This window comes from Artemia sp. Qi Xiang Cuo, chromosome 4, assembly GCF_049724085.1.
Source record: "Artemia sp. Qi Xiang Cuo chromosome 4, ASM4972408v1, whole genome shotgun sequence".
In the NCBI taxonomy this organism is placed as follows: domain Eukaryota; kingdom Metazoa; phylum Arthropoda; class Branchiopoda; order Anostraca; family Artemiidae; genus Artemia; species Artemia sp. Qi Xiang Cuo.
The window spans coordinates 36,951,320-37,095,498 of NC_142797.1; the positions used below are offsets into that span (position 1 = coordinate 36,951,320).

The 144,179-nt window shown below is 37.6% G+C and overlaps 4 protein-coding genes and 1 long non-coding RNA gene across 6 annotated transcripts in view; 3 read left to right on the top strand and 2 right to left on the bottom strand.

Moving 5' to 3' along the window:
- Positions 1-2,133, top strand: part of nst (phosphoglucomutase 3-like protein nst) — a 70,175-nt gene extending 68,042 nt beyond the window's left edge. The window contains exon 12 of the mRNA XM_089088280.1: positions 1,995-2,133. The gene's annotated coding sequence lies outside the window, so the exon portion shown is untranslated. The remainder of the gene's footprint in view (positions 1-1,994) is intronic.
- A 9,997-nt stretch (positions 2,134-12,130) lies between these two features.
- Positions 12,131-29,742, top strand: LOC148953073 (lewis-type alpha-(1,3)-fucosyltransferase-like). Its single transcript, XM_089088283.1, has 2 exons — positions 12,131-12,269; positions 24,460-29,742. The coding sequence occupies exon 2, from the start codon at positions 24,473-24,475 to the stop codon at positions 25,544-25,546; it is 1,074 nt and encodes a 357-aa protein (XP_088944409.1). The 5' UTR covers positions 12,131-12,269; positions 24,460-24,472; the 3' UTR covers positions 25,547-29,742.
- On the top strand, positions 12,155-93,752 carry LOC148953074 (lewis-type alpha-(1,3)-fucosyltransferase-like). Of its 2 annotated transcripts, none has more exons than XM_089088281.1 (2): positions 12,155-12,269; positions 92,026-93,752. In XM_089088281.1, the coding sequence occupies exons 1-2, from the start codon at positions 12,267-12,269 to the stop codon at positions 93,205-93,207; spliced, it is 1,185 nt and encodes a 394-aa protein (XP_088944407.1). In that variant the 5' UTR covers positions 12,155-12,266; the 3' UTR covers positions 93,208-93,752. The 2 variants fall into 2 exon arrangements, with proteins under 2 accessions (XP_088944407.1, XP_088944408.1); XM_089088282.1 differs by lacking the exon at positions 12,155-12,269 and adding an exon at positions 85,130-85,174.
- Positions 93,753-101,435: 7,683 nt separating this feature from the next.
- Positions 101,436-102,884, bottom strand: LOC148953075 (GPI alpha-1,4-mannosyltransferase I, catalytic subunit-like). Its single transcript, XM_089087520.1, has one exon. The coding sequence runs from the start codon at positions 102,716-102,718 to the stop codon at positions 101,543-101,545; it is 1,176 nt and encodes a 391-aa protein (XP_088943646.1). The 5' UTR covers positions 102,719-102,884; the 3' UTR covers positions 101,436-101,542.
- A 201-nt stretch (positions 102,885-103,085) lies between these two features.
- On the bottom strand, positions 103,086-126,830 carry LOC148953076 (uncharacterized). The gene is made up of 3 exons (XR_016141623.1): positions 126,647-126,830; positions 120,218-120,283; positions 103,086-103,314 (listed from the first exon to the last, which is right to left on the bottom strand). It is a non-coding gene; the product is annotated as an uncharacterized LOC148953076 (long non-coding RNA).
- Between the last annotated feature and the right edge of the window lie 17,349 nt (positions 126,831-144,179).

Consider the following 144,179-nt stretch of genomic DNA (forward strand, 5'->3'; position numbering starts at 1 on the left):
AGAAGCAAAACACTTGGTCAACTTTTCCGTTGGTTCTGTATTTAGATAGTGCACACAAATTTAGGATATTTTCATAAACACATTTAAAGAAATGCTCGTTTGTACCGTCCGTTTCTAAAATGAAAGCTTCTTAATAGAAGCAAAACACTTGGTCAACGTTTCCGTTGGTTCTGTATTTAGATAACGCGCACAAATTTAGGATATTTTCTAAACACATTTAAACAAATGCTTGTTTGTACCGTCCGTTTCTAAAATGAAAGCTTCTTAATAGAAGCAAAACCCTTGGTCAACGTTTCCGTTGGTTCTGTATTTAGATAACGCGCACAAATTTAGGATATTTTCTAAACACATTTAAACAAATGCTTGTTTGTACCGTCCGTTTCTAAAATGACAGCTTCTTAATAGAAGCAAAACCCTTGGTCAACTTTTCCGTTGGTTCTGTATTTAGATAACGCGCACAAATTTAGGATATTTTCTAAACACATTTAAACAAATGCTTGTTTGTACCGTCCGTTTCTAAAATGACAGCTTCTTAATAGAAGCAAAACACTTGGTCAAATTTTCCGTTGGTTCTGTATTTAGATAACGCGCTCAAATTTAGGATATTTTCTAAACACATTTAAACAAATGCTTGTTTGTACCGTCCGTTTCTAAAATGACAGCTTCTTAATAGAAGCAAAACACTTGGTCAACTTTTCCGTTGGTTCTGTATTTAGATAACGCGCACAAATTTAGGATATTTTCTAAACACATTTAAACAAATGCTTGTTTGTACCGTCCGTTTCTAAAATGACAGCTTCTTAATAGAAGCAAAACACGTGGTCAACGTTTCCGTTGGTTCTGTATTTAGATAACGCGCACAAATTTAGGATATTTTCTAAACACATTTAAACAAATGCTTGTTTGTACCGTCCGTTTCTAAAATGACAGCTTCTTAATAGAAGCAAAAAACTTGGTCAACTTTTCCGTTGGTTCTGTATTTAGATAACGCGCACAAATTTAGGATATTTTCTAAACACATTTAAACAAATGCTTGTTTGTACCGTCCGTTTCTAAAATGACAGCTTCTTAATAGAAGCAAAATACTTGGTCAACTTTTCCGTTGGTTCTGTATTTAGATAACGCGCACAAATTTAGGATATTTTCATAAACACATTTAAAGAAATGCTCGTTTGTACCGTCCGTTTCTAAAATGACAGCTTCTTAATAGAAGCAAAACACTTGGTCAACTTTTCCGTTGGTTCTGTATTTAGATAACGCGCACAAATTTAGGATATTTTCTAAACACATTTAAACAAATGCTTGTTTGTACCGTCCGTTTCTAAAATGACAGCTTCTTAATAGAAGCAAAACACTTGGTCAACTTTTCCGTTGGTTCTCTATTTAGATAGTGCACACAAATTTAGGATATTTTCATAAACACATTTAAAGAAATGCTCGTTTGTACCGTCCGTTTCTAAAATGACAGCTTCTTAATAGAAGCAAAACACTTGGTCAACTTTTCCGTTGGTTCTGTATTTAGATAACGCGCACAAATTTAGGATATTTTCTAAACACATTTAAACAAATGCTTGTTTGTACCGTCCGTTTCTAAAATGAAAGCTTCTTAATAGAAGCAAAACACTTGGTCAACTTTTCCGTTGGTTCTCTATTTAGATAGTGCACACAAATTTAGGATATTTTCATAAACACATTTAAAGAAATGCTTAAAAAATCCCTCAAAAATTTGTTCTAATGCATTTTTTTACGTTTTTACAAATCGTACGAAAAATTTGGGGTTAGGTGGAGTTCAAACCCGATAAGGCCCATCCTCCCTGGATACGATCTTGATATTTTGAACTACATTTTGGAATGTTCTTTTCGACAAATTCCTTTTTTTAAGTAAGCTTATATCATACTCTAAGAAAAAGTGTAAGTAATATCACAATGCTGCCTTCATGAATGGATACATTAAAATTAATGAGCCAAGTGATTCAAATATTTTTTCTTTTTAGTGCAAGCTTCAGCTGAAGACTTGTCGCAGGATTGCAGATTTCAGAGGGAACAAAAACTGGCCGAAATTGGCTCTTGTGACGCTTGCCGAAAGCGACTTGCCAAAATTGGCCAATCCTCTTGGCATCTATTTTGAGTGGACTTTCCCTCTATTGGTTGAAGCATTAGTATCTTTCCGAACACAGGCTTACATTCCTTTTTATTTGTTCTATTATGTAATCGTATATGTCATGCTTGGTCTAAGAGTAGGGTGTTTTTCCTTTTATATTTGTTCTAGTTTCAATCTACTCATATTTTGGTGGTTTTTGTTTAATAAATTTATTTTCTGGTACCTTACTCAGTTATTAAATTTTAGAAGTTTAGTTATTAAATTTTAGGAGTTCAATTTACGACTAAAGTTACGATTAGGAGATTTACTAATACCCCAGTCTAGCTTCATGTAGCTTGAATATTAGTTCAGGCGTCTAGTAGTGTGTGGTCAAGATACTTCTTTGTTGGTTTTGGGTTTCAACTCTACAATGGAAAACCTCCCTAACAGAAAGCTGCTTATTTTAACTCAAATGTAACAATGACAGTCCTCAAAATGTAAGACACAGCAGAACATAAAAGACGTCCGTTATAAAGACCCCATTTGACCCGAGGGAGATGGCTGCCATTGCTACCTCTCTTTCTCTCCGCAATCACTTGATCATGCAAGACTTCAACTTTTTATTGAAACATGGGGTCCTGTTGACTCAATGACTGAAGGATGTAAGTTTTAAACTGATCAGAAAAAAAGTATCTGGTCCTTTTTTGGAGGGGGGCGTACCCCCAACATAAGTTTGTGTATACACTAGGTTCCTCTTTTTCCACTCCTCGCCCCAAACGAAGTGTGTCCTCTTAGCCTAAGCAATGGTCCTTGGAAGTTTCAAGCCAATCAGGAGAAAGAGTTCTTTGGCCTCAACTTTTAGTGGGCCGGTGTCCCCAAACTAATTGTTTTTACTCAATAGGGTCCAATTGGACAGAGAATTGTAGCATTAAATTTCAACATTTTAAGAAAAGCTTATTAGCTCTTTTTAGGGCCCCATTTTCTGACGAACCGATGTTTTTTATTTAATTTTTTTGTTAAGACCGAAGTTGGAACTTCAAACAAATATTAATTATTGCTTCGAAGCTTACTGCAACAAATGTCAATATACAAGTGCATATAACCCAATTGATGATATTTTTATACGGTCCAAAGATTATACAAAACTAAAAGGATATGGCACTAGACTCTTGAAGTCCAAACTGCCGGTGCTGATCTCTGTTTCAAGGCCCTTCAGCAAGGAAGTGCAATGGGGGGGCAGCCATTCTGTGCTTTCGCATACCCTTACTATTTACCTGTATACAAAACTAGCGCTTTGCTGAAAACACACAACCCAAGCATAAAAAACCGGAATCCTTTATTTTCGTATCATAAAAATAACAAGTTTGTTCATTAATAGTATTTCTACAACATAAACAAATCGAAATTATGCATCCTCTCTCCCATGACCCAAAGCAGGGAGAGAAAAATCAAATAAAAAAATAAGAAAGAAAAAAGCGGCCTGATGCTAATTGTCATCATTGGTCAACTCAAATAAGGCGATACACCTTATTTGGGTCTACTGAGTCTACTCCGTAGACTTGGCAAAAAAAATACAAATAATAGAAAGAAAGGTGTCACCATCGTTTTACGGCCGATAAGAAAATCAATAACATCATTCTTTTTATAACCGATTCAAAATTAAAAATGGAACTGATTTCAAAAAATCAATCATTACGCATATACAAAAAAAAGGTCATAATAAATGTATATCCCTGCTGAAAGAAAGAATAATAATGTAATAAATAAGAATATCAAACAGTATCTAAAGAGTTAACTTAAACTTTAAAATTCAACCACCAGACGCCTGAAGGTACCAAAGAAATGAAGGCCTATGTGACTACTGTGCGTGTATTCTACATTCTTAAAAAATGCCACCAGAGACTTAAATTCAGCCAAATGCAAGGGATTAGCATCAGTAAACAACCTGGGATACTAGTTCTGGCCGTCAATTTTGATTTGATTAACAATCCGACAATCAGTTTCTTGTTTGGATTGTTCCATTGTAAGGAAAATTCAAAAGCTTAGATCATGATAAATTTTGTACTGCCTTAGGAGATGGAAATATTCTTTTTCAAAAAAACCATTTAGCTACTTTCTTCCTTTTTCCTGATTTTGTCTTTACTGTTCGATGCTATTTTCCTTGATAAGCATAGGCACCAGGAACATTCGAGGTCTTTTTTTCTGTTTTTTCGGGGTCGAGGTCAAGGAAAAAATGGTTAATATTTTACTATAACTACTTTTGTAATGGAAACACCATCAAAGAAATGATCAAAACTTCAATATAATAGGAAGCTGCTTTGGATATCGCATAAACATATCATTTGGAATATATTATGGACTATTTTCAACGCTCAGAGTATTTCATTTTGAGATGCAGTTTTACTAAACTATTGCCCAGAAGTAATTATCTGGTTCAGTGTATCTCTCGAAAGTCTTTTATTTGAAGAGCAGGAGTGGTCATTTATCCCACCGATTTGAATGCTTTCTTTTTGCAACCCTGTTATCGTCATTTTAATCCTGGACTCCCCTAAAATAAAGTTTAGCATTTTTTGTCCCCCTTCCCAACCCTCCAGTTTTAGTGAAACAATGCCCCAGCTCTGATAATGAAATGCTTAACATATAAATAAGCAGTCAATACTGAACATTACCAGAACTGTTCAAAGAGGATGGGGGCTACTGGGACAGCTGCCCGAGCGCCGTGCCTGGGGGCGTTTCCCAATTTGATAAAATTTTTCATTTTGATTCGGCTTTTTCGCTGATGTTTGAGTCGGGAGGGGGCATAGTAATTATTTTTGCCCGGACACCACCATCCCTAGGAACAGCTCTGACAATGACGGGTAAACGTTCAGTTTTTCAATTACTTTGCTAGCTAAAAGCCCTTGGACGGCTATGTCCAGACTAATCTTCATATTCTTACAAACTTTCTTCAACTGTGGAAGAAATATCCAGGGCCTTGGCTATTCTACTTTAATATCTTAACTGCACCCATCGTCTTTACTAATAATAATACCAAGGTAAGTGAAGCTGTCAACTTGATCGATCTTCTCGTTACTCAACGTCAAATTTCCATCTTCACTTATTCCTAGCCTTAGCGGCTTAGTCTTATTAACATTAATTATCAAACCTATTCTATTACCCTGAACTCGTAAAACCTCTAAAAGTTTATTCATTTTCCTCACACTTTCATCTAGGATGCTTAAATCATCAGCATAATCTAAGTCCAGAAATGTTTTACTTCCCATTTGATTCTGTATTCTCCTATTGCCTTTCCTCTGCTCCTAAGACAAAGTCAAACAAAATCATCCATATAAATGCTTTACGTCCATTGTAGTGCCCACGCTCTCAACTTGGTCATCTCTTCTGTAAGCTCTATTCTGGCGTTTAAGCATTTCTTCGGTGTCTTGTCACAAGTCTGCAGTTTTTACCATACTTCCCCACTCAGGAAACAGAATTTAAAAGAGAACATCAACGGAATACTACCGGATTCGAGGAAACATACTTTAACTGGACTCTACGAAACAAGATGGATGGAGCGACACGATTCAGTCTTGTCTTTTCTTGAGCTGAACCGACCAATCCTGCGATCCCTGTAAGCTCTTGAAGAGAACGGAAATGCAGAAACTTCTGCAAAAGCGGCGCAGTTGCTGGACACGATGAACCAGTCGCAATTTGTTGTGTGTCTCCATGTGGTCAAAGAGCTTTTCTGCCTTACGCTTCCACTGTGCAATGCTCTTCAGTCAGTTGACTGTGATTTGGCAGCTGCATGCAGGCACGTGAAAACTGTCCTTTCAAGAACAAAGGAAATGCGAGGAAATGCTGCTACTGCTTTCATGTCTATTTTCGACGAAGTCCAGCGTTTTGCCAGCGACTTAGGACTGGAGATGACTCGTCCAAGGACGAGAGGTGGCCGGAGTATGCATGCAGATGATCCAGACCTTCTCAACCACTATAGAACCTCACTCTTTATTCCTTTCCTGGACCACTTCACTTCCAAGCTGAAACAACGATTTGTGCTTCACCATAAGAAACTGCTGTCAAATCTCAGCGTCCTTTCTCCTGCCAAAATTGTTTCTGTCGATCTGAAGGCATTAAACCTGGAGTCGTTGGTTGAATTGTATGGCGATATTCTTCCCGAACCAGACTGTCTGAAGCAAGAGCTATGACGCATCAAGTGGGAGAATGTTCCGGTATCAGAGAGGCCTACTTGTGCTGTGTCTTCGCCTCAGGCATGCGAAGCCGCCTTTTTTCCAAATGTTTTTCTTCTTCTGGCTGTTCTTGCGACGTTACCTGTTAGCACTGCTACTCCGGAAAAAATGTTTCTCAACGCTCAGAAGGCTCAAAACCTGGCTGAAAAATTCAACATGAGAAGAAAGATTGAGTGGCTTAGCCCTCCTTGCAGTCCATAGGGACGTTGACATCTGCCCGACAAGGTCATCGACATTTTTGCAGGGAAGAAAAATCGTCGCCTGGATTTCGTTTTATCGATATTCGCCCTTACTTTTAGCTAAAAAAAAAAAGAAAACTAAAAAATATATAGACTACTTCTACTATTTTGCTTCTTTTTGCGTTAACTGTTTTTGCTGTCTCCAAAAAAAAATTACCTTGTAGTATTTAACTGTATGTAAATACTTGTCTTGTTTTTGCGTTACTAAAAAAGAAATGCACCTTAAAGATACGAAAGTATGCCTAGTGGACGCGTCCTTGTTTGCAAGGGGCGTACTAACGGTCTCTAGCTAACGTTATGTTGCTCGAGGATGTTAGACAAAGTCTACGGGAAAAAATCGGGTAGAGCCCCCCCCCCCCGAACAAAAATCCTGGATACGGTCCTGTAAATGGGGATAGAACACGACCCTGCTCAACTCCTTTAATTAGGATTTAATACGAAACCGGCAACCAACCTCATTTCCTACTTTAACCGCAGCAGTGTTATTCTAGTACATTGCACTAATCACTTTAATGTATTTGTCTGGTATGCCATACAAGGATAAAACCTTCGCTAAGGTTCTTCTATCATTTGAATCAAACACTTTCTCATAATGTATAAAACTGAGGACTAAAGGTATCTTATGACTCAGGCCTAATTTTACCTAATTATGAAAATTTGGTCGACAAATCCTCTACTCTTCCTAAGACTGCACTGTTCTTCTCTTAGAACTTTGTCTGTAGCATCTCTAAATCTGAAAAGTATCATCATACTAAGTAATTTGATACCTACAGAAATTAGGCCAATTCCTCTATAATTACCACACTCACTCTTATAATATTTCTTATACAGGGATTTAATTAGGGTTTTTCCAAAGTCACTAGATACTTCCCTTTTTTCAAAAATCAGATTCATAATCTTCAACAACTTATTTCTAACCTCAGAACCACCATATTTAAGAAACTCATTTACCACACTATCAGCACCTGGACCTTGTTATTTTTTAATCATTTTAGTGCCGTCACTAATTGTTCCTTGCAAAATTAATATTCCTTCATATCAAGGGTGTCACAAACTTTTTCATTTTCGTCTATATCAATTCCTGTAATGTCCGAACTACAATATAGGCACATCTGTCGATTCAAAAAAACAACCAAATCTTAAGATTGGCATGGTATTTTCTTGATTTTGGCGCCGCACCTGTATTTCAGAAGCGGAAAATTAAATTTGCAAGAAATTAGTTCAAAGAGTTTGCACCAACACTAATTTGAGTCCAACTATTCAATTTTAATATTATGTTTTCTTAACTTTTGTCAGATTCCTGTCAAAGGTAGGAAAACTGCTGTTCTAAGTTTCCATCTTTTCTAGTTTTAAAAACTATGCCTTAAATCTATACTCTAATTGGTCAATCAAGAATTTTATGCTTGAAAGTTGAACAATTTTCAACTGGGCATAACTCTATCCTGGTTTAGCACATTCTCAAAATATTCTGTCTCTTTGCCTTTTTCCTTATCATTAATTGTGGCCCCATTCCCATATTTAACTGGGACAAGTCCAGATCGACTACTCCCTCTTAATTTATTATCATACCACTGCAATATTTTACTATTATGTCGTCTAACTGCACTTTGCATATCCCCGGCAAGTTTATCATGGCCTCCACTTCACGCCTCCTTAGTTAATATTTTAACGCTTTCTCCACTTTCTTTACATTCCTCTTATTCTCAAATGATCTCTCACTCAGAGAGTTCTTGTACAAGCCTGTTCTCCTCTCTATTAAACATAAAGCATTTTAACTAATATTCCTAGCTGCTTTCCTAAATTTCTTCCCAAAGATACCATCAGCAAATTTACAAATTGTTTCCTAAAATTATTCCATTCACCTTCTATATTGTCTAATTTTAAACTCTTTAGTTTAGTATTCAACTGTTCCTGGACAGTTTCTTCCAAATTTTCATCCTGGAGTCTACTAACGTCATATCTTCCCTGAAAGTAGATAACCGTCCAACATTTTAGCTTTAAAATAACCATAGACACAACTTGATGGTGAACTTTACTTTTAACATCAATAACAGCACTCCTGTACACCCTAGTATCTTGTATTGACCCTGCTAGTTTTCAGTTTACAATAATATAGTTTATAGAGTTAACTGTCTTACCGTCATGTGAATACCATGTTAACTTATTGGTCTTTTATGACCAAATACTGTATTGGCTATAACTAGATTGTTATACTTAGAATATTGCAGCAGCCTTTAGCCATCACTGTTTTTTTTTCCTACACCAGATTTAAAAAGGCTAGGATACCATCTATCCCTATTTCTACTAATCTGAGCGTTAAAATCTCCTAATAAAAACACCATTAACCTGGGACCCTGTCTATTTGTTTTTGTAACTATATGTAAAGTTCATCTGAGTCACTACTATCTCCGTCAATCGGTTCCAAAGGGGCATACACTTCGATCACTGATACTCTGCACTTTAGACATAAAATGAGAGATTAGCATTCTATAATTAATACCTTCCCAACCTAAGCAGGACTTAGCAGCTTCCTTATTCATCGTGATCCCTACTCCCTGTCTATGTACCCCATCCATCAAGCCTGAATAAATAAAATTCTATATCACCTGATTTCAGGTGATATACGCTTGAGATGTGATTTTATGAAACTCCTAATAAGTCCAGTTCGAAGCGTCTGAGTTCGTCAGTCAAAATATCGACATGGTAGTTATTTTTTAACGTTGTAACATTCCAAGTTGCAATTTTCATGTTCTTGAAATCTTTGAAATTGTTTTGGCCTCACGAAAAAAAAACAGTCCCAGAACCCGTGCGAGATGGGGATCAATACATCTTCTCAATTCTACACCGAAGCGGTTAAGAAATCTTAGAACCGGGCAGCAAAATGTCCCTAAAACCTCCAGTTGAATGCCTTGTGCAATCCTGGCTCCATCCTGGTCACAACATGGTTTCCAGCACCTGGCGATGCCCTTCTATCAACAAGAGTTGAAATCTTGCACAGACAACCTCAAGCCTATGTAAGGAGACCTTAATTTTGTGTAATTTGGTAACTCAATTTTAGTAAAGCTTGGAATTCCCTTTCGCTTCTATAGATCAGAAATATAGCGACAATTTCAAATTAGCTTGAATTTGAAAATAACTTCACTTTGCGTAACTAGTCATAAATCTTGTAGTGACACACTTTTGTCCAAGAATCGAACGACTTTTGAACCCGTGATAAATATTTAAAGACCTAATTTAGACCCGTCTTGGGTATAAAGCAAAAAGGAATGCAAGGCCTTGAAATACTGGAAAAAAAACTACTTTTTAACAAAAAGTTGTTGATTGGCTAAAAGAGCAGGGGAGGTCGCTAAACGGATCAAGTAGCAAAATGAATATAACTTACGGATGAGAGACAAATCGAGTAGTTTTGCCTCGGAACCACGGACTATGATTAAGTGTTTTCTCTGTAAATTAGGATAAAAAGCTACTACTACCCTGCATAAATTTCCTTTGAGAACAACTGAAGTAAGATAATAAGCTTCAAAGAGATTTATGTTGCCTGTGCTAAACTCAGTTCTTATGCTGAGTTGAGTTAATAAACTTAATACTTATATAAGAGATATAAGCTAGTGCTGGAGTCAAAGCACGACATTTTATTATAATTTGGTGATTTGGGGTATATTTGGTTAGAAAACGCTTGGGTACCCTAAATGAAATACAGCATTTTCTAAGGATTTAAATAGAAATAAAATTAGTTTCTTCTTAGAAACTGGAACTTGAGAGTAACCTAAGGTTTAAGTACAAGATAAACCCCTTAACCTTAAAGAATAAATTAAAGAGCTTTTGTCTCCTTCTTCCAGCTTAGTGACCTTTGGAATTTACCTAGGGTTTATTAAAATCTTATATATAAGAAGATTTGAACTAGAGGGAATATAATATTCCTCCCATAACAAACTCTGTGACATTATACGAAAGAGGGACCTATTTTTCTTTTTGGCCACGTTTGCATTTCCCAACCCGTGCTAATATTATATAGAGGCAGTCCTGATGTTTTACAGAAGGGCTCGGGAAGAAAGAGGAATTAAATTGCTAGATTAAAATTTCCAATCTCTTCCGTCCAAAGATCCAATTTTCTCTAGAAAGTTGTAGTTTATCAAAGTTCCAAAGAACACTAACTTCCTTTCGGATATAAACCTGAAACTTGGTTTAATTTATACAACCATTGAGATCTGATAAATTGAAGTGAGATCTGATTCCAAGGAACGACAATTTGATGCAAATAATTTTAATTACACTGGTAACCAAGTCTGTCTGATTATTCAAGTGTAGTTATTTCAGTTAGAAGTATTCGATAGCCTAGAATTAACTTAATCCTTTTTTCTCGGTGAAAATTTGTGGATTGAACAAGCAGACCCATAGAATATTAGACAACAGACCTAGAAGAGGTTGAGAAGTATTCAAAATAATTAGAGTTAGAATATTTTCCTTTTATTTCCTTTTATAATAAATATCAGTTGTTGCTGGATTCTGAGTACCGATGTTACCAAAGCCTCAGTTATAAAACACTACCAAATATTTAGCCCTGATTAAGTAGGGGCAACCTTACACCTATTACTTCCGACTCAATATATATTTATGCCTGCAAATATTATGTTACCAAGGAGTGGCAACCCATAACAGATAAATTGGCTAGGAAGAGGTTTTTCAGCCCGAAAACTCCCACCAAAACAGACGAAGCCCAGAAGAAATATCAAGTAATCAGAATCCAGTGCAAATACTGTTCGTTTACTAGGCTATAATTTACTCGAGGGGCACCACTCCTCAAGTGGGAATATTGTTAACCGCCAGGTCCCCAGTCTTGCGGGAGCCACAAAAGGATCCAGGCAGCCCATAGCAGAGGTCGTTGTCCATAGATCTGGATCTGACACCCTGCCGTAGTTGTCCTCTTATAGAAGATCCTCCCACGATCGTGTTCTGCGTCACCACGGAAAATAACCCATTGACGGAAGAAGGTTTGTAACTCACGGGACGTGTCCATACAACGCCGCAAACAAATCTAATAAAAATTTTAGACAACCATTTTGTTAAGCATAGTTGAAAGTGCAGTAACTATGTCTTTTGGAGTGCCCCCCCCCCCGACACACAGCTCTCGGGAAGGGCTGTAAGCTATGCGATTCGCCCATTGTTTGCATATAGGATTTGTTATTGAGAAAGGTGGGTATGTTTGACTTTTAGTGTCTTAAAAAACGAATGGCATTCAGGTGAACCTTTCAGTGAATACTGATGTTAGCAAAAAGTGTGAAGGCCGCCACTGTTCTGCCATATAGAACAATGATGAGAGAACTTTGATGATATACTCATCATTGATCTCAGACCACTGATCAGAGCAGAATGATGAACGAAGTTTGTATAAAACGAAAAAAAAATGTAAGATCTTAGTTCAAAGATTTCACTTTTAAGCGTTTTCTGGCAAAAGATGTAAGATCTTAGCACATTGACGAGTGAAAAAACGGCCCTAATTAGTGTTATCAATGCTGAGAAAACATTGAAGTTTTCAATCATAGATAGCGCTAGACTAATAATATTTTAAAACTGTAGTTGATGTTAATTGATAACTTCAAACTTCAAAAGAAGGATTGAAGATACTACTCTGAAATCAAAGGGGTGAAAGGACCGCATGCTAGCCGATATACCCTCATACAAATTCTGGAAATGGATAACTGAAAAAATTCTAGTTGGACTATGGTAGAATATTCTCAGATACCTAGCTTTATTTTTAAACATAGTTCGTTTTTTATTAAGATTTGGATACAGATAAAAACTGAAAGATATAAATAATGTCTGCTAGTTTCTTAGAGTTTTCTGGTTTAGATTTGGATATTCCTGGTACTCTGGGTGCAATAGCCTACTCCTTTTGTGAACTAGCTATAGTAAGAAATATTGTTATAATTAATTCTTATCACAAAAACTTATTGATTGACTTAAATTCATTTAAACTTTGACTATATTTCAGCCATCCCTTTTTCTAATACATGGACAGGCTATAGCACTAGGCTAGGTGGTTAATTTGCAGTTGACACATAATTTAGCTAGGATGAAATTGAATATATCACTTGATGCCTTCTTAATGCTGTTTAATAATTTAAGGTATAAACTTAGGATCAGTACTGGTCACAAGGAGACATTTTAAGGAAACAATTCTTACTTCATGGCCTAACATGCATAATAATCCAAGTTAATGTATTTTCCAGGGGGAGAACCTTTATCCTAACTCCTTTTCTTTTTTCCCCTTCTTTGTCCAACTTTGCCAAAAAAACTATGAAAAATGTCATGCTTTTGATAAATTTTTTCTCTGTTTTAAAAGTTGTGCTGAATGATATGCCATCCTATCTATAAATTATAGGATAAAAAATTTATAGAATAACATTCAGCACAAATTTTAGGTAAATATATACCAAATCATATTAAGGAGTTAGGAATAAAGTGAATACACCATTCAATGCCTTTTTTATGCTGATTACAAATATAATAATCATTTCTACTGGAAATGAGTTTTAGCCCCCCCCCCCCTATATATGCCAATTCAGGGTATATATTTCTACATTAGGGGGGGGGGGTAAAGTTTAAACTTACCTCCCATTTACATCAGAAAAAAATTTGCCCCCCCCCCTAATGTATAAATATATACCCTGAATTGGCATATATCGGGGGGGGGGCGCTAAAATTAATTTCCAATAGAAATGATTATTATATTTTTAATCAGCATACAAAAAGGCATTGAATGGTGTATTCACTTTATTCCTAACTCAATAATATGATTTGGTATATATTTACCAAATTTTAAAACAAAGAAAATGTTTATCAAAAGTGTGGCTTTTTTCATAATTTTTTTTTTTCAAAGTTGGAAAAAGAAGAAAAGAAATTGCCATTTGTGGTTGATTCTGGAATGGTAATTATTGTTTTACTTAGTGTTAATAGTAAAATACTGTTTAGAAAACAAATTAGCAGAAATTTCAAAAGAGCTAAAAACCCATCAACAATGAGGTCAGTTTTGCTATGATGTTATTTTTCAGAGGTTTCAGGCTCTTTAAAAAAAAAATTCTACAAATTTGTTCTCTAAATAACATTTCACTTGGCTATTAGGTCTAAGGAAAATAATAATTATTATTCCTAAATCAGCTACAAATGGTGATTTCTTTCACTAGACAGTTGTATTTTTAGTCATGTTTTTAAATTTTTGGCAATTATGGACTGTTTTTCCTTTTGGGGCCCCAATAAGAGCTCAAAATGCAATTTGCCCCAGAAACAATTATTAAACTGTGAAAGAGCATAAAACAGTCATCAATTGATGTATCCACTTTCATCCTAACTGAATTATGTTGCAAACTGCAAATTTACCTGCTAGACCTATAGATACTGCTATGGATAAATCCAAGAATAAAAGAGGTAGGGGATAGTATACATACTTAGGACAGGCTTAAAAAGACACCCATGCCATCTTGCAAAAATCCCCCAAAAAATGCACAACAAATATCTTTGCAATAGGTGACATTTGCAGAAGTCCCAAATCCAAAGTCACCATTTTGTCTTAAATTGAATGGGTCTTAAATTTCAGGTACACTATCAAAAATATTTTGTGAAGTTCTGTGAACAGTTTAGGGATACAGGGTTTGAAGTGACCATTTACTTTCACTTCCTTATGCATTAGTTCCTTGTGAAATAGAATTGGTGGGTTTGAAGAGTTCTTTTTGCAATTGTAAATTAAAATTGAATTATTTTTGTGACAATGTTTGGTTCTATACTTGGGGCAATCCCAAGTATTGGTACTTGGGACATATCCTATGTATGGCAACTATAAACAGAAATGAAATGATCATGGTTATTTTGCTTTGACATGTTAAGATATTTTGACATTTTGATATTATGAGGTCTTGACATCTTGGAAGTCTTTGAGTTAGCCTATGAGAATGCAAGAAAACAAGGAAAAGCAATCATGATAGGCTATTTGAAATACAATAAATAAGGTATCTAGTTGTACTACTTTCATTTTTGTAGTTTAAAATTTTTCCCTCTCTAACCTTGCCTCCCTTTTTCTGCTTCATTAAAAGTCCCCTCCTTACACCAATAAAATTTTCCACTGAAAGGTATAGAAGAACTTTTGTCATATACACAGTTCATATGTTAAATAAGTGAATTACTTGCCCCCCCCCCCCCTCAGGATTTTGAAATTTCTCTTTTTTTATGTGTTTGCAGGTCTAGAAAGCTTATAAAAGAGTGCCAGGGGAATGGGCAACACCTGGTGTAATTAATCAAAAAGTGACACACATCTGGTACAATCAATCAAAAAGTGAACAGTGCACCTGGTACAATAAATCAAGTGAGTGGTGCTCCTGGTACAATAAATCAAATGTGACAGGTGCACCTGGTGCAATAAATAAACAAGTGACAGGGGAGTAGGCACAGGGCTCCTTCAAATAGCCATTTCTACTATTGTTCACCATGGCTTGTTGCACCATTTCTTATCAGCTAATGATTTAAATGCATCAACACTAGGAGAAGCAATTGTAGCCTGGTTTTTCATGTTTGGTAAATTTACTATTTGGTTGGAAGAGAATTTGCTATGCAACCTTTTTTGGAATGCTTCTTGAAAAGTTTTTATTATGTCCTCTTGTCATTGAAGAATTATCCAATTGAAATGTGTTTGTTTCAGACCTTTTGTAGCTGAGCAGCTAGAATTTCATAATCATATCCTGTCTCCTGGGGTGAGATGCCAGTGTGGGTGATTGCAAATTCTCAAGGTTAGAGGGTTAGGGGATATTGTAGAGACCTTTAATGCATTTTGTTGTATACCTCTTACTTGATTCTATAATATCTCAATTATTTATGAGGGGTTGGCAATGCCTCTTGTTCTTGAAGAATTGCCCTATTGAAATGTGTTTGTTATAGACCTTTCATGGCTGAGCAGCTAGAATGTCATAATCACATTCCTTCTCTGTGGTGAGATGCCAGTGCGAGCAATTGCAAATTCTCAAGCTTGGAGGAGTAGGGGGTATTGTAGAGACCTTTGATGCATTTTGTTGTATACCTGTGAACTGATTCTATAGTATCTTGATCAGGTTTATTAATTGGGTTGGCAATGTACACACCAAACTCTAGCTTGGGTCAAATCAATCCTTTAAGAAGCTTGGTGATAACTGAAGGTGAACAACTACTGAAGGTTCTCTTTATTATCCCAAGAGTCTGATTAGCCTTTGCAGCAGTGTTCTGAGCATGTAGGTTAAATTTCAGATTTTCCATCAACTAACACCCCCAGGTCTAGTTTGGCATGGCTACTGACAATGAACTGCTTTGTTCAGTCTTCTGTATTAGTGTTTTAGGTTATTTTTACCAGAATGGATTGCTTTGCATTTCTGGACATGGAACTCCAGGCTTCCAAATCTTTGTCCAACAGTTAAATGAATCTAAATCTGTCATATAATTTCTATCTTATCTTAATGCTTGACAAAATCAATTACTTTGGAGTTGTCTACATTAAGGGCTATTTCATTACTGGTGTTTGAAGGTGTGTCATTAATGATGGTGCTAAACAGAGTTGGGCCCATGACTGTGTCCCAGACTGTCTGTCCCAAACACTTTTACTAGTTGTTTCCTTTTACTCAAAAAAAGTATCACTCACTCAATAATTTATGTTTGATTCCAATTGCCTCTAACTTGATATGCAGTCTCTCAAGTCCCACCTTACTGAATTCTTTTGCAAAATCCAGGAGAATCATATCTACTGGAAAACCCTTGTCTGTAAGTTCAATGACATACTCATGAGCATCAATACAATTTGTCTCAGTTTATCAAACAGAATGAAAACCATGCTGGCAGCCATGGGACAACAGCTTATTTTGAGTCAAATGTTGGATGATTGCAGAGTTATCTATGCTGTCAAGTATTTTTCCAACAGCAGAGGTGATGCTAATTGACTGGTAGTTGACAGCCTGATATCTGGTACCAACTTTGTGTACAAGGGTAAATTCTGCTATCTTCCAATCTGTAGGTAAACACTTTGAATCAAGAGACTTTTGAAATAGCAGGGTAAATGTAAGGGATAATTCGACATGTGCCTCTTTAAGGAGTCTAGGGTTCATTCCATCTGGACCAACTGATTTGTTTGGGCTCAGGCTTTTAGACGACCTTCCAGATCTACCCTACTGACAGTAGTAGGTTCCATTTCAATTAATATTCATTTATTTATATTTATTTCTAATCAGTCCAAACCTTCTTAAATATTTATTAAAAGGCTCATAGAGAGTTGAGCATTTTGGCATACACTTGAACTTTTTGAGGCTTCAAGCACATTTCCCCTTCCATAAAGTTCAATTATCCCTCCTCCATAATAAGTTATGCGCAATTACACATTACCATACTTTATGTAATTTTATCAAGCCTCAAATAAATCAACTTAGTTAGATCAAGCTTCAAAATAAACATCTACCTTAAGTGTTTATTTCGTATGGAGTATGTGAATATTTAGGAACAAATGTTGAGGGCATCATAACCAATTGCTTAGCAAAAGCCAACATGGTTTTCGAAAAGGCCACTCAATTGATACTGATCTAATTGAGTCATATGATTTTGTAACTTGACTCTTAGATACTGGTCAGCTGGTGGATGTCATATTGCTTGACCAACCCAAAGCCTTTGACAAAGTTCAATACCAACTGCTAATTTTGAAATTAAAGGCATATGGAGTGCATGAAGACATAGAAGCTTGGATAGAAGCCTTTCTAACTGGCAGGACTCAGAGGGTGTAGGTATACAACTGCAATGGCAATCCTGTCTATTCTAAACTGCTACCAGTCACACGTGGAGTGCCACAGGGCACCATCCTGGGGCCCACACTATTCAGCATGTACATCAATGACTGCACAACAAACCTGAAAAATCCTTTGACGCTATATGCTGATGACTGTAAGCTCCTAGGACTGGCCCAGAACAACCTAAATCTGTCAACTATACAAGAAGATTTGGACAGACTATCTAGATGGTCATTGGATTGGTGTCTACAGTTCAATGCCTTAAAATTCAAAGTTCTACATCTGGATGTAATAATCCAAAACTTGCATATCACATAGGAGACGCCCAGCTTGAGGCAGTCAGTTAGGAGAAGGACCGGGGGTTATTGTTGACAATGAGCTGAAGTTTCACTGCCACACTCAAGCTCAAGTTGCAAAAGCAAACCAAGCCCTTGGCCTCATAAATCGAACATTTACCATCAGGAAGCCGGGAGTGATTACGAAACTGTACAAAGCCATGGTCGTCCTCACCTGGAATTTGGCATGACCATAGCCTCTCCCTACTATAAGATGGATGTGAAAGTACTTGAGAGTGTCCAAAGAAGAGCAACTAAGCTTATCTCTGCATTGCAAGACAAATCCTACAAGGAACGTCTCACCTCACTCAAACTCCCTACTTTAGTATACCATAGGAAAAGAGGTAATAGCAACTTGTAAGTTGCTAGAAAATGACCTATTAAGTCATGTCTTTTCCCCGTCCCTCTCAACTACCACAAGAGGACACACCAAGAAGCTGCAGGCCCTCCATTGCAACAAGCAAGAGCACCAACAGTTCTTCTCAGTCCGTTCCGTCCCACTCTGGAACAGCTTATCTGAAGCCACCGTCCATTCTAAAACTCTAGATGCCTTCAAGAAAGGAGTTAATCAAGACTGAGCCAATGCTGAATGGAGGCTGAACTGGGATGTCAAATCATAACCCCGAAACACCACCAGCGAGATTTCTACAGGAGGCTCAACACCACCTTATCTCGCTGGACATGCGATTTAAGGTAATGTGAGGTAACCATGCAGTATCACCACCTCTGAAACTGGAAAACTCAAGATGTTCTTTTTAACAATTTTGAATTGATTGGCTGTTTCAGAATTTTCTTTCCTTTGCTTTTTGGTCTTCTTTCAGCTGCAAATGCTGTTTCATGCTGTGCCACTTTGCTATGGCACAGTCTTTATTGTTACGTAAAAAGGGCTCTAAACCTTCAATTTTCGTTCGAATGATCCTTATCCCAAAATTCTAGCACCGGCGGATCTAGAGGAAAATCTTGGGGGGGGGCCGCGCCGGACACAGGGCGCCAAAAACTGATTATACAGGACTAATTTGATAGCTCTTTATTTATATAAAAACACTGCCAAATATGCTCATAAAGGTAAAACGTAGCAAAAGAAAATAAAAACAGTACCACACTACACAACTAAACTCAATCGGCGAGCTTTTCTGAGAGCGAACATATCGATAGCATCGTCTGTTTTCGGCAGTTCGTCTCTGTAAGTCTGCATGAGTAGTAGAGCCTCCAACCTCTCTTCAGTCATCGTGCTTCGTATTGATGAACATGTCCTGTCAACCTTTGAAAACATTCATTCTGCTTCACAGGTTGACACAGGAAGCGTCGCGAGAATTGTCAACAATGCGAAGATGTTGGGAAATACATTTTCCTGACAACTGTTCAGCGCTGAAATAGCTGTTTTCGGTTTTTGCACGGTTTCCTTAGACCAATACTTGTTCCAAATCTCGAACTCGGTTTTAACGTCTATCTCCGTACCAACGAGCAGCTCATTGTACTTTTCGTACCCTGGCTGAACGTCCTCCCAGCGTTTGCCATTAACCACAGCCTGGATCAAAGCTGAAAGTTTTGCAGCATTCGTAAAATGGCAGCTGAACCGCTCCGTAAAATCAAGCAGCATGGCGTCCAGGGCTGGAATAAATGCCGCCATCCTATAATGACTTTCTGGATCCATCTTGGGTACCCCTTCCCGGTATGTAGAACGTGAAGCTATGCGTGGCTGCGTTACCTTGATGGTAGCATCAATCTTTTCGGCCATTTTCAGAAGATCTTCGTAAAGCAGTCTGAATTTGGTTTCGGCATGTGATCGCATATCTTCCAGCATTGCCTTCACGCTGCTAATGAGGGACAAGGCTCTCACGAGGTCACCATCCTTCTGTTGTAGTGACTCGGCCAAAGGTTTCATGATCGACGAAAACGAATTCAGGCAAACCAGTTCTACGAGTGTATCTGATTTTTCAATGCAGGATCGTAATGCATAAGCTCTGCTACTTGCCTCTCGATCGTGCCATCCTTCCATTTCCTGCAGAGCAGAAACGATCGACGGAAGGGAGTCTCAAAACCTGCTGATTGCTTCGTGTCTCTCTACAAATCTCGTCGTACAAAGACTGACGAGTGTCTCTGTTTTAGCTTTGTCCGCGATAAGATGCTTTTTAGAAGTCTTGTTCTCTTGGCACTTGAGCTGAAGTGAGAAATTGTGTCTCGAACAACGTCTTGGGCATTGCGCAGAATGGGAACTGAAACTATCTTTGAACATGAGAGATTTGTGGCATGGCTCACACAGTGGAAGTAATCTGCCAGTTCACACTGGCGTTTAACTTCAGCAGCAGCACCATTTGTCAAGCTTGCCATGCTAGCAGCTTTGTCGTATCCTTGACCAACGCACTTTGACAAATCCAGATTTGACTTCCTGACCTCACTCAACAGCAGCTTCCCGAGGCTCTTGCCGTCTAGCTTCTCTTCGATGCTTCTACCGTCGTCACTTTCCTCATCTCCAGCGAGTCTTGACAGGGTTTGAAAGGCATCGACAACTGCAAAAGGATCTTCTCGAATCACTTATCCCTGCTCGGTTTTACACACATAACGACAAACAATTACCATCAGCTCCCTGGTCTGCCTGTCTGTTGACTCGTCCGCAAGAAGACACCAAACCGTTGCTTTGTTTGCTTTTCTCACTACTTCGGTTTTTATCATTTCCCCAATTGTTCCAATCAGTTCATTCTGGATCTGTTTACTCGTATATTTGGCGTTGCTCGGTGCATTTTCAAGTAAATTTTTAAGTTGCGAGTCTCCACTCTGAATCCGATACCGAAGTAGGTGGCGGAAATTCCCGTCGTTTACTGCTGTAATGACATCAGAGTCTTGGATATCAAGTTTGCCATCATCACGGTGGCCACGAAGGGGGATATTCTGTGCCCCGCAAAGCTTGACAGTTTCAACAACGCTTCTCAAGAGTGCACGGTTCTGCTGTATTTGCTTGACCCTTTCACAGTCCAGAGCATTCCTGATATCTTGATCTTGACTACCGCGCTGAAACGTTGTTAGCAGCGTGGCAGCTTTTTCCTGGCAGTTTTTGTGAAACTATGCTTCAGCATAGTTTTTCAGTGCACCATCTTTCCCGGTAAGTTTTGAATAGTCTTTTAGCGGTTTCAAGACCAACTTTTTCCCATTTTTTGCCCTCCGCCACCTCCAGATAAAGCCGACCATCCTCCTCCGCTTTTGTTGGTCCTCATCAAAACACAAACACTGCACCAAAGGCCTTCGTGGTCTGGATGACGACTCACTGCGAGCCAAGGATACCGGGCAAGATGTTCGGTATTCAAGCGACGCTTGACTTCGCCACCTTTTCTCTTTTGTGTCGAGACTGGAAGATCAGATTGGTTCTTCGGCTTCCACCTTTCGTTCATAAAAAACATAATTTCGCCAGAAGACAACTGATTTCGCTCTTTCAGCGCTACTGCAATACCAAAGTCATTCGACGGCGTGAAGTCAGTTTCAGGCGAAAAAATAGCGCTTTGATTCTGCTGCGGGTGCGGGGACTGTAAAATCAGTGTTGGGCTATGTACCACCAAGGTTTGAGTACTGCTTCTTGATCCTTCAGTCAGCTGATCAGTGTGTGTCGTTTCGCCGAAGTTTGTTATGAAGGCCGTCTGTGAAGTGGACGGAGTTGTTGGTGACAGTTCCTTCTCCTGGCTGAATGCGTTTTTGTGCATTCCGACCGTCGACTCAGAGTAGGCATCAGAAGTTGCCGTCGTCTCAACATCTAACAAAAAAAGTTTCTCTTTTAAAGTTTGCACAAGACATTTATTGTAAACGTATATACACTTTGTATAATGGCTTGCTTTAGTAGATTTAACTCTCAACATGGTGAAGGCAGAATTGGAACTAAATTTGAAAATAAACTGAATCAGCAACATTAACTTTAAACTCCCCCAACAATCTTGAACTTTCATACCCCAAAACTATTTCTAGGAAACCCGGACTTTAAAATAAAATACCACCCTAAACATCACTAGTTTAATTTGCAACCCCAAGAACCGATCCCCGACATATGCTAACAAATATTTTTCAAGAGCTGAAACCCGAAACAATTATCACCGAAGTTTACAAGGCTAAAGAGAGAGCTTTAACTGCAAGAATTTGAAAGATAATTTCAGAGCTGACACAGTGTGTCGGTAAAAATACTGCTTTAAGCCAATATCATAACCGTCAGGCGAGACGAGTGGGCTGGTAAAAATCAGGTCAAACGCTTCGGACAAATTGCATACGAAGAACACTGTACAAGAGGGACCGTATGCAATATATAACAACAAAAGCAGCTGGTACGCGATGAAGCTTGACGAATGAGCCTTATCAGGAAAGCTATCCGACAATGGGCTAAAGCTAGAAATTAGAAGTGTTGATACCCACTTTAAACGACACTCTTTCCTTATTGTTCTATCTTTAAAAGCTTACCTTTAATCTGATCTTTCTTGGCAAAATAATCAGAGATGTCCCTCGATCCTTTACGGCTTTCCGCCATCATTCTTTGTTTCTTCTCTGTTCTATATTCATGCCCTGGTTTTTTTTCCGATCCATTTTAAATGCGTTTCCGTCTAACTGGTCTAACACACGGAGCAAAAATACTCCGAAGGCAGTGGCAGGGTCGCTCGTGCCTAGCCTCCCGCCGGTTGGATCTAACCACCCTCGCAACTCCCCAAAGACATGCGTTTCTCGTAAGCATTCACAAAATGTTTTGCTCGTTTAGCACGTCCCAAAAATAAACCCAATAATCATGATTCGTGCAGTGTCGGATTTTAATTTTAGATAATGTGATAAAAATAAAGTTAAAAATTACGGCGTATCCGATTTTTTTTTTTTTAGCGTCGGCCTTAGTTGAATCATTCACAAAAAAGGGTCGTTTGCACGATGGATGAGAGGGCGCCAGAAAATCTTGGGGGGGCCCCCCCGGCCCCCCCGGGATCCGCCGCTGAATTCTAGTACTATTGGTTTGATATAATCACTTTTGGGGAAAAAAGAAACAACTAAACACACATACATGATTATCCTTTTTGGAAAAAATAAAAAAAATTATATTTTGTAGGTAGGGCTTGGAATCTCTGCAGGAAGGTTTTGTGATATTTTGAACTTGATGGTGTGATTTTCATCAAGGTCCATTGCCATTTTGTTTTGGTTTTTCACCCTTTTTGGAAAACCAGGCAAATTTTCCTTGGCTCATAACTTCTGGTGGTTAACTTTTAACATGGTGAGTTTTACATATTTGTAGCCACCACAACAAGACAATTCTTTTATATATGTTTTGTCATCAAATGCCTTTTTTAGAGTTTTGGTTATGGTTAGCATAACCATAGAAGAAACATCAGGGATTTTTCTTCTAACTTACAGTTTGTTACCATAAACTGCTTAATGCATTCATTCATAACGGTGTCTGTTATCTTTATGTTTGATTGGATTATTTATTTGATTTTTGTTCGTTTTGTGTGCTCTTTGTTCATTCATTATAATATCTGTTCGTTTTAAGTTTGAATTATTTTTTTTTGTTGGACAACGTTTTTTTTTAATTAATTGCTGATAAATAATCTTAAATGTCACTAATTTAAAATTATTCTTAATTTTTATCTTGTGTTTCATTAGTTTTAGGAACCTAATATGTTTTTTTCTAGTTGTAAAATAATCGATTTACAAGCCTTGTGATTGTAGTTTGATCTGGGTCTTCTGTTGATTTATCTATGAGCAAACGATTAGTAAAGATAAATTATAAATAATCATTGTAGTGTATTGGTCTTTGGGCTAGTTACAGTTTTGTATCACAGTATATTACTAAATCCTAATCTAGGCCTAGTCAAGTGTATACTTGGATGGATTTGGAATAATAATTGGTTCACCTTGAACTTGGTGTGTATTGGTCAGAACTAGGAGGTTGGTCTGTTAGGGCTTTTGGGCTGTTCTTGGTATTCAGGGTTGTATCCTGGATTATTGCTACCCAGTTTGAACCCCCCACACCGAAATTCTGTCCAACTTGTACAAAGGTAAAAAAAAAACAAGCAAAGAAATATGTGCTGTGTTTGGTTCAGTTCTTTTGTGTGACCCCCCCCCCCGCATACAAAAATACCCTCCCCTGAAAAGTCGTGGATATGGTCCCTGTTAGCATTTTTCCTATTTGAAAGAGTTGTATCTAAAAAAAGGGTAAAAATCAATCGACTTATATGCATGCCACATGTATGTGGTTGCAGGGTCACACAAACCCATTATTCGAGGTGGATTCCAAATACTGCAGCACGCTTATAACTGATATTGAGCACTGTTTTCTTATGACCCCACTGCACAGATTAGCCAAACAGATTATAGTAGTAAATATAGTTAGAAAATAGCTTGTTTTTAATTTGGGGTTGTGGGATGGATCAACAGCAGGAGCGTAATTTACTAGACGGCAGAAGAGAACTGCCCTTCCAGACCCCAGATTGCCTCCTCCCTGAAATTTAGTGTCTTCAAAAATTTTGTCAAAACTAAGGTAGGCCTACGTAACTCAAGTATCCTTAGAAACAGATCAGTTTTTTTTATTATATGTTTGCCTGCATGGTTTTATATGGCTCATTTTTCATTTTACACTTGGTCATTTTCACTTGACTTGGGAAAATCGGCTCCTAGTTTGTGGGCCCCCCCCCCCCCCAGGATTCTGACTAAATTACGCTCCTGCCCAACAGTCTAATAGCCTCTACTTAGGAAAACTGGCAAGTGGCTTAACTTGTTTCCCTCAATTTTTTCTTAAATCTATATGATTTTAACTATTTGTTCTAAAGTTCTTTTTTTCTTCAGATTCTTCAAGACTATGTATGCTAAGTTTATATTCGTTTGGATATCAGGATTTGCAACGCTGATGATTGTTTTAACATCATATTTGGCTTCAATTCATGATGACAATTTTGAGCAGAAAGTTTTGAGGTTGCAACTAACAAATTCAACTAAAGTCATACTTTTATGGAATCCATTTTTTGAATCACTTGATTATGGTTTTGGTTTTGGTGATGAACCTTTTAGACAACACAAGTGCAAATACACTAATTGCTATATCACAAATAACACATCATATAGATCCCCCTTTGAATTTGATGCTATAGTTTTTCATGCTCCTCGTTTAAAGCTTTTTCCAGCCATGTCGACTCGAACCTACCGTCAAAGATATGTGTTCTTTTCCATGGAATCTCCAGAAAATTTTAAAACAAACCAATTTTTTGATAATTTCTTTAATTGGACAATTACCTATAGGAATGATTCAGATATTTATTCTCCGTTTTATGGAGAAATTAAGAGGAGAGAAAAAATCATTGAGCTGGAACACAAAAAGTTTACAAAAAAGAAAGGGGTAGCTTGGATGGTTAGTAACTGTGTAACACACAGTGGTAGAGAAGACTATGTTCAAGAATTGCGTAGACATATTCCGGTTGATATATATGGTAGTTGTGGGACCAATACCTGTCCAAAACAGCATAGAAAAAAGTGTTATGAAATGATTGAAAGAGATTATAAGTTTTATCTATCTTTTGAAAATTCACTTTGCAAAGATTATGTGACTGAAAAATTATTTAATATACTTCAGTATGATATCGTACCTGTTGTATATGGTGCGGCCGAATATGAAAGAATTTTACCTCCAAATTCATACATTAACGCTTTAGACTACAATCCTTATGAATTGGCGAATCTTTTGAGAGACATTGGAGATGATCCAAGTAAATATCGAAAATATTTGAAGTGGAAAGAACAATATGAGGTGAATTTGAAAATAAAACACGCTTTTTGCGAGCTATGCAAAAAATTGCATACTGACACTCAAATTAAGTTCTATAGAGACTTTAACAAATGGTGGATAGGTGGCAGTAAGTGCACCCAAGGACCCATCTAAAATTGTACTCTTCTTTATTCTGCTCCTCTATTCTACGTTTTTACCTTAATGCACCATTTATATTTCAGTAGCTTACATATTTGAGTTTTTACTATGATTGTGTCTAGTGTGTAAACATGTTTGACTGAGGACGTCTTAAATGTGTTTCAAACTTTGTGACTAATTTAAAGGTTCCAACACTGGGTTAAGTTTGATATTGAAGTGCTGTTCTTGGCTTGATGCATTTGCATTCCTCTTGTTAATTTTGTTGCAGTTCGTAGTAATGGGACGATGTACAAATTTCCCCTAATTCCGAAACGCAATTCAATCTCACACTCCCGGTTCCACCTCAAATTCCAGATTCCGACGTGTTTCTAGATTCTTAGACACATCAAATATACTCGATTATGTATCAGTATATTTAATCTACAATTCTTTCATATGTGCGGGGGGGGGGCAAGCGGTCTTGTAGTCCTCCTTCAATAAAAATTTGATTTTGGTTGTTTTACGGTTAATCACTCTGCCTTTATTCTAAGTATCAATGATTTTATTTGATTCGTTCTTTTTTTCTGAATTGTACAACAGGAATAGACAGTGTCGTGTATAATGATAAAAAATTCGCGACCTTAATTTTGTAGTTTCTCCTTATATTCGGTCACTATTGCAATGGCCCTTTTTTGTGTTCATGTAGGTGTTGATTTCGATTATAGGAAGCTCCCCGATTTCGTCGACTTTAATAAATCATCCCATCAGTAGCAGTTATATGTTAAAAATTACTCTAAATTTATTTTAAAATTATTTGTGTTCTAAACTATAATCACAGTCTAACTGCACGTCTAGTTTGGACAAAGGAACTGTGGATAGTTTCCAAATAAGGAACATCCACAAATATAGTGGTCTAAATTAGTTCTGTGTTTACAGTCATAGCCGTAAACTGAGGGAGGGGTTCTCGAACCCTCCCCCCCTCCCTTCCAAGATTGATCTAAAGGATCTATCCCTGTAAAAACTGCCTATTGATCCCCTTCTCGGTAATAGTCGTTACAGGGCAACTTAAGATCTGGTAATTTTAGCAGGAACCTAAAAATAACGAGTTTGATGAAATATTAGTCTGTTAAAAAGTTAGTACCCCAAATTTAGTGAAACAGATCTTAGTTCTCTAGTCTCGTTATAATACGTATCTCTTTCAGAATCTCTTTAATTTTTTATGCATAGCTCTATCTTTGGCATTACCTTGTCGCAAACACTGATTTGATGACGTTCCAAGATTGCAAAAACAATATTACAAACTTACTAAGGCAACTGTATTAAGTTTTTAGTTTTCGTCTAATGTTAAACCACCAGCGTCCGCAGTGGCCTACTGTTTCCGCAGTATCGTGAACTATTGATGGATAAATGTACTTATGCGAATGTAATATGGCTGACACTTCTAAGATGAAATTGCTGATCTTAAGTGGTCTCTCGCTAAAACATTACCCTTTTAAAAATCTTATCTGTTCTTGATAAACTCTCGGCTTCCTTTAACAGGCCTAGATTAGACTTGACGAGTCTAAAACCAGTTCTTTTAAAAAAACAATTTCTGGTTGAAACTTGTCCTCGTTTGGTTTGTCTTTATCTTAAATATGTTGCATCTGTTAAAGAAATGGGTTAGATCTGTTAGTCACTTAGATTATACCTATTGAGCGCAATGATAACGGCTTCCTGATTCGTGGGGATCACCTAGTTTTTGCAGCGATAACTCCCATTTAGACTACTGGGTCAGTACAATCAACCCCGGGGAGAATGTTATTTTGATATCTCCTTATGGAAAATACATATTACACCCAGGAAAAAGCCTTCGGATTTTTCTTGCCAGTCACTACCAAAGAATGAACTACGTTGTGATCACTGTTACCCAGGCTACCCTTTAAAGTATATTTGATACAGCCGCGCAGATCTTAACTTTTCTTGGTGGCTTTCATCACTCCAGTATTCATTCGTTATTCTGACAGCGAATATTTGTCTATATTTGTTTTTGTAATCCTCATCATTATGATAACGCTCCTTGATTCTTTGTGTTTCTCTTTCGAATTTTGCTTCTCGATAGCAATAGTCTGTTGTATCTTTCTTTTTCTCTGTGATTTCTAGCTCACAAGCTCCTTACAGCGGCCTTTTTATTTCTTTTAAAGCCGATTTTCTTATATTCTAGGATGCTATCTGTATGTTTGCTGTAATGCTGTGTTCTTGCAATGCTTACTTCAGTTGCTTGGCTTTGATACTTATGTCGATTTGTTTTCTCAATTTAGCTTGTTCTTTTGACACCATTATGTTTAGAAGTGTTTTTACTAATTACCAATTTTAACTGTGAAGGTGAATTGGCCTGTCGGTCTTTTTATAACATGTCATCAATGCAACTTAAGTGCACCTTACCTATAGTTTTTCCATAACGTCATGTGTGGTTGTAACCTACTATTGTGAAGTCGTTCACCATATTGTAAATGAAGATGCAGTTTTGTCTTAAATTGTATGTTATTTTTAGCATTACGTGTCAGTACTTACAAAATCACGTATATGTTGCAATTTACCTTCAAATGACCCCTTTAACAGCTCTCTCTGATGTTCCAGTCCCTGCTAGCAGTGAAGAAGGAAAAAATGGACACATCAGTGCTACCCATGCAAAAAAGTGATTTTCCTTATTGTTCAATCCAGGGATTGTAAGTTACCTTGATAGGGTTTTCGGCAATGGCGGATCCAACGGTGAACTTTTTGCTTAGATCCGATGCCATTTCTGAGGAGTTTAAGACTATTTTCCAAAATTCCCTAAATTTGTTTCGAAACAAAGTTTTACAATTCAGACTATTCGAGGTAATAGCTACTATTCCTCAATCACCTATAAATGGCAATCTTTTTTTAACGCGTTTATAAGTTTTTGGTTATATGGTTCGTTCTTTACTAGGTTGCAGATGCAGCCATGAACAATAATTGCTCCATGGATTTGTGTAGTCTGGTCTGCTAACAGGGCCCTAGGTTTTCTCGTCATGCCATTACAATCACCGATTTGAACTCAAATTCCTGATTGAGGCCAGGTGATAAAATGAAGTACTGTGGTGAAAGTGTTAAAATTATGACGCCATTCCTTGTAGAGTTTCTGACTTTTCTTTTTACAGTTGTAATATTTTGACATGAATAGTCATTCTCTTTCCACCTTGCTTTTAAGATAACTTGTACAACATTTCAGTTTCCGGCTTGAATAGTTGAGGTGTTTCCTGAATATAACTTAAACAAAAATACACATTAATTTACGTGCAGCCTACACTAGAAAAAGAGCCTTTTGCTACCTCATAGGTTTTTTTCCACATCCCTTGATTCATTTTTGTCATTTGGGGTTGGTTCTATTCTTGCCGTAGTTGAAAAACCGCTTCTTTTTTTCAATATTTAAAGGAGACATCAAGGTTATGTCCCCTTCCTCTCAGTTAACCCTAATGTCACCTACCGATTATTATAACTGCAGCAAGGATAAAAATAGCCCCATTCTTGGTAGTAGTGTGCATAGAGTCCCCTGTTCTTGGAGTTGTTTCTATATTGGAAGAAGAATCCACCAACCGATAGAAGAGATGTTATCATAACAAATCTTCAATTGACAAAGCCATCAAGTTACACCAACGGCGCAAAAATTTTGAACCTGGCTTGTCCAAACACATCTAGTACAACTCGGACAACATCGTTTCCCATTATTGTCCCTGTTAAAATCTCGCAAGTTTTCAGTGAGGCAGTCGAAATTAAGATGTATATCTGCAAAAAGTCACCCTCAATAGAATTGCTGAGAAAACTTATCTCAACCCTATTTACAATGCTTTTTTGTTAATACTGATGTTTTGTTTTTTCACACCATCATGTTTCACATCCTAATGAAAATTCTGATTGGCTGATGCCAAGCCCAGACGAGAATTAGCATTCAGGAAAGCCTTATCGAAATAGATTCTCAATAGAGAATTTGAACGTGCCTTTCAAAACCTGGATTTTTATTCTATTGCCTTTTACCATTACTTTAGAAAGGTCTTTTTCTCTTTTATTTTGTTTTTTTTAAGTTTTCTTTTTATAATTGTCCCGTGGGCTTTTATCTACTTTTTATTCTTCTACGACTGAGCGGGGGTTTCGACTGAAATATTTGCTTTTTTTACTGGCTGTGAGGTACGTCGTTTTCTTTATTGTCCTACGTTTTCTTTTTTTGTAATGTTCGTATTAAAATTCATTTCTATTGTTGTTGTTAATGTTAAAAAATGGTGAAACCGGTAGAATTAGTTGCGATATGAGTACCTACACAATAACTTACACTTTTGTGTTGCAACTAAATAACGAACATAAATTATTACGTATATGAGGGGGATCGCCCTCTAGTCAAATACCTCGATATCTACGCTAAACTTCGAATTTTGTTCCAATTCTTTAAGAATGACCCCTGAATCACAAAAGCCCTTCAATTAGAATAAAAATCTCTTTTGAAAGTACAAAAAAAAAAAATTTAGCGTAAAGAGCGAGGTATTGACTAGGGGGCGAATCCCCTCATATACGTAATAATTTCTGTTCGTTTTATGTTTTAATGTTGCTCCTTACTTTCATTTTGTTTAATTTCTGGTCGTTTTTTTAAATAATGCTGTGAAATCTGGCGCCCCCTTCATAGAAATGTCCGTTTCCCCCATGAAAAATTCCTCCATGGGAAGATCCTTCCACGTAACCCCCTTCCCCGACCCCCCACCAGAAAAAATCCCTCCTGAAAACGTATGTATACTTCCCAATAACCAATACTATATGTAAACAGTGGGCGAAATTCATAACTTGCAGCCCTTCCTCCCGGGGACTGCGGGGGATTAAGTCATCCTCAAAGACATATTTATTAGATTTTCGATTATGCTGAACAAAATGGCTATCGAAAAATTTTGATCGGGTGACTTTGGGGAAAAAATGAGCGTGGGAGGGGGCCTAGTTGCCCTCCAAATTTTTTGGTCACTTAAAAAGGGCACTAAAACTTTTAATTTCCTTTCGACTGAGCCCTTTTGCAATGTTCTAGGACCACCGGGTCGATAAGATCACCCCTGGGAATAAAAAAAAAAAACAACAAATAAAAACGCATCCGCGATCATTCTGGCAAAAAATAAGAAATTTCACATTTTTCCAGATAAGAGCTTGAAACCTCTACAGTAGTGTTCTCTGATACGCTGAATCTGATGGTGTGATTTTTGTTAAGATTGTATGACTTTTAGAGGGTATTTTCCTCTTTTTTCGAAAATGAGGAAAATTTTCTCAGGCTCGTAACTTTCGATGGGTAAGACTAAGCTTGATGAAACTTATATATTTGAAATCAGAATGAAAATCCAATTTAATTGATGTATCTATTGGTATCAAAATTCCGTTTTTTAGAGTTTCTGTTACTATTGAGCCGGGTCGCTTCATACTTACAGTTCGTTACCACGAACTGTTTCAGCCACTAGGCTGAAACATTACACTGATTATATAAAACAACAGCCAGCATACACTTAAATAAATGGTATAACTACTAACAACAAACAAAAATATAAAAAAATTGATTATATCTTCAGATTTGTAATTATCAACCTGAGAAATAACTACGTACTAACTTTGGTGAAAACAAAATTCAATTTTTGAATAATATACTAAGTGGGTTCTGATATTGACCTTCTATATTGTAATATTGTCTTCACATGTGTAATCAACACCCTGAATTAAAAACCCCCAAATATTAAGTTTTGGAGGAAATCAACCACCGTGTGTGAATTATGCACTTGGTGTGTTTTGGTTTAGGAGAGTCAAACTATGATTTTAAAAGATCTGAATGGTTAACACTGAATCCCTTCAGGAAATTCCCTAGGTAATCCCTGAACTATCACGAGTTGAAAGAGTTCCACAGGGTCCTGGGAATGAAATGTTTGAGAAGGAATAAAAATTTTAAAGATAACACGATCAAATTTTTTTTAAGGCCAACAAAAATTTTACAGCGAATATTTCGAGAAGACAATCGTTTCCCTTCCTCAGCGCGAACAGAAAATTTCGAGGAAATGTGGAAAGACAAAGAAAACCAAACAACGCGGAGAGTCAACGTGAAAAATAAACCGTAAGAACCGAATTTAGAAGATAAATAAAATTCAATAAAAACCAAAATTATAAGAATTAAACCTATCACCAAAGACGAGTCATTCACCAATATCCACGATTAGTTGTAATCATCGCTTCTCGTTCACAAGCTCTTTTAGAACTGAGGGTTGAGGACGCGTTTCATTGTGTGAATGCGAAAGTGATTCAAGGTTTATCTCAAGGATGACTATAGTGTTAGCTTTTCGTTTGAGAAAACCGGAATAAGTCACTTATTCTTAAGCCACCATTATCTCTGTTCTAAGCTAGATCTAAATATTGGCATTTGTAGATCCCAAAAGCCTCTTTGTAGTGCTGGTCGATACTTTTTTTTCCATTTGAAAGTAAATTAGCTTGGTTAAGTAAAATAGTATGGCCCGGGTGGTCATAAATGTGCTCTGCAAGGGCTGAGTCAAAATTTTCTGATTTTTCCACTTTTTAAGGGCATTATCACTTGAAGTAGAGTGCTGAGTTATTATATCCCTAAACCGTTGTTCAGTCCTTCCAGTGGACCACAAGAGCAAGGAATTCTGTAGACACCGGAATTTTTTAACTTTCGAGATAGGGTCCTTACCTTGATAAATTTGTGAACTGATGGTTTTACCGGTCTATAGTAAGTACAGATGTTATTTTTCCCTAGATTTTTGGCGCTGTGGTCTGAATCCCCTTTAAAAAAACGGAGACCAAGATAAACTGATTTTTTATTTTGATCTGTGTTTTCTGTTTCAGGTTTTGATAACTTTCTATTACGTTTTTCAATCACAGAATTTATTAAACTAATCGGATAACCATTCCCAAATAAAATATCTCTAAGGTGTTTCAGCTCTGAATCAAGTAAACTTAGTGAACAAACTTGTAGTGCTCTATTAACTAGGGAAGTGACTACTCCTCTTTTCACCGCAGGAGAATGATTTGAACAATCCAAACGGCGAAAAGGGTGTATCCAGTAAATCATGAACGACTAAGGGTATTAAGTTGAAAATTTCAGCGATTTTTTGTGTGTGTAAGAAGAAGGAGCGCCAAGTTGACCTAGAATTTTTACTTAGAGGATGGTGTGAGAAGGACTAAACATGTTTTGACAAATATGCCTAAAAGTTTTATCATTTTAACCCAGTGTGGAACTGGAATCTGCTTACAGGGAAGTAGCGAGGCACATTATATTTACGCAGGTTAGTAAAATGGGTTATCTTCAATATTTCAAGAATGGCTGGGAAGATCGATTTGCTATTTTCATGAAGGGTTGGAGGGTCAAGTAGACCTTGAACTTTGTCTCAGGAGAGGAGGCAGAGGCAAATATAAAGGCACTCTGTGTGTCAGGGCCATTAAAATATCACATCTGTAGTCTCTCAGGAGCAACTCGGGGATGCACTTGAAACGTTCAGGAAGCATTGGGCGTTGGTAAGGGGACTTCAATTTTTTATGTAGGAGGGAGAGTGCCTAAAAAACTTCAATTCATCTGAACATTAATGTGCAACAAGCTTCTATGGGAATTAGAATGTATACAAGTCTAATTAGCGAGGTAAACTAAAGACACCACGTGGTGGGACGTTATCAATTTAGTTTATCTGCAATATCTCAAGAATGGCTTGGGGTATAAAGTTGAAATTTTGAGGAATTGTTAAGGAGTTCAAGTGAGCCTCTTTTTTTTGGGGGGGGGAGGGGAAAAACTGTTTTTCCTGTGATCCAGATGAAAGTTATCCTGCTAGGAATCTATAATCTATTCATAGTTAAGTAGTGGGGCAAATCAAAATAATCTATGTGCTACTAGGCTATCAAATCACAGCTTATCTGCAGTACTCTTGGAACGGCCATGGGGATTAAATTAAAACTTTCAGGGAGCGCTTGGGGAGGGACAAGCGGACCATGAAAGGTCTTGATATTTGATTTCCAAATCTCTTAAAAATTCTGGCAGTATGAGCCCTGTTGGACCATAATCTATTCCTAGTGAAGGAGGAATATAGACCCAATGAATATGCAAAATCTTTAGAATGACATTTGGGGATTGAGCTAAAACTGGAATGTTGGGTTTTCCCAGAGGTACTTCATATGGAAGTGGTCGTCGTATAAGCTTCAAAGGGGGCTCATTCGATTAAAAATCGAGAGTTCTAGTGCCCTTTTTAAGGGTCAACAGTGATTGGAAGGGAACTAATACCCCTTCCATGCCCACCATTTCCCCAAACACATCCAATCAAAATTTTGAGATAGCCATTTTGTTCTACGTAGTTGATTTCCAGACATACATTATGTTTTTGAGCAGGACACTCCCCCAACAACCCTCAAGGCAAGCGTTGTAAGTTATGCCCTGGGGGCATATAAGGTTTTTATAGAAAGCTTCGTCGTAGAAACTTCAAAAAGAGCTCATTTGATTGGAAATTAAAAGGGCTAGTGCTCTTTTTAATTGTCAAAAGTGATTGGAGGGCAACTAACCCCTCTCTCATACCCACATTTTCCCCAAACACATTCAATCAAAATCGTGTGGTAACCATTTTGTTCAAAGTAGTTGAAAATTCTGGAAATTAGGTCTTTGAGGATAACAACCCCCCACAGCCCTCAGGGAAAGGGTTGTAAGTTATGCCCTGGGGGCAAATAAGGTTTTTATAGAAAGCGTTGTTGTAGAAACCTAAAAAAGGGCTCAATCGATTGGAAATTTAAATGGCTAGTGCCCTTTTTAAGAGTCGAAAGTGATTGGAAGGCAACTAACACCCCTTCCACGAGGGTAGTCAGCCCCCTCCCCCACGCCTTTTTTCCCAAATGCATCCGATAAAATTTTGCAGATAGCCATTTTGTTAAAAATAGTTCAATGTTCACATAAAAAAAACTCCCTTGTCGACACAACCCCCAAGGGCCCGGGGGCAGGCGTTTTAAATTATTCCCTGGGGGCATGTAGGGTTCTTATGGAAGGAATGCTCGTATCAACTTCAAAGAGGGTTTATTTTATTGGAAATTGAAAGTTCTAGTTCACTTTTTATGAGTCAAAACAGATGGGAGGGCATCTAGCCCCTCCCTCCATGCCCTTTTTCCCTCTAATCCATCCGATAAGAACTTTGAGATAGCCATTTTTTTAAAATAGTTCAAAGACCATATAACGAAAACTCCGGGTCGACACAGGGCCCGAGGGCAGGCGTTGTAAGCTATACCCTGGGGGAATATATGGTTCTTATGGAAGGGATGCTCGTAAAAACTTCAGAGAGGGCTCATTTGATTGGAAATTGAAAGTTCTTGTTCAGTTTTTGAGAGTCAAAAGAGATTGGAGGGCAACTAGCCCCCCACGCCCCTTTTCCCCAAATGCATCCAATAAAAATTTTGGGATAGCCATTTTGTTAAAAATTGATCAAAAGTCAGATAACAAAAACTCAAGTGTCGACACAACCCCTCAGGGCTCGGGGCAGGCGTTGTAAGTTATGCCCTGGAGTAGTGTATAGGGTTCTTATGAAAGGGATGCTCATATAAACTTCGGAGAGGGTTCATTTGATTGGAAATTGAAAGTTCGAGTTCACTTTTTAAGAGTCAAATGAGATCCCAGGGCAACTAGCCCCCTCCCCCCATGCCTTCTTTTTCCAAACCCATCTGATGAAAAAAATTTTGACAGATATTTTGTTAAAACTCGTTAAAACGTTGGATAACGAAAATGCTGGGGACAGTACATTCTCCCAGAGCCCGGGGGAAGGCGTTCTAGGATATGTCGTAGGGGCAAACGTGGGTCTTCTGAAAGGGATGCTCGTATAAACTTCACAGAGGGCTCACTTGATTGGAAATTGACAGTTCTATTTTATTTTTCAAGATTGAAGGGCAAATAGCACCTCCCCCACGCCCTTTTACCTCCGAAGCCATCCGCTACAAATTTTGAGATAGCCATTTTTCTAAAATTTTTCAAAAATTAGATAACAAAAACTCCGGTGTCGAAACAACCCCCAGGGTCCGGGTAGTAGGCGTTGTAAGTGTTGTCCTGGGGACGTGTATGGTTTTTATCACAGGTATGCCCTCAAAAACTACAGAGAAGACTCATTCGGTTCGAAATTGAGAGTTCTAGTTCACTTTTTAAGAGTCAAAAGATATCCGAGGGCAACTAACCCCCCCCCTACACACACACCCTTTTTCCCCCAAACCCATCCGATAAAATTTTGAGATACCCATTTCATTAAAATAGTTCAAAGGTCAGATAAGAAAAACTCCTGTGTCGACGCAACCCCCCTGGACCCAGGGGCAGCCGTTGTAAGTTATGTCAGGCGGGCATATATAGCTATTATGGAAGGGATGCTCATATAAACTTCAGAAAGGGTTCATTTGATTGGAAATCAAAAGTTCTAGTTCAGTTTTCAAGAGTCAAAAGAGATCAGAGGGCAACTATCCCCCACACCTCTTTTCCCCCAAATGCATCCGATAAAAACTTTGATGTAGCCATTTTGTTAAAAATAGCTCAAAGGTCAGATAACAAAAACTCCGGTGTCGACACAACGCCTCATGGCCCGGGGACAGGCGTTGTAAGTTATGCCCTGATGGCATATGGCATATGGTTCTTATGGAAGGGATGCTCGTATAAACTTCAGAGAGGGTTTATTTGAATTGAAATTGAAAGTTCTGGTTCAATTTTTAAGAGTCAAAAGAGATCGGAGGGCAGCTAGCCTCACCCCACACCCTTTTTTCCGCAAACTCATCCGATACAAATTATGAGATGGTAATTTTTTTATATAGTTCAAAGGTCAGATGAAAAAAACTCCGGTGTCGACACAACCCCCCAGGGCCCAGGGGCAGGCGTTGTAAGTTATGTTCTGGGGCCGTATATGGTTCTTGTGAAAGGAAGGCTCGTATAGACTTCAGAGAGGGCTCATTTGATTTGAACTTAAAAGTTCTAGTTCACTTTCTCAGAGTCAAAAGATGGGAGGGAAACTAGCCCCCCCCCCCTCCACGCATTTTTCTTCCCCAAATCCATCCGATAAAAATTTAGAGGTGGCCATTTTTTTTAAAAATAGTTTCAAACACCAGATATTAAAACTCCGGGGTCGACAACCCCCCCCCCAGGGCTCGGGGATAGGCATTGTAAGTTATGCCCTGGGTGCATATATGGTTCTTATAGAAGGAATGCTCGTATAAACTTCAGAGAGGGCTCATTTGATTGAAAATAGAAAGTTCACCAGTTCACCATTCTAGTTCACCATTAAAGAGTCAAAAGAGATCGAAGGGCAATTAGCTCCCCACGCCCTTTTTTACCCTAACCCATCCGATAACAATTTTGAGATAAGTCATTTTGTTAAAAATAGTTCAAACATCCGCTAATAAAAACTCCGAGGTGGGCGCAAACCCACTTTTTTACTACTTTGATATTTTACTTTGATACTAGTATTGATACTTTAATGAACAGTTGATTTTGAAAAAAAAAGTTTGATTTTAAAATAAGGTATTTTGAAAAACTTGAAACTTTTTGCAATCAAAAACGAATAAAAATTAATTAAAAAAAAACTTTCAGAAAAAGAAAGTTTTGAAAGAAAAGTAAAGGCCATTTTAAACTCAAGATCAGCCGATACAAATACGTGTTAAAATTCAAACGCAAAAACGACCAGAAATCACTATTAAAGAATAAATGAAACCCAAAACCACTGTATAAAGATAATAGCAGTAAGTTTACCGCAGATAATTTCTGGCTCTTCATTCTCGGGGCGAACAAACAGCTCCTCCCACTTCTTCGTGCATTAGCGGGTATGTTAGTATTTATGCGTCAATCAATGAGAAATTGTTCGAAATTGTATTATTCGTAATTGTGAAAGCAGAAAGAAACTTGGTGAGCCAAACTTAGTATGTATGCGTCAATCAATGAGAAATGGTTCGAGATTGTACTAATCGTAATTGCGAAAGCAGAAAGAAACTTGGTGAGCTGGCCAAGTGGTTTGTAACTGTCCCATTTCACAGGTATGGCTTAATTTATATACAAATTATGACTTAATCTATTATTTATATGCAGTGGATTTAACTGATTGGCCTATGTAGGATTTCTAAAAATGGGGGCGGGAGTTGATGAAATTTGTGAAAATAAGGAAATTTCTAGTGTTAACTTCTAATCAAGACTGCAACAGGGAAATAGCCGAAATTTCGTAGTGGAGAGGGATCCACGAAGTGGCGGGAGTATTTGAAATTTTTCGCAAAATTGTTTACCAGAAAAGGGCAACCTGTCAGATGTAGCACTTATTATTTAAAAAATTTCACAATAGTCTGTGGTTTTAGATAGTAATGAGGTCCCATGGAGCATCAAAACTTTTTCTTATTATTTTTTTTTATTGGTAAGGAAAAATGTTCCATTTAATTTTCATTTAATTTTTCCTCGTTTAAGCTCTTTTTTGGGCCATAGAAATGTCATTTGAAATTTGATAGAGGATCTTTGTTTTTCTTCTAATAACTGGTGAAATAGATGTGATGGTTTATCATTTTTTTTTTCACATCGTGATATTTATTTTCAGTGATTGTAGTTCGTGTGTGACTTGAAAAAGTCTAATTACCTGTTTTGGCGGAGAGCCGAGATAAGAGCTAGTTTCGTTTTCAATCAATGTTTTCGTATGAAATGGGCAGACCTCTCCTGAACTTTAAAGAAAAAACACTTCTGTTTGAAAATCTTTGGACTTTGTGAATTTAGATACCGATAAGGGTTCCTGTATATATATATATATATATATATATATATATATATATATATATATATATATATATATATATATATATATATATATATATATATATATATATATATATATATATATATATATATATATATATATATATATATATATATATATATATATTTATATCGGCACGTACAAACAGCTCCTCTCATTTGATCTGCCATTAGCGGTCCAATTACCCTGGAACACGTATTTTGGTAGAAACTTTCTCAAAATGCCTTTAAAACCAACTTGAGACTTCGAAACCTACTTGTAATTCCTAAAAACATATAAGAACAACACTTCACTAACAATAACCAGTTTTCATATATTTAATGGAATAAATTACTTTTAAATTAGTTTCTTTAACATGTAGCGTTACAACGCTGAAGCTAAGAATCGCGTTCAAGAGAAATCTGACTTGTCTACCCGTGAAAATATCTAATGTCGCTTATGTTTCTACGTTCTCTGGAGCACTCGCACCTCGGTCCGGGTTTTTATAATGGATGAGATAGGGAACAATCATACTGCCTATAATTTATATACTGTGCCCAAAACGAACAGAAATTAAATAAACAATCATAGCAAAAAACATACAACAAATAATAATATAAATGAATAAATAAATCTTAAAGTGAGTAATGCTCAAATTGAGTATGCAAATCAAGCTTAAAACGAAAAACAAATATTTTGCTATTGAAGTATAATTGAAACTCAAAATGAACAGAAATTAAATAAAGAATCCATGCAAATCAAACATACAATAGATACTAATGTAAATGAATAAGTAAATCTTAAAACGAGTTAAACTTAAATTGAATAAGCAAATAAAGCTTGAAACGAACAAAAATCACTACAAACAAGAGTTTGGGTATAGCCTCCTTCTCTCATTGTAAAAGTCTAAAACCTACTGCGTCATGGCGCTTTACTGAAAACTATATATGTCTTGAATAGTTTTGGGAAGTACAAATAAAATCAAATTGAATATTTTATATATAATGATATTGATTGTATAAAGATTCATCAGTTTAAGATTATACTTCATTGTAATTTTATTTTCGTCTCACTCATTTCACAATTTAAGTTTCACTCGTTTTAAGATTTATTTATTCATTTACATTAGTATCTATTGAATGTTTGTTTGCATTGATTCTTTATTTAATTTCTGTCCGTTTTGGGTTTCATTTATTCTTTAATAGTAATTTCTGATAGTTTTGAGTTTGAACTTCAACAGGTATTTGTATCTGCTGATCTTAAGTTTGAAGTTGTCTTTACTTTTCTTTGAAAAACTTCTTTTTCGGAAAGTTTTTTTTAATTAATTCATGTAAATGCTCGCTGGGCTATTCCTCTGTGTCAGTATCTATTATATTTGTGTTGGATGTGATTATTCATTTTATTTCTGTTCGTTTTGGGTTTCATTTATTCATTGAGACACCCTTATGAAGCACTCGAGAAGAGTCGATAAGATGCGACTCTTTCATTTCTTTTGCTTTTGAATCAGATTAAGGCAGGGGATGGATCTATAGAAACTATAATCCCACTACCTTTTAGCTTATCAACGTTGTTCATGATCGACTGGACATCATCACTCTCTGAACTTTATCAGAGGCAACGCTGTAGCGGTGCCTATAGTAAAGGCCATACGGCTCCAATGTTTTATTAATATTTATTTAGTTTTTTTTCCCCAGAGGCACTTCATACGGAAGGGGTCGTCATAGAAACTTCAAAGGGGGCTCATTCGATTGGAAATCGAGAGTTCTAGTGCCCTTTTTAATAGTCGATAATGATTGGAGGGCAACTAGCCCCCCACACTTCTCATTCCCCCAAACACATTCTCTCCAACTTTTGAGATAGGCATTTTATTGAGTTTAGTTTATTTGATCATAGAAAATATATTTTTGATGAGGGCACCCCCCCATAACCTTCGGGGCACGGGGTTTATAATATGACCTCAGGGCATATAAGGTTTTTCTAGAAGGCGTTGTCGTAGAAACTTCAAAACAGGCTCAATCCATTGGAAATTAAAGTGCTAGTGCCCTTTTTAATAGCCGAAAGTGATTGGAGTGCAACTAGCCCCCCCCCCCCACGCCCATCATTTCCCCAAACACATACAATCAAAATTGTGAGATAGCCATTTTGTTCAGCGTAGTTGATTTCCAGATAGAAAATATATTTTTGAGGAGGACACTCCCCAACAACCATCAGGGAAAGGGTTTTAAGTCATACCCTGGGGGCATATAAGGTTATTATAGAAGGCGTTGTCGTAAAAACTATAAAAAAGGCTCATTCGATTGGAAATTCAAAGGGATAGTGCCCTTTTTAATAGTCGAAACTGATTTGAGTGCACCTAGCCCCCCCCCACGCCCATCATTTCCCCAATCCCATCCAATCAAAATTTTGAGATAGCCATTTTGTTCAGCGTAGTTGATTTCCACATAGAAAATACGTTTTTGAGGAGGAGACTCCCCCAGAACCTTCAGGGCAAGGGTTTTAAGATATGCCCTGGGGGCATAAGGTTTTTATAGAAGGCGTTGTCGTAAAAATTTCGATAGGGCTCATTCGATTTGAAATTCAAAGGGATAGTGCCCTTTTTAATAGTCGAAACTGATTGGAGGGCACCTCGCCCCCCCCCCCACGCCCATTATTTCCCCAAACACATCCAATCAAAATTTTGAGATAGCTATTTTGTTCAGCGTAGTTGATTTTCACATAGAAAACATGTTTTGAGGAGGACAATCCCCCACAACCCTCAGGGCAAGGGTTTTAAGTTATGCCCTGGGGGCATATAAGGTTTTTTATAGAAGGTGTTGTCGTAAAAACTTCAAAAAAGGCTCATTCGATTGGAAATTCAAAAAGCTAGTGCACTTTTTAATAGTCGAAAGTGATTGGAGGGCAACTAGCCCCCCCCCCCCGGCCATTATTCCCCCAAACACATCCAGTCAAAATTTTGAGATAGCCATTTTGTTCAGCGTAGTTGATTTCCAGATAGAAAATATATTTTTGAGGCAGAAACTCCCCCACAACCCTCAGGGCAAGGGTTTTAAGTTATGCCCTGGGGGCATATAATGTTCTTATGGAAAGCATTGTCGTAAAAACTTCAAAACAAGGTCATTCGTTTGGAAATTAAAGAGCTAGTACCCTTTTGACTGGTCAAAAGGTACTGGAGTATAACTATCCGCCCTCCCCCCCACGCCCATCATTTCCCCAAACACAAACAATCAAAATTTTGAGATAGCCATTTTGTTCAGCGTAGTTGATTTCCAGATAGAAAATATATTTTTGAGGCGGACACTCCCCCACAACCATCAGGGAAAGGGTTTTAAGTCATACCCTGGGGGCATATAATGTTTTTATAGAAGGCGTTGTCGTAGAAACTTTAAAACAGGCTTATTGGATTGGAAATTAGAGGGCTAGTGCTCTTTCTATTAGTTAAAAGTGATTGGAGGGCAACCAGCCCCCCACGCCCATCATTCCCCCAAACACATCCAATCAAAATTTTGAGATAGCCATTTTGTTCAGCGTAGTTGATTTCCAGATAGAAAATACGTTCTTGAGGAGGAGACTCCCCCAGAACCTTCAGGGCAAGGGTTTTAAGTTATGCCCTTGGGGCATATAAGGTTTTTTATAGAAGGCGTTGTCATAGAAACTTCAAAAAAGGCTAGTTGGATTGGAAATTCAAAGGGATAGTGCCCTTTTTAATAGCCAAAAGTTTTTGGAGGGCAACTAGCCCCCCCCCCCCCACGCCCATCAGTCCCCCAAACACATCAAATAAAAATTTTGAGATAGCGATTTTGTTAAGTGTAGTTGATTTCCAGCTAGAAAATATATTTTTGAGGAGGACAATCCCCCAAAACCCTCAGGGCAAGGGTTTTAAGTTTTGACCTGGGGGCTTATAAGGTTTTTATAGAAGGCGTTGTCGTAGAAACTTCAAAAAAGGCTCATTCTATTGGAAATTAAACGGTTAGTGCCCTTTTTACTAGTCGAAAGTGATAGGAGGGGAACTATCCCCCCCCCCACGCCCATCATTTCCCAAAACACATACAATCAAAATTTTGAGATAGCCATTTTGTTCGGCGTAATTGATTTCCTGATAGAAAATAATGTTTTCGAGGAGGATACTCCCCAAAAACCCTCAGGGCAAGGGTTTTAAGTTATACCCTGGGGGCATATAAGGTTTTTATAGAAGGTGTTGTCGTAGAAACTTCAAAAAAGGCTCATTCGATTGGAAATTCAAAAAGCTAGTGCACTTTTTAATGGTCGAAAGTGTTTGGAGGCCAACTAGCCCCCCCCCCCAGGTCCATTATTCCCCCAAACACACCCAATCAAAACTTTGAGGTAGCCATTTTGTTCAGCGTAGTTGATTTCCAGATAGAAAATATATTTTTGATGCAGAAACTCCCCCACAACCCTCAGGGCAAGGGTTTTAAGTTATGCCCTGGGGGCATATAAGGTTTTTATAGAAGGCGTTGTCGTAGAAACTTAAAAAAAGGCTCATTCTATTGTAAATTAAAGGGCTAGTGCCCTTTTTAATAGTCGAAAGTGATTGGAGTGCAACTAGCCCCCCCCACACCCTTCATTTCCCCAAACACACCAATCAAAATTTTGAGATAGCCATTTTGTTCAGCGTAGTTAATTTCCACATAGAAAATACGTTTTTGAGGAGGACACTCCCCCAGAACCTTCAGGGCAAGGGTTTTAAGATATGCCCTGGGGGCATATAAGGTTTTTATTGAAGGTGTTGTCGTAAAAAAATCAAAAAGGCTCGTTTGATTTGAAATTTAAATAACTAGTTTCCTTTTTAATAGTCAACATTCATTGGAGGAGAACTAGCCCCCCCCACGCCCATAATTCTCCCAAACACATCCACTCACAATGTTTAAAGAGCCATTTTTGTAAGCGTTGGTTATTTTAGCATAGTAATTATGTTTTTGAGGAGGACAATCCCCCACAACCCTCATGGCAAGGGTTTTAATTTCTGCCCTGGGGGCATATAAGGTTTTTTATAGAAGGCGTTGTCATAGAAACTTCAAAAAAGGCTCATTCGATTGGAAATTCAAAGTGATAGTGCCCTTTTTAATAGTCGAAAGTGATTGGAGGGCACCTAGCCCCCCCCCCTGCCCATGATTCCCCCCAACACATCAAATCAAAAGTTTGTGATAGCCATTTTGTTCAGTGTAGATGACTTCCAGACACAAAATATATTTTTGAGAAGGAAACTCCCCACATTCCTCAGGGCAAGGGTTTTAAGTTATGCCCAGGGGGCATATAAGGTTTTTATAGAATGCGTTGTCGTAGAAACTTCAAAAAGGCTCATTCGATTGGGAATTCAAAGGGATAGTTCCCTTTTTAATAGTCGAAAGTGATTGGAGAGGAACTAGCCCCTCCCCACGCCCTTCATCCCCCAAACACATCCAATCAAAATTTTGAGATAGCCATTTTGTTCAGCGTAGTTGATTTCCAGATAGAAATTAGGTTTTTGAGGAGGACACTCTCCCAGAGCCTTCAGGGCAAAGGTTGTAAGTTATGCCCTGGGGGCATATAAGGTTTTTATAGAAGACGTTGTCGTAGAAACTTCAAAAAAGGCTCATTCGATTGGAAATTCAAAGGGATAGTGCCCTTTTTAATAGTCGAAAGTGATTGGCGGGCAAATAGCCCCCCCCCATGCCCATACTTCTCCCAAACACATCCCCTTAAACTTGTGAGATAGCCATTTTGTTCAGCGTAGTTGATTTTCACATAGAAAACATGTTTTTGAGGAGGACAATCCCCCAAAACCCTCAGGGAAAGGGATTTAAGTTATGCCCCGGGGGCATATAAGGTTTTTTATTGAAGGCGTTGTCGTAGAAACTTAAAAACAGGTTCATTCAAATGGAAATTTAAATGGATAGTGGACTTTTTAATTGTCGAATGTGCTTGGTTGGCACCTAGCCCAAGCCCCCCCACGCCCATCACTCCCCCCAACACATCAAATCAAAATTTTGAGATAGCAATTTTGTTCAGCGTAGTTGATTTCCAGATAGAAAACATGTTTTTGAGGAGGACAATCCCCCAAAACCGTCAGGGCAAGGGTTTTAAGTTTTGCCCTGGGGGCTTATAAGGTTTTTATAGAAGGCGTTGTCGTAGAAACTTCAAAACGGGCTCACTCGATTGGAAATTAAAGGGCTAGTGCCCTTTTTAATAGTCGAAAGTGATTGGAGTGTAACTAGCCCCCCTCCCCCCCCCCCCGCTCGCCCATCATTTCCCCAAACACATACAATCAAAATTTTGAGATAGCCATTTTGTTCAGCGTAGTTGATTTCCAGATAGAAAATATATTTTTGAGGAGGACACTCCCGCAAAACCCTCAGGGCAAGGGTTTTAATTTATACCCTGGGGGCATATAAGGTTTTTATAGAAGGCGTTGTCGTAGAAACTTCAAAAAAGGCTCATTCGATTGGAAATTCAAAGAGCTAGTGCACTTTTTAATAGTTGAAAGTGATTGGAGGGCAACTAGCCCCCCCCCCACGCCCATTATTCCCCCAAATACATCCAATCAAAATTTTGAGATAGCCATTTTGTTCAGCGTAGTTGATTTCCGGATATAAAATATATTTTTGAGGATGAAACTCCCCCACAACCCTCAAGGCAAGGGTTTTAATTATGCCCTGGGGGCATATCAGGTTTTTATAGAAGGCGTTGTCGTAGAAACTTCAAAACAGGCTCTTTTGATTGGAAATTAAAGGGCTAATGCCCTTTTTAATAGTCGAAGTGATTGGAGGGCAACAAGCCCCCCCCCCTATGCCCATTATTTCCCCAAACACATCCAATCAAAATTTTAAGATAGCCATTTTGTTTAGCATAGTTGATTTCCACATAGAAAATACGTATTTGAGGAGGACACTCCCCAGAACCTTCAGGGTAAGGGTTTTAAGATATACCCTTTGGGCATATAAGGTTTTTATAGAATGCGTTGTCGTAGAAACTTCAAAAAGGCTCATTCGATTGGAAATTCATTTTTTAATAGTCGAAAGTGATTGGAGGGGAACTAGCCCCAGAAAACATGTTTTTGAGGAGGACAATCCCCCACAACCCTCAAGGCAAGGGTTTTAAGTTATGCCCTGGGGGCATATAAGGTTTTTTATAGAAGGCGTTGTAATAGAAACTTCAAAAAAGGCTCATTCGATTGGAAATTCATAGGGATAGTGCCCTTTTTAATAGTCGAAAGTGATTGGAGGGCCACTAAAATTAAATATTAAATTAGGTGCGTAGTTGATTTCCAGATAGAAAATATATTTTTGAGGAGGACAATCCCTCAAAACCCTCAGGGCTAGGGTTTTAAGTTATACCCTGGGGGCATATAAGGTTTTTATAGAAGGAGTTGTCGTAAAAATCTCAAAAAAGGATCATTTTATTGGAAATTCAATGGAATAGTGCCATTTTTAGTAGTTGAAAGTGATTGGGGTGCAACTAGCCCCCCTCCCCCCACGCTCATCATTCCCCTAAACACATCCAATAAAAATTTTGAGATATCCATGTTGTTCAGCATAGTTGATTTCCAGATAGAAAATATGTTTTTGAGGAGGACACTCCCCCACAACCCTCAGGGCAAGGGTTTTAAGTTATGCCCTGGGGACATATAAGGTTTTTATAGAAGGCGGTGTCATAAAAACTTCAAAAAAGGCTCATTCGATTGGAAATTCAAAGGGATAGTGCCCTTTTTAATAGTCGAAAGTGATTGGAGGGGAACTAGCCCCCCCCCACGCCCATCATTCCCCCAAACACATCCAATCAAAATTTTGAGATAGTCATTTTGTTCAGCGTAGTTGATTTTCAAATAGAAAACATGGTTTTGAGGAGGACAATCCCCCACAACCCTCAGGGCAAGGGTTTTAAGTTATGCCCTGGGGGCATAGAAGGTTTTTTATAGAAGGCGTTGTCATAGAAACTTCAAAAAAGGCTCATTCGATTGGAAATTCAAAGGGTTAGTGCCCTTTTTAATAGTCGAAAGTGATTGGAGGGAAACTAGCCCCCCCCCACGCCCCTCCTTCCCCCAAACACATCAAATGAAACTTGTGAGATAGCCAATTTGTTCAGCGTAGTTGATTTCCAGATACAAAATATATTTTTGAGGAGGACACTCCCCCACAGTCCTCAGGGCATGGGTTTTCAGTTATGCCCTGGGGGCATATAAGGTTCTTATAGAAAGCGTTGTCGTAGAAACTTCAAAAAGGCTCATTCGATTAGAAAGTCAAAGGGCTAGTGCCCTTTTTAATAGTCGAAAGTAATTGGAGGGCAACTAGCCCCTACCCACGCCCTTTATTCCCCAAAACACATTCAATCATAATTTCGAGATAGCCATTTTGTTCAGCGTAGTTGATTTCCACATAGAAAATACGTTTTTGAGGAGGACACTCCCCAGAACCTTCAGGGCAAGGGTTTTAAGATATGCCATGGGGGCATATAAGGTTTTTATAGAATGCGTTGTCGTAGAAACTTCAAAAAGGCTCATTCGATTGGAAATTCAAAGGATAGTGCCCTTTTTAATAGTCGAAAGTGATTGGAGGGGAACTAGCCCCTCCCCACGCCCTTCATTCCCCCAAACACATCCAATCAAAATTTTGAGATAGCCATTTTGTTCAGTGTAGTTGATTTTCACATAGAAAACATGTTTTTGAGGAGGACAATCCCCCACAACCCTCAGGGAAAGGGATTTAAGTTATGCCCCGGGGGCATATAAGGTTTTTTATAGAGGGCGTAGTCATAGAAAATTCAAAGAAGGCTCATTCGATTGTAAATTCAAAGGGACAATGCCCTTTTTAATATTCAAAAGTGATTGGAGTGCAACTAGCCCCCCCCACGCCCATCAATCCCCCACACACATCCAATAAAAATTTTGAGAGAGCTATTTGGTTCAGCAGAGTTGAGTTCCACATAGAAAATATATTTTTGAGGAGGACAATCCCCCAAAACCCTCAGGGCAAGGGTTTTAAGTTATGCCCTGGGGGCTTATAAGGTTTTTTATAGAAGGCGTTGTCGTAGAAACTTCAAAAAAGGCTCAATCGATTGGAAATTAAAGGGCTGGTGCCCTTTTTAATAGTCGAAAGTGATTGAAGTGTAACTAGCCCCCCTCCCCCCCCCCCGCTCGCCCATCATTTCCCCAAACACATACAATCAAAATTTTGAGATAGCCATTTTGTTCAGCGTAGTTGATTTCGAGATAGAAAATATATTTTCGGGGAGGACACTCCCGCAAAACCCTCAGGGCAAGGGTTTTAAGTTATACCCTGGGGGCATATAAGGTTTTTATAGAAGGCGTTGTCGTAGAAACTTCAAAACAGGCTAATTCGATTGGAAATTAAAAAGCTAGTGCCCTTTTTAATAGTCGAAAATGATTGGAGTGAAACTAGCCCTGGGGGCATATAAGGTTTTTATAGAAGGCGTTGTCGTAGAAACTTCAAAACAGGCTCATTCGATTGGAAATTAAAGGGCTAGTGCCCTTTTTAATAGTCGAAAGTGATTAGAGTGCAACTAGCCCCCCCCCCCACGCCCATCATTCCCCCAAACACATCAAATCAAAATTTTAAGATAGCCATTTTGTTCAGCATAGTTGATTTCCACATAGAAAATACGTATTTGAGGAGGACACTCCCCAGAACCTTCCGGGTAAGGGTTTTAAGATATACCCTGGGGTATATCTTACCCGATTGGAAATTAAAGGGCTAGGGCCCTTTTTAATAGTCGAAAGTGATTGGAGTGCAACTAGCCCCCCCCCCACGCCCATCATTTCCCCAAACACATCCAATCAAAATTTTGAGATAGCCATTTTGTTCAGCATAGTTGATTTCCAGATAGGAAATATATTTTTGAGGAGGATACTCCCCCACAACACTCAGGGCAAGGGTTTTAAGTTATGCCCTGGGGGCATATAAGGTTTTTATAGAAGGCGTTGTCGTAGAAACTTCACAAAAGGCTCATTCGATTGGAAATTAAAGGGCTAGTGCCCTTTTTAATTGTCGAAAATGATTGGAGGGCACCTAGCCCCCCCCCGCCCATAATTTCCCCAAACACATCCAATCAAAATTTTCAGATAGCCATTTTGTTTAGCGTAGTTGATTTCCAGATAGAAAACATATTTTTGAGGAGGACACTCCTCCACAACCCTCAGGGCAAGGGTTTTAAGTTATGCCCTGGGGCCAAATAAGGTTATTATAGAATGCGTTGTCGTAGAAACTTCAAAACAGGCTCATTCGATTGGAAATTAAAGGGCTAGTGCCCTTTTTAATATTCGAAAATGATTGGAGGGCAACTAGCCCCCCCCCCGCCCCTCCTTCCCCCACACACATCCCATCAAAATTTTGAGATAGCCATGTTGTTCAGTGTACTTGATTTCCAGAAAGAAAATATATTTTTGAGGAGGATACTCCCCCACAACCCTCAGGGCTTGGGTTTTAAGTTATGCCCTGGGTGCAAATAATGTTTTTATAGAAGGCGTTGTCGTAGAAACTTCAAAAAAGGCTCATTCGATTGGAAATTAAAGGGCTAGTGCCCTTTTTAATAGTTGAAAGTGATTGGAGTGTAACTAGCCCTCTTCCCTCCCACGCCCATCATTTCCCCAAACACATCCAATCAAAATGTTCAAGTAGTCATTTTGTTCAGCGTAGTTGATTTCCTAACAGAAAACATGTGTTTGAGGTAGACACGTCCCAGCCCCCTTCATGTATATGATTTTAATATGTGCCCGGGGGTCTCATAAGGATCTTACATAAGGTGTTGTGGTAGATACTTCAAAAAAGGTTCATTTAACTTAAAAATAAAAGAGCTTGGTTACTTTATAATGGTTAAAAAGGATTAGAGGGCAACCCGCCCCCTCCCCACGCCCATTATATCCCCAAACACATCCAGTCAAAATTTTGAGATAGCCATTTTGTTCAGCGTAGTTGATTTCCGCATATAAAATATATTTTTGAAGATGAAACTCCCCCACAACCCTAAGGGCTAGGGTTTTAATTATGCCCTGGGGGCATATAAGGTTTTTATAGAAGGCGTTGTCGTAGAAACTTCAAAACAGGCTCATTTGATTTGAAATTAAAGGGCTAGTGCCCTTTTTAATAGTCGAAAGTGATTGGAGTACAACTAGTCCCCCCCCCCACGCCCATCATTCCCCCAAACACATCAAATCAAAGTTTTAAGATAGCCATTTTGTTCAGCGTAGTTGATTTCCGGATACAAAATATATTTTGAAGATGAAACTCCCCCACAACCCTCAGGGCAAGGGTTTTAATTATGCCCTGGGGGCATATAAGGTTTTTTATAGAAGGCGTTGTCGTAGAAACTTCAAAACAGGCTCTTTCAATTGGAAATTCAAAAGGCTGGCACCCTTTTTAATAGTCAAAAGTGATTGGAGGGCAATTCGCCCCCCCCCCTCCCATTCGTGCCCCCCACCTCTACACGACCAAGGGGGAGATAGGCCTGGTGTTCAGCGGAGTTGATTTACAGCTATAACTTATATTTTTGGGGAGGACACTACCCCACACCCCTCAAGGCTAGGGTTTTAAGTTATTAGGTGGGGACATATAAGGTCTTTAGACAATTTGTTGTCGTGGAAACTTTAATAAGGCCCATACGATTGGAAATTAAAGGGCTAGTGCCCTTTTTCATAGTCAAAAGTGATTGGAGGTCAACAAGCCCCCCCACTCCCATCATTTCCCCAAACACGTCCAATCAAAACTTTGAAATAGCCATTTTGTTCAGCGTAGTTGATTTCCACATAGAAAATACGTTTTTGAGGAGGAGACTCCCCCAGAACCTTCAGGGCAAGGGTTTTAAGTTATGCCCTGGGGGCATATAAGGTTTTTTATAGAAGGCGTTGTCGTATAAACTTCAAAAAAGACTAGTTCGATTTTAAATTAATATTGCAAAGGTCCTTTTTAATAGTTGAAAGGGATTGGATGGCCGCTAGCCCCCCCCCCCACGCCCATCCTTCCCCCAAACACATACACTAACAATATTTTGACGGCCATGGTGTTTAGCAGAGCTGACTTCCAGACAGACAATATGTTTTTGAGACAGACACTTCCCCGCAAACCAATGGACACCGGTGATAAGTTATGCCCTGGGGCCATATAAGGTTTTTAAAGAAGGTGTTGTCGTAGAAACTTCCAAAAAGGCTCAATCTATTGGAAATTAAACGGTTAGTGCCCTTTTTAATAGTCGAAAGTGATAGGAGGGGAACTATCCCCCCCCCCCACGCCCATCATTACCCAAAACACATACAATCAAAATTTTGAGATAGCCATTTTGTTCAGCGTAGTTGATTTCCAGATAGAAAATATATTTTTGAGGAGGATACTCCCCAAAAACTCCCAGGGCAAGGGTTTTAAGTTATGCTCTGTGGGCATATAAGGTTTTTATAGAAGGTGTTGTTGTAGAAACTTCAAAAAAGGCTCATTCGATTGGAAATTCAAAAAGCTAGTGCACTTTTTAATGGTCGAAAGTGATTGGAGGGCAACTAGCCCCCCCCCCCCCACGTCCATTATTCCCCCAAACACATCCATTCAAAATTTTAAGGTAGCCATTTTGTTCAGCGTAGTTGATTTCCAGATAGAAAATATATTTTTGATGCGGAAACTCCCCCACAACCCGCAGGAAATGGGTTTTAAGTCATGCCCTGGGGTTATACAATAACCGCATAGATGGCGTTGTTTTATAAACTGGACATCAGGACCGATCGACTTAACATTAGAAGGGTACTTCCCTTTCAAATAATCGAAAGTGATTTGAGGGAAACGAGCCCCCCCCACACCCATCATTTCCCCAAACACATTCAATCAAAATTTTAAGATAGCCATTTTGTTCAGCGTAGTTGATATCCAGATAGAAAATATGCTTTTGAAGAGAAAATTCCCCCAATCCTTCAGGGCAAGGGTTTTAAGATATTCCCTTGGGGTATATAACGTTTTTAGAGAAGGCGTTTTCTTAGAAAATTCAAAAAGGCTCATTTGCTTGGACATTAAAAGCGCTAGTTTCCTTTTTAATAATCAAAGTTATTTGGAAGGCAAGTAGCCACCCCACACCCATTCTTATCCCCCAAAAATTAAATGAAAATTTCGAGATATACATTTTGTTCAGCGTAATTGATTTTCATATAGAAAAGATGTTTTTGAGGAGGACAATCCCCCACAACCCTCAAGGCAAGGGTTTTAAGTTATGCCCTGGGGGCATATAAGGTTTTTTATAGAAGGCGTTGTCATAGAAACTTCAAAAAAGGCTCATTCGTTTGGAAATTAAAAGTGATTGTGCCCTTTTTAATAGTCGAAATTGATTGGTGGGCACCTCCCCCCCCCCCCCATGCCCATGATTCCCCCAAACACATCAAATCAAAATTTTGAGATAGCCATTTTGTTCAGTGTAGATGACTTCCAGATACAAAATATATTTTTGAGAAGGAAACTCCCCCACATTCCTCAGGGCAAGGGTTTTAAGTTATGCCCAGGGGGCATTTAAGGTTTTTATAGAATGCGTTGTCGTAGGAACTTCAAAAAGGCTCATTCGATTGGGAATTCAAAGGGATAGTTCCCTTTTTAATAGTCGAAAGTGATTGGAGAGGAACTAGCCCCTCCCCACGCCCTTCATCCCCCAAACACATCCAATCAAAATTTTGAGATAGCCATTTTGTTCAGCGTAGTTGATTTCCACATAGAAAATACGTTTTTGAGGAGGACACTCCCCTAGAACCTTCAGGGCAAGGGTTGTAAGATATGCCCTGGGGGCATATAAGGTTTTTATAGAATACGTTGTCGTAGAAACTTCAAAAAGGCTCATTCGATTGGAAATTCAAAGGGATAGTGCCCTTTGTAATAGTCGAAAGTGATTGGAGGGGAACTAGCCCCTCCCCACGCCCTTCATTCCCCCAAACACATCCAATCAAAATTTTGAGATAGCCATTTTGTTCAGCGTAGTTGATTTTCACATACAACACATGTTTTTGAGGAGGACAAGCCCCCACAACCCTCAGGGAAAGGGTTTTAAGTTATGCCCCGGGGGCATATAAGGTTTTTTATAGAGGGCGTTGTCATAGAAACTTCAAAAAAGGCTCATTCGATTGGAAATTCAAAGGGATAGTGCCCTTTTTAATAGTCGCAAGTGATTGGTGGGCAACTCGCCCCCCCCCCCCTCCACGCCCATCATTCCCCCAAGCACATCCCATCAAAATTTTGAGATGGCCATTTTGTTCAGCGTAGTTGATTTCCAGATAGAAAACATGTTTTTGAGGAGGACACTCCCCCCCAACCCTCAGGGCAAGGGTTTTAAGTTATGCCCTGGGGGCATATAAGGTTTTTATAGAAGGCGTTGTCGTAGAAACTTCAAAACAGGCTCAATTAATTGGAAATTAAAGGGATAGTGCCCTTTTTAATAGTCGAAAGTGATTGGAGTGTAACTAGCCCCCTCCCCCCCCGCTCGCCCATCATTTCCCCAAACACATACAATCAAAATTTTGAGATAGCCATTTTGTTCAGCGTAGTTGATTTCCAGATAGAAAATACATTTTTGAGGAGGACACTCCCTCAAAACCCTCAGGGCAAGGGTTTTAATTTATACCCTGGGGGCATATAAGGTTTTTATAGAAGGGGTTGTCGTAAAAACTTCAAAAAAGGCTCATTCGATTGGAAATTCAAAAAGCTAGTGCACTTTTTAATAGTCGAAAGTGATTGGTGGGCAACTCGCCCCCCCCCACGCCCATGTTTGCCCCCAACACCGCCAGTCCAAATTTTGAGATAGCCATTTTGTTCAGCGTAGTTGATTTCCGGATATAGAATATATTTTTGAGGATGAAACTCCCCCACAACCCTCAGGGCAAGGGTTTTAAGTTATGACCTGGGGGCATATATGGTTTTTATAGAAAGCTTTGTTGTAGGAACTTCAAAATATGCTCGTTCGATATTAAATTAAAGGGTTAATGCCATTTTTTATAGTCGAAAGTGATTAGAGGGCCACTAGCCCCCCCCCCCCACGCCTATTATTTCCCCAAACACATCCAATCAAAATTTTAAGATAGCCATTTTGTTTAGCATAGTTGATTTCCACATAGAAAATACGTATTTGAGGAGGACACTCCCCAGAACCTTCAGGGTAAGGGTTTTAAGATATACCCTTTGGGCATATAAGGTTTTTATAGAATGCGTTGTCGTAGAAACTTCAAAAAGGCTCATTCGATTGGAAATTCATTTTTTAATAGTCGAAAGTGATTGGAGGGGAACTAGCCCCAGAAAACATGTTTTTGAGGAGGACAATCCCCCACAACCCTCAAGGCAAGGATTTTAAGTTATGCCCTGGGGGCATATAAGGTTTTGTATAAGGCGTTGTCATAGAAACTTCAAAAAAGGCTCATTCGATTGGAAATTCAAAGAGCTAGTGCTCTTTTTAATAGTCGAAAGTGATTGGAGGGCAACTAAAATTAAAAATTAAATTAGTTGCGTAGTTGATTTCCAGATAGAAAATATATTTTTGAGGAGGACAATCCCCCAAAACCCTCAGGGCAAGGTTTTTAAGTTTTGCCCTGGGGGCTTATAAGGTTTATATAGAAGGCGTTGTCGTAGAAATTTCAAAAAAGGCTCATTTGATTGGAAATTCAAAGGGATAGTGCCCTTTTTAATAGTTGAAAGTGATTGGAGGGCAACTAGCCCCCCTCCCCCCACGCTAATCATTTCCCCAAACACATCCAATCAAAATTTTGAGATATCCATTTTGTTCAGCATAGTTGATTCCCAGATAGAAAATATGTTTTTGAGGAGGACACTCCCCCACAACCCTCAAGGCAAGGGTTTTAAGTTATACCCTGGGGGCATATAAGGTTTTTTATAGAAGGCGTTGTCGTAGAAGCTTCAAAAAAGGCTCATTCGATTGGAAATTCAAAGGGCTAGTCCCCTTTTTAATAGTAGAAAGTTATTGGAGGGTAACTAGCTCCCCTCCCCACGCCCATCATTCCCCCAAAAACACCCAATCAAAATTTTGAGATAGCAATTTTCTTCAGCGTAGTTGATTTCCAAATAGAAAATATGTTTTTGAGGCGGACAATCCCACAAAACCCTCAGGGCAAGGGTTTTAAGTTATGCCCTGGGGGCATATAAGGTTTTTTATAGAAGGCGTTGTCATAGTAACTTCAAAAAATGCTCATTCTTTTGGAAATTCAAAGTGATAGTGCCCATTTTAATAGTCAACAGTGATTGGAGGGCAACAAGCCCCCCCCCCACGCCCATGAGTCCCCCCAACCCATGAAATCAAAATTTTGGGTTAGTCATTTTGTTCAGCGTAGTTGATTTCCAGATACAAAATATATTTTTGAGGAGGAAACTCCCCCACATTCCTCAGGGCATGGGTTTTAAGTTATGCCCTGGGGGCATATAAGGTTTTTATAGAAGGCGTTGTAGTAGAAACTTCAAAAAGGCTCATTCGATTTGAAATTCAAAGGGCTAGTACAATATTTAATAGTCAATAGTAATTGGAGGGGACCTAGCCCCCCCACGCCCATTATTTTCCCAAATCCATCCAAGAAAAATATGTAGATAGCCATGTTGTTCAGCGTAGCTGATTTCCAGACAGGAAATATGTTTTTGAGGAGGAAAAGCCACCAGAGTCTTCGGGGCAAGGGTTGTAAGATATGCCCTGGGAGCTTATAAGGTTTTTATGGAAGGCATTGTCGTAGAAACTTCAAAAAGGCTCATTCGATTGGAAATTCAAAGGATAGTGCCCTTTTTAATAGTCGAAAGTGATTGGAGGGGAACTAGCCCCTCCCCACGCCCATCATTCCCCCAAACACATCCAATTAAAATTTTGAGATAGCCATTTTGTTCAGTGTAGTTGATTTTCACATAGAAAACATGTTTTTGAGGAGGACAATCCCCCACAACCCTCAGGGAAAGGGTTTTAAGTTATGCCCCGGGGGCATATAAGGTTTTTTTTTATAGAGGGCGGTGTCATATAAACTTCAAAAAAGGCTCATTCGATTTGAAATTCATTGGGCCACGGCCCTTTTTAATAATCAAAAGTAACTGGAGGGAAAAACGCCCCCCCCCACGACTATCCTTCGCTCAAACCCATCCACTCACAGTTTCTAGATAACTCTTTTGCTCAGCGTAGTTGAGTTCTGAGAAAAAATATATTTTTGAGAAGGACACTCGTCCAAATACATCGAGGCACGGTTTTTAAGTTATGCCCTGGTGGCATATAAGGTTTTTTATAGAGGGCGTTTTCGTAGAAACTTCAAAAAAGGCTCAATCGATTGGAAATTAAAGGGCTAGTGCCCTTTTTAATAGTCGAAAGTGATTGGAGTGTAACTAGCCCCCCACCCCCCCCCCGCTCGCCCATCATTTCCCCAAACACATACAATCAAAATTTTGAGATAGCCATTTTGTTCAGCGTAGTTGATTTCGAGATAGAAAATATATTTTCGGGGAGGACACTCCCGCAAAACCCTCAGGGCAAGGGTTTTAAGTTATACCCTGGGGGCATATACAGTTTTTTATAGAAGGCGTTGTCGTAAAAACTTCAAAAAAGGCTCATTCGATTGGAAATTCAAAAAGCTGGCGCCCTTTTTAATAGTCGAAAGTGATTGGAGGGCAACTAGCCCTGGGGGCATTTAAGGTTTTTATAGATGCCGTTGTCGTATAAACTTCAAAACGTGCTTGGTTGTTTGGAAATTAAAGGGCTGGTGCCCTTTTTAATAGTTAAAAATGGTTGGAGTACACCTAGCCCCCCCCCCACGCCCATCAGTTCCCCAAACACATCCAATCAAAATTTTAAGATAGCCATTTTGTTCAGCATAGTTGATTTCCACATAGAAAATACGTATTTGAGGAGGACACTCCCCAGAACCTTCAGGGTAAGGGTTTTAAGATATACCCTGGGGTATATCTTACCCGATTGGAAATCAAAGGGATGATACCATTTTTAATAGTCAAAAGTAAATGGAGTGGAACTAGCCCCCCCTCACGCCTATCATTCCTCCAGAGACATCAACTCGAACGTTTCAGACAATTATTATATTCAGTTCAAGTGTTTTTAAAATGTAAAATGCGTTGTTGAGGAGGACACTCCCCCACAACACTCAGGGCAAGGGTTTTAAGTTATGCCCTGGGGGCATATAAGGTTTTTATAGAAGGCGTTGTCGTAGAAACTTCACAAAAGGCTCATTCGATTGGAAATTAAAGAGCTAGTGCCCTTTTTAATTGTCGAAAATGATTGGAGGGCAACTAGCCCCCCCGCCCATAATTTCCCCAAACACATCCAATCAAAATTTTCAGATAGCCATTTTGTTTAGCGTAGTTGATTTCCAGATAGAAAACATATTTTTGAGGAGGATACTCCCCCACAACCCTCAGGGCAAGGGTTTTGAGTCATGCCCTGGGGGCATATATGGTTTTTATAGAAGGTGTTGTCATAGAAATTTCAAAAAAGCATCATTCTACCGAGATTTAAAGGGGTTTTGCCCTTTATTATATTCAAAAATAATTTTCGGGTAACTAGCCCCCCCCCACGCCCATCATTACCCGCAACCCACCCACTCAAAAGTGGGATATACCTATGTTGTTCAGTGTAGTTGATTTCCAGATTGAAAATATATTTTTGAGGAGGATACTCCCCCACAACCCTCAAGGCTTGGGTTTTAAGTTATGCCCTGGGGTCATATAAGGTTTTTATAGAAGGCGTTGTCGTAGAAACTTCAAAACAGGCTCATTCGATTGGAAATTAAAGGGCTAGTGCCCTTTTTAATAGTCGAAAATGATTGGAGTGTAACTAGCCCTCTTCCCTCCCACGCCCATCATTTCCCCAAACACATCCAATCAAAATTTTCAAATAGCCATTTTGTTCAGCGTAGTTGATTGCCAGATATAAAATATATTTTTGATGAGGACACTCCCCCACAACCCTCCGGGCAAGGGTTTTAAGTTATGCCCTGGGGGCATATAAGGTTTTTATAGAAGGCGTTGTCGTAGGAACTTCAAAAAAAGCTCATTCGATTGGATATTCAAAGGGTTAGTGCACTTTTTAATAGTCAAAAGTGATTGGAGGGCAACTAGCCCCCCCCCCACGCCCATCAGTCCCCCAAACACACCAAGTCAAAATTTTGAGATAGCCATTTTGTTCAGCGTAGTTGATTTCCGGATATAAAATATATTTTTGAGGATGAAACTCCCCCACAACCCTAAGGGCTAGGGTTTTAATTATGCCCTGGGGGCATATAAGGTTTTTATAGAAGGCGTTGTCGTAGAAACTTCAAAACAGGCTCATTTGATTTGAAATTAAAGGGCTAGTGCCCTTTTTAATAGTCGAAAGTGATTGGAGTACAACTAGTCCCCCCCCCCACGCCCATCATTCCCCCAAACACATCAAATCAAAGTTTTAAGATAGCCATTTTGTTCAGCGTAGTTGATTTCCGGATACAAAATATATTTTGAAGATGAAACTCCCCCACAACCCTCAGGGCAAGGGTTTTAATTATGCCCTGGGGGCATATAAGGTTTTTTATAGAAGGCGCTGTCGTAGAAACTTCAAAACAGGCTCATTCAATTGGAAATTCAAAGAGCTAGTGCCCTTTTTAATAGTAAAAAGTGATTGGAGGGCAACTAGCCCCCCCACGCCTACCATTCCCCCAAACACATCCAATCAAAATTTTGATATAGCTATTTTGTTCAGCGTACTTGATTTCCAGATAGAAAATATATTTTTGAGGAGGACACTCCCCCACAACCCTCAGGGCTTGGGTTTTAAGTTATGCCTTTGGGACATATAAGGTTTTTATATAAGGCGTTTTCATAGAAACTTCAAAACAGGCTCATTAGATTGGATATTCAAAGGGAGAGTGCCCTTTTTAATAGTAAAAATTGGTTGGAGGGCAACCAGCCCCCCCAAGCCCATCATTTCCCCAAACACATCCAATCAAAACTTTGAAATAGCCATTTTGTTCAGCTTAGCTGATTTTCAGATAGAAAACATGTTTTTGAGGAGGAAACTCCCCCAGAACCTTCAGGGCAAGGGTTTTAAGATATGCCCTGGGGGCATATAAGGTTTTTATAGAAGGCATTGTCGTAGAAACTTCAAAAAGGCTAATTCGTTTGGAAATTTAAAGATATAGTGCCCTTTTTAATAGTAGAAATTGATTGGAGGGCAACTAGCCCCCCCCCCCCACGCCCATCCTTCCCCCCAATAAATACAATCAAAATTTGAGATAGCCATTTCGTTCAGCGTATTTGATTTTCACATAGAAAACATGTTTTTGAGGAGGACAATCCCCCACAACCCTCAAGGCAAGGGTTTTAAGTTCTGCCTTGGGGGCATATAAGGTTTTTTATAGAAGGTGTTTTCATAGAAAATTCAAAACTGGATCATTCGATTGGAAATTAATAGGGATAGTGCCCTTTTTACTAGTCAAACGTTATTGGAGGGCACCTCGCCCCCCCCCATGCCCATGCTTCCCCCCAACACATCAAATCAAAATTTTGAGATAGCCATTTTGTTCAGTGTAGATGACTTACAGATACACAATATATTTTTGAGAAGGAAACTCCCCCACATTCCTCAGGGCAAGGGTTTTAAGTTATGCCCAGGGGGCATATAAGGTTTTTATAGAATGCGTTGTCGTAGGAACTTCAAAAAGGCTGATTCGATTGGGAATTCAAAGGGATAGTTCCCTTTTTAATAGTCGAAAGTGATTGGAGAGGAACGAGCCCCTCCCCACGCCCTTCATTCCCAACACACATCTACTCAAACTTTTGATATGGCCATTTTGTTCTATGTAGTTGATTTCTACATAGATATTACTATTTTGAGTAGGGCACTCACCTACATTCTTAAGGGATCGGGTTTAAGTTGTGCCCTGGGAGCCTAAGAGGCTTTTATTTAATGTGGTTCCGTAGAAACTTCCAATAAAGGCTCATTCGATTGGAAATTCAAACGGATAGTGCCCTTTTTAATGGTCAAAAGAGATTGGCGGGGAACTAGACCCTCCCCACGCCCTTCATTCCCCCAAACACATCCAATCAAAATTTTGAGATAGCCATTTTGTTCAGTGTAGTTGATTTTCACATAGAAAACATGTTTTTGAGGAGGACAATCCCCCACAACCCTCAGGGAAAGGGATTTAAGTTATGCCCCGGGGGCATATAAGGTTTTTTATAGAAGGCGTTGTCTTAGAAACTTCAAAAAAGGTTCATTCGATTAGAAATACACAGGGCTAGTGCCCTTTTTATTCTTCGAAATGGATTGGTGGGAAACTTGCCCCCCCCCACGCCCATCCTTCCCCCAAACACCTCCAATCAAAATTTAGAGATAACTATTTTGTTCAGCGTAGTTGATTTCCAGATAGAAAACATATTTTTGAGGAGGACAATCCCCCAAAACCCTCAGGGCAAGGGTTTTAAGTTATGCCCTGGGGGCATATAAGGTTTTTATAGAAGGCGTTGTCGTAGAAACTTCAAAACAGGCTCAATCGATTGGAAATTAAAGAGCTAGTGCCCTTTTTAATAGTCGAAAGTGATTGGAGTGTAACTCGCCCCCCCCCCCCCCCCCGCTCGCCCATCATTTCCCCAAACACATACAATCAAAATTTTGAGATAGCCATTTTGTTCAGCGTAGTTGATTTCCAGATAGAAAATAAATTTTTGAGGAGGACACTCCCTCAAAACCCTCAGGGCAAGGGTTTTAATTTATACCCTGGGGGCATATAAGGTTTTTATAGAAGGCGTTGTCGTAAAAACTTCAAAAAAGGCTCATTTGATTGGAAATTCAAAAAGCTAGTGCCCTTTTTAATGGTCAAAAGTGATTGGAGGGCAACTAGCCCCCCCCCCCACGCCCATTATTCCCCCATACACATCCAGTCAAAATTTTGAGATAGCCATTTTGTTCAGCGTAGTTGATTTCCGGATATAGAATATATTTTTGAGGATGAAACTCCCCCACAACCCTCACGGCAAGGGTTTTAATTATGCCCTGGGGGCATGTAAGGCTTTTATATAAGGCGTTGTCGTAGAAACTTCAAAACAGGCTCATTTGATTGGAAATTAAAGGGCTAGTGCCCTTTTTAATAGTTGAAAATGATTGGAGTGCAACTAGCCCCCCCCCCCCCCCACGCCCATCATTCCCCCAAACACATCAAATCAAAATTTTAAGATAGCCATTTTGTTTAGCATAGTTGATTTCCACATAGAAAATACGTATTTGAGGAGGACACTCCCCAGAACCTTCAGGGTAAGGGTTTTAAGATATACCCTTTGGGCATATAAGGTTTTTATAGAATGCGTTGTCGTAGAAACTTCAAAAAGGCTCATTCGATTGGAAATTCATTTTTTAATAGTCGAAAGTGATTGGAGGGGAACTAGCCCCAGAAAACATGTTTTTGAGGAGGACAATCCCCCACAACCCTCAGGGCAAGGGTTTTAAGTTATGCCCTGGGGGCATATAAGGTTTTTTATAGAGGGCGTTGTCATAGAAACTTCAAAAAAGGCTCATTCGATTGGAAATTCATAGGGATAGTGCCCTTTTTAATAGTCGAAAGTGATTGGAGGGCCACTAAAATTAAAAATTAAATTAGTTGCTTAGTTGATTTCCAAATAGGCAATATGTTTTTGAGGAGGAAACTCCCCCAAAACCCTTAGGGCAAGGGTTTTAAGTTATGCCCAGGGGGAATACAATGTTTTTATAGGAAACTGTGGCGTAGAACTTCAAAAAAGGTGCTTTCGGTTGGGCCATAAAAGGGCGAGTGCCCTTTTTAATTGTTAAAAGTGAGTGGAGTTCAACTAGCCCCCCTCCCCCCCACGCTAATCATTCCCCTAAACACATCCAATCAAGATTTTGAGATAGCCATTTTGTTCAGCATAGTTGATTTCCAGATAGAAAATATATTTTTGTGGAGGATACTCCCCCACAACCCTCAGGGCAAGGGTTTTAAGTTATACCCTGGGGACATTTAAGGTTTTCATAGAAGGCGTTGTCGTAGAAACTTCAAAAAAGGCTCATTCGATTGGAAATTCAAAGGGCTAGTGCCCTTTTTAATAGTCGAAAGTGATTGGAGGGGAACTAGCTCCCCTCCCCACGCCCATCATTCCCCCAAACACATCCAATGAACATTTTGAGATAGCCATATTGTTCATCGTAGTTAATTTTCAAATAGAAAATATATTTTGTAGGAGGACAATCCCCCACAACCCTCAAGGCAAGGGTTTTAAGTTATGCCCTCGGGGCATGTAAGGTTTTTATAGAAGGCGTTGTCATAGAAACTTCAAAAAATGCTCAGTCGATAGGACATTCAAATGGCTAGTACACTTTTTAATAGTCGAAAGTGATTGGAGGGCCACTCGCCCCCCCCACGCCCATCATTCCCCCAATCACATCCAATCAAAATTTTGAGATAGTCATTTTGTTCAGCGTAGTTGATTTCCAGATAGAAAATATATTTTTGAGGAGGACACTCCCCCACATTCCTCAGGGCATGGGTTTTAAGTTATGCCCTGGGGGCATATAAGGTTTTTATAGAATGCGTTGTCGTAGAAACTTCAAAAAGGCTCATTCGATTGGAAATTCCCCCAAACACATCCAATCAAAATTTTGAGATAGCCATGTTGTTCAGTGTACTTGATTTCCAGATAGAAAATATATTTTTGAGGAGGATACTCCCCCACAACCCTCAAGGCTTGGGTTTTAAGTTATGCCCTGGGGGCATATAAGGTTTTTATAGAAGGCGTTGTCGTAGAAACTTCAAAAAGGCTCATTCGATTGGAAATTCAAAGGGATAGTGCCCTTTTTAATAGTCGAAAGTGATTGGAGGGGAACTAGCCCCTTCCCACGCCCTTCATTCCCCAAAACACATTCAATAATAATTTCGAGATGATCATTTTGTTCAGAGTGGTTAATGTCCAGACAGAAAATATTTTTTTGAGGAGGACACTCCCCTACAAACCTCAGGTCTAGGATTATAAGTTATGCCCTGGGGGAATATAAGTTTTTTAAAGAAGGCGTTGACGTAGAAACTTCAAAAAGGCTCATTCGATTGGAAATTCAAAGGGATAGTGCCCTTTTTAATAGTCGAAAGTGATTGGAGTGGAACTAGCCCCTCCCCACGCCCATCATTCCCCCAAACACATCCAATCAAAATTTTGAGATAGCCATGTTGTTCAGTGTAGTTGATTTTCACATAGAAAACATGTTTTTGAGGAGGACAATCCCCCACAACCCTCAGGGAAAGGGATTTAAGTTATGCCCCGGGGGCATATAAGGTTTTTTTTATAGAAGGCGTTGTCATATAAACTTCAAAAAAGGCTCATTCGTTTGGAAATTCAATGGGATAGGGCCCTTTTTAATAGTCGAAAGTGATTGGAGGGAAACTTGCCCCCCCCCCACGACTATCATTCCCCCAAACACATCAAATCAAAATTTTGAGATAGCCATTTTGTTCAGGGTAGTTGATTTCCAGAGAGAAAAAATGTTTTTGAGGAGGACACTCCCCCAACACCCTCAGGTCAAGGGTTTTAAGTTATGCCCTGGGGGAATATAAGGTTTTTTATAGAAGGCGTTGTCGTAGAAACTTCAAAAAAGGCTCATTCGATTGGAAATTAAAGGGCTAGTGCCCTTTTTAATAGTCGAAAGTGATTGAAGTGTAACTAGCCCCCCTACCCCCCCCGCTCGCCCATCATTTCCCCAAACACATACAATCAAAATTTTGAGATAGCCATTTTGTTCAGCGTAGTTGATTTCGAGATAGAAAATATATTTTCGGGGAGGACACTCCCGCAAAACCCTCAGGGCAAGGGTTTAAGTTGTACTCTGGGGACATATAAGGTTTTTATAGAAGGCGTTGTCGTAGAAACTTCAAAAAAGGCTCATTTGATTGGAAATTCAAAAAGCTGGCGCCCTTTTTAATAGTCAAAAGTGATTAAAGGGCAACTAGCCCTGGGGGCATATAAGGTTTTTATAGAAGGCGTTGTTGTAGAAACTTCAAAACAGGCTCATTTGATTGGAAATTAAAGGGCTAGTACCCTTTTTAATAGTCGAAAGTGATTGGGGGGCAACAAGCCCCCCCCCACGCCCATCATTCCCCCAAACACATCAAATCAAAATTTTAAGATTGCCATTTTGTTCAGCATAATTGATTTCCACATAGAAAATACGTATTTGAGGAGGACACTCCCCAGAACCTTCAGGGTAAGGGTTTTAAGATATACCCTGGGGTATATCTTACCCCATTGGAAATTAAAGGGCTAGTGCCCTTTTTAATAGTCGAAAGTGATTGGAGTGCAACTAGCCCCCCCCCCCCACTCCCATCATTTCCCCCAACACATCCAATCAAAATTTTCAGATAGCCATTTTGTTCAGCGTAGTGGATTTCCAGATAGAAAGTATGTTTTTGAGGAAGATACTCCCTCACAACATTCAGGGCAAGGGTTGTAAGTTAGGACCTGGGGGCATATAAGGATTTTATAGAAGGCATTGTCGTAGAACCTTCAAAAAAGGCTCATTGGATCGGAAATTAAAGGGCTAGTGCCCTTTTTAATAGTCGAAAATGATTGGAGGGCAACTAGCCCCCCCCCACACCCATCTTTACCCCAAACACATCCAATCAAAATTTTCAGATAGCCATTTTGTTCAGCGTAGTTGATTTCCCAATCGACAATATGTTTTTGAGGAGGACACTCCCCCAAAACCTTCAAAGAAAGGGTATTAATTTATGCCCAGCGGGCAGATAAGGTTTTTATAGAAGGCGTTGTCGTAGAAAATTAAAAACAGTCTCATTTGATTAGAAATTCAAAGGGCTAGTGCCCATTTTAATAGTCGAAAATGTTTTGCGGGCAACTAGCCCCCCCCCCACGCCCATCAGTCCCCCCCACCCCTCCCAACCAAATGTGGAGATAGCCAGGTTGTTCAGTGTACTTGATTTCCAGCTAGAAAATATATTTTTGAGGAGGATGCTCCCCCACAACCCTCAAGGCTTGGGTTTTAAGTTATGCCCTGGGGGCATATAAGGTTCTTATAGAAGGCGTTGTCGTAGAAACTTCAAAAAAGGCTCATTCGATTGGAAATTAAAGGGATAGTTCCCTTTTTAATAGTCGAAAATGATTGGAGTGTAACTAGCCCTCTTCCCTCCCACGCCCATCATTTCCCCAAACACATCCAATCAAAATTTTCAAGTAGCCATTTTGTTCATCGTAGTTGATTGCCAGATAGAAAATATATTTTTGAGGAGGACACTCCCCCACAACCCTCAGGGCAAGGGTTTTAAGATATGCCCTGGGGGCATATAAGGTTTTTATAGAAGGCTTTGTCGTAGAAACTTCAAAAAAGGCTCATTCGATTGGAAATTCAAAGGGATAGTGCCCTTTTTAATAGTCGAAAGGGATTGGAGGGCAACTAGCCCCCTCCCCACGCCCATCATTCCCCCAAACACACCAAGTCAAAATTTTGAGATAGCCATTTTGTTCAGCGTAGTTGATTTCCGCATATAAAATATATTTTTGAAGATGAAACTCCCCCACAACCCTCAGGGCAAGGGTTTTAATTATGCCCTGGGGGCATATAAGTTTTTTATAGAAGGCGTTGTCGTAGAAACTTCAAAACAGGCTCATTTGATTGGAAATTAAAGGGCTAGTGCCCTTTTTAATAGTCGAAAGTGATTGGAGTGCAACTCGTCCCCCCCCCACGCCCATCATTCCCCCAAACACATCAAATCAAAATTTTAAGATAGCCATTTTGTTCAGCGTAGTTGATTTCCGGATACAAAATATATTTTGAAGATGAAACTCCCCCACAACCCTCAGGGCAAGGGTTTTAATTATGCCCTGGGGGCATATAAGGTTTTTTATAGAAGGCGCTGTCATAGAAACTTCAAAAAAGACTCATTCGATTGGAAATTAAAGGGCTAGTGCCCTTATTAATAGTCGAAAGAGATTGGAGTGCAACTAGCCGCCCCCCCGCCCCGCAGTCCCCCAAACACATCCAATCAAACTTTTGAGATAGCCATGTTGTTCAGTGTACTTGATTTCCAGATAGAAAATATATTTTTGAGGAGACTACTCCCCCACAACCCTCAAGGCTTGGGTTTTAAGTTATTCCATGGGGGTATATAAGGTTTTTATAGAAGGCGTTGTCGAAAAACTTCAAAACAGGCTCATTCGATCGGGAATTAAAGGGCTAGTGCCCTTTTTAATAGTCAAAAGTGATTGGAGGGCAACTAGTTCCCCCTCTCACGCCCATCATTTCCCCAAACACATCCAATTAAAATTTTGAGATAGCCATTTTGTTCAGCGTAGTTGATTTCCAGATAGAAAATACGCTTTTGAGGAGGACACTCCCCCAAAACCTTCAGGGCAAGGGTTTTAAGATATGCCCTGGGGGCATATAAGGTTTTTATAGAAGGCGTTGTCGTAGAAACTTCAAAAAAGCTCATTAGATTTGGAATTAGAAGGGATAGTGCCCTTTTTAATAGTCGAAAGTGATTGGAGGGGAACTAGCCCTCCCCCCACGCCAATCATTCCCCCCAACACATCCAATCAAAATTTTGAGATAGCCATTTTGTTCAGCGTAGTTGATTTTCACATAGAAAACATGTTTTTGAGGATGACAATCCCCCACAACCCTCAAGGCAAGGGTTTTAAGTTATGCCCTGGGGGCATATAAGGTTTTTAATAGAAGGCGTTGTCATAGAAACTTCAAAAAAGGCTCATTAGATTGGAAATTCAAAGTGCTGGTGCCCTTTTTAATAGTCGAAAGTGATTGGAGGGCAACTAGCCCCCCTCCCATGCCCATGATTCCCCCAAACACATCAAATCAAAATTTTGAGATAGCCATTTTGTTCAGTGTAGATGACTTCCAGATACAAAATATATTTTTGAGTAGGAAACTCCCCCACATTCCTCAGGGCAAGGGTTTTAAGTTATGCCCAGGGGGCATATAAGGTTTTTATAGAATGCGTTGTCGTAGGAACTTCAAAAAGGCTCATTCGATTGGGAATTCAAAGGGATAGTTCCCTTTTTAATAGTCGAAAGTGATTGGAGAGGAACTAGCCCCTCCCCACGCCCTTCATCCCCCAAACACATCCAATCAAAATTTTGATATAGCCATTTTGTTCAGCGTAGTTGATTTCCAAAAAGAAAATACGTTTTTGAGGAGGACACTCCCCCAGAACCTTCAGGGCAAGGCTTTTAAGATATTCCCTGGGGGCATATAAGGTTTTTATAGAATGCATTGTCTTAGAAACTTCAAAAAGGCTCATTAGATTGGAAATTCAAAGGGATAGTGCTCTTTTTAATAGTCGAAAGTGATTGGAGGGCAACTAGCCCCTCCCCACGCCCATCATTCCCCCAAACACATCCAATTAAAATTTTGAGATAGCCATTTTGTTCAGGGTAGTTGATTTGCACATAGAAAAAATGTTTTTGAGGAGGACAATCCCCCACAACCCTCAGGGAAAGGGATTTAAGTTATGCCCCGGGGGCATATAAGGTTTTTTATAGAAGGCGTTGTCATAGAAACTTCAAAAAAGGCTCATTCGATTGGAAATTCATAGGGATAGTGCCCTTTTTAATAGTCTAAAGTGATTGGTGGGCAACTAGCCCCCCCCCCACGCCCATCATTCCCCCAACCACATCCAATCAAAATTTTGAGAGAGCCATTTTGTTCAGCGTAGTTGATTTCCAGATAGAAAATATATTTTTGAGGAGGACAATCCCCCAAAACCCTCCGGGCAAGGGTGTTAAGTTATGCCCGGGGGGCGTATAAGGTTTGTATAGAAGGCGTTGTCGTAGAAACTTCAAAAAAGGCTCAATCGATTGGAAATTAAAGGGCTAGTGCCCTTTTTAATAGTCGAAAGTGATTGGAGTGTAACTAGCCCCCCTCCCCCCCCCCCGCTCGCCCATCATTTCCCCAAACACATACAATCAAAATTTTGAGATAGCCATTTTGTTCAGCGTAGTTGATTTCCAGATAGAAAATACATTTTTGAGGAGGACACTCCCCCAAAACCCTCAGGGCAAGGGTTTTAAGTTATACCCTGGGGGTATATAAGGTTTTTATAGATGGGGCTGTAGTAGAAACTTCAAAAAAAGCTCATTTGCTTGGAAATTCAAAAAGCTAATGCCCTTTTTATGGGTTGAAAGTGAGTGGAGTGCAACTCGCCCCCCCCACGCCCATGCTTCCCCCCCATCCAGCCAGTAATCATTTTGTGATACTCATTTTGTTCAGCGTAGTTGATTTCCAGATATAAAATATATTTTTGAGGATGAAACTCCCCCAAAACCCTCAAGGCAAGGGTTTTAAGTTATGCCCTGGGGGTATATAAGGTTTTTATAGAAGGTGCTGTTGTAAAAACTTCAAAACAGGCTCATTTGATTGGAAAATAAAGGGCTAGTACCCTTTTTAATAGTTGAAAGTGATTGGAGTGCAACTAGCCCTCCCCCTACGCCCATCATTTCCCCGAACACATCCAATCAAAATTTTGAGAAAGCCATTTTGTTTAGCATAGTTGATTTCCACATAGAAAATACGTATTTGAGCTTCAAAAAAGGCTCATTCGATTGGAAATTCAAAAAGCTAGTGCACTTTTTAATAGTCGAAAGTGATTGGAGTGCAACTAGCCCCCTCCCCACGCCCATCATTCCCCCAAACACACCAAGTCAAAATTTTGAGATAGCCATTTTGTTCAGCGTAGTTGATTTCCGGATATAAAATATATTTTTGAAGATGAAACTCCCCCACAACCCTAAGGGCTAGGGTTTTAATTATGCCCTGGGGGCATATAAGGTTTTTATAGAAGGAGTTGTCGTAGAAACTTCAAAACAGGCTCATTCGATTTGAAATTAAAGGGCTAGTGCCCTTTTTAATAGTCGAAAGTGATTGGAGTGCAACTAGCCCCCCCCCCACGCCCATCATTTCCCCAAACACATCAAATCAAAATTTTAAGATAGCCATTTTGTTCAGCGTAGTTGATTTCCGGATACAAAATATATTTTGAAGATGAAACTCCCCCACAACCCTCAGGGCAAGGGTTTTAATTATGCCCTGGGGGCATATAAGGTTTTTTATAGACGCCGCTGTCATAGAAACTTAAAAAAAGGTTCATTCGATTTGAAATTCAATGGGCTAGTGCCCTTTTTATAAGTCAAAAGTGATTTGAGGGTAAATAGCCCCCCCCCCACCCCCAACATTCCCCCAAAAACAACCAAACAAAAATTTTAGATATCCATTTTGTTGAGCGTAGTTGATATCGAGATAGAAAATATATTTTTGAGGAGGACAATCCCCCAAAACCCTCAGGGCAAGGGTTTTAAGTTTTGACCTGGGGCCTTATAAGGTTTTTATAGAAGGCGTTGTCGTAGAAACTTCAAAAAATGCTCAATCGATTGGAAATTAAACGGCTAGTGCCCTTTTTAATAGTCGAAAGTGATAGGAGGGGAACTAGCCCCCCCCCACGCCCATGATTTCCCCAAACACATACAATCAAAATTTTGAGATAGCCATTTTGTTCAGCGTAGTTGATTTCCAGATAGAAAATATATTTTTGAGGAGGTCACTCCCCCACAACCCTGAAGGCCAGTGTTTTAAGTTATACCCAGGGGGCATATAAGGGTTTTATAGGAGGCATTGTCGTAGAAACTTCAAAAAAGGCTCATTCGATTGGAAATTCAAAAAGCTAGTGCACTTTTTAATAGTCGAAAGTGATTGGAGTGCAACTATCCCCCCCACGCCCATTATTCCCCCAAACACATCCAGTCAAAATTTTGAGATAGCTATTTTGTTCAGCGTAGTTGATTTCCAGATAGAAAATATATTTTTGAGGAGGACACTCCCCCACAACCCTCAGGGCAAGGGTTTTAAGTTATGCCCAGGGGGCATATAAGGTTTTTATAGAAGGCGTTGTCGTAGAAACTTCAAAACAGGTTCATTCGATTGGAAATTAAAGGGCTAGTGCCCTTTTTAACAGTCGAAAGTGATTGGAGTACAACTATCCCCCCCCGCGCCCATCATTTCCCCAAATACATCCAATCAAAATTTTGAGATAGCCATTTTGTTCAGCGGAGTGCAACTAGTGCAACTTTGTTCAGCGGATTGGAGTGCAACTAGCCCCCCCCCCCCCCGCCCATCATTCCCCCAAAAACATCCAATCAAAATTTTGAGATAGCCATTTGGTTCAGCGTAGTTGATTTTCACATAGAAAACATGTTTTTGAGGAGGACAATCCCCCACAACCCTTAGGGCAAGGGTTTTAAGTTATGCCCTGGGGGTATATAAGGTTTTTATGGAAGGAGTTGTCAAAGAAACTTCAAAAAAGGCTCATTCGATTGGAAATTCAAAGGGATAGTGCCCTTTTTAATAGTCAAAAGTGATTAGAGGGCAACTAGCCCCCCCCCCCCCCCACCCCCATGATTCCCCCAAACACATGAAATCAAAATTTTGAGATAGTTATTTTGTTCAGTGTAGTTGATTTCCACATAAAAAATATGTTTTTGAGCAGGAAAGTCCCCCATATTCCTCAGGGCATGGGTTTTAAGTTATGCCCTTGGGGCATATAAGATTCTTATAGAAGGCGTTCTCGTAGAAACTTCAGAAAGGCTCATTCGATTGGAAATTCAAAGGGATAGTGCCCTTTTTAATAGTCGAAAGTGATTGGAGCGGAACTAGCCCCTCCCCACGACCTTCATTCCCCCAAACACATCCAATCAAAATTTTGAGATGGCCATTTTGTTCAGCGTAGTTGATTTCCACATAGAAAATATGTTTTTGAGGAGGACACTCCCCCAGAACCTTCAGGGCAAGGGTTTTAAGATATGCCCTGGGGGCATATAAGGTTTTTATAGAAGGCGTTGTCGTAGAAACTTCAAAAAAGGCTCATTCGATTGGAAATTCAAATGGATATTGACCTTTTTAATAGTCGAAAGAAATTGGCGGGCAACTAGCCCCTCCCCACGACCATCAGTCTCCCAAACACATCCAATCAAAATTTTGAGATAGACATTTTGTTCAGTGTAGTTGATTTTCACATAGAAAACATGTTTTTGAGGAGGACAATCCCCCACAACCCTCCGGGCACGGGATTTAAGTTATGCCCCGGGGGCATATAAGGTTTTTTATAGAGGGCGTTGTCATAGAAACTTCAAAAAAGGCTCATTCGATTAGAAATTCAAAGGGATAGTGCCCTTTTTAATAGTCGAAAGTGATTGGAGGGCAACTAAAATTAAAAATTAAATTAGTTGCGTAGTTGATTTCCAGATAGAAAATAAAGTTTTGAGGAGGACAATCCCTCAAAACCCTCAGGGCAAGGGTTTTAAGTTTTGCCCTGGGGGCTTATAAGGTTTTTATAGAATACGTTGTCGTAGGAACTTCAAAAAAGGCTCATTCGATTGGAAATTCAAAGGGATAGTTCCCTTTTAAATAGTCGAAAGTGAATGGAGTGTAGCTAGCCCCCTCCCCCCCCCACACTAATCATTCCCCCAAAGACATCCAATCAAAATTTTGAGATAGCCATTTTGTTCAGCATAGTTGATTTCCAGGTATAAAATATATTTTTGAGGAGGATACTCCCCCACAACCCTCGAGGCAAGGGTTGTAAGTTTCCCCAGGGGTCATATGAGGTTTTTATAGAAAGCATTGTCATAAATACTTCAAAAAAGGTTCATTAGATTTAAAATTCAAAGGGATAGTGCCCTTTTTATTAGTCGAAAATGATTGGAGGGCAACTAGCCCCTCCCCACGCCCATCATTCCCCCAAACACATCCAATTAAAATTTTGAGATAGCCATTTTGTTCAGCGTAGTTGATTTTCACATAGAAAACATGTTTTTGAGGAGGACAATCCCCCACAACCCTCAGGGCAAGGGTTTTAAGTTATGGGGGCATATAAGGTTTTTTATAGAAGGCGTTGTCATAGAAACTTCAAAAAAGGCTCATTCGATAGGAAATTCAAAGGGATAGTGCCCTTTTTAATAGTCGAAAGTGATTGGAGGGCAACTAGCCCCCCCCACGCCCATGATTCCCCCAAAAACATCAAATCAAAATTTTGAGATAGACATTTTGTTCAGCGTAGTTGATTTCCAGATAGAAAATATATTTTTGAGGAGGACAATCCCCCAAAACCCTCAGGGCAAGGGTTTTAAGTTTTGACCTGGGGGCTTATAAGGTTTTTATAGAAGGCGTTGTCGTAGAAACTTCCAAAAATGCTCAATCGATTGGAAATTAAACGGCTAGTGCCCTTTTTAATAGTCGAAAGTGATTGGAGGGCAACTAGCCGCCCCACACACCCACCATTCCCCCAAACACATCCAATCAAAATATTGAGAAAGTCATTTTGTTCAGCGTAGTTGATTTTCACAGAGAAAATATGTTTTTGAGGAGGACAATCCCCCACAACCCTCAAGGCAAGGGTTTTAAGTTATGCCCTGGGGGCTTATAAGGTTTTTTATAGAAGGTGTTGTCATAGAAACTTCAAAAAAGGCTCCTTCTATTGGACATTCAAAGGGAGAGTGCACGTTTTAATAGGCAAAAGTGATGGTAAGGAAATTAGCCCCCCCCCCACGCCCATGCTTCCCCCACCCACATGACAGCATAATTTTGGGTTATTCATGTTGTTCAATGGAGTTGATTTCCAGATACAAAATATGTTTTTGAGCAGGACAGTCCCCCCTATGCCTCAGGGCATGGGTGTTATGATATACCATTGGGGCATATAAGGTTCTTATTGAAGGTATTGTCGCAGAGATTACAAAAAGGCTCATTCGATTTGTAATTCAAAGGGATCGTGCCCTTTTTAATAGTCGAAACTAATTGGGGGGCACCTAACCCCTCCCCACGCCCATCATTCCCCCAAACACATTCAATCATAATTTCGAGATAGCCATTTTGTTCAGCGTAGTTGATTTCCACATAGAAAATATGTTTTTGAGGAGGACACTCCCCTAGAACCTTCAGGGCTAGGGTTTTAAGATATGCCCTGGGGGTATATAAGGTTTTTAAAGAAGGCGTTGACGTAGAAACTTCAAAAAAGGCTCATTCGATTGGAAATTCAAAGGGATAGTGCCCTTTTTAATAGTCGAAAGCGATAGGAGGGAAACTAGCCCCTCCCCACGCCCTTCATTCCCCCAAACACATCCAATCAAAATTTTGAGATAGCCATTTTGTTCAGTGTAGTTGATTTTCACATAGAAAACATGTTTTTGAGGAGGACAATCCCCCACAACCCTCAGGGCAAGGGTTTTAAGTTATGCCCCGGGGGCATATAAGGTTTTTTATAGAGGGCGTTGTCATAGAAACTTCAAAAAAGGCTCATTCGATTGTAATGTCAAAGGGATTGGGCCCTTTTTAATATTAGAAATTTTTTTGATGGCAACTTGCCCCCCCCCCCCACGCCCATCAGTTCTCACAACATATCCAATAAAAGTTTTTAGATAACCATTTTGTTTAGCGTAGTTGATTTCCAGATAGAAAATATTTTTTTGAGAAGGACACTCCCCCAAAACCCCTAGGGCAAGGGTTTTAAGTTATGCCTTCGGGGCATATAAGGTTTTATAGAAGACCTTGTCATAGAAACTTCAAAATAGGCTCTTTCGATTGGAAATTCATAGGGATAGTGCCCTTTTTAATAGTCGAAAGTGATTGGAGGGCAACTAAAATTAAAAATTAAATTAGTTGCTTAGTTGATTTCCAGATAGAAAATATATTTTTGAGGAGGACACTCCCTCAAAACCCTCAGGGCAAGGGTTTTAAGTTATACCTTGGGGGCATATAAGGTTTTTATAGAAGACGTTGTCGTAGAAACCTCAAAAAAGGTTCATTCGATTGGAAATTCAAAGGGATAGTGCCCTTTTCAATAGTCGAAAATGATTGGAGTTTAACTAGCCCCCCTCCCCCCCCCACGCTAATCAGTCCCCCAAAGACATCCAATCAAAATTTTGAGATAGCCATTTTGTTCAGCATAGTTGATTTCCAGATAGAAAATATATTTTTGAGGAGGATACTCCCCCACAACCCTCAGGGCAAGGGTTTTAAGTTATACCTTGGGGGCATATAAGGTTTTTATAGATGGCGTTGTCGTAGAAACTTCCAAAAAAGGCTCAATCGTTTGAAAATTAAAAAAGCTACTGCCATTTTTAATACTTGAAATTGAATTGGAGGCAACTAGCCCCCCCCCCCACGCCTATCATTCCCACAAACACCTCCAATCAACATTTTAAGATAGCCATTTTGTTCAGCGTAGTTGATTTCCATATAGAAAATATGTTTTTGAGGCGGATACTCCCCCACAACCCTCAGAGCAAGGGTTTTAAGTTTTACCCTGGGGGCATGTAAAGTTTTTATAGAAGGAGTCGTCTTATAAACTTCACAAAAGGATTATTCGATTGGAAATTAAAGGGATAGGGCCCTTTTTTATAGTCGAAAATTATTGGTGGGCGTCTAGCCCCCCCCCCCCGCCCATCATCTCCCCAAATACATCCAATCAAAATTTTCAGATAGCCCTATTGTTCAGCGTAGTTGATTTACAGATAGAAAATATATTTTTGAGGAGGACACTCCTCCACAACCCTCAGGGCAAGGGTTTTAAGTTATGCCCTGGGGCCATATTAGGTTCTTACAGAAGGTGTTGTCTTAGAAACTTCAAAACAGACTCATTCGATTGGAAATTAAAGGGCTAGTGCCCTTTTTAATAGTCGGAAATGATTGGAGTGCAACTAACACCCCTCCCCTCCCTACGCCCATCATTTCCCTAAACACATCCAATCAAAATTTTGAAGTAGTCATTTTGTTCAGCGTAGTTGATTTCCTTATAGAAAATATATTTTTGAGGAGGACACTCCCCCACAACCCTCAGGGCAAGGGTTTTAAGTTATGTCCTGGGGGCATATAAGGTTTTTATAGAAGGAGTTGCCATAAAAACTTCAAAATAGGTTCATTCGATTGAAACTTCACTGGGATTGTGCCCTTTTTCATAGTCTAAAGGGATGGAAGGGCAACTCGCCCCCCCCCCCCACGCCCATCATTCCCCCCAACAACTCCAATCACAATTTTGAGATAGCCATTTTGTTCAGTGTAGTTGATTTTCACATAGAAAACATGTTTTTGAGGAGGACAATCCCCCACAACCCTCAGGGCAAGGGATTTAAGTTATGCCCCGGGGGCATATAAGGTTTTTTATAGAGGGCGTTGTCATAGAAACTTCAAAAAAGGTTTATTGGATTGGAAATTCAATGGGATAGTGCCCTTTTTAATATTAGACTTTTTTTTTTGGGAAAATCACCCCCCCCCCCACACGCCCATTTTTCCCCCAAACACATCCAATCAAAATTTTGAGATAGCCATTTTGTTCAGCGTAGTTGATTTCCAGATAGAAAATATGTTTTTGAGGAGGACACTCCCCCACAACCCTCAGGGCAAGGGTTTTGAGTTTTGCCCTGGGGGCTTATAAGGTTTTTTTTATAGAAGGCGTTGTCGTAGAAACTTCAAAAAAGGCTCAATCGATTAGAAATTAAAGAGCTAGTGCCCTTTTTAATAGTCGAAAGTGATTGGAGTGTAACTAGCCCCCCACCCCCCCCTCGCGCCCCTCATTTCCCAAAACACATACAATCAAAATTTTGAGATAGCCATTTTTTTCAGCGTAGTTGATTTCCAGATAGAAAATATATTTTTGAGGAGGACACTCCCGCACAACCCTCAGGGCAAGGGTTTTAAGTTATACTCTGGGGGCATATAAGGTTTTTATAGAAGGCATTGTCGTAGAAACTTCAAAAAGGCTCATTCGATTTGAAATTCAAAGGGATAGTGCCCTTTTTAATAGTCGAAAGTGATTGGAGGGGAACTAGCCCCAGAAAACATGTTTTTGAGGAGGACAATCCCCCACAACCCTCAAGGCAAGGGTTTTAAGTTATGCCCTGGGGGCATATAAGGTTTTTTATAGAAGGCGTTGTCATAGAAGCTTCAAAACAGGCTCATTCGATTGGAAATTCAAAGGGATAGTGCCCTTTAAAAAAGTCAAAAGTGATGGGAGGGCAAATAAAATTAAAAATTAAATTAGTTGCGTAGTTGATTTCCAGATAGAAAATATATTTTTGAGGAGGACAATCCCCCACAACCCTCAGGGCAAGGGTTTTAAGTTATACCCTGGGGGCTTATAAGGTTTTTATAGAAGGTGTTGTCGTAGAAACCTCAAAAAAGGATCATTTGATTGGAAATTCAATGGGATAGTGCCCTTTTTAATGGTTGAAAGTGATTGGAGTTTAACTAGCCCCCCCCCCCCACGCTAATCATTCCCCCAAAGACATCCAATCAAAATTTTGAGATAGCCATTTCGCTCAGCATAGTTGATTTCCAGATAGAAAATATATTTTTGAGGAGGACACTCCCCCACAACCCTCAGGACAAGGGTTTTAAGTTATAACCCTGGGGGCATATAAGGTTTTTATAGAAGGCGTTGTCGTAGAAACTTCAAAAAAGGCTCATTCGATTGGAAATTCAAAATGCTAGTGCCCTTTTTAATAGTCGAAAGTGATTGGAGGGCAACTAGCCCCTCCCACGCCCATTATTCTCCCAAACACATCCAATAAAATTTTGATACATCCATTTTGTTCAGCGTAGTTGACTTCTAGAAAATATATTTCTGAGGAGGATACTCCCCCACAACCCTCAGGGCACGGGTTTTAAGTTATGCCCTGGGGGCATATAAGGTTTTTATACAAGGTGTTGTCGTAGAAACTTCAAAACCGGCTCATTCGATTGGAAATTAAAGGGCTAGTGCCCTTTTTAATAGTCGAAAGTGATTGGAGTGCAACTAGCCCCCCCCCCTCCACGCCCATCATTTCCCCAAACACATCCAATCAAAATTTTGAGATAGCCATTTTGTTCAGCGTAGTTGATTTCCAGATATGAAATATATTTTTGAGGAGGATACTCCCCCACAACACTCAGGGCAAGGGTTTTAAGTTATGCCCTGGGGGCATATAAGGTTTTTATAGAAGGCGTTGTCTTATAAACTTCAAAAAAGGCTCATTCGATTGGAAATTAAAGAGCTAGTGCCCTTTTTAATTGTCGAAAATGATTGGAGGGCAACTAGCCCCCCCCCCCCACGCCCATCATTTCCCCCATCACATCCAATCAAAATTTTCAGATAGCCATTTTGTTTAGCGTAGTTGATTTCCAGATAGAAAACATATTTTTGAGGAGGAAACTCCTCCACAACCCTCAGGGCAAGGGTTTTCAGTTATGCCCTGGGGCCACATAAGGGTTTTATAGAAGGCGTTGTCGTAGAAACTTCAAAACAGGCTCATTCGATTGGAAATTAAAGAGCTAGTGCCCTTTTTAATAGTCGAAAATGATTGGAGGGCAACTAGCCCCCCCCCCCCTCGCCCATCATTCCCCCAAACACATCCAATCAAAATTTTGAGATAGCCATGTTGTTCAGCGTAGTTGATTTCCAGATAGAAAATATATTTTTGAGGAGGATACTCCCCCACAACCCTCAAGGCTAGGGTTTTAAGTTACGCCCTGGGGGCATATAAGGTTTTTATAGAAGGCGTTGTCGTAAAAACTTCTAAACAGGCTCATTCGATTGGAAATTAAAGGGCTAGTGCTCTTTTTAATAGTCGAAAGTGATTGGAGTGTAACTAGCCCCCTTCCTCCCCACGCCCCTCATTCCCCCAAACACATCCAATCAGAATTTTGAGATAGCTATTTTGTCCAGCGTAGTTGACTTTCAAATAGAAAATATGTTTTTGAGGAAGACACACCCCCACAACCCTCAGGTCAAGGGTTTTAAGTTATCTCCTGGGGGTATATAAGATTATTATAGAAGGCGTTGTCGTAGAAACTTCAAAAAAAGTTCATTCGATTGAAAATTCAAAGGGTTAGTGCCCTTTTTAATAGTCGAAAGTAATTGGAGGGCAACTAGCCCCCCCACGCCCATCATTCCCCAAAACACATCCAATCAAAATTGTGAAATCGCCATTTTATTCAGCGTAGTTGATTTTCACATATAAAACATGTTTTTGAGGAGGACAATCCCCCACAACCCTCAGGGCAAGGGATTTAAGTTATGCCCCGGGGGCATATAAGTTTTTTTATAGAAGGCGTTGCCATAGAAACTTCAAAAAAGGCTCATTCGATTGTAAATTCAAAGAGATAGTGCCCTTTTTAATAGTCGAAAGTGATTGGAGGGAAACTAGCCCCCCCCACCCACGCCAATCATTCCCCCGAACACATCAAATCAAAATTTTGAGAAAGTCATTTTGTTCAGCGTAGTTGATTTCCAGATAGAAAAAATTTTTTTGAGGAGGACATTCCCCAAAAATCCTCAGGGCAAGGGTTTTAAGTTATGCCCTGGGGGCATATAAGGTTTTTTATAGAAGGCGTTGTCATAGAAACTTCAAAAAAGGCTCATTCGATTGGAAATTAAAGGGCTGGTGCCCTTTTTAATAGTCGAAAGTGATTGGAGTGTAACTAGCCCCCCCCCCCCCCCGCTCGCCCATCATTCCCCCAAACATATCCAATCAAAATTTTGAGATAGCCATTTTGTTCAGCGTAGTTGATTTCCAGATAGAAAATATATTTTTCAGGAGGACACTCCCGCAAAACCCTCAGGGCAAGGGTTTTAAGTTATACCCTGGGGGCATATAAGGTTTTTATAGAAGGCGTTGTCGTAGAAACTTCAAAAAAGGCTCATTCGATTGGAAATTCAAAAAGCTAGTGCCCTTTTTAATAGTCGAAAGTGATTGGAGGGCAACTAGGCCCCCCCCCCACGCCCATTATTCCCCCAAACACATCCAATAAAAATTTTGAGATAGCCATTTTGTTCAGCGTAGTTTATTTCCAGATATAAAATAATTTTTTGAGGATGACACTCCCCCACAACCCTCAGGGCAAGGGTTTTATTTATGCCCTGGGGGCATATAAGGTTTTTATAGAAGGCTTTGTCGTAGAAACTTCAAAAAAGGCTCATTTGATTGGAAATTAAAGGGCTAGTGCCCTTTTTAATAGTCGAAAGTGGTTAGATGGCAACTAGCCCCCCCCCCCACGCCCATCATTCCCCCAACCACATCAAATCAAAATTTTAAGATAGCCATTTTGTTCAGCATAGTTGATTTCCACATAGAAAATACGTATTTGAGGAGGACACTCCCCAGAACCTTCAGGGCAAGGGTTTTAAGATATACCCTGGGGGCATATAAGGTTTTTATAGAAGGCGTTGTCGTAGAAACTTCAATAAGGCTCATTCGATTGGAAATTCAAAGGGATAGTGCCCTTTTTAATAGTCGAAAGTGATTGGAGGGGAACTAGCCCCAGGCAACATGTTTTTGAGGAGGACAATCCCCCACAACCCTCAAGGCAAAAGTTTTAAGTTATGCCCTGGGGGCATATAAGGTTTTTTATAGAAGGCGTTGTCATAGAAACTACAAAAAAGGATCATTCGATTGTAAATTCAAAGGGATAGTGCCCTTTTTAATAGTCGAAAGTGATTGGAGGGCCACTAAAATTAAAAATTAAATTAGGTGCGTAGTTGATTTCCAGATAGAAAATATATTTTTGAGGAGGACAATCCCCCAAAACCCTCACGGCAAGGGTTTTAAGTTATGCCCTGGAGGCTTATAAGGTTTTTATAGAAGGCGTTGTCGTAGAAACTTCAAAACAGGCTCATTCGATTGGATATTCAAAGGGATAGTGCCCTTTTTAATAATCGAAAGTGATTGGAGGGGAACTAGCCCTCCTCCCCCCCGTCACGCCAATCATTCCCCCAAAGACATCCAATCAAAATTTTGAGATAGCCATTTTGTTCAGCATAGTTGATTTCCAGATAGAAAATATATTTTTGTGGAGGATACTCCCCCACAACCCTCAGGGCAAGGGTTTTAAGTTATACCCTGGGGACATTTAAGGTTTTCATAGAAGGCGTTGTCGTAGAAACTTCAAAAAAGGCTCATTCGATTGGAAATTCAAAATGATAGTGCCATTTTTAATAGTCGAAAGCGATTGGAAGGTAACCAGCCCCCCCCCCCACGCCTATCATTTCTCCAACGATCTCCAACCGAAGTTTGTAGTTAGCCGTGTTTTTAAGCGTAAGTTGATAATCACACAGAAAATATATTTTTGAGGAGGATAATCTTCCACAGCCTCCGAAGTAAGGATTGCCAGCTGTGCCATAGAGGTTTATAAGATGTTTATAGAAGGCGTTATCGCAGAAACTTCAAAACAGGCTCACTCAATTGGAAGTTAAAGGGCTAGTGCCCTTTTTAATAGTCGAAAGTGATTGCCCCCCCCCCACGCCCATCCTTTCCCCAAACATATCGACTCGGAATTTTGAGATAGCCATTTTGTTCAGCGTAGTTGTTTTCCAGATTGAAAACATATTTTTGAGGAGGATCCTCCCCCACAACACTCTGGGCAAGGGTGTTAAGCTCTGCCCTGGGGGCATATAAGGTTTTTATAGAAGGCGTTGTCGTAGAAACTTCACAACAGGCTCATTCGATTGGAAATTAAAGAGCTAGGGCGCTTTTTAATTGTCGAAAATGATTGGTGGGTAACTAGTCCCCCCCCACGCCAATCATGCCGCATAACTCATCTAATCAAAATTTTCAGATAACCATTTTGTTCCGTGTAGTTGATTTCCAGACGGAATAGATGTTTTTTTGGAGGATACTCCCTCACGATCATCAGGGCAAGGAGTTTAAGTTTTGCCCTGGGGGTATATAAGGTTTTTATAGAAGGCGTTGTCGTAGAAACTTCAAAAAAAGTTCATTTGATTGGAATTTCAAAGGGGTTGTGCCCTTTTTAATAGTCTAAAAGTATTAGATGGCAACTAGCCCCCCCCCCCACGCCCATCAGTACCCCAAATACATCCAATCAAAGTTTAAGATAGCCATTTTGTTAAGGTTAGTTCATTTCCAGATAGAAAATATATTTCTGCGGAGGAAACTCCCCAACAACCCCCAGGGTAAGGGTTTTAAGTTATACCCTGGGGGCATATAAGGTTTTTATTGAAGGCGTTGTCATAGAAACTTCAAAAAAGGTTCATTCGATTGGAAATTCAAAGGGTTAGTGCCCTTTTTAATAGTCGAAAGTGATTGGAGGGCAACTAGCCCCCCCCCTATGCCCCTCCGTCCCCGCAACACATCCAATCAAAATTTTGTGATAGTCATTTTGGTTCAGCGTAGTTGATTTCCAGATAGAAAATATATTTTTGAGGAGGACAATCCCCCGCAACCCTTAGGGCAAGGGTTATAAGTTATGCACTGGGGGTATATAAGGTTTTTATAGAAGGCATTGTCGTAGAAACTTCAAAACAGGCTCATTCGATTAGAAATTAAAGGGCTAGTGCCCTTTTTAATAGTTAAAAGTGATTGGAGGGTAACTAGGCCCCCCCCCCCCCCACGCCCATCATATCCCCAAACATATTCAATCAAACTTTTGAGATAGCCATTTTGTTCAATGTAGTTGATTTCCAGATAGAAAATATGTTTTTGAGGAGGACAATCCCCCACAACCCTCAGGGCAAGGGTTTTAAGTTATGCCCTGGGGGCATATAATGTTTTTATATATGGCGGCATCGTAGAAACTTAAAAAAAGGCTCATTCGATTGGAAATTCCGAGGGCTAGTGCCCTTTGTAATAGTCAAAAGTGATTTGAGGGCAACTAACCCCCCTCTCACGCCCACCTTTTCCCCAAACACATCCAATCAAAATTTTAAGACAGCCATTTTATTAAACGTAGTTTTAAGTTCTGTAAATTAGGCTTTTGAGGATTACAACTCCCCTAAAGCCCTCAGGGCAAGGGTTGTAATTTAAGGATTCTCCAAATCCTTCATATTATTTCTTATGGAAGGGAGGCTCGTATAAACTTTAGAGAGGGCTCATTTGATTGAAAATTGAAAGTTCTTGTTCACTTTTTAAGAGTTAAAAGAGATTGAAGGGCAACTAGCCCCTATCCCTCCTTCGCACCCTAAATGCATCAGATAAAAAATTTGAGATAGACATTTTGTTAAAATAGTTCAAAGTTCTGATAACAAAAAACTCCGATGTCGACACAGCCTACCAGGGCCCAGGGATAGGCGTTGTAAGTAATGCCCTGGGGCATAACTTATTAAGGGGGTTTATAACTTATGGGAAGGGGTTTTGTATGGGAAGAACACATAGGAAATCTATTATAATTATCCATTTATAAGGTTAAAATACATACTCTGTGATAGATGCAAAATTGCTTTGGCACACAAATTCCTATCAAGGTCAATTCCAAACAGTCGACATTCCTTTGCATCAGCAAGTGAAATGGTCTAAACCCCTTTACTGGAGCTCTTTTTTCAATCCATTCAATGTCGTCAATCGCTGTACACAATTTCTGCAAGCTGTATTTTGTTACTATATATGTTTTTTATATCTCTTAGTTAAATTCGTATAATTTTAAAAAAGCATAATTTGGATTAAGTTGAAAGTTCAATCTCCTTTTTTGTAAGTAAATAATAATCTGCCATTCATCACCCCCCCCCCCCATGCCATAAAAACTTGAAACTTTTTGCAATCAAAAACGAACAAAAATTAATTTAAAAAAACTTTCCGAACAATAAGTTTTTCGAAGAAAAGTAAAGGCCATTTTAAGCTTAAGCTCAGGAGATACAAATACCTGTCAAAATTCAAACTCAAAACGACCAGAAATCACTATTAAAGAATAAATGAAACCCAAAACGAAGGTAAAATAAATAAACAAGCATAGCAAAAGAAAATACAACAAGTAATAATATAAATAAATAAATAGATCTTAAAGCGAGTAATGCTTCGATTGAATATGAAAATCAAGCTTAAAACGAAAACAAATATTTTGCTATTAAAATATAAATGAAACTTAAAATGAACATAACTTAAATAACAATCAATGCGAACAAACATACAATATATATTAATGTAAATGAATAAATAAATCTTAAAACAAGTGAAACTTAAATTGAATATACAAATCAAGTTAGAATCGAATAAAATAACTACAAACAAGAGTTTGGGTATCGTCTCACTGCAGAAGCCTAAAACCTACTGCGTCATTGGGGCTTTACTGATAACGAATTATATTACAAATGTTTTCTTTTGTACTTAATATTGAAAATAAATATTAAAATTACAGTAAAATTTTGAACTGATGAGTTTTTAGCAATTAATATTATTATGCATCAAATATTCAGTTTAATATATTAGTTCTTTTCAAGATTTGTCAAGACAAATATAGTTTCACTACAAGCAAAATTTGGATACTTCCCCCTTCTTTAACTGTAAAAACCTAAAGCCTTCTGCGTCATTGGTGCTTCACTGAAAACGAATTACTCGTATATTACAAATTTATTATTTTCAAGTTCTTACAGTATTGAAAATGAAAATAAAAATTACAATTAAAAAAAAAACTTGAACCGATTGATCTGTCAACAATTAATATCATTATATATCTAATATTCAATTTGATTTCGTTTATACTTTCCAAGACTGTTCAAGGCTCATATAGTTTTGACTTTTTTTAACTCTGCCATTTTTTGTAACTAATTGAATTAGTTCATTATGAAAACATTCTATGGCTTCTAGACATTTTTATTTGAGCGGAAAACTGCACTTCAAACTTTGTGGAACATGCATTTTCTTGCATGAAACACCAAAATATAATAAAATGTCAAGTTTCGGAGTGTTTCACCACTCGCAAGCAAGTGCCATTTGTATTTTTGAATCCGCATGGTCAATTTAGGGGGTGGAGGGTAGGCTAATTCTCGTAGCAGCCCCATTCCGTCGTGGTATGGTTCACATTTTCAAAACCTGGCGTCGGGACTATCATATAATCTACCAAGCATACAACTACCCCAAATCAGTATCAATAAATAAATGAAACCCAAGACGAACAAAAATTAAAATAAATATTAGGGTCAAACTCCAAACGAGCATAAATTAATGTGAGTAGGGTTCAAAACCCCTATGCTTTCTAAAAGCCAGAATATAATTTGTACTTTACTGAAAAAAAAAATCAAACGAGTTTACTGAAAGAAAATGTGCATTGTCAATTTAATATATATATGCTGATGTTTATTCCTTAAAATCTTAATTAATTTTTGATTTCTTAAAGTTACAAAAGTGAAAATATTTCAAAGAATTGTTTTCAGTAAAGCGCCAATGACGCAGTACGTTTTATACTTCTGCAGTGAGACGATACCCAAACTCTTGTTTGTAGTTATTTTTATTCGATTCAAACTTGATTTGCATATTCAATTTAAGTTTCACTCGTTTTAAGATTTATTTATTCATTTACATTAATATATATTGTATGTTTGTTCGCATTGTTATTTAATTTCTGTTCGTTTTAAGTTTCATTTATACTTTAATAGCAAAATATTTGTTTTCGTTTTAAGCTTGATTTTCATATTCAATCTAAGCATTACTCGCTTTAAGATCTATTTATCATTTTATATTATTACTTCTTGTTTGTGTTTTCCAATTATTGTTGATTTAATTTCTTCTTGTTTTTGGATTTATTTATTCTTTAATAGTAATTTCTAGTCGTTTTGAGTTTGAATTTTAAAATGTATTTGTATCTCCTGAGCTTAAGTTTAAAATGTCCATCAATTTTCTTTTAAAGACATATTTTTAGTAAAGTTTTTTTTTTTAATTAATGAAATAAATAACGGGGTACACCTTGTGCGGGTTATTTTGCTTGATAGGCATATTTGTGATATTACCTGTACGTGAAGTAATTCGATAGCTGTTTTTTATTGATATTTCGCTAGTTACACCTAGCTTTTCTCTTACTAGTTTCATCACGTTATCTTCAACTTTTTTGTGTGGGCTCTTCTACAGGGGGCGGATCCAGGATTTTTTTTTAGGGGGCTGCACAAAATAGGTTGATCTGATAAACTTGCGTTAGGAGCAAGCCCCCTCGCCCCCCCCCCCTGGATCCGCCACTGCTCTTCTATCGGTAGACCATGAACAATAAGGTTCAGACGACGATCTTTTACATCGAGAAGTAGTAGCTGCTTTTCTAGGGCCTGATACTTGTCTTCGTGCTCGTGCTCATCGAAAGTTTTTTCAATCTTATTAGGCCTCAGATATCTGGCGGCAGCCTCCGCTCTCAATGATGAAATTTCAGAAGCAATTCCGTCTAGCTTAGTATTTAATTCAGTCTGTATAGCAATAACAGACTCCAGTTTTCCACTCAAAACTTTCCGAATTCGTCGAACGACTCATGTGCACCATTAGCCATGAAAAAATCTTGATTATAAATCCACTTGAGGATGATTATGGATTAGTAGTTCATTCGAAATAGCATCAAACGGGATTTACCGGCAAGGGAAGCGTGTGAGTAACACATCCCATCGCTAACAAAATGTAATGGAGCGAGAAATGAATTTGTTCAATCCAGATACACTAATCCGATTATTTAGTTACATAAATTTAATCACTATACCAATAGACCGGTTTTTCTCAGTTTATGAATATCCAATTCAAGCTTGATCTTGTTAATTTGAACTCAAATCGAACAATTCCTGTTCGTTTTTAGTTTGACATATTAAATGAATTTATTTCTGTTCTTTTTAGGACTAATATGGCTCTTTGCTCTTCTTTGAAAAACCTCTTCCTTGGAAAACGTATTAAATTAATTCGGAAAATACCACAAGAGCAATTAAGTTGAAAACAAATTTTAATTCTTCTACGAAGGAATATAATGCTTAGTAAATGACTTCAAAAACGGAAAAATAGCGTGTGAACATCTTATCTTTCTTACGTAGTGATAAAGCCGCTAAAAAGAAACACAAACTGATAAAACCATTCGATTCTTATCAAATTTACCGTTTATATCTAGACACATCCATTTTTAATTTTGCCATAGCAAAGGAACCGCTGAGCATATGTGAACATAAATCATAACTAGAAACGTAAGATTATTATTTTATTTTATGCATACTCTGTAAGTCAACACGATATGAAAAAACCATTCGCTAGTTATAAAAATTATGGTATAAAAGCTATTATTTCTTTATACCTATAGTTCTGGCTTTTAAGGTCAGGAATGGGGGGATTGGAGTATCTTGTCTTATAAAAATTACCAAGACTAGAAGAAGAGGTACTAGGACTAAATTTTTTTTTGTCACTTTTTTTAACCAGTGACGATAATTTATTAGAATAAAACCGAGGGGTTAACAACTGGTCATTTTGAGGAACACGTGGAGGCATGAGGCACGGAGGCATGCCAGAGACATTAAAAATGGACAGGGAAGGAAGCTTATAAAATATTCCAAAGGGCGCAATATGTAAATATTGCGCCCTTTGCGATCTTTTAAAACTTGGAAAAAATCATTTACGGGTTTATTTGACAAGGAAAAGAACCCCCAAGACTGAAAACAACTGATATGTACCTAAAGGAGGACTGCAAGTTGTTGGTATCCATGCAAAAACTAGGTAACCCTATGATGGCACTGATGGTGTCACTTTTTCCTTTTACACATGCAGCGTTGCCACCAGCTCAAAAATAAAATTCCGATTTTTCCTTCAAAAAAAAATCCCGAAATTTCAAAAAAAAAAATCCCGGAACACGGTTTTTAAGTTATACAACATAGGGCTGCGCGGTGATGATGTAAAAATCAAGGTGCGAAATTCAAAGTACCGTAAAACGTGGTTTCTAGTTGTAACTAACAACTGATTGTCAATATTCCTAGTATTATTTTGACGTGAAAACGTTCTGGTGGATTAGTAGGATTTACGACAAATATTTTAGGCCAAAAAAATTCGCCAAAGTTCCGAAAAAACGTCTCTACGCATCCACGTTTCATCGTTATTTGAATTCCCCGCCCAAGAATTGACGTCACGCTTCGCAGCCCTATTCAATATGGCTTGGCCAGCGGTAAAAGTTGCCTTTTATCACGTCTTCACACGTCCCTTTCCCTTTTATCATACCTGCTTTTCTGCTTAATGGCTGTGCCAAGACGCATTCTTGGATCTCGGATTCTTAATTGTACTAAAAAAAGGAATCTACTGCTTTGACACGAAAGAATCCGGAAGAAACACAGATCTCTTTTTCCCGAATGTACTTAGAATCCAACTTTCTTGGTATTAAACCCAGGCCTTTGAGTATTTGAAGAGAAAACTGTAAAGCAACAGTCAGAAAAACTGTTACTTCCGAGCTATTAGTAAATTGTGCAAAGTTAAGCAACCAAATAAAAAAAATAACTAGTGTATCATGTATGTGTTGTTGCACTTCAGCAATCATCTCAATAATCACAGTTCAAATGACAACCCTAAAAAACTGAACAGATAAGCTCCAGTAAATTAAACTAAGCTCGGTTAGCACAAGTATAAACTCTAATTCTTCTACTACTAAGTCTTCTACTGCGCATAACAAGTTTTCCGATGGTATTCATCGCTTCCGCTGCCCTAGATCTCGGAATGCATTCGAGACTCATAAAATTATATCAAGAACTCAAGCGAATGGGAGACAAGGGGCACACGCACTTGAGCTGGAAGGACCAGCCCCGCCGTGGGTGGCCTCCTCGTCCGTAGGAGACATGGTTCAAGATTCTGTTCAGTTCTGTGCCCTCATGCACGTCGGTATTAAGGTTATTTTTGGTTTTTTGTTGATGGGTTGGTTGTATTTTTTTTTTTTTTTGTTGATTAAGGTTGGTCGCCAAAAGGGCTTAAAAAAAAGAAGGAAAAAAGTGCCACCGCAAGAATGGGTTTCTTGTGGACGGAGGACGCCCAGTCTACGGGAGAGCAAACAGTTTTTTTTTTGTGTTAGAAAATTTTAAAGTTGTAAGAGTAAGCCTTTTGGAAGACCACCTTTAAAATTCGAATTCGTATCAGTGAAAACTGAAGGATATGAATTTTAAGAAATTGAAGTAAAAATGCCACCAGAAAAGCGTCTCCTAGAGGGGGAAGGACACCCTGGAACGGGGGGAGCGATAGATACTTGGCAAAAAAAAAAGTTAAATGGTAGTGTGCCTTCATGTCCACTAATACATTGACTAGTATATAATAATTTTTTTTTTGAAGTTTAGGTGATATGATAATGTATAAAGTTGTAAGATTTATATGATTTTGTATTAGAATATCACCGATTGGAGAGGAGGAGGGGAGGGAAAAAAAATAACAACTACCTCTGAAAAATGTTAAACAAAATTCCTTCTGTTGACACACAGAACATGGCGATGGTGGTGGTTATGTCCTTGAGGTCAGTTTTGGGTTTAGGTGCCATTTTTAACATGATGCTGACGAGACATCAAAAAAGTGGAACCCTTTCTTCTGGATAAATGAATTCAGCTATGTGAAGACGTCTGAGTCAAAGCCAAAGACAATGTTGATGCCGAATTCCATAGAAACGGGTTCTGCTGAATGCATGATACACAGGCTGGAGTCACAGTAACCCTGGTCTACCAATGCGGCAGTTAATGTGAGATCAGCATTCAGCCGTAACCACTGGCAAAGAATTCCTATGTTGTCAGGGAGCGGCATCGCCATATCCTGCGTGTCAACAGAGTGGCATCTTCGCCCAGACAAGTAGCCAAACTGTATGACCCGCCCAACTAATGCTCTCTTTCCCCTGCCAACCGGTCTGTAAACGCACCATTCACCGATACGCAATGCAGATTTCACACCGACCTCTGCATTCGTTTGTGGTGACTCACGCAGTCCTACTCGTCGGCCCTGGACCATCACCCGTTTTAATCGGTCACTACTCAGCTTCTCAGAGCTTTCCCTCAGAAGCCACAACAGCGTGGACTTTTTTATTGGTGTTATGGAGCCGCCAGAAGTCTTGACAGGACAAAACCTAGAATTCTTCATGTTCGTCACAGGCTCACTAACCCAATTTTTCTCAACTTGGTGTTTCACACAGTGAGCAATCACTGGCAAATCTTCAAAGATGCCGTCACTTTCCGAGCCCGATTCATTGTCAGTCGCGGAAGCCTTTTCCTGCTTATTGGACAGAGTATTTTCCTCTGAGTCATCTCCTGAGTCACTGTCGTAAAGTACAGAAAGACGAACATGCGGTACTTGGTGACCGAAAGCAGAAAGTACGTCGTCGGGTATCAAGGCTTTCATTATTCACTGGCTTTCAATACGAGCTCGCCCTAGCTCGAGCTTGATTTCATTGTCCCCGGGCAAAGAAAAATCGGAACTGACAGACACAACACCAATGGATCTAACTCGCTTGGCCTTGGGCAAGGACAACTGTTCATTAGAATATTGAGCTTCAAAATCCGTTATACTTTCATATCGACGAAATCGATGTATAAGTTGGAGGAACGAAAAGTTTATTACAGTACTGTAAGTGCTGGTTTGAGACCGCATCTTCCTAAAAAAATCTTCACACGGTTGGCTATTCATGTCAGAGAGTTTGAAAAGACGTTCGAGCCCAATCCGTTTGAATCGACGAATGAGGAGCACTAGGGAATGCATATTTATCTCTAGGCAATGGTAAAGGTTTGTGGTAATAAAATTCTCGTTCAAAGCATAATGTCCACTTTTTAGGACCCAGGATCTCCAATGTCAAACGCACTAAACAACACGACCAAGTAAAGATAACCTCTCAAGAGGAGAAAGTTTGCCGTCGTAAAAAAACGCCCCGTACGCTTTCCATAAGCCAAAGATAAAACTGTTTTCCTTCGCGTCCAGGAACACGCTGTTTCAGGTGTGCCGGAGGCACGTAGGCACAGCCTCCGTGTCGGAGGCACGAAGGAAGGGACACCTGCGACGGTCAGCTATTAGCCCCTCGAATAAAACTTAAAGATTAAACAGAATAGATTAAGAAATTAAACTTTAACAAAAATAGAAAGCATGAAAATTTACATAGTATTAATTAGAGATAAAAATTCAAGTCACCAAAATAGAGGTGCAGTCTTTGCAGCAAATATACAATGATATTAACATACATAAGAATCACAAAGCCGCTATAGACGACATTAAGAATTTCGGTACTCTTTTATTAAACGGACTCTTTTATATAGTGCTAGTTTGGTTAATGCTAATGAAATAAAATAGGATGAATATATAATAGTTTAGAAACAAATTAGGACTATATATTTGCACGTTAAGGGGGGAAGGGCAAAGCATAGCATATATTAAATACGTAACCTAACCTAACCTAGGTACCTTCCCCCCAAAATAACCCAAAAAGAACATTCTTAATATCTTATACGTAATTAAAACCACGCTTTACATTGTATTTCTCTGCAGCAGTGTCTTGAATCATCCCGTAAAAAGGGGTTTTCGTTGCGTCTCCAGTTTGACATTCCATATACACTAGATAAAAGAGTCCGTTTAGTGAAAGAGTACCAGAATTCCTTACTCTTTCAGAGAAGGATGGTCACGCTTGTGACTACCCATAGCCCATAATCCCAAATTGTTAAAAGAGGGTTCACTTGAATGAGCGTTTAAATATCCAGCCCGTATTTTAAGTAACACACAAGACTATGTTAAAATATTTTTTGTTGGACATAGTTAAGAACGAACCCAAGGGATCAGGCAGCAGAGCCACTCAAATATGAGATTATACCCAATATAACATCATCTTGTATACAAAGATGCAGTTTTTTGTCAAAAAATGGATTTCGTTCTTAGTATTATGTTTTGTTAATTACAAAAGAAAGTAGATATAGCAAGTTCCTTCAAAATGAGGCCTTAAACATAAAAAAACGTAAAAAAGAGGGCTCATCAGTGCTACCCATGCAAAAAAGTGATTTTCCTTGATGTTCAAGCAAGAGATCGAGGTAGGCTTTAAAAGCAAAATTGGCTGCTCTCATGCTCAACGATCTATGGCTAAAATTTTAAAAGATTCTACCAAATATAATTATCATGCCCATCTTTGCGCTTCGGACCTATCAATGGTGTTGAACAGTGTTGTAAGTGCCCAAGCCTTATACTTACTTAATTCGAATGGGATGAAGTTTTCAGTTATTTCTGTTTTACAATATCAGTCTAAAAATACATGCTTGTGGTTGAAAGTCAACTCCTTAAAATTTTCCCTTTTACACGTATTCTTAAAATGTTTACTGATGTTACCTTAGCTCTGAATCAGTTGACATAATGCTTTGGTTTGTCAGATATTTTATTGTTGGCTTATGGTTTGCATTTATATATCTTACTTGGCTTGGTATCTCCATTTTTTAAAGCATAGGAAGTGTGGGTAATAAGCTTGTCTACTAACCGTGGTTGCAGTGATATCTGCACACTCGTAAAGAGCGAAACACGGGCCATAGTAACGGAGTTTAAAAACACGTTATGAAAAAAATAAATAAAACAACTGTCTAATGGGAAAGAATTGCCATTTGAAGCTGATTCAGGGATGCCAAGTAGATATTTTAATTCATATTTATTGTAATCGCTCATTACGAAAACAAATTTATGGGAATTTCAAACAATAGTCTGAAACCCTTTGAAAATGGTGTGGAATTGAAATGAAAATAGTGAAATCTAGAATCAACATGGTCAAAAATCATTTTCAGATGAATTACAGTACATGACTGAATTCAGACGAATTACCTTAAACAACAAAGAGAATCTAAAGTTACTTTTTGAATGTGAACCACTTATGTGTCCCATTTTTTTTCTTTTTTTTTGTCTTGCCTCCAATGGGGTACTGGAACATTATAGAGATCTGTTTAAAGTGTCATTTCAAAGCTAATCTGTTTGTAAATTCGTATTGATAAAATCGTCAGATAGTGCCAAATGGCACTAAAAATGAATGAAAGGCTTTCTGGAGTGAAATGGCTGGGAAACTTAAAAAAGGTATGATCATAATACGTATATATGGTCGAAAAGCCTAAGCTTAGAGTTTACGATCCATCTTCCTTCTTGTACACCACCCCTCCCAGCCCCTTATTAAGTTACATAATTCGTGTACTGAATATCAGAACTAGCAGGCTTTGTGGGGCCATTTTTGGAGTAGAAAGCCTGGGAATTAGACGTTTATAATCCAACCTCTTTAATTCCCCTCCTCAAAGCCCCTTTAGGAACCTAGAAAAGGGCAAACTACGGCTCATAGTAACCAACAATTCAAAGCGCGTTAAAAAATAAAATGTCTCGTGAGAAACATCAATTGAACTAAGTGCTTTGAACAAGTCTTTATCACAAACGGTAATATCCAAGTTTGTTAGCCAAGTTCTATACACAAATAGTGATATCCAAGTTTATTACTCGGGCTGGGCTGTTTTTCAACTGGTTTGTAATGTTTTCCATTCCTATTTCTGACCATATTTTTGCTAGAGATCACTCCAACTTTTTCTGGTGAATAGAGGTGGGGGGGGGGGGGGTTAAAAGATAGGAGGACCGTTTCTTCGTACTTTGTTTATAAAAAAAAATGAAGATTGAAATCCATCTAAACCATCTAAGCTGAAAGTATGGTTACACGAATTCTTATATTAATTATTTTGCGTGGTACCGCGCAACCATAGAGGGGTTTGATCTCAGATTCTTCAGATCGAAAGAAGAGTCTCTTCAGAGGATTAGTATAAAATATGCCTAGAGGACGACCGAAAAGAAGATACCAAGCTACCATGGCCTTTAAAGATACCATGAAGATACCATGGCCTTTTAAGCTTCCTTCAGGTTAATATGCGTAAAATTTTGAATAACAGAACTTAAATATTACGAGGGGGCATCAGCATTTTAGAAATGCCTTGGTGGGCTATAACTCAAAATCAGTTGAGAACCACTGATATACTGGGAGAAAATGGTTTTCTTTTTTTCGAAATCTTAAATTGTATGTTAAAAATTTCGATTCACTTTATTATTTTAGATCCAAGAGGCAAGAATGTATGCTAAACAGGTATTTATTTATATATTCATATTTGCAATACTGACGATTTTTCTACTGCATATTTGGCAAGTTGAAGTTGAAGATGAGAAACTCCAGCAGAACGGTCTAAAAATGCAGCTAACGAATTCCACAAAAGTTATACTTCTGTGGAACTCTTTTTTCGATTCAGCAGATTATTACTTCGCCTTTGGAGATGCTCCTTTTAAAGAACGCCATTGTGAATACACTAACTGTTATATTACTAACGCTAAATCATACCTATTGGAAGCTAGTGCTGTTGTTTTTCATGCTCCTACGTACCAACCATCTCAAGTGAGACTAGCGCCACTGCCCCACCAAAGATATGTGTTCTTTTCATTGGAATCCCCAGAAAACTTCGAAATTAAGAACAGTTATGACAATTTCTTCAATTGGACAATTACATATAGAGCTGATTCTGATATATTATGGCTTTATGGAGAAATTAAGAAAAGAGAAAAAAGAATTGTGAAAGAATTCAAAAAGTTCAATAAAGACAAGTGGGTAGCATGGATGGTTAGCAACTGCTTAACATCTAGTGGCAGAGAAAAGTATGTTGAAGAACTGGGTAAACATGTACCAGTTGAAATATATGGGAAATGGGGATCCAATTCGTGTCCAAAAACCCATAAGAAAGAATGTTATGAAATGATCGAAAAAGATTATAAATTCTATTTATCTTTCGAAAACTCTCTTTGCAAAGATTACGTCACTGAAAAGTTATTTAACCTGCTACAGTATGATGTCATACCAGTTGTATATGGTTCAGCAGATTTTGAAAGAATTTTGCCCGCAAATTCGTATATCAACGCTATGAACCATAGTCCCGAGGAACTGGCTAGTATTTTAAAAGAAATTGGCAATGATCCTAGTAAATATCAAAAATATTTGAGGTGGAAGGAGGAATACGACGTGAGTTTTAATATAATACATCCTTTCTGTGAGTTATGTAAAAAATTACACACTGATAGTGAAACTAAAGTATATACAGATTTTAAAAAGTGGTGGATAGATGGCAGTAAGTGCAAAAAAGGACCAATATATAGTTTAAAGTTTTTCTATTTCTTTGGTGTAGTTTTTCTCCTCTTGGGCATTTTTTTACTGTTGAAATTTGGTATTTTTTACTCTACTATTGAAAGTTGAAAGACACTACGTGATATTTTTCTCAAACCGAGATGCATATTCAGTTAATTTAAAACTGAACATGTTGAATATTAAGTCCTGAGTTAGAAAATATAGGAATTTTGATACCAGTTTGATGGTAAAAATAGCCATATTTAAAGTTTTTATGATTATTTTTATAGAAAAAATCTCATTTTTTAAAGAAAACAGATTAGGTCACCATAAACACAAACTTGAGGCCCTTCGCATCAGCTTTCTAATTTATTCCCAGACCCTGGGATAGATCCCACCAGAATCAAATCAGGAATCTAAGGACATTTAAGAATCCATCCTATATATGTGTTTCAAGGATATCCAACGAACAGTCTAAAAGTTTGGATTTAAAAGTCTACTATTTAGGCACCCCAGCCCTTCAAAATTTATGTACAGCTTAAAGTAGTTTACACAAATTAATACATTCTGCAATGTATCAAATAAGTCAAGTAAAGCTTTCAAATTATTGTTTATGAGAAATTATAGCCCTTATTTCGTTTTTACCGTTTATGGATATAATTATAGTAAACGCAATAGCGTTGAGTTAGTAAAGAACGGTGTGCATCTCATTTAGTATCAACCATTATTTTTTTCCTGCAATTCATTCTTTAGTAATTTGAGGGGGAGGGAGAGCATATTTTTTTCACAAATATGAATTAGAGTGCCTATTTAAGGGCTAAAACTTGAGAGGGTAACACGCTACATCTTTAACGCCCCAGGAGCTCCTGTAGTCCCGTACATTACTAGATCAATATTCAAAAAGTCATTTCAATCAGCATGGTAGAAAAGTACAGGAAACACGCATCTAGGGATGAGATGATAACACAAACACTAGGTGGGAACGTGGGGATTTAATATAATTATCCCCCTAGATTTTTGCCCCCCACCTTAGATTTTGGAAAATGCTTTTTTGGTGTTTTCATAGAAAAAAAAATAGGAGAACTGCAAATTCCTCCCCCCCCCCCTGACTCTTAAAAATACTTTTTTTTCCTAATCTTGTTTGGGACGCAGGATCAAAGACTACACACCCCTACATTTTGCGGAATGCGCCCGTGGATGATGAGCACAGCGCCAGGTGCAAGAGCTCAAAATGACACCATTAACTCATTCTTTTTATACTAATTGTTGTAGATGGATGAACATATAGCACCCTGTTGAATGTCAGACAGGATTTTAAACTGTATGACTGGAGGGCACAACCTGAGCCCATTAAAGCATTTAAGGTCAAATTATGACTGTTTAAAGTCAAAATATTAGCTACAAATTTCACGGGTATTGTTTGATTTTCACCAAAAATGGTGTTGAACGGTTTCTGTGCTTGCTGCTTTTAAATCTGACCCTAATATTGCAACAACTACTAAAGATAATTAATTGTTGCAAATACGACTTGCGTATTGGTATCGAAAAAATATCCCGAAATTTTCAGCAGTATTTAATTTTACAAAAAAAAAAAAAGAGAAACTGCACAAAAACATATTTTGTTTTCAATAAAGTGGAAGCGACACTCAAGGCGACAAAAGTACCCTTAATTTTGATTAAATAAATTGTCTCTAATGGAAATAAAGAGTGAAGATGAAACTTAAAACGAACAACAAATATTCCTTCGCAGTAGCCTATGTATGCAACATACATCTACAAAACTAGTTCAAATAAATCAACTCGTGACATTTACTTATCATGGTTGCAGTCACAGCTTGAACCTAGTAAATAGCGAACCATGGCCCATAGTAACCAAACTTTACAAAACGGGTTTTGAGAAAACCTGTCTAGTGACAAGAGATTGCTAGTTATAGCTGGTTCAGGAATGGTAGTGACTATTTCGATTGATCTTAATAGTAAAATTTTATTGCAAAACAGATTTATAAGAATTTAATAAAAGAGTAGATCGAAATTAAAAATGCATCATTTAAGTCGGCATGATGAAAATTCCATTCAGGAAAAATTAAAGCCTCCCACATTAAACACGAAGAAAATCACTTTTTGTGCATGTGAAGCACAGATCTGTCCCCTTTTTTTCTTTGGCGCTGAGGGCATTGCAACATCTAACAGAGCACTTCAATGGCCCCTTTGAGAGCAAATTTTTACATCTACTTGCTTTTTGCAAATTTAAATTAATAACACCATCACATAATGTTATATGGCACCCGAAAATGGCGCTTTGAGTGCCATTTCTGGAGTGGGAAGGCCGGGAACAAAGAAAAGGGTACTATTGTAATCTCCATGGTCTGGAACACATAAAGATCTGAGGTCTACAGTTCCGTCTCTTGATTACTCCCCCTCACAGCCCCCTTAATAAGTGTCATAAATCCTCTGCTTACTAACAGAAATAGCAGGCTATTGCACCATCGTAGAGATGTTTAATGGCTGCATTCAAAGTTCTTGATTATATCAACTTGTTTTCATAGATTTATATTTGAAAAGAGCACATCGAGTGGAGACAGCACTTTGAGCTCTACTTTGCTGTCATAAATTTCTAGTACGCAATAAACGAGAAATTTGGAACAACAAAAATTATAAAACAAACAACTTTATACAAGTCGCTGTAGTCTAGTGATTAGGACTCGACGTCGTGGCCGTGGTAATCTAGGTTCGAATCTTCGTTTGATTTTTTTTTTTTTTTAATAGGTTTTCCCTTTAAATATTCACTGTGTTTTATGAGTCAAAGTCTGTCATGTGGAACCCATTATGAGTAATGTATTTTTCATCATTTTCCACAGTTTGTCATATTTTTTTTTTCGTGGGCATTTCTGTCTTAGGGCCAGAGGGACATGGTCCCTTCAATTCTGTGGTCAATTCCTAAATTAGTTACCAAATTTTGGCTACTAGATTCGATAATTGTTAGTCGCCACTCATTACGACACTCGGGCACTTGAGACTAATGTGACTGGGAGAAGTCATTCCACGCATCCTCCTTCTAATTATTCCAGTATTTCATTATTTGATCCCTCCCTCGAACTTCCAATTGCCTTGGACATTTTCTTATAAAATTATTTCCAATCTATTCGAGGAAAGTCCCTCTTTTTGTTGGCCACTGCTAGATTTTCAATAAGCAAAATCTTTGGTATTTCTCACATAAATCACAAGTGTTAAAGCTTCATAAAATACGTCTTTTAATAGTCAAATCTTTTAATCTCTTTTAATAGTCAAAAGAAATCCGAGGGCAGCTAGCCCCCCCCCCCTCCCCCACGCCTTCTTTTTCCGAACCCATCTGATGAAAATTTTGAGATAAGACATTTGTTAAAAATAATTCAAAGGTCGGATAAGAAAAATTCCGGTGTCAATACAACCCCCCAGGGCCCAGGGGAAGGCGTTCTAAGTTATGCCCTAAGGGCATATATGGTTCTTATAAAAGGGATGCTCGTGTAAACCTCATAGAGGGCTCATTTGATTGAAAATTGAAAGTTCTAGTTCACTTTTTAAGAGTCAAGAGGGTTAAGGGTAACTAGCCCCCCACGCCCTTTTTTCCCAGACCCATCCACTACAGATTTTGAGACAGCCAGTTTTCTGGAAATTGTTCAAAAATTAGATAACAAAAACTCCCTCCAGGGCCCGGGGGATATGCGTTGCAAGTGTTGTCCTGGGGGCGTATATGGTTCTTATAAAGGGGTTGCTCGTTTAAACTTCAGAGGGGGCTCATTTTTTTGTAAATTGCAATTTTTATTTCAATTTTAAGAGTCAAAAGATATCTATGGGCAACTAGCCCCCCCCCCCCACACACACACACCCTTTTTTCCCAGACGCATCAGATAAAATTTTTACAATAGCCATTTCATCAAAAATAGTTCAAAGGTCAGATAAGAAAAATTCCTGTGTCGACTTAACCCCCCAGGGCCCTAAGGCAGGCGTTACGAGCAATGTTCTAGGGGCATATATAGTTCTTATGGAAGGGATGCTCGTATAAACTTCGAAGAGGGCTCATTTGATTGGAAATTGAAAGTTAAATAATTTCTGAGACCACACTGGCAAATCATGATTGGAAGGACATTTTGTTTTGCAATGGATATCCCATCAAGTTACTGGAATCCATCATAGAAAAAAGACAAAAAAAGGCAGAAAAAGATTCATCATCTCCACAACCTCCAACGGATATCATCCCTTTAGTGGGTGATAAAAAAAAGTTTTTACTGTTTTGCCCTATTTTCCCAAATTAGGGGACAAATTGCAAAGAATCCTTAAAAAAACATAACTTAAATGTCACCTTCAAAAATTCTCATAGAATCCAGAACTTTCTTAACAGCAGCAAAGATAAAACGAGCCCTATTTTGGGCAGTGGTGTTTATAGGGTTCCATGTTCTTGCGGCTGTTTCTACATTGGAAGAGCCCACCAGCAATTGGGGGAGAGATTGTTGGAACACAGGTCCTCAATCGACAAAGCTATGAAGCTATGCCGAATACCTGACTCTTTTGATTCCGCCTTGGCTCAGCATGTGTGTGACAACCCACACCATTTCGTTTTATTCGATAACACCTCCATTATTGCCCCTTTTAAAGGTCTCATCCAAGTTTTCAAGGAGGCAGTTGAGATAACAAAAAAGGGCATTCACCGAAAGGTTGCACTCAATAGAGACACGGGAGAAACCTATTTAAGCCCCATTTATAATGAACTAATTAATTCTGATCGTTTTTACTTAAATAAAAAAAAAAATCACATTTTGCAACCTAACCTAATCTGTGATGATGTTTTACCCGGAAAGCGTTTAGGTTTTAAAAATGCTCTGTATAAATTAAAAAATTGAATTCCCATTCAGTACTGTATTTTTTCATTCAGTTACCCTTTCACCGTTACATGGAAAGGGTCTTCAAATTTTAGTTGTGCTTTGTTTTAAGGTTTAAAATTTTTTTTATAGTATCCATGAATTTTTATTAGTAATTTTTATATTATTATCTTGCACTGAGGACAGTCAAGCGGAGGTCTTGACCGAAATATTTGCATTTTAGCTCATATTTTTCACTGGCTTGTATAATTCTCGTTTTTCATTTTTAACTATTTTTTCGTTTTAAAATTGAAGGTTCTTGTTCATTTTTTAAGAGTCAAAAGAGATCGAAGGGCAACTAGCCCCCCCCCCCCCTCCACGCCCTAAAGGCATCAGGTAAAAATTTTGAGATCGACATTTTGTTAAAAATAGTTCAAAGTTCAGATAACAAAAACTCCGGTGTCGACACAGCCCCCCAGGGCCCGGGGGTATGTATTTTCAGTTATGCTCTGAGGGCATATATGGTTGTTACAGAAGGGATGCTCGTATGAACTTCATAGAGAACTCATTTGATTAGAAATTGAAAGTTGTAAGTCACTTTTTGAGATTAAAAGTGATCGGAGGGCAACTAGCCCCCCCCCCCAAGCCGTTCTCCCCAAATACATCTGATAAAAAATTTCAGGTAGCCATTTTGTTAAAAATAGTTCAAAGATCATATAACAAAAACTCCTTTAAGTATGGCCATTTCGTTAAAATTAGTTCAAAAGTCAGATAAGAAAAACTCCTGTGTCGACACAACCCCCCACAGGGCCCGGGGCAGGCGTTGTAAGTATTGCTCTGGGGGCCTATATGGTTCTTATGCAAGGTATGCTCGTATAAACTTCGGAGAGGGTTCATATGTTTGGAAATTGAAAGTTCTCATTCACTTTTTAAGAGTCAAAAGAGATCGGAGGGTAACTAGCCCCCTTCTCCACGCCCTATTTTCCTCGAACCCATCCGATAAGAAGTTTGAGAGAGCCATTTTTTTTCAAAACAGTTCAACAGCTAGACTCTTAAACTTGCAATGATAACACATCCCCCCAGCGCCGGAGAAACGGTCCTTTGAGCCATTTCGATGAGAGAGATGTGGTTCTCATCAAAGAAATACTTGCACTAACTTAAGAAGGAGGTCATATTGATGAACATTAAATTTTTGGTTCATTTTCTCAGAATGAAAAAAGATCGGAAGGCATCTAGCCTCTCCTGCCCTCCACGCCTTTGGGTTTATCGGATGGATAAACCCATCCGATATAAATTTGAGTTGACCATTTTGTTAAAAATAGTTCAACCATCAGATAATATAACTCCGGGGTCGATACAACCCACAGGGCCCAGGGACAGGCGTTGTAAGTTATACTCTTAGGATATATATGGTTCTTATAGAAGGGATGCTCGTATAAACTCCAGAGCGGGTTCATTTGATTGAAAATAGAAAGTTTTAGTTCACTTTTAAAGAGTCAAAAGACACCGACGGTTAATTAACCCCCCCTCCCACCCTTTTTCCCCAAACCCATCCGATGAAAATTTTGAGCTAGCCATTTTGTTAAAAATAGTTCAGACATTAGATAATAAAAGCTCCAAGGTTGACAAAAACCTATTTTCTCACTTTGATATTGTTACTTTGATATCAGTTTTGATACTTTGATGAAGACTTGATTTTTTTTTTTTAAGTTTGATTTTGAAATAAGAAAGTTTTGAAAACTTGAAACTTTTTGAAATCAAAAAAAAACAAAAATTAATTAAAAAAACTTTCCAAAAAAGAAGTTTTTAAAGAAAAGTAAAGGCCATTTTAAACTTAAGCTCAACAGATACAAATACCTGTTAAAATTCAAACTCAACACGACCAGAGATTAAATAAACAATCATAACAAAAAACATACAACAAGTAATAATATAAATGAATAAATATATCTTAAAGCGAGTAATGCTTAGACTGAATATGAAAATCAGGCTTAAAACGAAATAAATATTTTCCTATTGAAGTATAAATGAAGCTTAAAACGAGCAGAAATTAAATAAACAATCAATGCAAACAAAAATACAATAGATATTAATGGAAATTAATAAATAAATCTTAAAACGAGTGAAATATAATTTATTTCACTGTTATTTCATTTTTATTTTCAATGCAGTACGAGATGAGAAAGAAAATAATCGTAAAATACCTTGTTTTGAATGAAATACAAGTGATGGGATGGACTGTGCATATATATTTATGAATAAGGGAGGGAACGGTGTCCTAAGTCATTATTATTGTAGCACTATAGTCGTCTTAAACAGCTTTAAAAAGAGTTAGTAAATTAAACAGAATATTTGATGTATAATGATATTAATTGCTGAAAGCTCATCAGTTCAAAATGTTACTATAATTTTAATGTTTAATTTCAATATTAAGTACAAAAGAACATATTTGTAATAAAATTGGTCTTCAGTAAAGTATCAATGACGCAGTAGGTTTTAGACTTTTACAGTGAGAGAAGGTGATACCCAAACTCTTGTTTGTAGTGATTTTTGTTCGTTTCAAGCTTGATTTGCATATTAAATTTAAGTTTCACTCGTTTTAAGATTTATTTTTTTAATTTCCATTAATATCTATTGTATGTTTGTTTGCATTGATTGTTTATTTAATTTCTGTTTGTTTTAAGTTTTATTTATAAGTATATAGGTATATATTTATAAGTATAATTGGAAAATATTTATTTTCGTTTTAAGTTTGATTTTCATATTCAATCTAAGCATTACTCGCTTTAAGATGTATTTATTCATATATATTATTGCTTGTTGTATGTTTTTTGCTATGATTGTTTATTTAATCTATGTTCGTTTTGGGTTTAATTTATTCTTTAATAGTAATTTCTGGTCGTTTCGAGTTTGAATTTTAACAGGTATTTGTATATGCTGAGCTTAAGTTTAAAATGGCCTTCACTTTTCTTTGAAAAACTTATTTTTCGGAAAGTTTTTTTAAATTAATTTTTAAAACACATGTTTACTTATATAGTTTCTTCGCCTAAATTCGACAAAGATGCTTTTGTAAGGTTTATTGTGTATATTTTTTGAACCTAAAAACGGTGGTCGGTGTTTCCCCCCCCCCCCCGGAAAATGCTCGATTGACCACGTAATGTTCATGCAATAAAAAAAAAAAAAAAAAAAAAAAAAGAAAAAAAAAAAAAAACCTTCGTCGAACGTTTTAGCCATTTGACGATAGAACTACCATTGGGCTACAAGTTCGTAAAAAGTAATGGAATTTGATCGTCGACATTACTTTCTCAGCCAATCCATTATAATTGGACTAATAAACAAGAGAATCTCAGGAAATTAGGGCATGCAGGACAGTCACAAAACGGAAAACCCAGCATACCTTTGATACCTCTTGTACCTGTACCTATGCGATGGCAGAAAGCCCTTTCGAGGAATCATTCAAAAGCCAATACAAAAGTCTGTTTGAAAAAAATTCTCGTCGTAAATTACACAAAATCAAGAATATTAGAGCTAAAAACACGTTTATTTATTAAATTATTAAAAGGACCTCACGTCCCTGGGTGTGAAAATCTCTTTAATATGGTCTAAGCTTTGGGAGCGTACATTGATGCTTATTTAATTTTCAAACTGCTTCTATCACGGGGAATATATGATTTCACCATTACTTCAAGAATATAGCAAGTACATACGAAGAAAAAAAGACATCCTAAAAATACAAAAAATTGAACATTTAAATGCTGAAATTCTAGTAAATAGGCAGGAAGTAGAAATGACATTATTCCTAGAACCCAAAAACTAAACATAAGAACCCAAGACTGAACAGGAACTTCAATATCATACCAAATCAATGGTATAAAACTAAAGTACCAAAGGAAGTATTGCGCGGTAACAACCTTATTCAAAGTGACAAAAGAATAAACAATGACAAACATGCCAAATTCTAAACTTACCATGCTTGAATATCTGTACGTAAAAAAGATTATGCAAAAGCTCTGGGTAATGAATGGTATGTACCCCAGGACTGAAATGTTTTCAAAATGATAGAAAATATACCAGAAAACTGAAAAATTGTGTTTTGGATCTTGTCGATATACATGATAAAAATAAGTTTCCTCTAAGAACTCCCATCCATAAGAATTATAATAGGAAGCAGTGAATGACAGAAAAGTGACAATAGTCATTAGCAGAAACTTTGATTGCTTTCTATTCATTGTTAAAATACTATTTCCCAGCGCAAAATGTATTAGAGGAGAATAAGTGAGAGGATATATCTTAAAGTGGATAGCCAGCCCATGGAAAAAGCCAGCTAACAAATACTCCTCTCGCTTCAAAAAGTACACACTACACAGCACTAAAAAAACGATAACAGATTCAGAGCTTCCTCTGGTGGATATAGCTATAACCATAGGATTGTAAAGCCACATTAATGCACTGATTAGCCGATATTCTGGATACCTCACGGATTTAGAAATAAGCCATGAAATTACTATGTCAAATATAACAAATATAATCTTCCCACATGCATTAATTATATACACATTGGCTGTTAGGATTTGTGCAAGCAAGGGGGTATATCGATAAGTCTCCTGTTTGTATGGTGACTCTCCCAATGTAATGTACTTGGCTGCACCTGTGTAAATAACATAATCAATATCCGTATACTTTGGTTCAATATAAATGTCATGGATATAGCTCCATAATATGAGGAGAATGCGCACTAAAAACCCATAAGATAAATGGATGAGTAACTGATCCTGCTTAAGCAGGCGCTCTACTATTTTTGACATCTTCTTTTCTCCAGAAAAAAAAGAAGATTCACCGGCTTGCAAAAATCAAGGGTTCATAATTTTCTTTTTTACTTCACCCTTTCGTTAAAACCCCAATAAGTACACTTGTATGCCACTACAATTTTATTAAGGGAAGCTTTGACAACAATATTACTACTTTATCGAGTCACTTTAAATCTTAGTGCCAATCTTTTTTGCTGCTTCATTCAAACATTTCTTAAAAGCTACGAATTCGTTTTTGCATAGATTTTTTTTCACATTTTCATGTTGCTGAGCAACACAACGAGCATAAACTGCAGCACTATCAGCACATAGAGTCAGCAAGGTTGGATAGCTACGCAGACGGGCAGCTGCCTTTTTCACCGAGTCCATCGATATTACTTAGGTTGCTTACCAATGGCTCTTTCTTGTTCAATGAAATCCCTTGGATCCTTTGCTGTGACAATCTGGTAAATAAAACCACTATAAAAAAAGCTCAGAGTCAATACCGCTCCAATCCCGACAAAAGGGCCTGGATACTTATAGACAAGGCGTCGAAACCAGCTATTACTTCCAGTTGGTCGTTTTGACTTTGCCCATTTAGGGGAAGCACCACTCTGTAAATAATAATTAATTATTTAAATTAATTATATCTAATTAATTATTTAAATTAATTATATCTAATTAATTAATTTTATATAATTATATTTAATTAGCTAAATATTTCGATTAACAATAAATTAATTATTTGTTATTATAATTTATAATAATAATTATAGAACTGTAATTACTAGAAGGGTGACGAAACTGTTTTTGGCCGTACAACGAAAAAAAAAATCTATCAAAAAAGGTTATAGAAATAAAAGATACCCTAGTTTTTCAATGTCATTTTCTTTAAGTAGCTTAAGTAACAATAATTACAGAATAATGTGAAAAACTAACGCTTGTGTGATCTAAAGCGTAGAAGTTATTTTTTTAAATGTAATTTAGCCTTTCTAGAAACAGAATACAATTGCTTTTCAACAAGTGATTCGCTTGCTACAAGGCTGTGGATAGCAAATGCATTTTCTGAGTCACCCATGGAAGTATTCAATGATTCTCAGAATATCTGACCTACAATTTATAAAGATAAAGAATGTTGTCATGTTTTTCTTTTTACAACAAGAAGTTTGATTTAAGATAAAAATGAATAATTTGAAAACCATAGAAATTCCAAACAAAAATTTACCCCCCCCCCCCCGTCATAAACCAGAATTTGGTCGTAGTAGTTCATAAGGCGTTATAGGACATTTCTACCTTCTGTGATATTTATGTGCTCATTCCCTTAAACTTAACTCGGTCGATAAGTTGGTTTCAATCCGTTTTCCAGTACCTTAAAAAGTTTTCTGAATACCTAGATATTTCGTTGCCCCATAATAAATTTTGTAAGGCTTTTAATTCGAATTTGTCAAACCCCCATTTGGTTTTCATTCCGTTTGGTCTCCCTGCATTCCCGGCAAGGGCGTAATTTGCTATTGGGCAGGGGGGGGGGCAACATTTTACATCTTTACAGCATCTGTCATCTTTGCTAATAATTCTACGATCTCCTTGTTCGATTTTTTCGTTAGCTAACGTCACCTCTTCATCCTCATTTATTTGTAGTCTAAGCGAATTTTTCAAATCTATTCTCGCACGCTGAACCCTAAAAATCTCCAAAACTTCATTTACTTCATTAACATTTAGATCTGAGCACTGAAATCATGTCCATAATCTAAATGTACAAGGGTTTTCCCTTCATATTTGATATCAAGTTCTTTTATAACCTTTGCTCTGTCCCTTAGAAGTTCGATGCAAATAAACCATATTAACAAGGATTGGACACAGTCCTGCTTAACTCTCGATTCTATTTTGAGCCAACAACTAATCTGACTTTCTAGCTAAACTGCATCAATTTTCTCGTACATATTCATCAAAAATCATATTCGTAATCTTAAGTATCTTATTAATAACTTTGTAATCATCCTATTTTAAAACTCATTTACTATACTAACACGCTATCTTGATTAGATTTTGCTGAAAAAGCTTTTTTGTAAACAGATTTTGTTAATTTTAATCACATTTTGGAACTATTTGGATATCTGTAGAAAATACCATAGCTAATTACGACCAAGCGCGTACGCAAGCTTTCATCTCTGGAGGGGGACATGCCTCCAAAAAATAGGTAAACTAAATAGAAAATATAACGTGTTGTAGCAACAATTGCAGCAATCTCAAGATTTGAGGAACCACAGGCCTGAACATAGCCTTACCCTTCGTACATCCCTGATCACTTTTAGGGGGGAAAATAAATGAAATAGATAACTGGAAAAATAGTTGTGGTCCCCTTAGCTATGTGGACCACTGATGAAAACGAGTTTTAATATTCCTAACACACAAATTACTTTGAGTATGTTTTTCATCATTAGTTCTGAGGTCCGAAATTGTAGAAACGGCAAATCCTTAATAGTCAACTGTTGCATAAGAAACAAGTTTAACACCCCAAACTCTTGTAAATGCCATCAATTTAAAAAAGAAAGGAAAAGAAGTGTTCTTGGAATATTGGGAATCGAGACATCAAGGTGGAATCAGGATTTTAAAGTGGAACCATGGAAATTTTTGGCATAGTCTTATCACTATTTGTTCTAATCTTATTAGATTATTTTTATGGAAGACTGTGATTATCAGGGTTAATAAAGCATAGGAAAATATCGATTTTAATGCGATACCTTGGTTAATACAAGCTAAAACTCATTATTTCGCAAGAGAGATGAAAATCAATAATATCGTTTATAGTTCAACGGTCATGTCAAGGTTTTGACCACTATTCGAGTTATTAAGAGTGAGCCAAAGCATTTAGAGCATTGGCTCTGTTAAATAATTATCCAAGAGATTAGAGCTGGTCTAACAAGTAGAGCAGACAGGTAAAGCTTCTTTCCCACCACCTAGTATGACAACTAAATCAGCAATGAAGCACAAGATATGGTCTTTGCATTTGCACATACAATACACTAGTTTTGACAAATTTTGGTATGCTCCAATTTCAGTTTCCCCACCGGAGTGTCAGAAAATTTACTAAGCTGTATGTCTCTAATACCAGATGAAAGCTGAGCTATAAAACGTTATTAACCGTCATGCAACAATGGAAAACTCAACAGTTATAAAACTATTTCACAACTTGCCAAATTTTCCCCATCATACTGTCTAGGACATGAAAAAGCACCAAACATAGTCTATAGCATACCAGCACAATATAGCGCGTTTTTATCTAAATATCCTCACAAATTGGTGTAAAATGTAAGGAGATGAAGGGGAGAAGACACGAGGGACATGCAACCTAGGCAGTACAATAAAAGGACGTTTGTTGGTAAAGCTTTTAGAGTCTTTCCTTTTAGATGATTTTTTTTTGTAATTTTGGTAATAAACTTAAAACACATATAATGTCTGATATTTTTGTCAAATCTGTAAACTTAGTTTTTTTTTATAAATCGTTTTCTGGTAGCTAGTTTTTGAACAGGAATAAACCAAAAAGAAGATATCTAGTGAATTAGAAGATGCTGCGTTTTGATATAGATTTCAGCTGAAATCTGACTTTTGCAAGGAATATACTTTGATTTTGGAAAGTCAACCTGCTCCTATATTTCATTTTTACACAAAAGGAGTTCCCCTTCCACATGCTCATAGATATTCCGTTCTGCAACCATACAGATAGAAAATAGGTGCGTTATTCTGATTCAAATAAGTTGTGACGCCCCCACATTTCTTCAAAAGAATTGGCACTAGAAGGAGCAAGAAGGATATGATATTGAAGGGGCTACAAGCCCACTGGGGCTTCTAAAAATACAGACATTGTGTCTTTGTATGATTATTCTTTAAACAAGGTGCAACATTCCAACCATTCTGTTAAAGAGCTGACTGGGTTGGGGGCGGGCCGACTTTATGCGAAAAGCTAATTTTAGGACCAAATCATGACTTGCTTAATTTTTGCACCGGAAATTGTAAGATATAGCGCCGACCTTATATTCTTCATCTAAGTAGAACCTGTTTCTCTGGCGCTCAATCCTAATGAAATATAATTAAGTATGATAAAAATACAATTCTCTAAAAAAATATGGGCTATATATTTGCACATTAGGAGGGTGGGTTAAGTATAGCGGGTCTGCATGCCTAATGTGTTATGCAAGCCCAAATTATATATTTCCCATCTATTCTGTCACTTCTCTTTGTCTTGTCTCAAGCTAAGCTGAAAGGAACTAACGAAAAAACCGGTTCTAAAATGCGTCAATGGATGAACAACTTGAGTGGTCGGCACTACATCATATATATATATATATATATATATATATATATATATATATATATATATATATATATATATATATATATATATATATATATATATATATATATATATATATATATATATATATATATATATATATATATATATATATATATATATATATATATATTCCAATATATATACTCACTCACGAGTTTGAAAAAGTAAGTTTTTATGGTTGTTTTGTAATTTTTTTCAGAATTTTCAATGCTTGGCCATTCCTGAACGCTTTAAGCTAGTAAATCCATACTGGTTTCAGGTGATAGAGTATTCATCAAGGTTTAGAAGGTGCTAAGAGTTTGTAAGTTTACTAGCGCCTCTTCGAGAAAAACAAAAAACGAAAACACCGCCACCAGGAGCCCTGGGAAAAATTCGTTAGTGACAATTGGGACACCATATCAGGCAAAGTCATATATATATATATATATATATATATATATATATATATATATATATATATATATATATATATATATATATATATATATATATATATATATATATATATATATATATATATATATATATATATATATATATATATATATATATATATATATATATATATATATATATATATATATATATATATATATATATATATATATATATATATATATATGGTTGATGGATCAAGGATTCCATATATGGATGAGATCTCCGTGTTAGAAAATCTTAGTGGAAGTCCCAGCAAAAATTTTGCAAATCTGTAGTACGTGGTTCGTATTTTTCGACGCTCGGTGAGGGAGGGACAACATTTCCCACAAGGGTGATATATACCAGATGGCAGGAGAGATGACGGCGTTGAATAGTTTTGACTTAATAAATCGATTAAATGACCACTTGCATTTGACAGCTTTTCCATATGCTGAGCGGATAGATTTACAGACTGATTCAGCCAACAAGCCTCTAGTTGACCTAGGCGTCTGGCCATACGTGATACCAAGGTAATTTAGGAACTGGGACTGCTGGATTCTGATACCTTCAAGGACAAGATTGGAATTGGTCAAGTTGGTGCCGCTAAAAACGATAAATTCCGTTTTATCTATGTTGACTCGTAGAACTATTCTTCTGTATAGGGTCACTAACAGACGAAGATTCTCTTTTAGTCCCCTTAGCGTGCTGCTTAGAAGCAACAAGTCATCTGCATAAGAAATGAAACTTGGATCCAAGCCCTCCAAAAAGAAGGTCCCACGAACGAATCTTGTTACAGAGTAAATCGCAGAATTAAAGATGATAGGGCTTAGAGCAGATCCTTGCCTAACTCCTTTGAAAAGCCGAATGGGTTCAGAAAGCTTTTGCTTGCGGTGACCGGCGACTGTTTCCCATCCCAAAGCTAGACGAATATGCGTGTGGGAGTACCAGTCATGGAGAACAAGGACACTGCGGGGGTCGACTCCTGAATCTAAGAGGCACCACAGTGCCTGCGATTGGACGACAGAATCGAACGCAGCGGAAATGTCGACACTGCAGGCAAAGAGTGGCTTTTTAACTAAAGATTTAGACCTCATTATTCTTCTTAGTAGCCGATGGGCGTGTCCACAGCCCAACCCATTTCTGAATCCAAGTTGGTTGTCTCCCATTAGAGCGTGCGACGTAATATGGGGCAACAGTACCTTCTCAAATACTTTACTGATAACCGATGAAACTGTGATTGGTCTGTAACTTTTACAAAGCAAGGGATCTCGATTCTTTTTCAGAATATTGGATGTGCGGCAACCATGAAAGTTGGCAGGTGTGAGTCCCTGCTCGATGCTCATTTGGAATAGTAAGGCTAAGTACTCATGTAGACGTTCTGTGCCGTGCTGTAAGTGCCTCGGAGCGATCCCATCGAGCCCTGGAGACTTGTTCTTTTTCAATTTTCTCACAATTATCTCAATATGCCATTTGGAAACAATGACATCAGTGCGGCAGAGTTTTGCGCTGATTAATTGCCTATCTAACTCAGATTTATATACGGAGTCCAGCTCGTTGGGTGGTGGTGCAAACACGTCCTTGTAATGGTTTACCCAACTTTCATCGGGAATGGGACTTTGCACATCAGCGTCGGCCCTGTTAGATTGGAATCGCTTCCATAAGATGTTTGGGTCACTCCTGCAATCACACGACAACTTCTCCACTTGCTGGACTTGCTTATTCTCGACAGTACGTTTGAATTCTTTTTTGGCATGTCGAAAGCACTGAAAAACTACTCCAGAGCGGGGTTTGTCGCAGTCCTTCCACAATTCGTACCAGAACTTCGATCTCTTCTTGGCAAACTTGACATTTGGGTTATCCCATCCCTTTTTACGAGTGTTGGGGTACACTTTTGCCACTGAAACAGCGGCAGATTCCGCAAGCTTCATCGAATGAACAATTTCGGAGCAAAAGACGTTCAGGGCTAGTCTGTCTTCATTTTGGCCATGAGTAAGCAGGTGGAACGATACTTTGATTTTAGCAAGAGTTGAGTCAAGAATATCTTTGTACAAGGACTGATCTATCCTTTGCCATTCTCTCTTGATAAACCATGATCGCCCGGGGCACCGCTTGTAGGTGGAGAATGGTACCATTAAGCTAATTCCAAGGTGATCGCTACAATTGTGTTCCGAGTCAACAATGGCTTTAATCCCGGTCGGAAGTAGGAAATTTACGAAAAAGTGATCGATATCTGGTGTAGCCAGGGATGCGCTGTGGACAAACGTGAAGGACTGGGATTTTGGAACCGGGGCCATAGCGTCTGGCAGACACCCCCTTAATATGGTGAAAAAACGATCATCATCCAGAAGCTGACAGTTGAAGTCCCCACAGATAATAGTCTTTTCTGACTTGTATTGTTCGGCCAACCTCCCGAGTCTCGCACAAGCCTTCGTGTAACGCCTTTCTGAGAGGACATCACGATAATTTGTAGGGAGGTACACTGATATGACTATAAAGCCATTTGGACCAGGAACTCTGATCGCAGAAAAATAATCGCATGAATCAATTAGCGTGCATTGCGAATTGGAGTCTGCAATGATCAAGATTCCACCACTCGGCCTTCCAACTGAGCTGTTGCGGATAGCAGGCTGCAAAAAAATAGTCCTTTCCTGGAAATCGGTCAAGGATTGCTGAATGATCGGCTGTTACCAAATGTTCCTGAATGCATATTATGCTATGCTTGGTTACTAGATCACTTAAAAGTAACAGCTTGTGTGGAGCGTGCCCGTATATATTTCTGCTATAAAGCGAGATAGTTGCATTCATTGCTTACGTTTGTTTGAACTAGCCTCTAATTGTCTTTTATAAACCGGGCATTGCGAGCTATAACATGGATGCTTTCCAGAGCAATTAGCACATTTAGTATCACGGACACATGGATTGTCCTTAGGGTTTTCGTGATCGCCGGAGCACCTGGAACACTTCGCATTGTTAGGACAATCTCGTTGCAAGTGGTCAAACTTTTGGCATTTAAAACACCTCAGAGGGGCGGCAACATATTTGTCCACTTGATATGGCAATAACCGACGTAAACGCCATATTTCAGTGCTTTTTCAAGAGCTTCTTTGTCTCTGAATGTTAGCTTGACTGACTTGCTAGTACCATAGCGTTTCGCTTCTTGGATCCCTTCCATAGCAGACTCAATCTCCTCGTTTGTCGTATCTTCAGGAACAAATTTAGCCAATGTCAGGAATTTCGGTTTATGGACTTAACTACAGCCACGGAATTACATTTTATGCTATTAGCTATAGCTTCTGCATCATGCTCGGTTCTAATATACAGCACCAGCGTATTGCTCCTCATAACTACCATCTGTACTTTTCCGGATGCGCCTTTGGAATCAAGAAATTATTTCTACTTTTGGAATGATTTATAAAGTTTGGTTGGTGCTTCTTTTACGTGAAGCGGGATACTTAGAGATTCGCTGGGAGTAGGCCACGTTTTAGTGACAAAACTGACGTTGCATCGGTCCAGCCATGCATTCATTTTTTACCACATACATTTAGTTTGCATGTTAATGAGGTAAATACATCGTGAGGTATGGAAGGAGTCTCAGATGGATCATAAATAGTGAATTTGAAAGGGAAATCACCCTTAGCGTCCAATTCCTTCATAGTATGAATCGCATCTTCTACAAAAACAGATGCATTTATTGTGTTTCTACGCTCTTTCAAAACGGTTCGATCTTTATCTAATTGATCTCGTATAAGTCTTACGGCTTGTGTGACAGATTCTTTGTCAAAAAATCTCACGGCAGTGCTTACAACCGATTCATGGGGAATATCTTTGAAGTTAAGTGAACGCTGGATGAAATTTAAAAAAGGGCTATATAAATACTTGATTTTTGCCATTTTTTCTTCGCTTATAATCTATCCAAATTAATATATATATATATATATATATATATATATATATATATATATATATATATATATATATAGTATATATGTATATATATATATATATATATATATATATATATATATATATATATATATATATATATATATATATATATATATATATATATAATTCATATTTATATATAAATGAAATGTTCAGTCCATCAACTAAAGTGATCAACATAGCCTTCGTGCGATCTCTAAGCAAGCTATACGACTCACCGCTGACTCAACTATTTATGTGGTTGTGTTTATTTGATTATGTGAATTAGTTTTAGCGTCAGCTATGTTTTTTTTCTTATTTTTAAGGTTTTTCTCCCTAGAAAAACTTTCTTAGTTTTCTCATCACGGTAAAAAGCCACTAAGAATCCCATTTTCAAAGCCAGTTGATTGTAAGCAATGTTGTTTGTTTTTCAATAAAAAAAAGACATCTTTTGTTCCTCTAACTTATTAAACCAAATTATTCATGCCCTCTGCGTTCTGTTAGTTTTTAAATCCTACATATTAGACCACTGCTTCAATATGGCTGAAGCCCCTCACACGTATTTCATATGAAAAGAGTGCGTTCTTCTGTTCAATTAACTCTCAAAAAATTAGCCTCACCCTCAGTTCATAACAAGAACTTTTTTTTTCAGGGACTCACTGACAATACCATGAATTTATGAGAAAAAAACAGGCAAATTTTAGTGGAACGATAATCAAATGAAGGAGGTAATTCAGTTTGTTGAAGTAGGAATGCCGTTGAGACAAGCTGAATCAACTTACGGCATTAGCAAATCTGCTAATCAGAGATACAAGTGCAAGCTTGCCGCCCTGTTTGATGAAGAAAAGGAAGCTATGTCACTTGTCCCAAATTATCGTCACAGACAGGTCTTCTCTGGTGAACATAAGGCAAAGCTTGAAGATTATCTCATACGAGCTTCCAAGCTCCATTACGCCTTCCACTGTACTCAGTTCCGCCAGTTTGCTTGGAAGTATGCACGGGCGAATAGTCTTGAATATCCCTCCACATGGGACGCCAGACAAATGGCAGGTGACACCTGGCTAGATGGATTTAAAGTTTGAAATCCGTCTTTGAGCTTGCGTGCTCCTGAAGAAACAAGCATAGCCAGAGGAACAAGCTTCAACAAGCATAACCTAAAACTTTTCATGGACAACTTAGAAAAAGTCATTGTAGAGTAGAGGGTTTCTCCTTCTCAGATCTACAATGTTGACGAAACAGGGTTGACAACTGTGCATCGACCTTTGAAGGTGTTTGCCCGGAAAGGGGAAAAGCAAGTTGGCCAGTGTACTTCTGGGGAGCGTGAATCCTTAATAACTTTGATTGGCTGCATAAGTGCCATAGGAAATTATGTTCCGCCGCTCCTGATCTTCCCGAGGAGGAAAGGTTTCAAGGAAAGGTTTTTAAGGGGCGCTCCCCCAGGATCAATCGGAGCTGCAACGCCAAGTGGCTGGGTAAACGAAAGTGCTTTCAATCAGTGGTTTGATAATTTCCTACTTCATGCTCGACCTTTCTCAGAGAGACCCGTGCTACTTTTGCTGGACAACCACGAGTCTCGCTTTATTGTTCACGTTATAAGAAACGCCAAGGAGAATTTTGTGACGATTCTAACCTTCCCCCCGCACTGCTCCAATAAGCTATAACCGCTTGACCTGTCAGTGTTCGTGCCTTTAAAGAGTTACTACAACAAGACTTGCCACGACTGGTTAGTCAACCACCCTGGCACTCCAATCAGAATTGACGATATAGGAGAGCTTGTTGGAACTGCTTTCCCACTCGCTTTCACTCCAAAAAACATTATCAGTGAATTTTCCAAGCCAGGAGTCGTGCCCTTCACTAGATCAGCTTTCGACAAAGAACACTTCGCTCCTTCGGATGTAACCGACCGGCCGGCATTAGAGATCACAGATTCTGCAGAGAACACAGACGAGACCCCACAAAACGAGACCACCGGTGATGTCTCTGGCTGTTCTAAGGTGGCAGTCCATTCTCCAGAAAAAGTCGAGCCTCTTCCTAAGGCAGGTCCTAGAAAAACAACAAACAAAGGAAGGAAAAGAGACAGCAGCTCAATCCTCACAAGCACGCCGGTGAAAGAGACAGTCGAAGAAGCAGCTAGGGAGCGAGAAGAAAAAAAGAGAAAAGTAAACACCAAGAAAGCCAAAGGGGATTTGAAGAAAGTGAAGACATGAGAAATCAAGAAAAAAGGAAAAGAATTTAAGAGACTGGGCTTCGGGCAAGACTCAGAACTTAGCGAGAAGTCGTCTGTCGACTATGCTCACAGTTCTGATGATTCGCTATATGTTGGAAGCAACTTGTCAATTAGCATTTGTGATTTTGTGCTAGTGAACCTCCGATCGAAGACCAAATTGTGTTACTTTGTAGGAAAAGTAGCCGAAAAAGTAGGGGAAGAAATCACTATACAATATGTGAAAAAACTCAATGGAGGGCGAAAATTTGTCTGGACTGAATAGGCCCACTTCTAGTGCAATAACTTCGTCTGTTGTTGATTTTTCTTTTTCTTTTTTTCTTATTTTTTTTATATATAATTATATATGAATATTTTGATGTTGTATGTGTGAATTTGCTTTTACTTTATTTGATTTTGTTCCTATTTTATCCTTGATTTATTTATAATTGACTTTCTTATTTGATATTATTGGTTTTGTCGATATTTATCTTGTATTATTGTTTTCTTTTCTTTTTTTTTCTTATATTTTGCTCTGTCCTTTTCAAGTTTTTGTAGACGGGTTTTCAGTTAATAAGAAATAAAATAAATAAAATAGGTTTTTATTGTGTATGTGACACAATAAAAATAAATTATTGTGTCAGATACTATGCCACATGTATCTGCAATATCGGTTCAAACAAGTTCAGTCGTAATATTTTCAAAAATATGTTTGATTGTACCCATAAGACACCTCTTTGTTTCAATCCAGCTCAAAATTCAGCAGCCAGAGCGGGCGACTGAGTAATATCAGCTCACTTTGAGTTGATATTACATTAGATCTACCTACTGATCTAATGTAGGTAGATTAGTCTACCTACATTAGATTTCCAAAAATAGTTATTCCAATAGTGTACTTCCTATTTTGATCCAACTCAATTTTCGAGATCCGAAATTCCCATAAATTATTTTCAAGATAACATTTTACTATTAAAATTAAATTCTTGAGGCCAAAATAATTTCAATGATTTAAAGAACATGAAAATTGGAACTTGGAATGTTACGACGTTAAAAAATGACTTTCGTATCGACATTTTGGCTAACGAATTCAGACGATTCGAACTGGATTTATTAGGAGTTTCAGAAACTCATATCCCAGGGGTAGGAAGCATGAAATTAGGTAATATAGAATTTGTTTACTCAGGCAGGAAGGATGGGGTACATAGACAGGGAGTAGGGCTCATGATGAATAAGGAACTTGCTAAGTCTTGTTTAGGCTGGGAAGGTATTAATAATAGAATACTAATTGCTCATTTTATGACAAAAAAGTTCAGGGCATCAGTTATAGTAGTATATGCCCCTCACTATATAAAGATAATATAACAGTAAGTTCACCGCAGATGATTTCTGGTGCTTCATTCTCGGTGCGCACTAACAGCTCCTCCCGATTCCTCTTGCAATAGTGGATTAGTATGTATTCGTCAATCAATGAAAAATAGTTTGAAATTGTATTGTTCGTAATTGCGAAAGCAGAAAGAAACTTGGAGAGCCGGCGAAGTGGTTTGCAACTGTCCCATCTCACAAGTATAACTTAATTTATACACAAATTATGACTGAATCAATTATTTATATACAGTAGACTTAACTGAATGACCTATGTAGGATTTCTAAAAAGGGGGGCAGGGGGTTGATGAAATATATGAAAATAAGGAAATTTCTAGTGTCAACTTCTAATCAATACTGCAACAGGGAAATAGCCGAAATTTCATAGTGGAGAGGGATCAACGAAGTGGCGGGACTATTCGAAATTTGCCGCAAAATGTTTTACCACAAAGGTGCAACCTAAGAGTTTTAGCACAGATTATTTATTATGTTTCACAATAATCTGTGGTTTTAGATAGTAATCTTGCGCCATGGAGCGTCAAAACTTTTTCTTATTGTTTTTTTATTGGTAAAGAAAAATGTCCCTTTAATTTCCATTTTATTTTGTTTCAGTTTTAGTTTCTATTAATTTTCAATTAAGTTTTACTTGTTTATGTTTTTTTTGGGTCATAGAAATGTGATTCGAAATTTGATGCAGGATCTTTGTTTTTTTTTAAATAAATGTTGGAACAGCTGTCAGTGGCGAATCTAGGGGAGGGGCAAGGGGGCGCTCCCCTAACATAGTCTAAAGTAGTTTAATTTACTTAATTAACGAAATTTTGCGTTAATTAAACTTGCTCCTAACGCAAGTTTATCGGATCAACCTATTCCCCCCTAAAAAATCCTTGATCCGCCACTGATAACTGTGATGGTGTATCATTTTTTTTTTTTTTCACGTCGTGATATATATTTTCTCAGATTGTAGTTCGTGTGTTTCTTGGGAAAGGCTAATTACGTTTTTTTGGCGGAGAGCCAAGATAAGAGCTGGTTTTGGTGTGTACGAAAGTTTTTGTATGAAATTCTTAGACCTTTCCTGAACTTTAAAGAATAAAAACCTCTGTTTGAAAATCATTGCACTTTGTGAATTTAGATAGCGATAAGGGTTCCAGATGAGATCAATTTTTATTTATATATATATATATATCGGCGCATAAAAACAGCTCCTCTCATTTGACCTGTCATCAGCGGTCCAATTACCTTGGAACACGTATTTTGGCAGAAACTTTCTCAAAATGCCTTTGAAACCAACTCGAGACTTCGAAACATACATCTAATTCCTTAAAAACATCTAATAATAACATTGCACTTCTAATTACCGATTTTCAATTATATGCATTGGAATAAATTAATTTAAAATTGAATTCTTTAAAATTTAGTGTTACAACGTTGAAACCAAGTTTCGCGTTCAAGAGAAATCTGACTCGTCTACCCGTGAAAAGATCTAATGTCGCTTATGTTTCTACGTTCTCCGGAGCACTCGCACCTCGGTCGGGTTTTTTTTTTTAAAGGATGAGATAGAGAACGATCATACTGTCTATTATTTATACACTGTGATGCCCCTGTAGAACCAACTGGCGGCGATACTAGTGACTCAGATGAATTTTACTTACAGTTACAGGAGCAAATTGAAAGGATCCCAGGTAAAAATAGGGTGTTTTAACTAGGAGATTTAAAAGCTCTGATCAGTATAAGTAGAGATGGATGATATCCTTGCATCGGTAAATTCTACGTATGAAAAGAAAGTATTATTGACTACAGAGTGTTGTAGTGACGCAAGCACAGCAAAATATTTGTAGCTAACGTAACGTTTAGTCATAAAATTGCTCATAGGTTAACATTGCACTCCCGTGGTAGTAAGACATTAAAGCTTATTGATTATATTATAGGAAACCAAAGACTGGAAGGATCAATAATAGATACTAGGGTACATAGGAGTGTTGTTATTGATATTAAAAGTAAAGATCACATCTAGTTGCCTCAAGTGTTAATTTAAAGCTGAAATTTCGGAAGGGTACGTACCTTCTGGGAAGTTATGATGTTGGTAGACTCCAGGATGAGAATTTGAGAGAAACCTTTCAGGAAAAGTTGACCTCTAAACTTGAGAGTTTCGAATTTAAAAATGTGGAAGATGGTTGGAATAATTTTAGAAAAATAATTTTTGATGTTGCTGAAGGTGTCTTAGGGAAGCTAGGACTGCAGCTAAGAATATTAGTGAAAAAGCTTTATGTTTAATAGAAAGGAGAAGTGACCAGTACAAGAATTATCTGAGTGATAGATCATATGAGAACAAAAGGAATGTAAAGAAAGTGGAGAAAGCATTAAAATATGAACTACGGAGGTGTGAAATGGAGGCCATGGATAAAATTGCCAAAGATCTGGAAGATGCAGCTAGACGGCATAATAGTAAAATATTATATAGGCAAGAGAGTAAATTAAGAGGGTGTAATTAATCTGGTCTTGTCCCAGTTAAAGATAGGAACGGGGGCACAATTATTGACGAAGAAAGAGTTAATTAGATACGGGGGGGAAGTTCCTATACTGTGCTAAACCGAGATAGAGTTGCAGGATAAGAAATTGAGGAAAATTAAAAAGTTTGTGATACCTTGGATATGAAGGTAGATTTGTTTTGTGAGGAAGAATTAGCAACAGTACTAAAAGGATTAAAAAATAATAAGGCTCCAGGTGCTGATAGTGTGGTAAATGAGTTTCTTAAATATGGTGGCTCTGAGGTTGGAAATAAGTTACTGAAGATTATGAATATGATTTTTGAAAAGGGGGAAGTACCTCACGATTTTAGGTACTTGCCTTGATTAAGCCAGTTTGTAAGAAAGATGATAAGAGTGAGTGTGGTGATTATTGAGGCATTAGTCTGGTCTCTGTTGGTAGCAAAATACTTAGTAATATGATACTTTTTAGACTGAGAGATACTGTAGAAAAATTTTAAAGAGAAGAACAGTGCGGTTTTAGAAATGGTAGAGAATGTGCCGACCAAATTTTTACTCTTACAATAATATTTGAGAAGTGCCTGAGTTGTCAAACACCTTTGGTCCTCCGTTTTATAGACTATGAGCAAGAGTTTGGTTCTATTGATAGAAGAGATTTAGCAAAGGTTTTATCATTGTAGACAAATACATTAAATTGATTAGTGCTATGTACGAGAATAACACTGCTGCAGTTAAGGTAGGAAATGAGGTTAGCAGCTGGTTTTGTATTAAATTAGGAGTTAAGCGGGGTTGTGTTCTATCCCCATTTATATTGATTATTTTGATGGATTTTGTCTTGAGGAGCACAGGAAAGGCAATGAGAGACCACGGAATCAAATGGGGAGAAAAAAGTCTCCTGAGCTTAGATTATGCTGTATGATTTAAGCATCCTAGATGAAAGTTTGAGCAAAGTGAATGAACTTTTAGAGGTTTTTTGAATTCAGGGTGCTAGAATAATTTAGAAAATCAAGGCTAAGAAGACTAAGTCGGTAAGGGCTAGGAATAAGGAAAGATGAATAGGTGACTTTGGGTAACGAAAAGATAAATCAGATGGACAGCTTTACTTACATTGGTAGTATTTTTAGTAAAGACGGTGGGAACAGTGAAGATGTTAAAAGTAGAATAGCCAAGGCTCAGGGTGTTTTCTCACAGTTAAAAAAAGTTTGAAAGAATAAAAAAAATAAGTCTGCAAACCAAGATTGGAATATTAGAAGTTACAGTGATGACAGTGGTCAAATATGGCTCTGAGGCATGGGCGCTCCGAAAAGCGGATGAAGATTTGCTAGATGCTTTCCAGAGAAATTGCTTACGGATTGTTCTGTGTACCGAGCTGACTGACCGTATTTCAAACAGTAGGCTGTACGAGAAGCGTGATTCAATACTGCTTTCTAAGGATATAGTGAAAGAAAGGTTGATATGGCTAGGGCTCGTTTTGGAGATGAAGTATGACAGATTGCCAAAGATTGTCCTATTCGGCCAACCGTCTAGGGCTAAACGGAAAGCAGGTCGTCCTCGTCAGGGGTGGGAGGACGTCATAAAAAAAAAATTATAGGAAATGGGAACTTCCTGGGAGGGTGTAAAAAGGGAGGCTTTGAATAGATTGGGATGGAGGAGGAGCGTGTGTAGCTGTATTGGCCTCAGGCGACTTGGTGCTGTGGTGAGTTGTTAGTAGTAGTATTAAAATTAAAAGCTCTGATTCAGTTAGCACTGAGAGAACTATACAAGTTTGGGAGGGACATGTGACACAATTCTTCAGAAACCAAAAATTGAATAGCAAATTCAACCAAAATCACAAACAGAAACAACCCCTAAAAGTAAATGAATAGTTTGACCTACAGGAAAAATATTCCTCTTTATCTGTAAATTTACTATCTATATTCAACAAAAATATTTTGATGATTGGACTAGGAAACAAAAGTAGATTTTAAGCACTGTTAGATTTAAATCTGACTTCATTTTAAAACCAACCCCTGCTTGAAAACTGAAACATAGCTTGAAGAAATGAGACATTGGCTGAACAGCTTTAGAAATTCTTCTTTGCTATGGACCATAAAATTCCACCACAGCTCGCAAACTATAGGCATCAGTTCAAGGACAATAAAAAGCCATCCTTTTTGGCCACATGCAAGAATTACCTACATTTTCCTAAAATGTAATATTATATCTATCAGCATGACCATTGGTTCACACTGTCCATAAAAACTACAGGTGTAAAACCCTTAAAACTTTGTTGTAAAAAAAAAAAAAAAAAAAAAAAAAAAAAAAAAAAAAAAAAAAAACTGAAATCAGCAGCACAGAAAAAAAAACATGACAAGTCTAAAGCATTGCTTCCGAAACACAATTAAGAAAAATAGTAACAGATGATACTGCCCATTTGCTCCAATTAGAAAAAAAGGTTGTTTTGATTATTGACATAGTTGCAGTCTCTGCTAGTGCAATTTTACAAAAACAGTTGAAATATATATCAGTCTTCCTTAATATTTAAACTTAACCATCTTTGTATAGTTAAGCTTCAGAAGGCGAAGCACAGAGGTCAGTTTTAAAAACACAATAGTTTGAACATTTGTATGTTACAAGATTGGAATATAAGCATATAATAAATAAACCTGTCCCTTTGAAATAAATTTAATTAAATATTTAGGCTGGTTTCAACTTTATAATAGAATAAAAAACTAAATCTCAGCTTTCATAGGTCAAACAAGGAGAAATTACAAACAGAAATAAAATCTACTAACCATCACTTGGTGTCTACTATCAAAGAGTTACAATTTCAATTTTTTCAGCTGACAGCTTCCAAAAATCTATAATAAAAAGAAAGGTTCAATGAATTGCTAAAGTCTTAACTTGACAAAAAAAAATCCATCATCCTCCATTTAAAAGACATTTGGAATCCCATGTCATGGGAATATGCAAAACAATTTACTGGAATTTGCCCTCATTGATTTTCAATACTTCTGATTATTTTTGTATTTAGTAGGCATATAAATAAACTAGACTCCTTAGCGTTAGAGATATTCGAAAGCTGTTCTCATAGGATTTGAGGATTTGTAACTGTTCTTGGTATTTGGAACAGATTCTTTTCTCAGAAATCTCTTGTGGATGTCATCCAGAATTAGATTACTTATATATTGGAGTGGAACATTTGGTGCTCTGTTTATATCACAGCTGGGAGTTTGCAGCAGAATTAGACAAGTTTTGGAAAACTTCCTTCTCATTTCTTGGTTTATATTGAAGAGTTTCAAATTAAGTTAAATCTTCTAATATTGGGAAAATAAAACAAAAACAAAAAAGTATCTTTGAAAACAAAAAGCAATGTCAGAAAACGAACAAGACAAAGATATCCTACATTTAAGGGGAGCAGCTGCCCCCTTATCACCCCACTCATCATGCTAATTTTCCCTCGTGTTCCATAGAGTATGATCAATATCTATAATAAATTGAAAGTGTAAAGATAAATTGATTCTGTGTAAAGAGAAGGGGGCTTGGCTTGCAATCTGTTCCTTTATAGGATAGGTTCTCTTCATTTAAAAAAAAAACAGAAATTTATGTTTGTACCAGGCAGTTACTTCTCTTTACATTGATTTACAGGATATATTTTTAGATTTTTATTTGTGTGTAATATCATTTACAGCATTATCCTAATTATGACAGGAGCAGCCCTTAAACAGCACAACCCTCCAAAAAAATCGTGGAAGGGAGGTTGGGGGATGAAAGACCAGGAATGGTTTTACCTGTAATAAGCTACTATTTGAAATATTCATGAGACAGAAGGATATCATTGGACTGATCATGTTCACGGGGGTTACACCTCCCCCTGGCACCTTGTGCAGGTAAACATGAATATTAAGCCCTTTTGTCATGCTCAAGATTTCAGCAGAAAAAAAAATAATAATTGTCAGGCCCTCACCATTCATACTGCACACTCATTATAAATACATTCCTCTGTGGAATGGAGGCTCTCGTGAAAAGTTGACGAATTTTGGCCTTAACATGCACTTCCAGAGATTTAGGCACCTCTGTCCTGATATAGCTGGAGTGCAGCTACGCAGTAGCCAAATGTTCAGCCATGAATATTACTACATAAGTAGTAAGTAAGAATTATCATTGAACATAGCCAATTTTTTGTATTAATTAAAAAGCTTTCTGAAAAAGAACTTTTTCTAACAAAAGTAAAGCTCATATTAAACTTAAGATAGCAGAAACAGATTCTCATAACAATTCATACTCAAAACAAACAGAAATAAAATAAACAATCATAGCAAACAATATAACAGGTACTAATATAAATGAACAAATAAATCTTAAAATGAGTAAAACTTCGATTGAATATGCAAATCAAGCTTAAAACTAACAAAAATTGCTACAAACAAGAGTTTGGCTACTGCCCCCCAACTGAAAAAAGTTCATGATGGTTAATGATATCAATTTCTGAAAGCCCATCAATTCAACATGTTATTTCACTGTAATTTCAATTTTTGCTTTCAGTGTTGTAAGTACAAAAGAAAATATTTGTAAATAATTTGTTTCCAATAAAAAAAAAGAACTTAAAAAGAAATGAGAGCTTTCAATGTCCATTCAAATGAAGCTCCTCCAAAGTTTATACAACCAACCCTTCCATAAAAACCTTATGTGCCCCTGGAGCATAGCTTACTAGCCTTGCCCCCAGGCTCTGGGGAGTTGTGTCAACCCTAACAGCATTAATACATGATCTTTGGGCTATTTTGAACAAATCAGCTATCTCAAAATTTTTGTCAGAGAGGCTACATTTGAAGAAAACAGGGTGTGAAGGGGCTAGTTGCCCTCTCAACAATTTTGATACTTAAAAAGGGGACTAGAACTTATTATTTCCTATCAAACGAGCCATTTCCACAGTTTACACAGCCATTCCTTCCATAAGAACCTTGTATGCTTCCAGGGCACTGCTTAGAACCCTTCCCCTGGGCTCTGGGGGTTGTGTCAACCCTGGAGGCACTGTTATAAGATCTTTGGACTATTTTAAACTAAATATCTCAAAATTTTGATTAGACACATTTAGTGGAAAGAGGGCGTGGGGGAGGGCTAGTTGCCCTCCGCCACTTTTGACTCTTAAAAATGGAACTAGAACTTTTAATTTCCAATCAAGTGAGCCTCCTCCAAAGTTTATACAACCACTGCTTCCATAAAAACCGTATATACCCCTGGGCATAACTTACAACCCTTGTCCCCAAACTCTGGGGGATTGTGTCAACCCCGAAGGCATTGTTATATAATCTTTGGACTATTTTGAGCAAAATGGCTGTCTCAAAATTTTGATTGGATGCATTAGGAAAAAAGAGGCCTGGGCCGGACTAGTTACCCTCCAATCACTTTTGACTTTAATATGGAACTTAGCTTTCAATTTCCAATCAATGACCCTCCTCCAAAGTTTATATGACCATCCCTTGTATAAGAATCATATATACCCCAAGGGCATAACTTACAATACTTGCCCCCAGGCTCTGGGGGAGTTGTGTTAACCCCAGAGTTTTTGTTAACTGATCTTTGGACTATTTTGAAAAAATTCCTATCTAAAAAGTTTGATTAGATACACTTGAAGAAAAAGAGCATGGGAGGGGTGCTAGTTGCCCTCCAGTCACTATTAACTCTTAGAAGGACACTAGAATTTCTAATTGAATAAGCCCCATCCAAAGTTTGGATGACAATTTCTTCCATATGAAGTGCTTCTGGGAAAGAATAAAACATTGATGCTTTATGCCCTTTACAAAAGACAATGCCATAGGCCTATACCATTGCCTCTAATTATTATAGGGGTATGCACCACTGTGCAGCAGTTATGTCTCTAAGACTAGAAGGTTAAGTAAATAGCATTTTTAAAGCATTCCTAAATTGATTGACTGTCTAATAATTTTTAATTGACATACTTTGGTCTTCTTTGGGCAAAGAGTTTAGTGTTGCATCATAAAGTGAGAGGTATTATCACTTTACTATGATGTGATCTCTTTTGCAATTAAATAATAGCACTAAAATGTTTTGTTTCCTTTCAAATGAGTTCTCTTTTGACATTCTACTACAACTCATGGGAGTATGTCTTCTCTTTGGTCATCTTGCATCTGAAAACATGAAAGTAGACTGGTTGATCCCCACCCCAATAAGGGATTTTCTCAAATACATTTTAGTCCTTGGTGTTGAACAAAAATTAAGGTATACATATCCCTCAGGTTAAGATTTGTAGTCACTACCAAAGGCATGGCCACACACCCAAGTTTGATGGAGCAAAGATGTTGGAGTAAGATGTTTAAGGTGCACCAGCTGCAATTTTTTATCAGTTTGACAAGCATATATTGTAATAAAAGCCATTTTAAATTCTAATTGCTTTGGCAATCATTATGCAAATGAAAAAGTATTTCCCATCACCATGGATGTTGCAAAAAGTTATCTATAAGGCAGAGACTTCTCTTAGAAGAGAATAATCACCATTGGTACTGCAAAGAAAAAGTTTCATATGTTTCTCAAATAAAGTTTTCTTTCCCATCCCTAGTAACCCAACACCAAGCTCAAGTATTCTAATACAACAGAGAGACTTAGACTCTGGTTGCCAAAAAAAAATCCTGATGGTATGTCAGATAATCCTAACTTTGACGATGATTTACAGTCAAGTAAGATGTATTGAATTGAACTACTGATATTGTTTGCAGTTTTCAATCTTTGAAACTGAAGGTGGTGCTTGTCAGTTATGCAGTGGCATTTCAGTTATCTTTTGGCAATCATTATACAAATGACAAAGTATTTCCCATCACCATGGATGTTGCAAAAAGTTATGAATGAGGCAGAGAATTCTCTTAGAAGAGAATAATCACCATTGGTGCTGCAAGGAAAAAGTACCATATGTTTCTCACGTAAAATTTTCTTTCCTATCCCTAGCAAACCCAACATCAAGCTCAAGTATTTGAATACAACAGGGAGACCTAGAGACTCTGGTTGCAAAACAAAATTCTGGTGGTATGTCAAATAATCCTAACCTTGAGGATGATTTAGAGTCAATTGAGATGTGTTGAATTGAACTACTGTTATTGTTTACAGTTTTCAATCTTTGAAACTGAAGGTTGTGTTTGTCAGTTATCCTCACCACACTCAAGAAGTGAAGTTAGGTTAATCATAATGAAATATACCAAAATATGATGAGAATACAATATTGAGTAACAAAATTATAGAGACTAGAACAGAGAATTATGGAAAGCAGCTCACCCAGAATGTATTATATTAAATACTTAACCTAACCATCTCTATACATTAAATATTTAATTAAAATATACTTGTATATCAGTTTATCTCACTGAGACTAAGCTAATTACTTCTGAATGCAGAAAGAGAAACTGGTTTTACTCAGATCAAGAACTTGAGTATGGTCATGATAACTGACAAGTACCCTGAAGGTCATTAGTGTTTGGTTTTAGTTAATTTTTTATTTATTAGTGTTGAATGTGTACTTTTGTTTCTTTTGAGGTTTTGGTTGATTTTTTAGGTGTGTTTTGAGATTATGTAATTGTCTGTTGAAAAGTCAATTGACTCTATGCCTAAACATCCTCATAGTAAGAAAATTCATTTTGTCTTTTAAACTGCATTCAATAGAGCATAAGAATCATACTTATTCAATAAATAAATACAGTTAATAACAATCAATTGTAACAAGCTCTGTTGAATGCAGGGTAGATTTACACAATTTTATATTGAAAAAATCTTGTCTAAAGCCTCAGGGTTTAAAACCTTGATTTACAAGGTTTTAAAGAATTTGGGGAAATGTCTCTTAAATGTGAAAAAAATCCCTATGAGACTGAAAACCCTATTCAATTCCCTGAAATTGAGCTATTTTAACCTGGAACCAAAGAAAAGTGAACCCAACCCAAATAAAGACAAAATATACTGATGATGAAAAAATTAAGGACCCTTCTTGACTGCTGGATCACTTGGGTCTTCTTTCATTAAATCTGGATTTCTTTGCTTAATATTTCTTCAATAATCAGCTCTTTCACATTCACTAATCATGATTATTATTTCCATCACACAGTCCTCTCCTAACGGCAGTTATAAACTATGCCACCAGCTTTAGGATCTGTACATTGTCACTATCACTGGCAAACTCTCCAAAAATCAATTTTACACTCAAATGTTTTTATCTTTCATGAAAAAATTTGCTGATTTCCTGTCTTTATCATGATCTATGAGAAGATGTTCTAGACTTTCTTCCAAGTAAAAAAAAAAACATGGTTTCTTGACTCTCCACAAAACTTTGCCTTGTAGGCCTATGTTTTTATATATCCACAATATGATCAAAGATGACATACTAATCTTCCCTCTGTCCTACTTAATCCTTGGTACACATGTCCCTCAAACTTTCTTACTTCTTTTTGGGTAACAAACTAATTGCCAGATTGGTTTAGACTATCCTCAAAATCATACTTTCTTACTGATTGCATCAATTTATCTATTCACATTACAGATCTAGGAGCTGAGCCACTAGTAAATTCATTTATCTTGGAAAAATAATTCATTTATATATGGCACCCCTCCTTCCCCCCCCCCTTATGGGCCCCCATGTAGCACTCCCTGGTTTATCTTGCTACTAAGCTATGGAATTCTCTCCCCTCTGATATATCATGTGAGAAGTCTTCTCCCATATTATTTAAATCTACTTGTAGGTTTTTAAATTGGAGTTAAAATTTTATATTTTGATCTTTGTCCGTATTTTTTGTTTTTGTCTGTAAGTTTTGCCACTTTTCTGTTATATTAATTTATTTTTATTTAGGTGTTTTTTGGTAAAATTCTAGTTTAGCTACTTCTTGCTATTTTGGAAAGGAGTTAGGGTAAGAATAGGCCTATGAAACTTTCAGGGATGGGTCTATAGGATAAAGTATGTCCTGGGAAGGTATCTCCCTATAGAGGGCCCTAACCTTTGATGACATATATAAAATTTTATGTTATAAAAGTGAAACCTTGCAAAATAGATCTTCTGCTTAAATTAAGTACAAGAAAAATGTTTTCAACTTTACAACTTTACTCAATCCCAATTTAGGAGTTTTCAAAAATCAAATACATTTCCTAAATTTATCCATTGATATGCCTTAAAATTCTACTCAAATAATAGGAATTGCATTTTAAGAACTAAAACTATAAAAAAAGAAACCTGCCTCTGGATACAGTTTGTGTGACTGAAACTAGTAGGCCTATCTTTCAAATGACAAAAGCGCACCCTACTGCAGAATTTGGATACTTTTTCTTAGATTTATCTCAATATATATCCAGGAATCCCCTCTATTTCTTGGCAAAAGATATCAATTCCAAAATTTGTATGATATGCCTAATTGGCGTGCAATTCACCTTTTCGAAAAATTACTGAGATTGACAGTGTTGTTAGATGTTAACAGATATTAGGCCCGTTCTTTTGCACTAAAGGGCTGGGCACACGTAGCTGAATTCGGGAGCTGATTTCCAAATCAGCGCCGATTTTAAAAGAAATCGGCGTCGATTTGAGCTTGATGGTTCGTTTACACATTGCGGAAATTCATGCAGATTTGGCAATCCGTGCGGAAATTCCGTCTGTTTTCGTGCTAGAAAAAATATCTAGCTTGCTGCAACATTTTGGTCAAATCAGGACTGAATCTTGGAGAGATTTTTAAATGAATAAAATCATGAGTATGGATTATCAAAAGCTTCACGATCTTATAACTTTGGTTCAAGGCTACCCTAGCTTCTATGATCCTGCACACCCAGGCTATAAGAAAACTAAGAAAAACGGTGTCATTTGGCTCTCTGTTGCTCAACAGCTTTCAGAAGAGGGTAAGAACATAAGTCAATGTTGCAATAATTTGAAATCTTTGCCTTAAAACGCAGCGTTGTTTTAGCCATAGTTTGAACAGAAACGGACGGATTTTCGCATGGATTTCCGCAATGTGTAAACGAACCATGAAATATTTTCTAGTTTTCGGAGCCGATTTACAAAATCAGCGCCGATTTTCATCTTGATCATCACAAAAGAAATAGGGATACAAATAAATAGCCAGCCAGAGACGTATTGGTGAAAAACCCCCCTACTGAGCTAAGAATTAAACTGAGAACTAATCTGAGATCAATCATGCAAATATTAATAAATTTCAGTTGACTATTTGTGTCCATGATGTTTTGTTTTGAAAATCTCACGAAATAAATTTTTCTTTCGATGAGTTTTTCTTACCGCTATCGTTTGTCCACTGATGCTGAAATCAGTTCCCGAAATCAGCTACGTGTGCCCAGCCTTTAAGATCTTATATATAAGATCTCACATCTTTTTGCAAAGATTTCCGTTCTTTTAACTCATCTTTGTTCTAAGATCTTACAACTCTCTGATGTTAGCAAAAAGTGTAGAATATAGAACAATGATAAGAGAACTTTGATGATATACTCATCATTAGGCCTGTATTTTCACTCATCAATGTGCTAAGACCTTACATCTTTTGTCAGAAAACGCTTAAAAGTGAAATCTTTGAACTAAGATCTTACATTTTTATCGTTTCTATGCAAACGTCTTTCATCATTCTGCTCTGATCGGCGGTCTGAGAACAATGATGAGTATATCATCAAATTTCTTTCACCATTGTTCTATATGGCAGAACAGTGGCGTTCTTCAAACTTTTTGCTAGCATCAGTGAGCTGTAAGATCTTTGAACAAAGATGAGTTAAAAAACGATAATCTTTGCAAAAAGATGCAAGATCTTAGATATAAGATCTTAGCGCTAAAAAACGGCCCTATTGTTCTCAGACCACTAATCAGAGCAGAATTATGAAAGACGTTTGCAAAAGAACGCCATAAGACGTAAGATCGTAGTGCTAAGATTTCACTTTTAAGCGTTTTTTGTCAAAAGATGTAAGATCTTAGCACATAGATGAGCAAAAGAACGGCCCTATTGTACAATAAAACCTCGTCACTCGTCATGTCTGAAAAAAATAAAAAACAACATAACGTTATTGGGAAAGAAAACCACGCATGCCAATGTCTAAATGCGCAGGGTAGCTCGAAAATGGGACACCCCCTGGTTTTTGTAGAGTCATATAAGTGGTTTATTTTGACCTAGTTGAGATCAAAGATGCTCAATTCTGAGACAGTTTTAGCTGTATTTCCTTCGTTTCTAAAGACTTGTGCATTTTCAAACTTCTCAGTAAAGAAATGGGTGAGTTTGAAAATTAGCTTCAGTCGTAGATACCAAAAACCGAATTCACATGTAAACAGAGTAGAGTCGTTTTATTTTATCATTTAATTTTAATTTTTTAATTTCGATTTTAAATAGAGTCGTTCGAATTAAACCAGGTTTAAAGGGATTGACCTGGTAGAAACACAAATCTTAAAAACTACCTTATCTTCATGTATGATTTGTTTTCGTCTGGTCGTACAGAACTAGCCCCTATTTTTGTGAAATAATTTAAGTCGTTAATTTTGGCCTCATCCAGTTCCCTGGTGCTCAATTCAGTCAGAGACAGTCTACGTACAGGCTACTCGCCTCAAAAGTTTGTTTATGCTCTGTTTATGCTGTTTGCGCTCAGTTTATTTCTGTTTGATGGTTCAACACATTAGCAAAATTCAACTGAAGCCTGACAAGAAAATATGAAAAATCAAAAATAAGAGACAAGGTTATATGCATGGAATTTCAGTCAAACTTTGACTACGAGTGGAAAAGAAGGCAAGAAGTTTCTAAAAACAAAGGATAGGTAATTAGAATTCAGAAAAAAGAATCCCCACGAGCCAAATCTTAAAAACTACCTTATCTTCATGTATGATTTGTTTTCGTCTGGTCGTACAGAACTAGCCCCTATTTTTGTGAAATAATTTAAGTCGTTAATTTTGGCCTCATCCAGTTCCCTGGTGCTCAATTCAGTCAAAGATGATCTACGTACAGGCTACTCACCTCAAAAATCCGTTTATGCTCTGTTTATACTATTTGTGGTCAGTTTATTTCTATTTGATGGTTCAACACATTAGTAAAATTCAACTGAAGCCTGACAAGAAAATATGAACAAATCAAAAGCAAGAGACAAGGTTATATGCATGGAATGTAAGTCAAACTTTGACTACGAGTGGAAAAGAAGGCAAGAAGTTTCTAAAAACAAAGGAAAAGTAATTAGAATTCATAAAAAAGAATTCCCACGAGACCCTTTCAAAACCAATGCATACAGGACATTGAAAAAATTTGATTAAAATACGAAGTGGAGACGAATACAACCCTTGAATAGGACAAGCAAGATATGGCCGCGTACCCAGAATTTTCCACCAAGGACAAGTTGGCTTTTGAAGTCGTTGGGATAGCTCATTCAAGTCAGGGGGCAAGTTTTGCCTTGGATGAGAATAACGAGAAACGTTAAAACCAAAGAACAAAAATTAGATAATACATTATTCCAAATGTGTGGCTCCGGCTTTTCGCGGTAATTTTGATGTCACATCATCGATCAACACAAATGATGAGAAGGAGTCATATAAAGGACGAGATGTTTCCGATCAAAGACTCAAAAATGTTTTTTTTTTATGTTTTACCATGTTGGAATATGTTATAGCCTATCATTAGTTGCTGGTCCCAACTACATATTTAAGAGTTCTGGAATAATTTTACGTTGAATGCAAGAGATATCTTGGTAGAAATGTAATCTATACGAAATTTTAAGTTTGACCAGGGTAAAGAGTTAATAGTCAATTGAAATGAAGAACTTCTTAATATTTTAACAATTAGCAGAGATGTACCTTTTTACGTACAATTCCTCAGAACAAGTTTATTGACTTTCTTTCAGTAGAAGTCAGGGAGAAGATCTTCGACAATGTCTAAGATTAAGAATTTTATGCTTTGATGGCGGATATAACACCCGATGCTTCATATTCCGATGAGCTTGCGGACGTAATCTGCATTATCAGTTCAGAAGGGAAACCTAGAAAGAGACTATTAGGTTTTAGCCAGGCTAATGACAAAACCAGGCGGGGTATGGCAAAAAGTAAAAAAGGAAACATTATCAAGGAGAGGAACTCGTTTGGATAAACTAGGTTTCTAGTCTTGCGACTATGCAAGTGCGATGTCTGGTCAATTTAATGGAACTCAGCTGAAAATATCTGAAATTTTGATCCCCCTGTGCCTTATATTCCTTGCCCTTCCCATAAACTAGATATTGCGGTAGAAAATATCCGCAATTAATCTCTTTCGATATATAAGCTTTTCAACATCCTTACCGACACATATGTGTTCTTCTCTTCATCTACAAAGCATTTTGCCACCCTTAAAGAAAAACTCTCTTTGATTGAAAACAGCCTTATTCTCCAAAAGTTATCAAGGACTCGGTGAAGTGCAAGGATTGAGAACATAAAAGTAGTAGTTACTTTGTTTAAAGTAATAGTTTTAACCGTTTACGAAACAAAACCGATAAAGAATATGGATACGGGGACGAAGGCACAAGCTACTTTTTGAGAACTGCCACGGTTGATTCTTGACTAGATTCCCTCATGTTGCTGGGGACGGACAAAGACCTAACCGATGCCATTGACTTAAACAAAGTTGTCCAGCGTTGGTCCACTTTAAAGAAGAGGTAAATACAAATAAAGTTGTTCTTAGTTACTTATTTACACGTGACATGTTCCGTTCTAACCTCTTGTTTGTCTCCTTGGATAAACACAAATGACAGAAGATTCATGCATAATAAATATTCATGAGTCGAATAATGTGATCTAGGACTCCTTTAAATAAGGGTATTTCGCCCCCTGGCCTGGGTGCGCCTAGTCGATCCAGCCCTTGCTGTACCAGCAAAGTAAGCAGGTATTTCTCATTTGCCAACCACATGAAGGAATCTAGTCAAAAATAAACCATGGCAGTTCTCAGCAAATTCTTAGAACACTTGACCTTGCTAAATGTTCTTTTGGCAGCTGCAACTGCAACAGGTGCTGTTAGAGCCAATTTGCAAAGTCGATTAGCCTGCTTAAGCTGAAGTTGCCGACAATTTCCTTTACCTAGGACATCTCTGAAGCAAGTAGTGCTGCAATAAAACTGAAGCAAACTTCAAGCTCTACTTTGAGGAGTAGAATTTGGAGTTCTTTTTTGGTTTCGAAAAACGTTGTTGCTAACGTTGTGCCCAATATCTGCGTCCGAAACCTTTTTTTTAAAGGAGGCTGAAGTTAGTAGAAAAATGGCTAAAACCTGACAAGGCAAGCTCTAAGATTATCTCCCATCATGGCCTTCAACCTTTCAAGCAGGATTCTAAAATGTTGTCTATATAACTGATATATTGAAAACTTGAATTGACTCTGTGCTCGGATATCAAAACAAGATGATCCAAGTCGCCAACGATGATGTCTGACAAAATCTACCTCTAGATAGACTTCTCCCATTTTTAATTTTGCACTGTCAATGAAGTCGCTCATTTCATCTTCCGATGTTCTTTTGAAAAATCTCCTCTTTTTCAGGTTTATCTGTTGCTATCCTTATTTTGTGCATGTTTTTTTCATAAAGATGAGACAAGCGATAAATTCAAAGTAAAGAATCCTTTTTAGAAGGACGCTAGCTTGTGCTTTGGTCCCCGCATCCATGTTCTTTATCTGTTTTGTTTCGTGAACGGCTGAAATTATTGCTTTAAAAGAAGTAATTACTGTTTGTATGGTTTCAGCCCTTGCAGTTCACCAAGTCCGTGATAAGTTTTGAATATTAAGGCTATTTTCAATCAAAGAAAGTTTTTCTTTAAGGGTTGCAAAATGCTTCGAGATGAAGAGAAGAACACGTATATGTCGTCAAGGATGTTGAAAAGCTCGAAAATCAAAAGAGATAAATTGCAAATAGGTTCTACACCAATTTTTAGTGTGTGGGCCTGGCAGGGAATATGAAGAACATGATGATCAAAAAGTTCGGATATTTTCCACTGGGCTCCATTAAATCGACTCACTTGCATTTGCATATCAACTCACTCACATTTCCATTAAATCTACTCACTTGCGTCGCACTTGCATAGTCGTAAGACTAGAAAGCTAGTTTATCCGGAAGAGTTTCGTTCCTTGAATATATTCCTTTTATATATTCTGCCATACCCTGCCCGGTTTTGTCATTACCCTCGCAAAAATCTAATAGTCTCTTTCTAGGTTTCTCTTCCGAGCTGATAATGCCGATTACCACCGCAAGTTTATTAGAATATGAAGCATCGGGTATTATATCCGCCATCAAAGAATAAAATTCTGAATCCATGACATCCCAGAGAGCTTCTCTCTGACTTCTACTGAACAAAGGTTAATGAACTTGTTCTGAGCAATTGTACGTAAAAAGTACGTAAAAAGGAGTTTTCGTGTATCGGGGTTCTTTGAGGTCCCACATGCCTTGCTAGAAGTGGGATACTTTGAACAGAGTTGCCATTTTGTTCTCTAGTTCTCCCAAAGCTAATGCATTGTTTTGCTAGGGCCCTTGCAACGTCCAAAAAACTGTCATAGTTTTTCTGTATGCCTCTTCACATTTTGCTTGCTGTAAAACCTTAGTTCCAGTGCTCTTATCAAGTAGGAAATCCACTTAACTTCTTTGATTAAGGAAGTGACAAAAATAGCACAAAGCTGCTTGGTGTGACTCAATAAAACAAAGACTGCCAGTTTTTCTTTCTTCGCATTTACTTTGCTATTTATTTTGTACCAATTACTTCAGACCGTCTTCCACCCAAGCTTTTTCAGACTGGTTCTTCCTAGGACCACAAGAAAAAAGGAAACACATGAAGCAGAATATACAGCAGTCTTTTTCGAAATTGCATGCTGAGAACTGGTAATCCTTATAGCTTGCCGGATGAAAATGCTACCGTTTCATTTTTCATATTGAAGGATCAACTAAGAATACACTAAGCTTTGGTTAATTATTTGAGAATGTGGGAAAGCCATCATAACCTGACTAAATTGTAAAAATAGCAAAGTATGACTTTTTGAGTAGTTATAAAGGAAACGAAGTATTAATTTTCTTTGTGTAAGGAAACAACATTACATTTGAATAAGAATACCCTTGATCCATCAAGGGCCATAAAATGCAAATACCGAACCTCCGTTTCAAACTCAAGGGGTCAACGGCAAGAAGTATCACGCGATTTGTATCATATGACAAAAACAGGATTTTAAATAGAGAAAGCGGAAACTAATCTTTTGAACAAAGAACTATTATTAGGATTACATCAAACTGGTCTCTGGCCAATGAGAGGAAAGAAGAACAAAATAAGACAAAATTTAAAATAGGGATTCGGGGACGAAAACAAGGTAGTCTTTTTTTGGATCAAATAAGCAGTAAGTGTTTTACTTACTAATTACGATAAACTGCCACTGTCTGTCTGAATTCCATTTGGAAATAAATGTCTAAAGATAAAATTAAAATAAGAAGTAAAATTCTCAAGATTTCCGTCATTTAGAGATAACTTTCATAAGTATATGGCAGAAAATAATAGCACCTATTCTCGAAATCTAACATCTACTATAAAGTTGTTGATTTTGGGTTCAAGTAGTATTTCGACTTAGACAAGGCTTGAGCTATTTGGACAAAACAGCATTTTAAGGTTAAAATAAGCTAAATTAAATTTCTCCCCAAAAATTTAAGCTTTGAATAACTGAGGGTTCAAAGAGGGAAGGAACCTTAACCCAGAAGAGAACGCTAGGAGAGCCAGTTGTGCTTCCCTTTTTCATCCTAGAGTCCCTTGAGGCTTAGCGTTACTTTATAAGGACCTTATATCCAAAAATTGGAATTATCGGACAATAACATTACTTACCCCCCCCCCCCTTTGTGCAATCTTCAGACGTTTATACGAAGAGGAACACCGTTCCCTTTTTAATCATTCGTTCATTTCGTTAAACCCGTACTGCATGTTTATACAGAGGTGACCTTAATGTATATACAGGTAGGTTAGGGGAAAAGGGAACAATATTATCAGCTTAAGAATTTCCAAACCTTTATGTCCAGATATTTTCAATTAAGTTTTCCCTGCTAAAGTTAAAGCTTAATAAAGGTCAAAGGAATACACGGCCCTTTTCAAGAAATAATAAGAGAATCTCTTGGTTTGGGTTAATGAAAATTGAATTAAAATCAAGTACGGTTATTCTTAGCTTAGCTCAACAATAGTTTGAACTAAAGGATTTTAATAACCCAGAACTCAAGCCTTGACTAGCTGTTCAAGTGTAACTTTTTAAGTAGAAACAGTCGATAGCCTAGAATTAACTTAATCTTTTTCTTTTCGGTAAACATTGGTGGATTGAACAAGTAGATCATTAGACCTTAGTCCTAGAAGAGGTTCAGAAATATTCAACATAATCAGAATTAGAATATTTTCCTTTTATCTTCTTTTGTAATAAAAATCAGTTGTCACTGAATTCTCAGTACCGATTTCTTACCCAAGCCTCAGTTTGTATCACGCTACCAAAATTATTAGCCCTGTTAGTAGGGGCAACCTTACAACTTGTCGCAGGGGTACTCAAGTTCGGTGCAACTTTCGTTTAAGTGAGGGAGGATTAATTAAATTTATAAAATTTAGTAAAATTTAGTCCTCTGTTCCTCACAAGAAAGTATTGTGAAGTGTTATTTTATATTATTTGGGTGTTTTAGTTGTAGATGCCTTTATTCTCCCTTTATAGGGAAGATAAACTCTGGCCCTAAGGTCGATAAACTTTGGTAGTGTGCCTTAGGCTCTGACCGAACTACTGTGGCGTTCCGACTGGGTATGTTCGAGAGGCTAAAAGTAGATCGTAGAAAGGTTTTCTAAAATACAATACTTTTATTGATTTAACATATAATATAATCGGATATATTCTGTCTACTGGGACTGGCTGCCGCAAGTAGACCACAGGTCTCAATAAAACCACAATAATATATAAATAAGATACAGACACTTACAATGATCCGACAAAGGCCAAGGTATTTCTAATGAGAAAATAAACGGGCAGAGGTTCACCCGGCAAGTCAAAAGGTCTGCCTTCAGTCTCAAAAATCGGGGTATATATATGAAAAACACAACCACGACCTTGCGGTAAATTGACGCATTTAGCCAGGAAATTGGTTATTGAGCAAGTTCCCTCCAAGCCCACACATTCCACGATTTGTATCCTTATCTTAAAAAATGATATTTTGAAACTGTGTTTTTGCGTCTTAATATATTTTTACTCAATTAATAATTAACTAAATTAGAAAGCTTTACCACAATACTCCCCATTTAAAGAAGAATTGTCCCAATTCTCAATATTTTACTTTTAAAACAACTTAATTTTGTTTACAGCTATTATGCTGCCATCTTTGGGTCATTATGTGCATCTACCCTCAATGGGTTTCCTTAGGGTTATGTTTCTGGTCCCATATTGGCCATGTTCCTTTTTTTTGTCGAAGGATTTCAATTTGAAATTTATCCTTGTTTCTCTTTTTCTCTGTCTCTAGGACTGACGATTACCCTTTTACCCTCTTCATATGCATCTTCTGTTTTTCTTGACCCCAAGCGGCTTAAACATAATATTAATGGTTTTGCTAAAATTAGATTTCAAGTTATATTATACAAGTTTTTGAATCATTTGAGTTTACATTTAATTCACCTTAATAATTTAATTTATCTGTGTGACGTGGATGATATACCGTTTATTTTTCGTTTTAGAAATGCCTTGGTAAATTACACATAACACTTTGATTTTTAAATTTTCACAAAGCATTTTCACATATTTCAATAACTTGAGCCATTGGGCTATGTAGCACATTTTCTAGGCCTAAATTAAGTTCTGATTTTATCTCACTTTTGATGAACTTGTAGTAACGTCTGTATTTCTTGTATAGTTTCCAAATATCAGTTGATCAAGTATGGTTTGGCTTCCGATTGTATGTTATGATAGTATCAGGATATATTTGAACTGGCTTTGAAATTTGCTACTTTCCAAAAATGCGTCAAAGAAATGATTGAGAAATGGATCCAAAAGGATATTATGAAAAATTTGATTTCCAAAAAAATAGCTGAGGCTGTCACTAAAATAAATATCCACATTAGTATACATATAAAGCATATATTTTTACATACATAGTAGAATGAAACACTAAATTTTCGTATATATCAAAGCATTCGAAAGTTATTTACTTTAATTACTTTTTCCTCTTTTTTTTAATCACTCCAAAAATAATATCCCGCTTAAATTGAAACATTATGTTCCTTGCTGGATTATTCTTTCAAACTTAAATATTAAACTGATTATTTTACAATAAAAAAATTATTAATACCTTGACTCGAGGTCAGACAGTCACATATAACATTACATCACTAGTTAAAATTTAAAGTAAATTAAAAACATAGTATATACATAAGCATTTTGTAATAAACTTACACAAGGATTGCTAAGTAACAAAACTTAGATACAACATTTATCAAAAAATAAATTTGGTTAAAGTTTTAAAAGTTATTTTAAAACACTATATAGTAATTTAAATATACACAAAGCATTTTTTTTTCAAAGTAAATTTCTCAAAAAGCAACACTAAAATGTGTTATAACTCTTTTTTTTCCATTAGCAAAACGCTCAAAATACCAATTTAATTACAATCAAAAGTATTACTACTGTCATAGCAAAGAATTTGGTTCACTATTTATCGTACTCTTTTATTTTCATATTTATGCACTCGTAGTGCAAACCGTTGTCTGCGGTTGCAGATAAAAGTTTTTTTTTTTATAATTAATTTCTTTGCGAGAGATTATAGTTTCGTGCAGACAAGGGTTCTTACATTCTTCCCTCCGGGGTTTGATGTTTCCTATAATACCAATATTTTAGAACACATATAATCAATCCCATAATCATTAAAGCAGTTTTGAAATATCCCCAAGTTCAGGCTAATAAGCTTTTATAATAAGTGGTTCTTTCCACTTCAGTCTAGGTAAGTCTTTTTTTTCCGGGGAGCGATTTATTGTTCATTTCTTAGTAACACGAGTTTGCAAATATAATTACAGTTCTATGCGCTATGATGTGCAAAAAAAAATCATACTACGTCTATGCACTACGCGCTACGTGTGCTCAAGGGTTGTCAAAAACCCGAGACAAGTTTTTTTTGCATAAAACCAGGTTTAACTGTAGTAATTCACATATTCAAGGTTTATTCTTTTTTAAAAGAATATATATGTTTTTTTTCAAAATTATATTCAACAATAGCTAAATTTGTAGCTTGAAAATCAGTTTTAAAAAAGCTTGATATGGAATTTTCTGAGTTTTCATCTTCTTGTTGTACTCTCATCTCAGTAATACTTATTTGGTGCTTGATCATCATAAGAAGCGTCTGGTACGCTCAATAGCAGTTTTCCTTGTGATTCAGCTCAATGTAACAGGTTTATTAAGATCAAGAGGCAAAATAATATATTATGTATAACTATACTTTTTATTTGTAGCTACAATCTTCCCATAGGCTCTTCCCTTTAGTAAAAATTTGGTTCTTTTCCAAGGAATATATCCTTATCTCTATATTTCTTTTTTTTTTACGTTCGGTAGTTTTTTTTTGTTTTTTTTTTAAACATAAGCGAACATAACTGTTTTCGCTTTAATTTCCCAACTTTAAGTTGTCTTGCCTTAAAATTTCGACTTCAACTTGTGTCCTTTTGTCACCGAATTTCTTTTATTTCACTTCCGTCTGGCTATTTTTTTAACTTGAACCCTTTTTTTTTTTTTTTTGATATTTCAATGAAGCCTAAGGGTTTTTTAAAGTATCTTCTGCTTTTTCAATAAAATATATCTTTTTTTTTAAGCCTATATTTATATATTACATGTTCTTTTTAAATACCCTTTATGATCAAATTCATTATCTCCATATTTCTAAGAGGTGGGGGGGGGGGGGTTTGTCTAAATTTTGCATTTATTTTTTTGAAATTATTCAAAGTTTTTTTCTTCTAAAGTTTTTGTGTTAGAAAAGTACTGGTTTTTCAGCTATTTTTTTTTTTTTTGAACACTTTTAATTAAGTTTCGCCTTGCATTTGCTAGTTCTCATTTCTTCCTTAAAATGTAATTTTTACGATATATTGGATGCCAATTTTATCCTAGCTTAAATTACTATTTTATTTGCCAAAGAAAGAGAGGCAATAATTCCCTTGTAAGGCTAAATAACTTTGAATTCGGTGCTCCGTATCTGCGGTTTATTGATAAGCTTGTATCTGGGAGAATTACAAGAATGAATTTGTTCATTACTGCGAGTTTTTTTGTTGTGAAATGTTATATTTTATTTTCAAATAAAAAGTGGATACATTTAGTTTCTGTTAGGGTTTGACGGCTTAGAATTTGGGTTTTTGAGTTGTCAGAGTGAAAACCAATTGTTTAAACTGGGAATCTTCTGTGCCATTTCGTTTTCTCAGATCCAAAACATCGCTAGAGTTAAAATTATTATCTTGAACTACTGTGGTTTGTTCGTGACGATGAGGTTTAATTTTTGACTTATTTTTACTGGATTTTGTCCTTAGTTTCTACCTCCTGGTAAGTTTTTAGGTTATAATTTATTTTTATATCGCTTTTCACTCGTTTTGCTTTCTAAGCTTATTCTAAGTTTTGCTTAAACCTTTATAACGCTTAATTATTGTCTTTAATTGTTTTTCTTTTTACCAAAAATTATTATATTAAACTATAACTAATTATAATAAGATTACAGCTAGCTTGTACACATAGCCGGCACTTAATGTAAACTCTTGCTGTTTTGCCCATTATAATAATTTTAACATTTTAATTTTAACACATAATTTTAGCATTGCATGTACTGAACAACGAGAGACCAGCAGTGATTGAGCTCAACTCCAAATTTGCTAGCTTCCAATGACCCTATTTCAGTAAACTAACCTTCTTCGTTTTTTTTATTATCCCCCCAAAATATATTTTTTTTGTTATTATTGTCTTATTCAAATATTAATCTGCTGGGGGCTGCGCTTGTTCTGCCTTTCTCCGTTTCCTGGTCCGAGTTCTGAACTCCGAATTTTCGCTTTTCTTCTTTATAATATTGGCAAGCTTTTCCGTGGTTCCTATAATGCGTTTTACAAGGCGCTGAGTCCGAATGCTGTTTTATTGCTTCGTCAAGTATCTTCAGTCGTTGTATCTCTTCATGTTTAGCCTTTTTCATAGGTGTTTTAGTAATTTATGTGACCGACAAAGCAAGTTTTTGCTGCCTCTTTGGTTTCTTTACTGTTTTCCATAATTTTTCTCTCAAAGAGAGTTTTCTTGAAGATGGCCCAGGCTTATCTATATCGATGTCTGTCGATGAATTTTCGGTGTCACATTCTGCTAGCTCGCGTTTGGTAGATGGCGTTTGTTCCAAAAGCCATTTTTGCACTAGGACTGTAGGTGAGTCTAGCATATTAAAATCAGATACTTCTTTGGTTTCTTCCAATTTTTCTTCCTCTTTGGATCTAACCTCTGGTTTATTATGTGTTAAACCAGTAGGTTGTGTTTGAGGCTCTTCTATGTCGCTTTCATCGCTTGTATCCGATGAATATTGAACTTTTCTTTTTTTCTCTTGTTTGTTGTGGAAAGTTTGCAGCCAAGATTGGGCTAAATATTCCTTCCACTTCTCCCAACTGTTGTGGTCGTTAAAAAGGTCGTAAAATTCATATGGTCTTCTGATATATACTGGTGAGATCGTGTCTTCTATTTCTTCTTCTGAAAGTATAGGCTCTGTTTTCCATGGTTTTGAAAAATATCCCTTTTTCATTCTATTATGGTGTATTACTTCTTCCTTTTCCTTATGCTGATGTTTTAGAACATATGTTAAGTTATTTGGTAGAATTTTTGTAATCCTATAATGTCCGTCCCATTTCGGTTTTAACTTTTTTGTTACTTCCAGATTCGTTTTGTGAACATAAACCAAATCTCCTAGACAGTAATTCGTTTTATTTTTGCTTGTTCTGTCTTATTTTCCTTTTTGTTCTGTTTTCGCATCTTCCAGATTTTCTTTAGCTTGTTCCATAGCTTTTTTCATTCGCATCACCATCTCTTAATTCTATTGGTCTAAGTTGTAATATATTATGTCATTTTCTATTTCATCAAAACAAATTCTGGGATCTCTTATGTGTTGCAAAAAAAATGGCGTTTCTTTTAAGGTACGTGAAAAAGCCGTATTTATTGCAAAAACTAAAAATGGTAAATTTTCATCTCAATTTTCATTTTCCTCTCTTGCATATATTCCCAGCATGTAAGCTAATTCTCTATGCTTACGTTCAACTTTACCATTAGCTGCTGCAAGGTAAGACGAGGTAAACCATCGTCTAACCCCCAGATATTCTGTAATTTCGTCTAATAATTTGGCTCTAAAACATGGCCCATTGTCTCTAAGTAAAACTCTGGGGAAAATCCCGTGTTCCAAAAATAGGCGATTGACCAAAACTTTCGCAATGGTTTTTGTCTTTTCATCTTTAATTGGAAAAGCGTATGAATATGAATTTAAAGGGACTACTATGGTGAGTACACACCTGTTTCCTTTCCTGGAAACTGGTAAACTTCACCCGGATCCCCAAACGTCTATTGACATTATTTCTCCTACCCCTGAAGGGGTGGGGTATTGACCTAATACAGCCCTAGAGGTCTTTGGTGGAGAATTTTGTTTGGCGCACTCTTGGCAGCTTTGTATTGAAGCTTTTACTTTTGAGCACATATTTGGAAAATAAAAATTCCCTTTCAGTCTCCCCATAGTTTTTGCTTCTCCCATGTGACAGCCAATCGTTGCATGTGCCATCTGTAAAACTTCGCCTTCCAGAGATTTTGGAATCACTGGAATTATTTTTAAGTCATTTTTTTCTATATTCTTGCGACTGTCTATGGTATCTTACTAGAAGATTTTTACTTTCGTCCAGGTCAAAATTATCCAGGTCCTTTAAAAATGTTTAAAGTGCTCTGGCAGTTCCGTTCCTTTTAATAAAAAGTATTTCATTGCTAAACAAAAATCGTCTTTATTTTGATGCTTTGAAATATTTTTATTAGACAGTATTTCTTCCCCTTCCAGTTCGTTCTGGATGGTTGCTATCAAATTTTCTTTCTTATCTGGATTTCGTGATAAATAGTCTGGTAAAATATTTGTACGGCCCTTTATATATATTGGAGTATATGAATATGCTTGCAGACGCAGTATCCACCGTGTCAGCCGGGCTGAAGTATTTTGCATTGTTTGTAGCCAAACTAATGATTTTTGGTCTACTCGTAATATAAATGTTTTTCCAAGTAAAAATTGTTGAAAATATTCTGTAAATACAAAAACTGATAAACACTCTTTCAACTGTTGAGTATTTTTTTCTGCTTCCATTAGTGACTTACTGGCATATTTAACTATTGATTCTACATCTTCAGAATTAATGTTTAATAATATGGCCCCTATACCGTACCCCGAAGCATCTGTTTGCAAACAGAAGTCTGGTGACAAATCTGGCAGTTTTAGTATTGATGCCAGTAATAATTGCCATTTTATTTCATTTAGCACTTGTTTTGCATCCTCTGGACATTCAAATTTACCTGATTTCTTTAAAAGGTTCGTCAAAGGTTGTGCTATTGTGGCATAATTTTTAATATATCGTCTGAAATAGCTTAATAGCCCAAAAACTGATCTGCAGCTTTTTTTATCTTTAAGAGGCTTTAAATTTTCTATGACTGTAAAAGGTTTATCAGGTGTCCAAGAAATACTAATTTTGGTACCACTATTTTTAACTTTTCTCGTTTTAATTTTAAGCTTGCTTTTTCAAACTTATCTAGTATTTTTCTAAGTCCGACCAAGTAATCTTCCAAGTTTTCATTAAACAGAATTACATAATCTAGATAAGACAAGGTATCTTTTTTTTCCTGGTTCGATATCTTTTAACACCAAATTCATTAGGCAAATAAAACAATTTGGACTAAATGATAAGCCAAATGGCATAAATTCAAACGTGAAAGTTCTCCCATCGTCTAAGATTACTGTAGCCTTATGATTAGTTTCTGTATCTAAAGCGATTTGCCAATATCCTGCTATTAAAACAAAACTAGTGTAAAATTTTAAACCCCCTAGGGAATCTAAAATCGAATCAATTCTCGGTAACTTCATCAAGTCTTTAATTGTGACGGTGTTTAGTGATCTGAAGTCTATACATAGTCTCCAGATGCTATCTTTTTTTTCTGACTATTACTAGCGGAAAGCACCAGTCAATAATGCTTTCTTCACTTATAAATCGATCTTCCATGTCTTTTTTTGGGCTTTCTAACCATGGTTTAAAATGAGAAAGTGTCTTATACGTCGAATGTTTTGGGTGAAAAACGGCGGGCGATATCTGGTGTGGGATTGATTTAGTCAGCAATTTGATTTGTGTCTTTCAAAAGTCCATTTAAAATCCCAAAGAATATTTTTCACCCTAGTTTTTACGTTTTCCGGTAAATGTTTTAAATCGAATTGTTGCAAAAAATCCATTTTCGCCATTGCATACTCTTCTTGTGGTTGCGGTTTTAATGAGGATAAGTGTTCGTGGCTAGAAGTGAAGTTTACGCTTAATGCTGGACTGTTTAGAGATTTTATTTCTGAATTTGAAATCTTTTCTACTGATCCAAGTACTACCTTGTTCAATTATATTTTATCATCAATTAGATTTCATAGTTTTGAGCATTCTCTACTCTATTCAATTTTTATAACTTTATTCTACGCAAAAATCATAGGGTATTCTTTTATTTTGTACCCCCCTATCATAGCATCCATCGTTTTAACCTTTCCATCTTTTTCATTTAGTGTAGCTAGAACTTGAGCTGTCGTTGTCATCAAATGGGGAGGGGTCAGTCCATGGTGGGAAGAATTGGCCTTCATCGTTCCTTTTTTGTTCACGATTTGGCTCCTCAAAATTCATCCTCTTCTGTCCCCTTTCATAGTTTATATGTTCTTGTGCTTCTGCTTCGTTTATTGATGATAGATCAAACCTTCCTAGAGCTTTGTTAATTTTTAACTCTATTTTGACTACTATTATTACCGACCCGAAATTTTTTGTTTTTCGTGATAATACTAGTCTTAAAAACTTTTTGGTAAAACTTGGGTAAAAGTATGTAGTTGTACTTTTTGTATTGTCTCGTCATTTCCGCCTTTTTGTAACTGTAAACACACGGATCTACAAATTTTGTCTGCATATTCCCTGATACTAGTTGAGGTATCGAATGTGACTACCTCTGTTCTTAGCCTCTCGGAGATGCCTGTCTCAATGAATCTTGTTTTAAATGATTCAATTAGAGTACTGATGTCCTTGGGCTCTTTTTCCTTAATTGCCTCAAAATGTTTAAGGGTGCTTCCCTTTAATCTGGCTGCAATGCATTGCTCTTTGACCTTATCTTCAAATGATTCAGTTAGTTCGTCGAAAATTTTTAATTTTTCGATAAACTCATCTACATCTGAATTTTCCGCGTATTCTGGTATAATTTTTGCAATTTCAAGTACTGTTGATAGGGAAGTCATTTTTTCCTCTGGTAAAACCATTTTATTTCAATTTACTATTTTTTATATAGCCTTCTCGACCCAGTTTTTCTAGCGACCACCAGTTGTTGTGAAGTATTATTTTATATTATTTGGGTGTTTTAGTTGTAGATGCCTTTATTTTCCATTTATAGGGGAGATAAACTCTGGCCCTAAGGTAAATAAACTTTGGTAGCGTGCCTTAGGCTATGACCGAACTACTGAGGCGTTCCGACTGGGTATGTTCGAGAGGCTAAAAGTAGATCATAGAAAGGTTTTCTAAAATACAATA

Excerpts from the sequence above, each read along its gene's own strand:
- LOC148953073 (XM_089088283.1), top strand. The coding sequence starts at position 24,473 with ATGTATGCTAAGTTTATATTCGTTTGGATATCAGGATTTGCAACGCTG.
- LOC148953075 (XM_089087520.1), bottom strand. The coding sequence starts at position 102,718 with ATGTCAAAAATAGTAGAGCGCCTGCTTAAGCAGGATCAGTTACTCATC.